The sequence below is a fragment of the Watersipora subatra genome, chromosome 6 (assembly GCF_963576615.1).
Source record: "Watersipora subatra chromosome 6, tzWatSuba1.1, whole genome shotgun sequence".
Classification (NCBI taxonomy): domain Eukaryota; kingdom Metazoa; phylum Bryozoa; class Gymnolaemata; order Cheilostomatida; family Watersiporidae; genus Watersipora; species Watersipora subatra.
This window is the reverse complement of record NC_088713.1, coordinates 1821603-1965781: the sequence shown is the minus strand read 5'-3', so window position 1 is coordinate 1965781 and position 144179 is coordinate 1821603. Positions and strand designations below refer to the sequence as shown.

Here is a 144179-nt window from a genome sequence, read left to right as displayed (position 1 = left end):
GCGCCAGATTGTCAACATTGTCAGGTGTGTCGACAAATTATAGAGTAGCCAAGTTAGCTGTCGGTTTAAAACTCCGAATGATGCAAGCTTGTTGCTTTTTCTTTGACCTTGACTTTGGACAAATCAACAGACACAGCTTGTACTTTAATAAAAATTTCAAAGAATTTTTAATTATAGGATCTGTCGGCACACTAACTTGAGCTTTAAATGAATAGGTGTTTCTAGTTATACTTCAAAAGTTGTGATTTTGCATTGACCGTACGTCGCTAGTTTGTCAAACTTCTTGAACAAATGATTGATACTATTTTCTTTCAGTTAAAATGTAATTTTTGCAAATTATAAGGTTTCATGAATTATTATTGGACTACGGATTTTCCATCGCAGACAATAATAATGCAACAGCTACAACACTTGCTATAATAGCAAGTGTTGTAGCTATTATAGCAACTGTTATTTACCAGTCGCTGAACTATAATAGTTTAGCGACTGGTAAACTGAATAGCTGAATTTATACCACAATAGTCTGATAATAGGCATTGTTGAGCTTGCCGAAATGAAACAGGCTACATATATCTTCCTCTTTACACTTCAACTGTTAGGGTTCGCCACCGCAATTAATCTTCTACTATTATAACACTTATTATGGCCACCTACTCATGTGGTTTAGCGCAGAAGCAATTCTGGTTGAATGCCCTTCCTAACACCACCAATGGTCATTTTATGACTCATACTACTGACCGACTGATCGTTAGCCTCGTTCCAACTACTGACCCATTGTTATGCCTTGATTGATTGATAGCATTGTTAATCCAAATCTATTTGCATAAAGGATGACTTTTGTTTGAGATCTGTATGCATAAATACTTTCATATTATGGCTGATTTTTATTTATAGCAATGACAGCAAACTAAACCCCACCATGGCAGCTTAAACTCATCTGTTTTCTTGACGTCACCACCAGGGGATTTCTGGAAATCAAGAAGCACAACCTTGTAAACACAAGTAAACCACAATATACCATCAGTTTTTATTGCTCTCCAAATTTAATTTTATATATTACTAGGCTATACCCATATTTTTAACAAATGCTATGTTTTAACCTAAAATTTGTTCAAGCTAAACAATTGATAATAATTACAGACGAGTCTTTCATATGAGTATAGGCATGATCTAAAAGAGTTGTAGGCCTATTATAATATTTTGATTTTTTAACAATATTTTGAAAGACTCGCTTGTGTAGCTCCAAAAAGTCATGCCTATTGGATATTGCATTCTATGGACATATATAATTCTATCATACATATCTGATGGTTACACCAGGCATATGTATACATTTGTGATGCATTGTACCTACTATGTACAGTGTATCCTAAATGTTTACCTAGTACATCTTACTATTAAAGATTGACAATCATGTGACCAGAAATATATATCTATACTTTCGATAACATGTGTCTATTTATGTTATTATATGAAGACTAGCTGTGCTACCTGGCGTTGGCCGGGTAATAAAAAGTCTTTGGACAGAAAACTTATTTGAATTTAACATATAACAACATTTGCCATTCTAACTTTCAAACTACGTATTATGAGAGAACTGTTTTGTGTAGTTGAAATAAATTGAGAGAGAAAATAAAAGCAACTGTAAAGGTTTTCAAAATTTTTCAAACAACTGTAACTTTCAAACTTCATATCATGAGAAAAAGTTTTTGTGTAGGACAACTAAATTAGAAATAAATTAACCAGCTGTAAAAGTTTTTAATTCACTGCAAATTTAAAATTTTATAATTTTCAGCAACGCATAGATTTTAATAACGTACGGTGAAACCTCGGTTCTCGAACATAATCCTTTCTAGAAGGTTGTTCAAAAACCAAGTTGTTCAAGATCCGAAATAATTTTCCTCATTAGAATATATGTATGTAAATTCTAATCCGTTCCAAAACAAGAAAACAAATTAGCTAAAGTATTTTTTCAACATTTTATACCATATACTGTACTGTATAATGGACATCATAAATAATAAAAATTCATAGGAAAAAGAAAACATAAAGAGCAACGGTATGTTTACTTCACATCTTTGAAGGAAAATCTTCCAAATGTCTTTGTCTAACAATAAGGCTGAACAACAGTCTAATATAAACAGACTATTCTCCAATGAAAAGGCAACAGGCACACCTATAATTTTACTTATTTCCAGAATAGACTGTGTTACCAGCTAATTTGTTATCAACAAACAAGCTGGTCTGCCACCTTTATCAATAAATATCAGTACAACAGAGACTATTTTTCAAGGATTTATTTTTTTATATTTCTATATTTATTTTTAGATATGGAAAAATATAATAAACCATAAAATTTATGGCATTTAATTTCTAACAATAAGATAAGTAGTTCCTTAAGCTTATACATGCATATACATGTATATAATTATAGGAGATTAAGGCACTGAGACTAAATCTAGACTTTGGGCTATATTCACATCTCATTCACACAGCAACATCATTTATACGTTTTTTTAATCAGAATGGTTGTGCTAGAAGAATTCTCTTTATATCCAAAATAACAAACCATTAGGTAAAAAGACATACAACTACAACTTTTTTAGAACTAGAGTCAGACCACTCTCAGTGAAATAGATATACATGTAGCTTAAGATATAAACTTGTTGGGGCTAGAGTCAGACCACCCTCACTGAAATTGAAATAGCTTAAGGTATAGATTGTTGGGACTAAAGTCAGACCACTCTCACTGAAATTGATATAGCTTAAGATATAGACTTGTTGGGACTAGAGTCAGACCACTCTCACTGAAATTGATATAACTTAAGATATAAACTTGTTGGGGCTAAAGTCAGACCACCCTCACTGAAATTGAAATAGCTTAAGATATAGACTTGTTGGGACTAGAGTCAGACCACTCTCACTGAAATTGATATAGCTTAAGATATAGACTTGTTGGGACTAGAGTCAGACCACTCTCACTGAAATTGATATAGCTTAAGATATAGACTTGTTGGGACTAGAGTCAGACCACTCTCACTGAAATTGATATAGCTTAAGATATAGACTTGTTGGGACTAGAGTCAGACCACTCTCACTGAAATTGATATAGCTTAAGATATAGACTTGTTGGGACTAGAGTCAGACCACTCTCACTGAAATTGAAATAACTTAAGATATAAACTTGTTGGGGCTAAAGTCAGACCACCCTCACTGAAATTGAAATAGCTTAAGATATAGACTTGTTGGGACTAGAGTCAGACCACTCTCACTGAAATTGATATAGCTTAAGATATAGACTTGTTGGGACTAGAGTCAGACCACTCTCACTAAAATTGATATAGCTTAAGATATAGACTTGTTGACCTAGAGTCAGACCACTCTCACTGAAATTGATATAGCTTAAGATATAGACTTGTTGGGACTAGAGTCAGACCACTCTCACTGAAATTGATATAGCTTAAGATATAGACTTGTTGGGACTAGAGTCAGACAACTCTCACTGAAATTGATATAGCTTAAGATATAGACTTGTTGGGACTAGAGTCAGACCACTCTCACTGAAATTGATATAGCTTAAGATATAGACTTGTTGGGACTAGAGTCAGACCACTCTCACTGAAATTGATATAGCTTAAGATATAGACTTGTTGGGACTAGAGTCAGACCACTCTCACTGAAATTGATATAGCTTAAGATATAGACTTGTTGGGACTAGAGTCAGACCACTCTCACTGAAATTGATATAGCTTAAGATATAGACTTGTTGGGACTAGAGTCAGACCACTCTCACTGAAATTGATATAGCTTAATATATAAACTTGTTGGGACTAGAGTCAGACCACCCTCAGTGAAATTGATACGTCTTTGAATTGTCACCCAAATTAAACTGCAAAGAACAAGAGATGATCATAAATCACTTGAACAGAAATCTACATACAAATATAAATACTGAAATTTAATTGAACTTACTCAAAGCATTCCACACCTGAGTAAAGCTGACAAAAGTAAACTAGTTTTAATGAATGCTTACCTTTGGGTCAACTTCTCGACAGTTGAATGCCTATATCCCTTTTCTTATTCAGTACTTTTATGTACAATTCTCTAAAGGGTACGTAGTCAAATATTGTTGGCTATCTTTGATTAAACAGCAAAACTTACTACCAAATTATTGATACTACATGCACATAATAGTCCTTTAGGTTCATGAGACAGTATTTAAAAGTTGTGATACAGTAGACGCCACTCTTGCCGATTTTGTTGACATGTATTACTATTTACATTGAGAATGATCTATACACATTTATCCTTTTTATTTATACACATTTATCCTTTTTATTTACTAGATGTTTTAATTGGCTACAGAAAAAAAGAGTGCAGGTGGTTAGCTGTGGCCTTATAAATTTTGTCAATATTCTTATTTGATGTTCGATTTAGTTTTCTGCAAGGAAATTGCTAAAGAGATTTCTTAACCTGGATATAATTATAATTGAGTACACATACGTAAAATGTATTAGTTAGAGATTGCTATACTAGTAAGTCAATAATATTAGTTAAAAACAGAAGTCACAAAGTCTCATGTGATAGCCAATCAGTGTGCAGATTAAGTAGCAGCTAGTGTAGTTGTTTCCATTTATTGCGACACCACATTTACTTTGCATATATAGTTTGTTTAAAAATATTAATCTGTGCTTTTAATTAGCTAAACCAAAAAAATGGTAAATTTTATAACTTCTAAAACACGTTTAGAATATTGTTGAATTTTCAAAACATGTATTGTATAAAGGTGACTTCAATGATTCACCGGTGGTATAGGGTATAATTTAGAGATTCCGTGAACAGCGTAAAGATTGAGAAATCTAATCCTTTATTTTCAAATTACAAATTTGAAAAAAAAACTTGGTTAGTTTAAAAATATCATGTGATTACGAATAATGTAACAAATACTGCAAGCAATTAGTACAAGGTGGTACCTTTGTTGTCATAGAGCTACTATTTCCTTTAGCCAAAACCTTGTATTCACTTCATTCTGGCTTTTAATTAGGCCAACAAAGTGCTCAACTTACAAGTAACTTAGAAACCAAAAACCGAAACATTCTAAAAACTCGAGGCTTTTTATTTAGACTCGCTGACTGATTATTTAGACTCGTTGGCTCCTTGTTTCAACTCTCTAACCTCTTGTTTAGACTCACTAAAGTCCAGAGTAGTGTGGCTTTCTGCTGCACTATTCTGTATTTCTTCTTCCACTTTCTCCACACTACCACATTTCTCTCTTATTTTCAAAACTACCATTAAAGATTCACTAGCAACAAAATTCGCATTACAGTTATTTGGAATCAAAAGATTCACCATGTCTTACTCTTAAAAGCTCTTGAAAGTTAAAAAACGAACAGGTAATCGCAACCATCATGAAAACGCCGTAGATTGGAATCCCTTTTCAAAACGGCTCAAATGGGATGTAGTTGAACACGATGTGCTTCTGTTTACACTTTCATGCAACCTTATTCGTCAAAATATTTTTACAAATATACTTTGCGCATTCAATCAAACCATGTCTATGTCCTTACGCATCTATTTCATCATCATTGTAATGCTGTCACTTTGAGCACTGATATTTCAAAACCTACCGTAAAAATTCGTTTAATTTTCTAACCTTAGCTCAAAGGAGTGCATATCATCCTCCGATAAATATGACGAGCCTGTTGGTCACCTTTGCTAGTCGAAAAATGTTGCAGAAATTGTTCTCTCTATTTGGCAAGAAGTATGGATCACATGACCAGATTACTGCTAGATGATTAGACCAAACTGAAGCGAAATTGTAAAGTAGCGAGTATCTATATTTGATAAGGGCTTCCCGGTAGAACCCGAAATGTTTGTCATAAACTAGTGCTACGAAACGTTTTATATTGAGCCTTTTATTGGCTTTTCATTTTACGTGATAACATCACAAACCAAAAAATAGTCATATCGAGTTGAGTATGTTGTAGAAATAAAGAGATTCCAAACTACGGCATTTTCGTGGTGACTGAAACAACTCGTGAGCAACAGGAATATCTTTATTTCAATGACGTACTTAAACATTGTGGTTATTGTTTTGACATGTGATGTTATCAGGTTAAGTAAAAGGCCAATAATAAGCTCAATATAAAACATCTCGCAGCACTAGTTTATGACAAACACTGGGTTTTACTAGAAAGTCCTTATCAAATATAGATGCCCGCTATACTTTGCAGTTTCTTTTCAGCCTGGTGTAATCTGATCATGTAACCCATAGTTTTTGCCAAATGATGGGAACAACTTCTGCAGCATTTTTCAACTATTACTGGTGACCAACAGGTTCTTCATGTTTTTCAAGAGATGATATGCACTTCTTCGAGCTAGGGTTAAATAATTAAACTAATTCTTACGGTAGGTTTTGAGATATCAATGCTCAAAGTGGCAGCATTACAATGATGATGGAAAAGACGCGTAAGGACAATATACATTTACTGAATGTATGAAGTATATTTGTGAAAATATTTTGACAAATGAGGTTGCATGAAAGTGTAAACAGAAGCCATCATGTTCAACTACGTCCCATCTGAGCCGTTTTGGAAAGGGATTCTAATCTACAGCGTTTTCATGATGGCTGCAATTAACTGTTCGTTTTTGATTAAGAGCTTGCAATCACATTTCCACACGTTTTGCACCTAAAACACAGCTGAGTAAGGCATGGCAAATCTTTTGATACCAAATAGCTGCAAGAGGAATTTTGTTGCAAGTCAACCTTTAAACATGCGTTCTTTACAAATTAATTTACTGAGACAACTTATGAAACAACTTACAAGTTCGCTTAGCGGACAGCCGTTTGGAAGGTGTATCATATATAAGTTGTGAGCGTCTGTATGAACAAACCCTACTTGTTATTGCAGGTCTGTTAGTCTCCGTAGATACTTTGCTTTTTACACATTTTTTGGTTGATTTTGTCCAAACCTGATACGACTATGCTCGTGACTTCCACCAAGGTCACCAAATATATTCTATTTCAATACATAATCCGGTTTCAGAGAACCAACCTCTGAAAGAATTCATCTGAAAACTATTTGATTGGAAGTGAAAGAACTATCAGAGATCACCAGGTGTAAAACTAGTAGAGGATCAAAGGGAACAGCCCAAAACAAATAGAAATAAATTGTTCTTGGCGGAAATTATTCTCGATATAAAGGTTTTCTAAACATCTGATCTGTTTAATTTGTCAAATTATCTTTTGGCAAGAACTATGAGCAAGGGTTTTTTAAAACTTTGTTGAAAAACTTGTGTTCAAATCATACCTGATGGTGGTTCTAAGAGTATTAGAGCCACAATCGGGCTATGGTTTAAAGCTCAGCTTTGTAGCACTGTTTTTACGACCAGAAGAACCAGGCCCGTATTCCCTGGGGCGGCTGGCTGGCTGAGCCGCCCTAGCTTTTTAAAAAATTTTCGCAGCTAAATACAGTCAAACTAGGATAACTTGCCCTCGAATAAAATGTAAAATTTTTTCACGAACACTTGGTTAACTCGAAATGATAAATTGCTTTAAATAACTCGACCTCAACAACATTAACTCAAACAGTTATTTGCCCAACAGCTATGGGAACCGTTTTTATCGCTGTAGAGTATCACTTTATTCTAAACCATACAGGGTAGATAAACGTCAACTTTTAATAGTTATTGAGTGTCATTATTATCATCATCGGCAAAATATTTTTGTTAACGACTTTTATAAAGGTTTGCAAAGGTCAAGTTTTAACAAACATCTGCTTGGCAATAGCCCCACGAAAGCGTAGAAGCCTTAGGATGAACTTAAAATAAAATCGGCAAAATTGATCTTGGTTGAAACGCTCAAAAGAAAAAGATGTATTTTTTCTGACTGGTTCAACTGCGGTCAAGTTTAGCCTATTTTAATCTGAAAACGTCCTGGCAGTCACATCACTTAAAACAAACAAATCTCAAATAATAGAAAAAATGTTTATACTTTCCGTTAAAATTTTTTAAAACTTTACATGAGATGCCCGGTTGAGGCCCTACATAAAAGAAACTGTTGAGGGAGGCTGACACGGCCCCTCCAAACCCCCAGATGCTCATAACTCGTTGCCTAGCATTAGCCGCCCCAACTTGCTTAGCCACCCCAACTTGCAACCAGGGAATACAGGTCTGATAAGGACAGTTCTCAACATAGGTTCATGAAAAATACTAAGATTCTTTTTACCGTACTAACAGCTCTCTGTATTGCTAACTATCCTCAATAAGGAAGTCATATAATCCTTGCATATAATCTCTGAAGAAACCAGATTCATGCTATTTGACACTGTAGATCATATTAATAAGCCAATAAGAAGGAAATAAAGCTGAGAAGCTTTTGTGGTCTATTTGGAAACAAGCGTGTACAAAGGTAAAGCTTTATTGCTAGCATGTGCATTTAGGCGTAGACAATTTCATTGTGACAGTGCAATGGTATCTCTATGATAGTTCAGTGGTATTTCGATTTAGTGAAATCATTTTGTTCCGAAAGTTACTTTGTAGTTAACGTATTTTGTAAGTAGAGATACTTTGTATGCTGAAAGTGCTGTGAGTCCAGAAAACTCAAATTTGAACCTGGATTTTGTTATACATCATTAAAGTGAAGTAAATTGTCATAAGGGTGTATATAATTAAATTAGCTGTATATGTCATTTTGAATGACAAAGTAGCTAATGCAAGGGAGTGTTAGAAATAGAACTACAAAAGATAATACTTTTTCATATTGTCCGTTTTTTATTTATGGCTATCGATAAGTTTAAACCAGCCCACTTTTAAATGATTTTTTTTCCTTTGAAAGATTAAAGTATAAAATGAGGTCTGTTAAAAGTGAAATGAAGTATTCAGAGCTTCAATACTGGAACAAACAAACTGTAGAGTTGATGCTTGTATTACTGTTAAAATCTTGGACATAATGTGAGTTTTTTCCAAAAGTCAAAATAATTGTGGTTTGACATGAACCAACCAGAAAGAACCAAATAATTTCAACAAAAACAAACTAAGCAAAGCGTTGTGAGTCCACAGAACAGACCTTGACCTCAAATACCGTTTAAATTACAAAACGAGATCAAAACTTTGGAGAAAATAAACACCCTAGCTACAATTTAGAAGTTGTTGCAAGCTGAGACATACATGTAGGTTGGCTTAAATTGACTTACGTGCAAGCTTCTGATAAATTTTAAAAATATTGTATATGCATATTTTTTTGTAGTCAATGAGTAATTTCATTTATCACATATTCCAAATTTTCTGTCTGGACCATACTAACTACAAAAACCAGGAAATGTAAAGCTTTACCAAGGTTTTTCTCTTTGAGCTCGATTTCAAACATTGTTATACCTAAATTACTTTCCATACTATGAAAAATAAGTTGATAGTTAGTGTTTGCTTCTATGGCATATCACATAAGTTTTGTGATAAAATGAAAAGTTCAGATTTACATTGTCTGTCTATTTATTATACTGAAAAACACAAAGGACTTGTAGAATAGCATATAATCTTGACTCTATCTTTTATCAAGGTTTATTACTCAGTTTAAAAAACATCAATCAAACTTAGGCACTCATGAACACAATTCTTTTTAAGTTGTTAAAATTTTTGCCTTCTCCCTGAATATAGCTGGCACCACATTTAAGTTGAGGGTTGCCTTTTTGAAGCCTTAGTTTTGACTGACTCTTAGCAAAATGATTCATGATTACGAACAGTAACAGCTTTAATGTGTTGCTCGAGTATATACATATACTCGAGTATATACATTATACATATATATATATATATATATATATATATATATATATATATATATATATATATATATGTGTATAATAATGTTACACTGTTATAAATCACTTTCAGCATATTTGTAATTTATAGTTCTAAGCCAGCTATACATCAGGTAATATGATGGGAGAAATTAAAGTTATGGGGACATTTAGACATCTTTTGAGACTCTCAGATTTGTGAAAAGCACCTTCTGTAATCAGCTTTTAGTTAATCCCTTCCAACATACTGCTTAGTCAACCAGAAAGTTCCAGTTACTGGATTCAAATCAAGTTATAACTCTCTTAATAGTTTTAGAGTTCTTTTTCAGTGTTGTATTTAGCTGTTTGGTTATAGTTATTTTTCTCTATAACACCTGCTACAGCTGTCATCTTTAGATTGCTTGGTAAAAGCATTTCTAATTGTTGTACTCCATCCGCATCATTGCACATCTTACATTTTTTCACATTGGTTTGAATGCATATGGTTCAATTTACAATGGCAGCCACTCTCTGTTTGGTGTCAAATGCCATTTTCTCCACAGTTTAGCTTAGCTTTTGATTGTTGTTGGTCATTCTGCATGTGCTCTAGAGCATTCAACCAATAAAATGAAAGCGATGGGAAGCCCATGGCTGGAAACAAACAGCTTTTTATACTTGTTCACCCTTCATGCGCCTATCATCATTTCAAGGAGTTAATACAAAATAGAAAGGCAACGGTGCTCATTAATTTGCTAAAATTTCAAAGTTGAAAATCATAACGCAGTAAGACCTCACTTCACAGCAAGGTTATGCTTTGAATATCTCACCATGAAGCTATGCTGTCATGAAACCAACCCTCACTCTTTTGGTCCTTGGTTCCATACATATAGTTCTTCACCTATTCTCTTTCTCTAACCTCTATTGGCTTTTAATAGTAAGTGTAAACTTCTAACAAATTCATAACATTTAAAAAAAATTTCCTTGTACCTTTTATGTGTGCAAAAGCGTGTAAGCAAATGTTAGACCTTTGTAGAGTACATTGTGGTGGATGTGGTATATTTGTACCTATTTTTATCTTTGATTTTTTGGTACAGTCACACCTCTACATATGAGTGTCCCAACATGTGAGAAACTTAATATATGAGCTGACTTGCTAGCAAGTTTTTTATTTGAGATATGAGTAATCTTTGAGATACGACCATACGTGTCGGTTCTTGATGGCCGCTACACTATATGACCAAATATGCAAAAAGGCGCTTTCCAAAACAGTATCGTTTGATTTTTTTAAATCAGTTTAATAAAAAATTTTAAAAGGTTGCTAAAAGTTATTGTGAACGCGAAGCAAAAACCACTTGACCAAAAACAGGTACTAACAAATAGGACAATAAAATTCAAGTAAGTTTAGTTAAAAGTTAAAGTTTTGTGTACGTTTAGCAAGCTAAGTTTATTGAAGTTGAATTCAAACTTTTCATTACATAAGGTCGCAAAAGTTTCATGTACTCAAAGTATTGCTTTCAAGTCTTTCTCACACTGCCATTACATACACCTCCGTCCGTCTAACGGGAAAACTCCATAGAGTGGTTAGTATACATAGTGATGCTACATTTCATTGCAGATCATAACAACTAATTAGCTACTGAATTACAACTAAAAACACCTATTTCTAGCAATGTCTTGTTTAGGTCCAGTTTTTTATAGTATGTTAACAAATTAATTTGTACTTTGTTACTTTCTATAAGAAATAGCGCTTTGAATTGCGAGTAAATTGGCTTACGAACTCTGTCCCAGAATGGATTAACCTTTTATGTCAAGGTATGACTGTATTTCTCTTTTTATTTAGCATGTGTACCCCATGTGTCTTTTTATAATGCTTCATCTACTGCAGATATTAGCCTAACATCTGGTATGATAAAAATAAAAATAAATAAAAATAATAAAATAAAAAAAAATAATATCATGTAAAAATAAATATAACTATAAATATAAATATAGCATAAAAATAGTATCATGGTTAGCATCAATGTGTAGTATCTATACATTCTTATTTATTTATGTTACTTCATGTTATTTATACTATTTATATATGTTACTTTGACAGTTTTAAGAAATGTAGTCCATTTCTATTTTCATTCAGTTTCTCTAAGCATATTTGATGATGATTTTCACGGTTTCTAACATGCCGCCGTAACTCATTGCTAAGTAAGCCTTCCTTAAGCTAGTTTTAGTTGCAGTCACAAACTTCTTCCCAACTATTAGCTAGCAAAGCAGACTCATTATTCAATGTTTAAATTTATTTTTTAAAGGTCAAGGCTCACTTTCATCGTATGACAGTTGGGCTGTTCCCCGGCATCAACTCATCTCTGGTATGTCAGCATTTATTGATTGATACTGTTTTTTCTCTATGATTACTTTTGCTTTTAGCTGTTGCTTGCAAGTCGATGATAATCAATCCACTTTAAAAAGGTTGTATTACATGCCAGAGCAAGTTATTTACGCTCTGCTTTGTTTTTGTCACATGCATCTCTACTAACATGTAATCTTAAACAACTTTACTATGAGAGTGCAATGATTTTTCTGACAGTTATGTGATATCTCTATAGCAGAGCAGTGGTAGCTCTATTAACAGAATTATTTAGTTCTGAAAACCATTTTGTAACTAAAAGTTTGGCTCTTCTGGCTTTCTGATGGCTCTTTAAATTCACAACTTCTGCGCATCAGATCGAAGAGCCATTTGTAAGCCAATCAATAGTTGTTGTGTATTTCAAGTACAAAGAGCACCAGAAAAAACAGTGACCTCATATTTTAGAAATAGAAGTAACCATCACGATTCGGTATTGGAATATATGGTAATAACAGCAAAACCATTGGACGATATCCACAAGAATCTAGTAGGCTATAAGCTGATAATGTTTGCAAGAAACCATCAGAAAGTTTCTGGTTTAAATCACGACACAATTATTGTAGTTGATAATAGTTAGATTATCTTAACTTCTTGCCTGGATGAATAACAGTTCTAATTTACATAAATTTACCATAGATTTGGATAGCATGGATTGACTCAATCAGAAACAACCTTAATATACGATTAACTTTTGGCAAGTAGACTACTTGACACAACAAGCAGACTGTTATCTATATGCAGATTCATATAGGCCAGTCAGCCATATGTATCTAAACTCTACAGCTGTAGCTTGCATTAAGTGAACCGCTAACAGCTAGTTGAAACCGGTTCATCTAATACCGCTTGCTCAATAGCATCACATGTTGAAATATTAGTCTTCTGGTGGTGCGCTGAGTTACGAGTTGAGGTTAGTTAAGTTATGATCTAGTTAACCAAACATGTAGAAATATATCACAGAAATTTCATTGTACTAGAGCCCAAATATTGATTGTATGTTGGTATATACCATTTTGCGAGGCATGCTTTGAGCAGATCACTAGCCAAGCAAGTCACTAGGAAAATTTCACAAAGCTTGAGCAGCGAAAAGGCTCTAGCAAGCTGTGTAAAAACAGAGGTATTCTGGTTGTATACATTAGACACTGCAACACAGCTTAGCTTGTTTTTTATCATAATATTATGAGGCCGTTTTATCAAGTTACCAATAAGAACTCTACATTCACTAAGACCCTATGCTAGCCTAGAAGCAATTACGATTTACACTAGCAGCCTTTGTATTCTTAGAAAAACTTGATGAATTTATTGTTAACACAAAGAGATGCTTGTGAATATAATAGCTTCTACTGCAGCCTCAGCAACCATGACGTTCAGTCATGCGTGACTACATAGCATTCAATGTAAGGGAAGGCTTTAGCAGTGAGTCAGGGAGTAGTTCAATGTAATCAGGCATGCTAGCCTTTGAATGGAAAGTCACTGAGGAGACAGAATCATATTAATCAAGCTGTTCTTTCAGCTGTGTTGGTTGTCTGTAGCATACTTTCCAAAGGGGAAGAAAAGAAACTAACTGAAAAGGAACAGAAGCTAGAAGTGAACATTTCTGACAGCACAGCCTGTAAGTATTGAAGATGAGTAAATACATCACTGAATCAGTCTATGTTGTAGTAATATTTAGTTATTAACATAATTCTCTAAGACTATTTCAACTGTCACCCATAAGCATTGTAACTAGTAGCAACCGTATCTCTGCTTACTTTGAAATGCGTTTTACAATTTCACTGAATGTTTTCTAATCAACTACTTCCCTACTGAATGTTTTCAACTTGACTAACTTTTTCTTTTCTATAATTTTAAAGTTTTAACCTTGTTTTTTAATATTGATTAACTGTAAGAAGTGTGGGCAGTATAGTTTATAATGTTGGTTTAAAAGATACAACCAAGAATATGCACCATTGAATTGCCTAGCTGAGTCTATGTAAGAATTGAAATTTCTGCTCCATTTTAAAGCTTACCCGCCTCATGCTAAAGCTTTATGTTGCGTTTAGATTTCCAGATCATGTCACATCTTTTAAAATTAAAATAATTAGCTACCCCTTAGTGGTTTTGCTCTATTCACATGCTTTCAAGAGTTGGTTAGATGTTTTTTGTACCAGACGTACAGCTTTCTTTGTTCAAATTGTAAAAGGGTAGCTTGCATCAGTGCTCATGAAGTTCATGGCATGAAAATCAGAGAGTGAACATAAAGGCACAGGATGTCTGAATAGTTGACCTTGAAAATGCTGCACACATTCCTTTAGCTTTGGTTGTACTCATATTGGTTGGCTTCCAATTAATGGTTGGCATCCAAGTTTTTATCATTCATTAGTCAAGTATTATTACTTATAGAAAGAGGATAAACTTGTTCAGATTTCTTTTGTAATTAAATGCTTTCCTCAGTAACTATGCACAAAAAACAATTTTTGAGCTAATTGTATACTAGTAGATGTAATGTGAAATGTGGCATTAGGGACAACTCCTTCTGAAAGACTGATCTTCACATATCACCTAATATCAGTCATAAAATGACGAGAGTTGCCAATATTGCTAAAACTCAAAAGCCAACTACCGATATAATAACTAAACAATTCGTGACACCCATTGAATGTGCAATAAAAGAGTATGTAAATTTATTCATTACTATCCCTTGAACAAGTCCTCTCTTTTGCAACGTATTAAGGTTTTCTTTAAAAAACTACTTCTGCCCAATCAATGGAGGCAACTGATCTTATTCAACCGTTTGAAAAAAATAATTGACAATTTCCTAAATGATTAATGAGAGAATTCAGTACCAAGGGTTTTTATTCAAGGTTCAGCTCAGTAATAATTTTGTACATATAGTTTTGGTGGCAGTCAGACCTGCAAGTGCTTTTTTCAGCTTCTTTCATTCTCTTATATCTCAAAGTGATTGTTTAGTTAGATTCAACTGACTCAACTAGTGCTACTAGGAGACAAACTCACTTCAGCGGTTTAGACAGCTGACAATAACCAGCAGGTCTGAATGGCTATTATCTGTTCGCCATTGCAGTTGAATATGACCAACATTATAAGTGCTCAATGCAGACATAAAAGAGTTTGAATGGCGGCTTAAGTAAGACAGACTTCTAGTTATTATCATCTATCAGACTAACAGAAGACAGAAGTTTCTATGCTCTTCTAGACTAACAAAACAACTATTTTTAACTGAACTTCCTAGTATTATGTTTGATGAGTCAGCAGAGTCACTGCATGTCCTTTCTGCTGAGAGTCAACACATGCAGACAAACTGACTTGCTTTACATAAGATAATTTAAACTGTACAGGATTTTTACAGACATACCTGTAGACTAATATAAATGTTAGTATCTATATTTAACCCTTTGAACTCTGCCCGTCCTTGTCAATGTGTGTCAGTATCCCTGGGCAATTTGTCCAACAAAAGGAAGTTTTGAAATTTTTATTAGATATATCTATTAATGCTCAGAATTCAATGATATTTGGTAAAACACTGATAAAATAGTCCATCGACACAGCAAATGCCATCAAGCAAAAAGCAGTGTGTTTCACAGTTATTCGAGCTCAGGTCATAAAAACTAGTACGATTTTAAAAACATGAAAATCTTTGCAGTAGCCCACGTACATCATTGTTTTATGACTTAAAATAATGTGCAAAATTAAGATTAGCATCAGTTAATTCTTTATTTGCATAACATAATCATCCATAACATACCAAAAACAAATCGTATCAATTTTTTTCACGATACCGTTTCCCTAAAACTTTTATTATAACGAAAAAAGTAGATAAATAATTTGAAAATACTTGAAAATAGAAGTAAAATTTTTGGTGTAACGCTCTGTGCAAGAATTAACTTGATTGGTTTATGCTGTTACTTGGAAACAGCATTTGTAAGCAGAGCCATGTGTATGCCACTGTTCCTGCCGCTAGGCTTTCTGACACACCCCACGCATTGCTGGAGTACTGGCCTTCAAGATTCAAAGGGTTAAGAGGAGCCATCAATGCATTAGATAAATTATAAATAGTTAGTCTATTTTTATCTTATCCAATAAAGTTTTTGTAAATAATTTGATTGATATCAAGTGTGTCATGCAAAAAAGCACTGTTATGGCAGATGCGTTTTAATACTTTGAAGCATGGGCCCAATAAAGCCAGGGTAAGCAATTTAGAAAATTACTTTTCTACGTAATCCTACATCTGAATAAACTTTGCTACATAGTTGTATTATGTTCTTTTGTTTTTTTGATTATGAAATGGTAGTCCTTTTTGTGGTAATGTACTTTCAGTATAATTCCACAATTTTAAGGTAGGCCTAATCGAATTCTTAGTTCTTGAAATATTACCAAAATACCAAGATCAGTTTCAACCTATCGAGAAATTAAAATGACTTCTGAAAAATGACAGAGTGTTAGTCTCTAATGACAAACTGATTCAAGTTCAAACTGTAAACACAGTTTAAGATCTAAAGATTCTGCTTCTATTCCTATAACCCTCTATTCCTAGGCTGTCTTGTTACTGAAACTAGCAACTACAAGCAACCTAATAGTCTTTTGCACTCATGAAAATTGCATCAGACTGCTGCTGATCTAGTATCGCTGACAATTACTAGCCAATTAGTCTAGTAGCTCTCTAGAAGCCTATTGATTATCACTCAGACCAACTAGCTTACACATAAAAATAATTGAATGACTCAGACTATCTTCAGACCTCTACAAGTTTTAGCCAATTAGTCCAAATACCAAGACGGTATATTTACCAGCTCACAAGTAGATTTTTGCTATAATAATCATGTTTGTCCGTTTGTCCAAAGCAACCCTTACCGATTAGGAAAAGATTGCTTGCAACAAGCCCTGAACTCACTCTTCAGCTTACTAGAGTGTCTACTACATGCATCAATCAACCACTTTGCTGATATTTGGAATAATTGCACAATTACTTATTACACCGGACAATTTCTCACAAGCCAGGTTACTAGTTAGTCATAGTAGCTAATTACATGCTTTGTGCATGTAGCAGTAGTTTACGGCAAAATCTATACTTTGGGTAAGATCTATGTTTGGAACAGAAAATTTTTCAAGCTAGATGTAAATTACTATGCGCGTTATATAACTATAGCTGATCTGAACTTTGTAAAAGCATCACCTCATTAACGACTTGAATTTGTATGTTATTTTTGGCTACAACATTTTCAACGCAACAGTAAATGTGGCAGCATTGTTCACAATAAACATCCAAAGCTAAATATTCTACAAACTTATGAATACGTTTTATAAATGTAATTGGGTGCGTATATAAGTTTGGAGTTTCAGGTTTCAAGTCTCTGATTGCGGGTTGACTTTACATTTAGGCCTACTAAAAACTCCTTTATATATTTAAAACAATAAGTACACTTTAATTTTATTAACTTTGAAAAGTTTAAAATACTTGATATATATATTTGCTATTTTAGAATTTAAGTTGTAAATAAGTTATTTTACTCTCAAAAAAAACAAACACAAAATGTTGTTCATTAACCCTGAAACCAAGCAACAATCATGTTTCAATAACTATTATATTCAGTTAAAAATTTTAAACGTGCAATGAAATGGAAGTTACTTTAACACAATTTGCATAAAATTGAACTATTCTTATGCTAACATGAGTATAACATATGATAACATAATTTAAAGGAAATATTGATTAATTCTTTATCGGTTTTAACCTAATTAGACACAAATAAAATATTTGCTAAAACTGAAAAAAGAGACATAAGTTGGCTAAATATAGTTAATATCAGATCCATTATAACAGTGCAAAAATTAAACTATCTCAATTATTGCACTTGATAGAAAGTAAATATAGAAACACCAACTTCAAGTGTTTGAAAAGTTGCCAATATTCTTTGGTTTAATTTTGAGATTTTTTAATAAAACATTTCCGAGTTTAAGAACTACCTTTTGCTGAAAATGTGTAATACATGTTGTATTGAGAAAGCTTCCTGCAGATCATGAGTTTTTTCATCATGAACACATTTGAAAAACCTTAGTAAAAAGAGCCTGCGTTAAATTTTAAGGAAAGATTATTTGATGGTGTAATTAAATTTTAACATCGGTTCATATTGAAGTTTCTTTTAAAGACAACTAAAACAAGACTATAATTTATATTTATAATATAAATATATATTTTTATATTATAAATATATAATATATATATTTATAATATAAATATATTTTATTATAGACGCTTAAATCCTTGGCTATCATGAGCCGATGTATGCGCTTTTGCGGTAATAGAAGTACAAACCGTAAGCCTATGAATTTAGTTAATCTAGTAATAAAGCTAATTAATAGTATTTCACTTTTTTTTCATTACGAAGCCTACACATTAGCTAAACAAATAAAATTTTGTCTGCAAAGAAACGACTTTGTTGCTAATCATGTGCAACCAATCAAAAATCTTTGATAAAAATCAATCGGAAAGCTCAGCAACTCCATTTCTACTTATTTTTTTCAAAAAAAAAAAACCAGATCTCTATCGTCACGCAGTAAGAAATTCACCGCCTTCGTTCAATGCAAAGGAAGCTGCAAAGATTTTGCGAGAGTAGGAGTCACTAAAAATTTGTATTTATCTTGCATAAAACTTTGTTTTGAATAAGATGCAATCTACACTAAAACAGTATATGTACTGATTCTTGAGATATTGCATTAATACTAGCGGTTTATCAAATTTCCGAAAATCTGTTTGAATTAATTTGGTCTGAATAGCAATTTTGGCGCAGTAACAAAAAATTTAAATCCAGCAAACTTTCGTTTAGCACTTTGGTACGTAACAGAAATATGATTTGAAATGTATGTATTTTACAACTAGCTGTAAGCCCGGCAATGCCTGCAATTTTTGTTATTAACAATACAGACAACTAAGGGGCTGGTGCTCATGAACCAAATGCAGTTTTAAAATGGAGCCAGGTTAACTACCTGGTGAAGGAAATGGAGCAGTTGTGTGTGAAGTTTGGATAAACTTGACCAAGAAAATTGGAAAAATCCTAGCCTTAGCTTTAGCACATTTATGGCTGTCAGATCAACTTCCATAGCAGCTAATAAAATAATGTTAAGCAAATCTGTAGCTATAGCAAGTAGTTGGGTGCTGCCTTGTGGAGTGCTGCCTTGTGGAGTGCTGCCTTGTGGAGTGCTGCCTTGTGGAGTGCTGCCTTGCCAAATTAAAATAAAGCAGTTTTAAAAGTAAACCGCTATGACCAATTTTTGGTTTAGCTATCAATTTAAAAACTTCAAACTGAAATATTTTTTATAATTTATACTAGAACATATTTCTTTATTATTGAGTATTTCTCTTTTTAAACTGAAAATATTTTAGCCGTTTCTAAAACTTGCGGAAGGTAATATGCAGGAAAGTTTAGATTGACACTTTTTTATGTTTTTAGATTTGATTTGCTCTGCCTCTGTGCTTTCAATTTTTTGAGTTCCACAATCAGTTTGAGGTGTTTTTATATGTTTAATCAGTTGAAATTTAAGCGATTGCAATTTAAACTTAAGCATTCTGTAATTTCATAATATTATTTTTTCTTATTTCTACTCATTTGGAAAAACGGAAGGTACATCAATATAGAATGTGTATTTAAGTAATATCAGGCTGATATTCCACTAAGAAAAGCATTTTCATCAAAGAATGCTTTGCTAGAAGTAAAATCTGAATTCATGTAATTTTTAAAAAGTTTTTAAACATGTAGTAAGCAAAGTAATAAAGCTACTTTTTGTGAAAGACTACAAATGAACGACTTCAAATAAACAATTCATGAAGTATTTCAATTTTTTAAACTTTTCAAAACAGACAAAAGTGATTTAATGTATATAAAACTATTTATTTATTTTATTTATTTATAAAAATAAATAATTAATGTTGCAGCTTGGTGTGAAAATAAATTATAACCATTACTTCAAGACTACACTATGATAAGCTATGTAAGGTCCTTAAGTAAAACGGATCTTGTCACAGACCTGACTGTTTTACATCAAACACAGTGAAAACTTACATTTTTGTTGCCAGCTACTGATGAACACAATTAATCAGCTCTGATGTTATGTCCTCTTAGTATATTCTGTAAGCGGTACATTACTTCAAACCTCGGTTTCCGAGCATAATCCATTCCAGAAGACTTTTCAGAAAGCAGTTTATAGGAAAGTCAAAACTATTTTCTTCTACTATAGTTGGCGTAGATAATTTTAATTTGTTTAGTCTAGTAAACAACATCTTCTTTGCTATTTTACTCCATAAACTGTAAACATCTTTGCTAAGAGAGTGGATAATATGTAGAATGCAGTGATTATCTAATAAAAAATATATTATTAAACAAGGTTTTGGGTTGTACTCTACTGTATCTCTAGCAACTCCTACCCCAGCCTTGTTTACTCAGAGTACTGCGTACCGTATACCATAAATTAAAAAATATAGACACAGACTGGGTTTTACTTTAATACCTTACATGCTATTTAGGACCATGAAAAAAACAAAGTTTTGTGCGCTTGGTTTACTAATTGTAACATAGGCCTAAATACCAAGGTAGCCTTTTTTTAAATTATGATTTAAAAAACTTCTGATGATGGCGTGATTCTAGTAAGGAGCCTATAAAATAAAGAAGCACAGCAAAAACATTTATTTTCTATTATTTTGAGCAGTTTTAGCATTAAGTTTAGGTTTGGTCAGAAACCAAATTTTTGTGTGGTAGTTGAAGGCGAAAACATTTTGTAATTTGTTGGGTAAAATTCAATTTGGTTAAACAGAGACATTTGAATGCTGAGGTATGAGTCCATAGAAACAAAATAATGCTTCATTTAATTGTCGGTAGATGAGGAAAAGTCAATTTATATAAAATGCCATTTTAATAAAGTTTCTAATCAAATATCTGATAAAAAAAGTCTTCAATAAGCAATAATTACTCTCTTTGTTAATATTTTCTATTAAAAAATTTAGTAAACCTTTTTATTACTACAATGTGATAAGAAAAATGTCCTACACATTGTTGTATTGCTTAGTTTTTTGGTAAATTTCATCAACAAATTTAAGTTTAACAAACTATGTAAATTGACAATTATATTTTCATTAGTTAAACAATAGGCAGCACTCCGTCTCTTCTAATCAAGTTTGTAAATTCACGCATATCATAACAGTACGTAACACAAACTGGCATGTAATATATATAGCTATTTATTGAAAACACAAACAGGTATGTGGTATAAATATTTGAAACCTGTTAGTTACCTAAATCAAAAATATTTACAGATTTTCAATTTTAGCGTTTCTTAAAAAGTTTTTTGATATTTTCTGATAATTTTGCATTAATAATCTAGCTAAATTGTGTTCCAAATTATATTTCAAAGACTGACTCAGAATGTAAATTAGGAAAAGAACAACTAAGATGATCATTTTTATGAAATTGTTTTAATTTTTTTTTAATTTTGGTTTTGGCACAATTTCTTGTAACAGAGCAACTGTGGAAAAATTTATATGTAACATATGAATGCTGACCCTATAAAATTTCCTACTAGCTACATAAGGTTGTCATCAATCAATGTTTATATTTCACAAAATAAACTTGACTTATCAAAAAGTTGACACACCAAATTAATGCATCAAATAAAGCTACTAAGTCAACAAATTAAAGTACAGTATTCATGTTTATTACGTAATCAAGTACGTAAAAATACAAAAGGACAAACCCAAACTATTTTATTATATTAAAAGATTAATTTTCAAAGGCTTCAAGTTTTAATGGATTTATAATTTTAACAGGATTGTTCAGCTTAGACCATTTGAAAATTTGGAAGCCGGATAAACTATGTAAAACTTCTGCTTTTACAAAAAACCTAAGACACATCTTGACTTAAATTACCAACTTTTGTATTTTACCCATAACCATCAGCCATAAGCAATGGCGAGTAGACATATGGCAGTTCCGGATCATTCCTTTAGATTTATCAAGCACAAAACTCTGCAGTTATATAATCACCTTTGGTAACATTTAAAACATAAACTATTCCCTTACATAAAACAATTGCAGTTGTTCACACAATTCTTTGTAGGCTGAATTTGATCGAAATATAATGCATCACATAAAAAAGTTTTTTTAAGCCGCCATCTTTAATTCTTGCAAATTCGGTCTACAAAGTTTGCTCTTTGAAGGCTCGTGATTGTTCTTACAATATAATCGATTCACAGGGGCTGATAACTGCTAAATAAATAAATGGTTTCTAAACCTGAAGTGTAGTAATGCTTTTGTTAAAATGGTGAACTTTGCGGGTCTAGGCTATGGCAGATTTCATTTATTTAATCGCAGCTCAATAATATATATAAATATTTATTTTATTTTAACATAGAAATATTACATAAGCTGAATTACACATTTAAATAATATTTAGCAACCTTGTATAGTGATAACATCTATATGCTTGGCCTAATGTCAAAGCAAGTAATAGAATTGTCTCTCTTGGGTTACTTTTTGTCTGAGAGGATATTGAAATCCTGAGTCTGTGATTACTTTCTATTCAAAACCGTATACATTATATTTGAGAAAAAGACAAAGGATTACAGTTTTATTTTTCTATTTTCACTGAACATTGATGATTTAGTATTTTTTTATCGATCAACCTTTTTTAATTAATTGGAACAAAAGAAATTTTTTTTTAGTCTTTCGTGCTGTCCAGTAACCAAACACTGATAAGCAGCAGCACACTGTATACTCATATTCTGTAAAGTCCTATTCACTAAGTGGTTGAAATGGCAGCGCCCCTATACCTAATCATTTTAGCGATAAGAATAGAATTAAGGTCTAAGCACACTAGGCGATTTTATCGCGAGCGTCATGAGAAGGGCGGAGATAACACTGACGTGTGCCTAAACACACTTGAGCAATTCACTAGCGAATGATACAATGGGCACGCTCACAAACTGCCAATAAAATTCCGTATCATGAGTTTCTTCGGAGTTGTTAATAAATTTAAGTCAATATGGTGCCTTCTCCAGCTCTTGTTAATCTTACTTTCACCGATTGTACACTACAAGACGACATAAGAAAAAACGATTCTTGTATTTTTAACTGTAATATTTTACAATTTTTATATATATTTTATTTTGTAGTAGTTTTTTTATATTCAATATATTAAATGTTTACCATTGTCAAGATAGTCAACCTGCGCAACGATTGACTCCAAATGTTGGTTTCAACTCGAATTTTCTGTAATTTTTGTTTTTTATAGTGCCAGGACTGAGTGTGCTTTTATTAAATTTATGAACAATTCAGTGGTTGATCTGATGATGTTTCAATCATAATAAAATAGCAAATTGTCGCTGCTGCATGTTAGCAAACATCAATAAAAAATAATTACCTGCCATAAAATTGCCTTCTGGAAAAACCCAACCAATCGAATTGTATCTTGTTAGCAATAAAGTTATGTAGAGAAAGTCTAGCGTTATCGCTCTGCATGAGCTCGCTGAGCGGGTTCTAGCGCAGATTAGCACCACGCAGCGCGATATAATGCTAAATATCGCCTAGTGTGATTTCACCTTTAGGCTCAAGCATTACATATGGAGAAGGGTGTGTAAAGCCTGGTTCCCATATCGATTGCGAGACTCCGGCGGTAACTTGCACAGCAAAATGTTGGCGACATTAGGCTTGGTGGCATATATTCACATATAAGCTGCATCACTAAACATAATCGTGTAATCAAATAAAATATTTGCTCGCCATGCTGTTCCTATAATGGTGACCTTCTCCCGTACAATGCATTTCGGGAAGGTTTTCCCTGCGGCCTTTTTGCAAAATTTGTACAGCGCTAAACTATTGCGATGCCGCCTATTAGTGGTACCAGGCGCGTAGGTTCCTATTTAACTGCTAATAGCCTGCGGTGCTGTCTCCGGTGCTTTGCGACGACGTATATGGGAACCAGGCTTAAGGTGTCTTGTCAACGTCATTAATCATTTACAAATGTTTAGCTAATGCATAATGGAAAACCCAATCACAGGCTTTGTAGAACATTCTAGAGTGAGTCAATATTGCGAAAGATCCGTCTCCTGCTAGCCATTGAAAGTTAGTCATTCCTTAGCCGCACCTCTTTTATTATGAGTTGCTGGTTAAAAAATCAATATTAGTTCTTTAGTGATTGTGAGAGGCTTGAAGCGAGTGCGCCATATGTGACCATCGGTGCTCTGAACATACTGAAAAGCGTGAGTTTATATACACACATATATATATATATAGTTTATAGTGCTTTTGGATTCTCTTCGGGTAGTGGGTATGGGGTTAGGCACGCTCGAGGGATTTGGATTCATATCGAGTACCTTTAACAATTGCAATATAGTTTTGCTGTGATTTAGGCATGGCAGGTACACAACGACTGAGTCAAGGTATTTTAGCATCAACAAAAGCACAGTCTCAGATCTTTATTAATAGTGTAATGGTTTAGAGCTACTATAATCAAATGACTGTTTTGTAACAAGGACATTTGGCGTAAGTTACAATTGTTATAGTAGCAAAATATTGTTACGTTACAGTTGCATTGTTGCGAAGTTACAGTGATTTGCTGACATGTTATTGAGACATCAATCATTTGTTACCCATTTAGATTGCATGTAGAGAACCTTGAAGCACCCTTATAGTGACTTTGAAGTAACCATTTAAGGGATCATGTAGTTGGTTTTGTCAGCTAGTTTTTAATTCAGTGATTATTTTATATCCTAATGTCCTAGTTTTCTCAGTTTCATTTTGTCACCGAGTTGTTAGCTGTCTCATTTTCTGAATATTAAAAATTTGTCTTCAATAAAAAGTTGTTCAGTATCATACCGATATTGACAGGTGAGTACTTAGAGGTAAGTTCAGTTTATTGAATCATAACCTTATGCAATCTAAAGCAACAGGCATCTTCAGCTATGCCTCGCAACTTTTCCTTAGCTCTTTGGTGATCTACTGCAGCTACCATCGTTTACTATTTTACCTAGCTCTCAACTAGGCCCTCAGCAAAACCAACAGTTAGTGCGTAAGTAACTTTTTCTGAAACTTTACTAGCTCTCTATTGACCTAATAGAGCTACCATTCCATAGTTTCACATTTGATCTAGCTACCAATCAAGGCCTAATTTCAAGCAACAGTTATTAGTAAAGTAAATTTGTTTTTGAAAACTCTTCAACAATGGCTGGGTAGAGAGAGTGACATAAAACTACATGAAACCTACTTGTGGTGAGGGGACAAAGTATCAACTTAATCTGTACAGCTCTTATGAATCATTCATGCGTGGCGTGATATCACTGATCTTATCAATCATGTTGATGCAAGTTATACTAAACTGTTTAACATGTACTATCAGTGGCTGAGGTACAGTGTTAACTTAAATACTGGTACGGCTTATGAGAGATGATTATGAAACAGAAAACAGACTCGACAAAGTTATACAAACCCTGCAAGGTGAAAAGGGTATCTTCTACAGAAGTTCAGGCGCCGTGGTCTACCAAACAATGTTGCAATATTTAGTTCTAATTATTGTTGTAGTTCTATTCTGGCCACATAAACTAATAGTTCACAGGGTCTTCTGGCTAATTGCATTACTTTGGGCAAACCAACTAAGTTATTTGGCAGCAATGAAGTGCGTCAAAATATTATTTTAGCTGACCCATCATTGGCTGCTCACCTAAGGCTGCTGTCAACTTTTTTTTAGTATTTTATGATCCCGACAACCTACTACTATGCAAACCCTAATTTAAAAAAAATTATTTGTGGCAGCTTCGTTAACACAATGTGTATTTATTTAAAGCTTGTTCAAAGTTCAAAAATATTAGTCATGTTCTTTCTACTGTATTAATAATTTTTAAGAATGTATAACAGTTTTAAATCTTTAGTGTATATTTCTAGGACAACTTGTTCGATTATCTGTTTATTACATGAGATAGTTTTACTCTATGCTTAAGCTTTCTACAGATATAATAATGTGTAAGAAACCAAAGGAATAAATGTGTAGGAACAAGTGAGGCTAAGGCTAAGAGACTTTTGAATAAATTACAAGTGAAAGCTATACTATCGTTTTAGACTTTGAAACTAACAAATCATCAACTACAACTCCCTCCAACTACTTAAAAATAGTTCAGCTTTTCGAAACTTTGTTAACATTCATTTTTCTACTACCATCAAATAATTAAAACAATTTCTCGATGTATCACAATTTTCAATGATAATCCATAATACTACTTTTTCAGTTGGAGTTATGTACTGCCTGGGCAGGCAACTCCAATTTATGTGCATATTGGCGATCAGTTTTATTAGAAGATCAATTATGAGCTTTGGATGAAAGTTTCACATAAATGTTATTATAAGCTATAATAACAAATGTATATATATTTATTATAATATTATCTTATAGTCGGCCATTTCGACAATTACTGTTTTACGATTTAGGCTTTATTATTGACTTTCTATACAGCTCTGTTTTTCGTCTTCTATTGCTGTCTAATTTATTTAACTTTATGCTACACTTTGATGCATTTTTGTAACAAAGTTATAATAAATACCATATATTTATTATTTCAATATTATACAGTCATACCTCGATGTACAAGCTTTTTTGGACTGAGTTTGTATGTTAATTTATTTGCATTTCAAGGCACTATTTCCTATATTAAACAACTAAGCACAAATTAATCTAAAAGTTTATTATGGAAAAAACAGATCAACAGGATATTACAGTGGAAAGTGCGTTTTTAATTGTTATAATTCAGTACCTACACTAACAAAGTAAAAAATATTTAGTTATTATGGCCTGTAATAAAATGTAACATCACTATGTGCACTTTAGGATAAACAATAAAAAAATTTGAACAGTGGCTTTTGCCAGTAAACTTCTTTAACACTGGTCTTCAGATATTTTTGAAAAATAAATTTTTATATTGAAGAATGGAAGATCTGCATTTTGGTTAAATTGCAAAAATGATAGCATTTTTCTTTTGCAGCTGGTTTAACGAAACTAAAAATTAATAAATTTAAAAATTAAATTAATAAAAACTAAATTAATTTTTTTGTAGAATTATCTGATGATCTCAAAAAACTTTAAAATAAAGCTCAATGACAGAAACTCTAGATTTTGCAGCAACAATATCAAGTCTTATTAGTAGAAAGAATTTTGGCATGAAATAATTCAATCGAAATAACAAAACATATCATACTGAAAGAGTTAAGTTAAATCCCTACAGATCATCTCCAAGTCATTTATACAAGTAATTGCTATCACTGCTACACCCAATTAAGATCATTGAGACCATTTTTTTTGCATTTCACAAATTCATCGAAAAATGTCTTTCGTCAGATTTCAATCCGTAAAAGTTTGGGAATGTGTCAACTATAACTCAAAAGTAAAAATTTCATATAGCGAAGAAATCACATAATTTGGAAACTCAACCTAACAAGTCATAACAAGTAGTTCTAGTAAAATGTTTTGTAATATCTTAACATTTTGTTCTAGTGTAAATAATAGTAATAACAGCTATTGTGGTCTGATTGTGAATGAGAGTCATGAAACTGCAATCAGATGAAGTCTTCACATTGTGCTAGCCAGTATTTGTTAATTTTTCTATTGTGTTTGCAGTATTCCAGTGTTCTACATTTTACATTTGTGTTGAATAAGATTGGCTGTGGTTCCTAAGTGTATCTTATTCCCTAAAGACTTTAGGAAATGTCTCTTTATTGAAATGCATTTAGAATTCTAACCAAAAACCCTAAGGCTATGCCGCATCAGTCTAAAATATTAGTTCACAATATGAATTCTGCAAAAGCCTAACAAAGTAGTTTGTAGCTTAAACTATGTTTGATTTTGAAATAGTCTTATCACAAAAATGCTCCTGTCTAGTAAAATTGCAAAAAATATGACATCAATTCTTAATCAAAAGCATTTCAAGTTTAATTTTATTCTATGACAGGCGTTTTGGTTAAGAATTAGACTTAAAAACATGCACACGGTTATTCTCTCTAAATATAGAAGTGCTTAACACTTAGTAAAACGAAACTTTCCACCTAATTTCTCACCCCGTTTTAAAGTTATCTTCAGTTCATTTCATTTGTACGGTCTCCTTTAATGTAGCTCTAAATTTCAATTTATTTTCAATCTTTAATCAACCTATTTACTACAAAATATTAAATACAGTTCTGTAGTAAGTTTTACGCCAACATAATGCTGCTTTCAACTCGTAAAGGTCGTAAATCTGTTCACATGAATTAACAACAGAACAGTTAAACTGTGTGACTGCTTGTTGGTGATGCAGGAGTTTGTGAAATCAGGCAACTTACATGACCGAAGATTAAAAAAACTGTTTTCACATGGTTTGCAGAAACAAAATTAAAATTTTTCATTTGAGCTCTTTCAAAATGTCAACGAGCCATATTCTTTTATCTTTGCTATACACGTTTATAGGTGTCAACACGTGATGCAAATACTAAACAAGTTCATTAAAAGTTTTTTTAAATAATCAGAATGCTTATTAAAAAAAGTTCTTTAATTGCAATCGTAAGCTTGTAGAATGCGTTTTAAAAGTGAAGGAAGATAAAGTAAAGAACGATTAGTTCTTGTTATGATTATTTTTTATGAAAAAGTATCCCTCAAGAGCTTTAGTAGATCAGAGTTTTGTTTGCAAAAGTGCCAGACTCTCTTAATTTGATATTAGTTAAACCATACAATAAAGATTTGCTTTAGGATAAAAATTTCAACGCCATTCTATTTTCAACCTACAGAAATATCCTAAGATTTTTACCAACAACTATCTTTGCTATGTTTATCTTAGTTATGCTAAATATTTAGTATCATTGATGATGTCATAGCTTTCTGAGATATAAAGAAATTTCAACAATTGGCAGAGAAACTAGCTGTAAAAGAAAAAGAAAGGAACAAGTCTTACTCAGTATGGAACCAGAGGAGCCTTGGGGTCTGCGAGATGATGACACCAAATATCAACCTGTAACTGAAGACATAACAGGTATAGAATCTAAGTCTATATTTTCTAACCAAATGCTGAAACTTAGATTTGCAGAAGAAACGATTATAGGTTTGTTTTACTTAAGATAAACTTACAAAAAATTTTAGTAGATTTTATCAGAAAGTATTTATATTTTTCTATCATTCACAATTTTTTTATGTTTGAGGTGATCTGACTGTCGTGCTGTTTCAAAATTGATATTAACAAAACTTGATCACGGTTAAAACGTTTTGATTCTAACGAAGCGCAATTATGTCATCTATAGTTTTACTTTGGCAAAGAGACTAACAAAACAGTGAAAGAGACAGGCAACCAGTCAAATAGTCATGTCATTTAGCATATTTTTTCTGAGTATTTCAACCACGATCAAGTACTGTCAATTTTACATGTAATATTGAAACATCCTGGCAGTCAGACTCCCTCAAACATGAAAAAACAATTGCGAATGATAGAAAAACATGAATACTTTCTAATGAAATTTATTAAAACTCCATGCGAGTTCATTTGTAATGAAGAAACAAGCTTAGGTTGAAGAAAGGCCCCAACAATGTTGATACGTTATTAGCACATCAATATAAATAACTTCTGTCATTGCACTCAGTTGTTTTCTCATTAGCAAGCTAGTAGTTTGCATGTAAGTGCACTAATTTACAAGTCCTTTAGCCTAACTTTGTCAACACAAAGGCCTGCTAGCTTCTCACTATAGTTTAAACAAAGTCAATGCAATTCGCTGACATTTTGCTGCCTTATGTTTATAGGCCAAGCGGGTAAGATTTGAAGTTCCTCATCATCATTTGCTCTCTCGCTGTCCTGTTATGTTAAAGTGTGGCCAAGTCTAATCTACTAACGCTAAATCTAGTAACCATCTGGTAGTTGAAGTACATTAGGCTTGGCCAGTGTGTAGTTTTTCGCATATTGCACATTGTATAACCCTGTTTCCAAACTAGTTAGCTGCCAATAGATTACTTTTGGTGTTGTCAAGTTTGTAGTTTCACAGTTGCTGTCATCATATGTGTCACCTTTTCTATAAATTGTTCCCAAGATAGTCAGAATTCAATTCTAGCACTCGTTTAGTTAGCTTTGCTTGCTTTTGTTTGCAGCCTTGAGTAGCCCTTAGCCAAAATTGTAGCCATATACTTGTATATACAGAAAACCTATTAAATTTAGTTCAAATTTAAATTGAATTCAAGTTAAACCTAAGATAAATTTTAATTTTATCCAAATTTAATTTGAGTTCAGTTAAAATGTAACTTTAATTAAATTTTAAATTTGATTTTAATTCAATTTAAAAGTATTTATTATGATATTTAAAAGTTAAATATAACGAAAGTTTAATTTTAATTTGATTTTACTTTGATTTTTATTAATTTTAAATATATTTTGAATCTAATTTAATATTGCTTTAATTTTGCTTTAGGCTCAGTTTAAATATGACTCCAAATATTTTCTTATTTTATGATCAAATTATTATGAAACGCTTCATTCAAAATTGCTTGATTTGATAGTTGTCTGATAAAATGGATTATCTAAAATTAACAGCAAATGCTAAAATCAGATTTAAATATTATGTATGATGCTATTTTTCTATTTATTTTAATTTGGATGTATCATCGTGAAAATGTTTTTCGCTCAAAGATTAGTCAAGCATTCTAAAAAGTTCATTTTGCTAATTTCCAATTTCGTTACAATACTATTTATCAATTAAGGTCACGGCCCCTTTAGTAATATTTATAAAGTATATGTATATAAGTATTATTTCCAAGTTGTAACCAACACAAAACTTGGATCAGAGGGTTCATTTTGTTTATTGTATCAATCTATTATATTTGTTAATAATTCTATTTCATGCAGATGACGAGGGAAACCTTTTAGAGCAGCAAGATATGGAAGGAAATTACATGAAAGAGTTGTCAAACGGTTTGGAGACTTTAGGTGAAAGGAAGCGGGGTAATTTTTCCTATGGTAAACTAATTATAATAAATTAATTATGCTAAATCTTTATATTATGATAGATTAATTAATTATGATGATTAGTTTATCAACCATAATTATAATTAATTAAGATAAATCAAAATTACTGATACATATAGTCAGTTCTGAAGTGTATGGTGATGCTGGGTATGATTAGCGTGAGTTCTCAGATGTTTAGTTTGTGTCAGTATTACTCGTTGGTGTAGGGTTTATGCAACTAAATACCTTGTGTAGTTTTTTTCTAAAAATTGTATTATACTAATATTAACAGAAATATCACAATATTTTATTCATAAATAATGCTACATGTATTTTTAGTTGAAATTAAAAAACAAAATAAAAATGTTTTGTAAATGTTTATTCTAACTCTAATGTAGTTATCAACAGTTTTTTTCTAAGTTCTTACAGCTTATAAAGATGTCTTCAACGTGTTCCCTAAATGTTTACTGCATTTCAACAAAGCATTTACAGATTCAATCTTTACTATGTTAAAAACAGTGTGTGTATGTCTGTATCTCCATTTGTCCGGAAACCGGGTTAAGAATAAAAGTAAGGAAGTAGTTTTCATGGGTTTCAAACTCACTTCCGCGAGCTGACACTCTATCACGGGGGCTAATCGGCAGCCTCCTAGCATTTTAGAATAACTGAATTTGCTTTCTGTGCTTTATGTCAGAAAAAATAAGCTGAAATAATATAGATGAAGTATGAAAAGAGCTTTTTTATTGATAACTTTCCACGGCACATCAGACCATCTCGATTAGAAGTTACAAAAAATATTAACAATTAAAAATAAAATATTTAATATTTTATCAAAGAGTGATTAAAAAAGTGCATTTTTAAAATGAAATACATTGTATTTATTTACCTCTTGCCAGATAAAATTTTTTTATTTTTTATTTTATGTGTTGCTGGTGAATTTATTATTTATATACAACTAGACATATGAAACAGCAGCACTAAGGTTAAAATTTCAATCATGTTTATGCTGGCATTATTTTTCATCTGTAAGCCGCCCCAAAAAAGTACCAAAACAGGACCTGAGTCAGAAAAGACGTTGACCTACATTGTATATTTTTCTATTTTACCTTATATTGTAACTACATGGCTCATGCACATCACAAAAATTCATTGCTTTTTACTAGCCAGCATATTATGGTATTAGAGTCAACATGGAGTAATTTGAATGAATCTAAAATATTTGGAAAAGTATTTTTTATGAAGCAAAAAAATGCCTTTTTATTAGAGTTCAATCATATGCTCATTTTGGAGAAACTAGGCTCTAACAAAAAGGTTTTGTATTTGTATCTCCGACCTTTTTTCATAATATTAAAAAATTATGGCAGCAATTATTTTAGCAATTTTTTCATATTTTTAAATTTGAAAATAAATTTTTTTTAGTTAAAGTTGCAAATAATGGACAACCAAACTTTTAAAAGCATTAAAAACTTTTTAAAAATTTCAAGAGTAAAATTACACAGCTTTAATCAATGGCCAATCAGCTTCAAGCAGAGTTTACAACGATCAAGAGAAAATGACTCCAAATACAAAAGTGGTTCGTCGAGGTGTTGTGAATATATCTGCTACAATTTGCTAGTGTTAAAGTGTCATTGTTAAAATGTCCTGCAAACAGAATATGGTGTCTAGGTTGGAAAGTTTGAAATTTTGAAAAAAGCAGAAAGCAGCAATCACGTTAGGATTGGATTCACAGAGCTTGTAATGCTAAAACAAAAGCGTGATAAACTGCCAAGCTAGGAATGCATCAGCATTGGAAGCTCTGACAGGTCAGTGTGTCATACTGCAGAGATAGGACTGCATCCGTGTTGGAAGCCTTGCTACAACAGCGCGTTACTTGTCAAAACAATTTATAAGTAAATTGTTTGACAGGTAAGGACAGCATAGGAAACTTAGAAAAACTCAGAGAAACGGTAATCTCTCCCCGCTGCTACAAACAGCATAATAAACGATTTATTACCCATATGCTATCATGTATCAAGCATAGTAGCCGTCTAACCATTACAGCCTATGAAGAGATATTAACAAGCTTGTCTATATATGATGTCACCACTACACATAAAGAAGATGTATGGCCATATGCTAATCAATTATAGGGACAAGCGCAAGCAAGGACATGTTTATATCGAAACATCAACCAGTCATAAACAAATCGAATATTTACAACACATTTTATAGATATAGCTTATAACATCATTTATTATAGATAGTGTGACTTTGTGAAATCATAATATAATTATGCACGAATTTTAATGTTTTGAAAAATAGAATTAATGTAATGAATTTAGAATAGCATGTAATATGAATATCTCTTTTGCTTTATGTAAGATAAATAGTTAGATCTGCCTCAGGATTAGTATTATAGCAAAATCCCGTTTTTATAAATCAGCTATGGTCGGTTTTCAGGTTATGGCCAATCTTGTACAAATTATTGATTTAGTTTAATTCACAGGCATATCGCATCGTCATTGAATCCCATCAGTTGTCAGCTGTCAAGGCGTCAAATATCAAATGTCAGAAAGGAACGCTGGCTGACATCAAAGACACAAGAAATAGACAGTACGAAAATTTTGTAAGAATCCAGTGACATTTGACACTAATCCGAGAATAAGTATATAAGGAGGAGCTGGCAGCGAGCCAAAGCAAAGAGGATCTGGCAGTGAGCCAGAGACAGCAACTTGGCAGCGAGCCAAGTAGCAAAAAGAGGGCACATAGAGAGAGGCTAATATAAGCCAAAGGAGCCTGCAGCAAACAGCCTGCAGAGGATCAACTCATTAAAAAGGAAACACAGCAGACGCAGTTTACCCCAAGAGGCGGAAAGCCAGGAAATTATGAAGCCCAGAGAGAAGAGTTTATTCAGCCCCCTGCCAGCAGAAGGAGCTGTCACTACACGCCTCATCACTACACGCCTCATAGACACACGTAACTATTGAACCTAGAAAGGCCATAACTAATAGGGCTAAGTATACCAGCGTATTGTTATTTTGCTTTGGCTAGTGTGTATTGACAGAATTACTGTTATTTTTTTATCTTCTAAAGGAAATAGAGTTTACAGACACTTGAAAACAAACCACTGGCAGCATTATTGTTGTCTATTAGAATAATTGCCTACAATTAGTAGTAGGCATTGCAATATCAATACTACTTGTTGTGAACTTTGATACTTAGGCTCATCATTGCAACAGCTCGTTACTGTCAAAACAAATTGCAAGGAGAACCATAGGATTGCCCATCTCCTTTGATTGAGTTGTTGTTTCAGTTTGGCCTTATAGCAACAGTCTGATTTTGTGGGCAGGTTTGCCACTTTGTCTGTGGTCAAAATTTGTTTTGGGAGAAATTGAACTCAAGGTCCAGAGGCTAACCTTTACACATAAAACCATAGAACCATAGTATTATTACAATCAGAGGAAACAAACAAAAACAATACATTTCATATTATTATTTAAATATCAAATAATTATTATCTTAGTGTTAAAAGATTAATTGCAAATCATATTTCAAATTAAATAATATATATTATATAAATTTAAAATTTCTCCCTTGAGACAATGGTACAACTGAAGTTAGTTTTGACATCTTTGGATACAACATTTTTTAATTTGAAGTTAGAAGTCACTAAACTATGATTATGAGAATATTAGAAATTTTCAACCATTTAGATCAATTTGTTAAAACAATTAATTTAAATGAATAATTTTTATACCAAATTAATTTAATACGTCAAAGTTTTTTTTTGGTCATCTATATAAACTTTTTATATCTTCTATGAAGTTAAATTTTATACCTGTAAACTTTAGCGGACTAACATGTTTCTTAGAACGGGATAAATGCAAGCTGTCTATGCTGAACTAGAAGCACATTTTGGAAAGCTCGAAGCGTAAATAACTTGTTTCATTCTTTTTCTGCAGAGACATACAGATGTGACAGATGTGATTTCTCTACAGGAGACTTCATGAACTTTATCACTCATAAAAATGCTCACACGCAGAGAGAGAAACACGCCGCTTCATTCTTCACATGTGGTAAGTGTATAGATATGTATACTTGTATACACTTACAATCCCTATATTTATGTATAGATGTTGTCGAGTAACATATTTATCAGCACATACTTTGTTTTACAGAATGACAAATTTAACTAGTGCATAATTTTTAGTATAGAATGACATATTAAACTCGTAAACATTTGGTTTTATAGAAACAAATATTTGAACAGTAAATAATCTGTAGGATAAAATGACATATGAACCGCAAAATAACTTGTTCTACAGAATGACATATTTAACCAGTAAACAACTTGTAGTACAGAATGTCATAATAAACTAGTCAATACTCTGTGTTACAGATTGACAGGTTAAATTAGTAAATAATTTTTAGTGTAGAATAACATATTTAACCAGTAAATACTTTTTTAAATGAAAATTAATTTTTTGCTAAATTCCATCATTCTCTATTACGTCTGACACAATGCTAGATTAAATTTGGTTCTTCCAGCTTTTTGAAACATCGTTGCATTTTACCAAAGGACCAAAATCATGAAAGATTTTTCTGGCAGTTTTCTCACATACCTATTTATAGGTTTTATGGAATTTTAATTAATTGTCGTGGTATCATTTAACTGTCACAGTTTGATTGAAAAATTTATCTCATCTTTGCAAGTAATTTTTAAAAAACTGCTGCAACAAAAAGGTACCTTTCATGATTTTGATTTTTTATTAGAAGTTATTATAAACTATTCACAAAGTGTCTCGGCGTAACTACATTCTGAGCTAGACACTGACAGATGGTAAGAGAAGGTATAAAGCAGCCTACATGGGAGACAGTAATAAATTCAAAGCCATAAAACAATCATTGTCAACAGGGAAGGCTGCATCAAAAAGAGCCACCAAAAATTGGCTTCAATTTTTTTTTCAAACAGCTACTCTATACAAGTATATTTAATAATATATATTTTAACTGCTTTGTGACTTTATTAAAATGTTTAACTAAAACTGAACGATTGACACTTGAAGATAAGTGTCATTTAGTTTCATCTTCAAAGACTGGTATGAAAATTATCTACTCTAAAACTTCCAGCTTGTACAAGAGGAAACACGTGTCTAGACTTTCATGGCTTCTGTATGCTAAATGTCTGAGATTGTTTTTTCATGAGAATTTAACTGTCCTAACTTTAATTTCAACTGCATAAAAACAAGCTATAGAAAATGCTGTTCAGCCAATAGGAGTTGAGTGCATATTAAATTCAGCCAATAGGAGTTGAGTGCATATTAAATTCAGCCAATAGGAGTTGAGTGCATATTAAATTCAGCCAATAGGAGTTGAGTGCATATTAAATTCAGCCAATAGGAGTTGAGTGCATATTAAATTCAGCCAATAGAAGTTGAGTGCATATTAAATTTTAAACAAAAGATTAGTTTTTTTAGATTCTCAACAAAGATTAAGTTTTACAAAAAAGTTTTGGAGAAGCTAAATATAAGGGCTTAGGCAGATTTACCTATAAGTTACTATAACTGCCTTTCGAGACGGTTGAACAAATTCAAATTCCAAATAAAGTTTTTAATTTTCTTCAAAAGGATTAACTAAACTTTTTGTAATGAGTTTTTTTTCGGCTTTTACTATTTTGTTAAATTATTATGTCTTAAAATATGCATTTAAAAATAGAACCTAAGTCTTGCTGTCGTTGTTTATGGTTGGCAACGTTTAGCATCGGAATATCAGAAAGTTAATTATTGGTCAAGTAACTTGTTTGGCTTGTCAGCTGATGGCTCAAATGCCATCAACAATTAGTTTTAGCTAGGTTTTTCCAAGTGCCTAGCGCATTGTATTGTGTATTGCTCATAACTTTGCAGCTCTTACACTGACTACGGTGAGTGGTTTCATAGAGTAATTTTTCATAGAGTAACACTAGCAGTGATATTTTAATTTTCTTGTGTAAAATTCTCAGACTTTTTACAACTTTGTTAGCACCTTGTTCTGTACTTAATCATTTGAGCCAGTATCTTTGTTCTTTGTCAAAAATAAGAAGCATTAAAAACTTTTATTAGATTTATCTAAATATGATTATAATTTGATGATATTTATTAAATACTGGTAAAAAAATTCCATCAATACACAGCAAATGTCACCAAATATAAAAAAGTGAGTTTCACAGTTCTTAGGCTGAAACCATAAAAGTTTGTGTAGTTTTAAAAGCTTTTAAAAATATTTACAGTAGCATCATACATGTATCTATGGAAAATATGTTCATCGCCATTTTATGACTCAAAATAATTTATGAAATTGCGGTTAGTATCATTTATTTCTTTATTTGCATTGCAATCATCTATGACATACCAACATTCGTCTTAATAAAATTGTCATTATTACAAAGGAAGTAAACAAAGGTAAATTAAAACAGTAAAAGATGGAGGTGATATGTCTGGTCTAGTGCCCATGCAATGAGTAATTTAATTTGGTTCACGCTGTTACATAGAAACAGCATTTGTAAACAAACCCATGCGGATGCCGGTATTCCGGTTGTCAGGGTTAAAAGGACTAAAATGCTGAATGAATGATTAAATTTTGTACTTATTCACTTTATTGTTTGAAAGTAGTATTAGTAGCATTAGTACCCTAAAACTTAGAAAAAGTTTACGCTAAACAGAATTTTTAAAAGTTACACCGCATAAAATCTTAAGGTCAGCTGCTTGGGGTAAGAAAAGATCATAGACAAGAAGGTTAGAATTAGGTATTATTTTAGATAGTGATGATCTGTTACTTTATAGTTCTGCAAACACAAATGTCAACACATATCTTTAAACCAGTAGCATCATGATAAGTACTATATCTGAGGGTATATTAGTGTTATATTCTTTTTCTACAGGAATGTGTGAATTTGCCACACCAAATCCACATCATATGTCGGAGCACATACAAGCGCATGTGATAAAAGAAAACAATGAAAACATCATGGTAGCTTCTGAAAAAAGGACAGCAAGGCAAAAAGGACTTGAGGTGAATGAGGGTTTAACAAAGTTTATTGAAAGTGACGTTGAGCAAGAACCGCCTCTGCTGATAACAGAAGTAAAATCGGCAGCACCCGAAAGTCCCAAGGAAAAGACTATCACTATAAAACGTGTTAACAGTAACAATTATGATCTGGCTCCACCACAGGATATTGAAATCACAGCTCATAGTACAATAGAAGTTTCCAGTATTTCGCCCAAACATTCTAAAAGTAACCATCATAAAAATTCTAATAGTGAATCAGAAAAGTCTCCTAAAGTTGCTGCCAGTGTAGGAGAAACTCCGACATCCGCAACAAGCTCACCTGCAAAAGAAGTGACTGAAGGCGATACGAATCAGCCCTTAAAATGGGTGAGTATCACAGATGCAGTAGCTAAACCGCCATCAAAATCTCTTGATCTGTCCTTCAGTGCTCAAGAGAGCGCAAGCTCCATCGCAGATGAGTCTTTGATTGGCTATCTGGAATTGCGTCGCATAAAGCCAAGTCTTCCAACTGTACAAAATCAAGAAACACCTAAAAAGTTGGCTGCTCCAATATCACAGGTTAAAGTTACATCTATTAAACCTTTTCCAGAGCAGAATTTTGCTTTTTCAGCTTTTCGCAGCACTTCGTATAAGCCAGATAAGCCAGTGGCATTCAAGTTCTTTAGTGACAAAAACCTAATAATTGCTACTGATAAAGGAGTAAAAGTGGTCAAGGAAGTTTCAGATGCCTCAAAAACTTTAATCAACTCTGCCAACTTGCCAAAACAACAACCTACCAAAAAAGAAGCTGCTGGAAAAGTAAAACCTTCCAGTCTAAAAGCTAAAGCTGGAATCACCGAGACAGAAGAGGAAATTATACGATTTACTAGAAAGAGTATCGCAACCAGTAAAACTCCAGTTGCGCCTTCTCCCTCTAAAAAGCCAAAAATAGAGACAACTAACAAGGAGAGCAATTTGACTGATAAAAAGAAGCCCACAGTCACTGAAAAAACGTGCGCAGACAATGCTCCCGCCACAAGAATAACAAGAAGTACCAGACTTGAAGCAAATTCTTTTTTGGAGGCATCTCCTAAGGTAGAAAAGACTTCAGCAAAGGCTCCTGAAGAAAGCACTTCAGTAGTTGCTACATTTACGTCTGATGCTGCAAGCACCTCAAGCAGTCAAAGCATTTGTCACTCAGAAGAAGGGTTATCAAGTGTCTCTTTGCAGGCTCACAAAAAGCCTAAGAAAGATTTTTTACTTAGATACCAGAATGAGATGTACAGAGAATCTGCCAATGCGAGTCCAGTAACAACTGAACAAAGTGAAAGCAAAGAGTCGTTGAGTAAAACAGCACCTGCAAATGAAAATGACAGAACGAATCTTTCAAAAACTTCGCTAACAGCAAGTGAGCAAGATTTAAAACAAAATGGTGTAATTGATCTTGTTATGCCCTCTTCAAAAAATCTTGCTAGGTTTCCAAAAACAAAAAGCCTCACAGTTGGCTCAAATGTTCCAGCCGTCAAAGAAGCGCAACCCACAGAGGTTGAAAATGGTCATTTCTGCAAGATCGTTCTTTCTCGCTGTTCGGTTATAGACAAAATGGGATCTTCGACGCCAGATTTTGCTCTCAAGCTTCAAACTTCTTTGAGAGATTGCTGGAAGAAGATGCAAGAAAACAGTGCTTGGAATGAAAAGCAAGAAAGTGATTCAGTGATTCAATTTAAACCCCCAAAAAGAAAACTAATCGAAAAAACCGGATATGAGCTATTAAAAAGAGAGAAAGTTTACAAATGTGAGTTTTGCGATTTTTCGACAAAGGAAAAAAATGCTCTTTTCATTCACTCTAATCTGAAGCACTCGGAAGAAGAGAGAATGTACCTCTGTGATGAATGTGACTACATAACATCCAGACACTCAAAATTAACCTCTCACGTAAAGGTGCATCATCAAGCAGCTGCACCAAAAGTTGAAAATGTAGAAAAACAAGGCAACAGTGTTAAAAACAGCCACAGCTTTAGCAAGGATGAGAAAACATTGAAAAAAGTTCCAACAAATGTCAACATGTCAAGCAGAAAAAGTTCTCGCTCTCCATCAGCCAACAGAAATAGTTTAGCGCGACAGATTATTCCCTTGAGACCAAAACGAAGCCGATCCGCCAACAATCAGCGATCATATGCTTGTAAACAGTGTTCTTACAAAGGAAGCACCCGCTATAGTCTTCGAGTTCATATGAAGTCTCACAAGCAATCAGACAAGCAATACAGCTGTAAGCATTGTCAATTTTCCGCATCTAAATGGGCAAACTACATCGATCATCAGTACACGCATAAATCAAGCTCAGAGCTGTCATGTTTCCATGCACAATGTGGGTTCAAGACCTCCAACCCTCAGGTGCTCACAAGTCATCGGCGACTGCATAAAGTAATTCCACAGTACAGCTGTGAGAAGTGCAACTATACAACATTTCGTAAAGACCTCCTAAATAAGCACTGTGTGAAGTTTCATTTGGCTGATCCAAAAAAGACTCAAAAAGATCTTAGCTACCGCACCACAAGTGCATCTTCAAAGAAAGAACAGCCTTTCAAATGCGTGATTTGCTGGTATTCTGCCCGGGAATCTAAAACACTCGCTAAACACATGAAAATACATGCCACGAAAAAGCGCGCAAAGTATCGATGTGATGCATGCAAGTTTGGAGCAAACCATGAGCTTCTCCTAAAGAAACATATTGGAAACTCAAAGAAATGCAAAAGTTTGATCAGTTGTAACGAGTAAAGCGTGATAGGGTATTTCTTCGTTGCACTTTACAATTTATATCCCTTGTTATGTCACTTATATAAACAGACTTGCACACAATATTCCGACCGAATTCTTTTTACAAAGGCCAGTAACGTTTACGTGTTTGTCGAATTTGTATTAGAATGACGACTGCTATGATATCCAAAACTCTATATGTTCATTAGTCTTTAGTTTAACCAGAGTGTGCTAATGTTAGTTTAGTGCTAAAACCCAAACTTGTGTTGCTATAGTAGTTACAACTTTTTATTATATCTAGGATTTGCCATAGAGTACAGCAGAAAAAGCGATGCTTGACGCTTTTAACTGATGTGAATATTTTAATCTTTTTTGTATTTATGCGTTCCAATGATTATTGTTTGTCTTTTGAATAATTTAAAAGCAATTATGAAATAGCATTTATTAGTTGGGTGTGAAAAACTTACTATATTAACTGACTTCCTAAGTAGGCTTGCATGTGCACAACTGAATGTAAATTCCTGACACAATCAATTGATTCATTCTTTACGCTATGATGAACTTTTGATTAGTATTGGAGAAAGGTTCCCATCAATGAGGTAAGATGTTAAATACATGTCTTCAAGCTTTCAGTAATGTACCTTTTTTTTTTAATTATGGCTGTTGAAAATGCCACAGATCAAGATTGAAAAGAGTTTAGTTATTAGTTGTCTGTGACTACTAATTGATCTATATATAGTAACCTTTATTTCCAACAGCAATCATTTGACAACAAATATAGTTTCAGTGGTTGCATTATGCCTTGACTCCAATATTGATAGCCTCAGGTCTAATAAATGATACGAATTCCGATAAGACTCACAACTATTCCATACACATGTAACCGCATCAGGATGCTGTAAAATAGCTAAAATTAGCTCTCGGTGCCCAAATGGCAAGGGCAAGCTAGGTTGACATAAACTTCAACAGTCTGTTGGACATTGTAACTTCACACCTGTTGCAATACTCAATAAATGTTCTATCTGAATTAAATTTCTATTAATTTTTGTTAAAAACATCCAGATCATCTGTCACAGCATCTAAACTCCCTTACAAATATAGATAGGTTTTGTAGATGAGATAGATCGTTACTTTTGTAGACATTGCTGACAATCCTGAGAACAAATGTTAAACTTTTGAATGTTTGAATACTTTGAGACAGTCATTGCTTGTTCTGTATAAACCTTGCTGGTTTATTTCACAGAAACCAACTTCAAGACATTGTAGATGACACCCTTATATACACAACTAGGATAAAAACCTTACATATAACCCACAGAATATTTTGTTAATAACAAAGTAGCACAGTTATCCTCAAGCTAAAAAGCTATAGCAGGCTTTGCTACATTGGCTAGAAAGCTGTTCATATAACATTGCTTCATTGAAAAAGACTTGTGGTCCAAAAATATTACTGCAAACTTACGTACATATAGCACAAAATCCATACTAGCTCAGCAATTATTCAAAATAGGACAAAACTTGATATATTAAAAATGATATTTCCCCAAACAGCAAAAAAACTTTCCAATTTCTTCGTATTCTATGTTTGCTGGCAGAAATAGTAGAAGTGAAGCATAGGCATTTGCAAGCATCTGATCTTCATGAAAACACAAATACTGTAGGTTAGAACTGAAGTTCTATGTTTATAATTACAAAGAGACAGGACACCAGTAATAAAATTCTCTTACAATATAATATATATATATAATAAATATAATATATATAATAAAATATATAAATCTTATACATATATATATTAACATTTTTGTAGTTTTTTCAATGGCTTACAAACAACACCTAGACAGTCCTTATATGGCTTAACTTGTTGTAATATCACTTTGTTGTAACATTCAATAAATTTATAGGAAACTTAAATCTTCAATAATTTTATATTCGCTTTCTTAAAACCCTTTTAGGCGTTTCGCTCCAAATTTTTTATCAATTAAGATTCAAAAGACAATTTATGTTGTTCAAGTTTGTTAAATCGTTGATATCACTGTTTATATTGAGGTATTATATCGACTCTCAACTGTTGAAGAAACTTTTAAGAAAAAAAATATGTTCACTTATACTAACCCGAAACTGTAAATAAAATTGAAACCATCATAGAAGTTTACAATTTGATTCAACATTTTAAACTTCAAATTCAATTTTAGCTTTGATTGGATGCCTCATTATTTCTTCATAAATGTATTGATATAGTTGCTTGAGTGTTTGTAGCAAACAACAAATTTGGGAGTTTCCTCAAATTAATAATTAGTGCAAAATTTATTAGCAAGAATTGCCCAAACGCTGTCATCAGAGCAAACCATAATATTTTCCAATCGGTTTAGGGTCCTTATAGCTGATTCCTCTGGTGATCCTCAGCTTGGTTTGTAATCCCATCAACACCAACTTCTAATAACTCACGGTTTTTTATTCAGATTCTTAAGAATTGGTACAAAATTAAATTTGCATAAAAGTATTACGTTTTAAGATTAGACAATTTATATCGTAGATTTCTTCTGCTATCATCTGCTGCTCACCAAGTTTATTGTCTGCTCCAACTCTCACACCGTTACCCAGCAATCAATGTTACTCGAATTATTAAACCCCACAGCATTCTGAACTGATCAGTTTAATCTGAACTTATTGCGTGGATGCAGAAATACATGACGAGAGAGCAAAGTTAACACAACTACAAATATGGTCTAATCTAATCTTAGTGGGGCAGCCAAGGTATGTTTTTTAGTCATTGAAAAGAACTTTATGTCCCATATACCACTGGAAAACTGAGAGCTCATTGATTTTAAATCTGCAAGTAACTTTTTTGCACCAGTGGTGTATAAAATGCTACAGGGACGGAAACGGGGTAAAAGGAGGTTTGTATGCTTTCTCACTGTAGCAAATATCAAAATGTTAGCATAAATACCTTAGTAACTGTCAATTCAAATCTGTTCTTTTTTATGCCTTATGCTGAACATATTGTTGGCTTTGTATACCCAAATTTTCAACTCTACATCACTGTATGATCAGAGGTTTTTTGGGCGATTTTCAGGAGCATGTCATATTTTTGCAAGATTTTTGGGTTTGCACATCAGCCATTTCCTTTCAATCATAAGTGAGCTTCTGAAAATTATATATCATGATGACCAATGTGTTTAAGTTTAGAATGCTAAATTAGCTTTTTCTGAACTTAATACTTCTGAGAAAATTGACGCATTTTGTATGTTATGTCTATTTCGGAGTTATCTACCAAATATGTATTATCTATGTTTTTGTGCTACCTGATGCATTCAAGATCCACATCTAGATCAGCTTATAAAACTTGTACTGAGATATGGCGTTTTAGCTAAGTTATTGATAAAATACAAGAACTAACAGAATAAAATAACTGCCTATTATCAATATAATCATTAAATTAGGACTAGTAGTCATTCGGTGGGTCATGGTCGGTCTCGTTCCTTGTTTAAAATAGTGCTCATTTTATCTATTTGCTCCAAAGTCTTCCATTTGGCCATCCTTTTTTCTGTCAGCCACATGACATCTGACTTGCTAGAGCTGGTGTTTATCACATAATATCGGTTTAGGCTGATCATCCCAGCCTTTTCCTTTAGGAGATGTGAAGCCACTAATGGGCTTCAATGCCTGCCTCCATAATCTGACTTGGTAGGTAGCCCGAGCGATGTGATAGGTCAAAGCATTCTGACTTGGAGGCAACTGCGCTTCTTTTTCAACAGCTTGGGTGGCAAATATCTTGTACCTGGCGTCTGTGATATTGTCGTAGTTGTCATACAGACTTGCAATGAAATGCATGCAGTTTGCCATGACCTTTTTACTGCAGCAGTCGCTGTCTTCCAACTCTGACATATTTATTGCAGTCTCCGTTATGGTATTCAATGTCCTTTTCTTGAATATCCTGAATATCCCATTCACAATGTCGCAACCTGTCAAAGCATGTACTGCTAGTATATTTGCGGGAATTTGTGTGGGTAAGCTATTAGCCAGATATCGGACTGAGACATATCACTTGTGAAGTCCCGTGCCTAGCCAAAAAATTACATCCTGGTCATCGTTGGCAATAGCTTTAAAGTGATGAACTGCCAATACAAGCACATATGTGTCAACACTTCTGACAACTACTGTATCTGATGTTTTTAAAGCATCAGCAGCATGCAACAGTAACCTGTATCAGCCTCATCATGGTTGGGATACCAGCTGATCATAAGTCTGTTTGTGACTTTGTGACTTTGTAAGCTGAAACTCCACTCAATATCAGGGTTGTATCAGCAATCATCATCTGTTGTTGGGATTTCCATGTCTTGATCCAAAAGAGATTAAATTGTGCTTGTTGGTTACATTACTCAGGAAAGCATCTTACTTCATCATACTTCATCTTTACTCTTTTTGTGTTTCAGAACTCTTTGACAGCTTGTCAAAAGAAGGCAACCTCTGTTTGGGAATGACTGCGTTCAGATGTTTGGTCTTTTGACGAAGGCGTTCATCGATTAAATTCTTGGCTCGATCTGCTGCTACTTTGTGGGTTGACAATATTTGTTGTGTTGTTTCCTGGTCTGGCTTTGCTCCTGTTGTGAGATTGACTAAAGTGGTGCCTGATCTAAATAGACATATATCTGCCTGCTCCGGGATGCTTAGAAACGCTTGAACATTAGTTTCATCTTTACTGGTTGTTGAATCTGTGTCTTCTTTGTGCGACTTGAGATCCTGAGTGTTGTTGCCACAAAGATCTTTTTGTGCAGCATAGAAGTGGGCTCGGATGTGTGATGTGAGGAACTATTTAGTTCTAGCATTCTCATCCCGACTGATGCCTTTCAATCCACCTACACCTTTAGAATCTTTATTCATGGTTTGCTCCAATACTTGGTCAGTTGGAACACCTGCAAATCTGTTCCCTGTTCGGTTAATTGCAAACTGTCCTCTCATGAATGAGTTATGGACTTCAGGTGCATTTTCTTCTAAATCAATCATGTCAGTGATGTACACTGGTAGCCATCTCGAGTATTTTACCCTCTCATATGCAGAAAATGTAGGCAACATTGACATTAGGTTATCCAGGTAGAGCTGCCAGTCAGCAGATCTCTCTACATGAATAAATAACAACATAGCTTGCAGAGAATGGACATAGTTGTTGTAAAAGGTTCCCATTGCAGATGTTCTCTCGACGTAGATGTCGAAGTTTCTGAGTAAGGCTGTCATGCTTTCAGCTGCAGGCTCCACTTCATCCATCTCAATGAGAGGATCATCATCTGCCTTTTCGGAAATCCAGTCACTCAAAGCTACCAATTTCTGACGAGATAATGCTTCATAAATCAGTTTGTGCAGTCTGACTCCCCTGTTATAGTGTTTCCCAGCCGTCACCTGATTGGTAGTCACAACTTAGAAAATGTCTGCAGCTGATATTATCTCTTTCAGCCCACTGGTGTGGTGCATTGTGCCAAGGGCACCCAAGAAGTTTGTGGTAATATGGAAACCACAGAGTCGTATTATAGATTTGCTAAACTCCTCCGGTCTACTCCATTGCACTTCTTTCGCTAAATCAATAAATAAATTAATATATCAAATAACTAAATTAAATAATAATAGATTAATAAATCAAAAAATAAGTCAATCAATCAATAAATAACCAAATTAAGTGTTATAATTGAAAACTCCTGATTAAGCTTTTTCATCATATGATTGAGCTGTGCCAATACAATATTCACTGTACTTGGATTGGTAGAGTTGGCATTTAGCATAGGGCAGTAGCCAATTACTGATATAAAGTTGGGGGCGCACAAGCCTTACTGCTGAATGCACTCTATGATGGACATGATTGGCTGGTAGGGTTCACATCGAGGTAAAAGAGGCTTATAGGGCTGAGGCGGCTTAAAAGCCATGACACATTCATTTGGTTTGCTTGCAATAGCTTTTCTGTAGGTTTCAGGTAGTCCCTATCTAGAGTCCGTAGTCCTCGCGCTAGGTTTAAGTAAGGTAGGCTCAATTGTTTAGGCATATCTATGTGCTTCAGTTTTACAAGGTGTTTGTAGTCATCTGGCTTAAGTGCTTTTTGTCGACTTCTCTGTAGATCTCTATTGGCAATCGCTTGTCCGCTGAATTTCCCTTTGATTATGCTCTGGTAGAGCACCATTGTTGTAACATGAGTTGCCTTTTTGCCATCTTTAGAATTTTCTCTGAAATCATCGTTATTAGCTGCTGCCTGGATCAGCCCCTTGATCCCATCAGATATATTCATTGGAATGATGATGTCATTTTGTGAAGCATGTGTTAGTTCAGTAAGTGCAACTGTAGTCTCGAAACGCTGAAGCTCTGTATGAGAAACAGAATGTCCGAGTTTGTTCTATTAGTTAATGACTAACTTGCTTCCTGTGAAATGTTTTATAGTGGAAGCTGTGGTAAGATGCTTGGGAGGTGTTTGTCTGTCACTAAATATACGATGTTTTGAGAGATGGGCATGCATTTTATAGTTTAATCCTCCAGAGCCATGGTTTCCAGGAAAGTCATGAGCATGTCAGGTATAATACTTTTAACAAGCTCAACATCAATGTTATACTTGTAAGAGTTCAGTGGCCTCTGGCACAATATCTCCCTTTGTATGATCTGTGCAGCTTGTGTGACGATTCTGCTTTCATTGGTTGAATTGTTGAGCAAAGACAATAAGGATTCGCCCGCTTTGAAGAATACTTTACATGAATCTATGTAGGATGAGGACATGAGGTCTCCATATCTTGTTCAAGGGAGCGTATAATGTTGAAAGGCCTCTTATCACTTTCTAAACTTTGACAGTATTGAACAAACTCTTTTGCATCAATGATACAACCACTTAGTAGCCTATTTTTAAACTGACTATAAGTCATGTCAATTTCATCCAGAGCATAATCTTTATTTGTGGTTTTAAAGTCTTGGGTAACTGTAGGACATCTGAGAAAATAGCCGTAGCAGTTTTTGTGGTACTTAGTTTCTGCAGCAAACAAATCAATATCCTTGATTCTGTCACTGATCAAGCAGTCATATGAAGGCTTCAAACAATTTTTGATAGTAACTGCTGCCTTTCGAGTAGAAGCGTTGCACAATGAGCCTTTAGATTTTGTGCTTTTTTGACAAAAGACACAAAGTTTATTATCAAATATCAGCTCATAGAATCTTCTGGTTTTTCGATTGGTGAATAGCTAGAAAATTCTCCATTATCTTCACCTTTTTGTTCTTTCTGACGCTTGTAACAAGATGCATAGCATATCTTGTGATATAGTAACTCATAACGCACACTGACTGGTATCTGAAAGAAGTTGAAAATGCTAAATGCCCAGGTAAAATACTATGGCATAAAATGAAACATCAATGATTGCATGGAAAACATTTAGTTAAAACCATTTTAACCAAACCCTTCTCAAAATGTTCAAACATGCCAAGCTCCTGGAGCAGGGTTCAAGTCGGTTCAAATCAACAGCAACCTGACCAGGCAACCAAAATCTATGCACTTGATGTATTATGTGGATTCCACATAATCAAATTGACTAGCTCTACACACCTTTTTCGTTTCATCTGATGTCAAGAGAGCTCCTTGAAGGGAAAGTAAGCACAATTTACTGATGAAAGCCAACATTTACCCTATTTGTTTTGTGTAACTTACTACGTTTAGCAAAATATAAACTATTTCTTACAGCAGATAAATACTCAGAATAATATTTTAAAAACAAAAAGTGCCCGTGCATTCACATATAACTGAGTACAGAGTCTTTTTTTCAATCGCATATTTTGCAAAAATCGGATAGATAACGCCATTGCAAAAATGAGTGTGAAACGGACTCGCCACTGGGAACACTAAATCCTAATCATTCATCCAATCACGAGACACGTGTAGCGTTTGACTTGAATCATGATCTAATGTGAGGGACATCGCACGTCTCTCGCAATTGTGACAATCCGGAAACAAGTGCACATTTAGAACACGTCTTTGACCGTCGTTGCTAATACACGTATCGCTAAAATATTTCCACCTAAATTTATTTCTGTCGTTGTTCTATTACGTTCACAATACAATGGCTAAAAGACTCACAGCTAAAACAACCATTCCTTATAGAAGCTACCAAATTGATGACAAAGTAGAAGATGGGCAAAGATATAAATATATCAGTGGTGAACTATTTAATGAGCGCAAGCAAAACAGACAGTCAGATTCATCATCGTCATGTTCAACAATGATTAGTATAGCAACGACCACAAGCACTATTATTACTACCACTGCTTCAACTACAATTGCTCCGCCTACAACTACCTCCACTGATGTCTGACCAACTCCAGATAAATTTTGCAGGTGTGGCAATTGTTCTGACTTGCCGACAGCTATTGAAAAATATGTTGCTACACTGAAATTTGGCTAATACAAACTTTTAGGATGGTCAGTATATTCCCCGTAAACATAGCTGCATCCTGCAGTCTAATTTACTAATACATCAGATATTGGAGAAAGTTGCCATACAACTCTCATGGTTCAAGCATCAAAGGTATCTTCGCTTCAAAGGGCATGCTCTTCTGTTTACTAACATGACTAATTTAAACTGCAGACACCATGCTTTTAGAAACTATATAGATTTGACTACTAGTACTAATACTCTGTACTCAGTTATATGTGAACACACGGGCATTTTTTGTTTTTAAAATATTATTCTGAGTATCTCGTCTACGGGTACCTTGGAAGAAGAAACCGGAAAGTTCTTCCTTCATGCGTTGTTGCCTACATACACACAATGTGGCCTGATCCAAATGGGAGTTATGTAGGCTTCAAAAATGTGGAATCGGAAGATGAAGATCAGAATGACGCAGATGAAGTGGAGCTTTTTATTATGGATGAAGGCAATTAATGTAAGTTCAGTTGAGTTAAGCAAAATATGGTTTTTATAAATCTTTTAACTGAATCTGACTGCAACGTTACTTAACTGATCTTCATGACTTGTACAGTGAATAAGTCAATAATTTATGGTTTGAGAAATAATTATATTTCAATCATTTGACTTGCGCCATGACATAAAAACACCACATTTAACGGCTTACGTTACATTAATCTAAATCGTGTTATACAAAGAACTGAATAATATTTATAATTTGAATAGCCTGTTATATTAATTTTATCAAAAAATATCACATAAAACTAGGGATTGAGTTTAACTTTTATGTAACTCTTGACCTATGCATTTCTTTCGCTGTTACCATCTGGTTTTAGAAGATTTTTTGAAAGTGGAGCTGCTCTGTCCTGCAATTCAAATATTTGTATATTACACCATCATAGTAATTTCAGAATGTTGCACAGGCTGTGGAGGTTTTCTAATGAGGCTGTGGAGGTTTTCTAAAGCTCCTGTGTGTTGACCATGGTTCAACAGACGCAATGTGTTTAGCAGTCTTGCTTGTCCTAACGCATCACGAAGGACTTTGTGCCCTGCACTTCCTGGAATTAACCATTTCACGTTTCTTTCTATTTCTCTGTAAACATCAAATTATTCGTTATTTTTTAAGATATTATAAATCTGCAAAGTTTTTGTTTATTCAAATGTCAACCAGCTGCAGAATATTAACCATTTGTAGAATTTCTGTTGAATATTATACAACAAATGACTACATATTCTTATATCACAAACCGAAAGCATTCTAAGTGATATATAAAATATTATATTACACATTTCCCTGTGCTTTGATATTTCTGAATATATTATTAGGTTCAACATACAGCTTTCATGCCAACATTAGGTATAAATAATATATTTTTTCATCACTCACGGATCAATTGGTTCATGAGAGCATTGGATGAACTTGTTGTGTCCTGGAAAGCTCTTGTGAATATTAGCGACATAGTTTGTATACTTTCATGGGATGATTGCTAAAAGTATAGAGGAAAAAATAAATGCCAACACAAACAATAACAAACTGAGGCCTAATTTAAATCTGCAATTTATTATTATATAATTAGATTGTCAAAATTAGGTTTTCTTTTGATGAAGCAACGTTACAAAACAATGCAAATACTACAAATATAATCATGCGGGCTAATTGCTTCAAGTGATCTGTAAAGCCTATATTAGTAATGGTAGCATGAATCATAAATAATAATAGAATCCAAATTTTATGTTAATGTTAGTCATATATTTTATGAACAGTTAAAGCATTTCTGACAATTCAGACCAAACAGAAAATTTAAATTCTCTTACTAACTTTTACTCAGTTAACCAAGTTAATTCAAGTGAATCAGGTTAACATCAAACGTAGCCTATGCAACTCAGCCTGAGCCTCATTGTCACCCAGTCATATCAAATCATTTCTTTGTACCAATGTACAGTACTACATATTTTGACTTACTATATTTATTAATTTATATTATAAAATAACTATATTTTTTATTAATATTTATTTAAAATTCTTCATAAATTACTTGCGGTTGAGGTCTTCCTGGTTGGCGATGCTCTCTTGCTGTATGGTACAACACCATTAGGGAATGGAACCTCTCCCACTCTTAATCTTGTAGTTGTCCCAAATTGCTCTGAATAATCCTGGCTCTTATGGAAGTGCCTAATGCACACGACCGCTCTAGCGAAAAATCTGCGAAAAGTTAAGTCGGCACGATTTGCCTTAGCCATAGTTTTGCTAAATTTGGCGACTGAGAGACAGGAACTCTACAAAAGGTTATGCTACGGCTTCTACTGTCAGATTCACAACTAACAAAGAGACATCTACCCATCGTAATTGACTGATTGTGGTTGAAAGAAAATAAAATTCGTTGAATTACTAACAAATAAGTAAAGAAGTCTTAACCGGAAACGGCTTTATTAGGATTCAATGATGGTCCGATGTAAATTCACCAAAATATATTTTCAACTTTGAAATTTCTAAACTAGTAGAAATATCTGCTAAAATTTTGTTTTTTCATTCAACTAACATAGTATCATGCATTACCAATCATATAAAATAATGTTAAAACTACGTGTTTACTTTCACTTCAAGTACCGAAATGCTTGCATTTCACAAGTCACTTTCCAGTTTTATTTCACTGGCACAGTGCACACTTTGCACAATTGAAACGCTTGCCATGGACGTGGGCCTACAGGTCAATGCACAAAAATTAGCATTTAAAATCGTAGCATTAGACATAGACATCGTAGACCAGCTTGGTCTCTCTTCGCTTCTGTCCACTAAGACCTATTTGAGTCTCTAGCAGATCAGAGAGACAGAGCTGTCTTCTTTGCTTTCATACTGCTGGCCAGTCATCATTACCCTCATTGGCCCTGAGCCCAGCTATCGCTTGCCACACTCTTCTCCTCTCCATTAGAGGTCATGGGGTTTCTAACCCACTTAAGAGGGACAATAAGGTTGGCTCAGAGCTGGTGATGGCTGCTCCTGTAATCCAGCCTGCAGAACTCTTGCTCTGCAAAACTCCTGTCACCCGGGTCACGTCTCCAAGTCCAGACTATCTTCTAGCAATTTCCAATTTCTTCTTTTTTGTCGGTTATACAGCAATGGGTCAACTGTCTCACATCCCAGAGCTCGATCGAGCTGATCATTGGAGGGTACAGCATTGGTGGTAGGCTGGCTAAAGTGGTCGGTTTGGCAATGGATGACTTTTTGATGTTCTGTCGAGTCAGTGAAGAAGCAGCTCTAAGGTGCTGAGTCAAAGGAGCGCTACGGTGTTTCCAGCAAGTCTGCATAAAAAGGGCTGACCTTCCATGGCAAGCTATCTTTTAAAAGTTTCACTATCCCTTAGCTCAATGAGCTCACACTGCCAGCGGTCTTTATAGGTCTGCCGGCTCAGCCCATCAGCATTTCGATGGCACAACCTAGCCCAGTGCTCTAGAGTATATTGGAACTCCACCAAGATCTCCATCCACCTTGCTACCCGGTTAGACTGCTCTTTTATCCTGCACAGCCAGTAGAGTGAAGCGAGTATTAACTGCATATAGATACAGTTCAAAGTGAATAGGCAATCACCCTTTTTGCTCTGTCCTGGACCTGAAACAGTGCTGCCTCTACCCCCTCGATTTGCATTTGTACCCAAGTTTCACAGCCAATTTGGATTGGGCTATTCCAGGATGAGTTCAGAGGTGATGTTTTCTTTCAGAGCTTTAAAGGCAGTCTGTTTTTTGTTCTTCCCATGTCTAATTCTCGTCTTTTCTTTTCAACATGTGTAAGGGCTGTGGTGTGGTGGCAAAGCTCGAGATGTTCTGATGGTATTATCAAACTGTACCCAAGAAGCTCTGCATCTTCTGGAGCATCCTGGTGGTTGGTTATTTTTAGACCACCCTAGTTTTCTCAATGTCAGTAGCCATTTATTTTTAGTTTACCACCTGGTCAAGGTAGCACACTCATGACTAGAAACGTTTTAAGGCGGCTGGCTCACGCTTGAGTCGGCTCTTCCTAGCCATTGGAACATCTTCTCTAACATTGTGTTAAAATTTGGCGCAATGGCTATGATGTGGTCCAAATAAAGTAGCAGTGTTCATCAAGTATGGTTGTGCAACACTTACTCCATCAGTGTCTAAAAAACAGCTGGCACGGAAATGAGCCATAATAGCAAAACCTTCCACTTCCACAAACCTGGGCTGGTTGCAAATGTTGACTTCTTCTGGGCTTCAGCATCCAAGAGCACTGGCCAATATCCACTGACCAGATCTAGTGTACTAAAGAACCTTCTGTCAGAGAAGGCATCAAGACAATCATTGATCAAGAGAAAGGAGTAGGCATTTGCAATGAGACCAGGTTCAACTGGCAGTTGTCTAAACATAATTGTCATTTTCTATCTTTTTTGCTGGACCAACACCGCTAAGGAACTCTAGGCACTTGCAACAGGCTCCATGAGCTCTTTGCTGAAACGTTCTTGCACTTGGCGCTTTGCCTCGGACTCCTTCTTCAACTCAAACTAAATGGAAAGTTCGACGTATAGGCCGAGTCTGTTCCTTAAGAGAGTTGAGTGCTCTTCCTTAGAGGTCTAGCCCACATTTTTCTCTTTTATACTGAACATGGCTTGGTAGCTTGTTAACAGCCCTGCCAACCATTCAGCTTGTCCCGGCTCTGTGCAGTTTTTTCACTGCTTGGAACAGGTTCATTAGGTATGTTGGCACCCCCGTCTACGGTGCTTTCACAACCCAGGCCATGAAGGTCAAGCTGGAAAGGGGCTAATCTTCATTTTTCTAGTGGTTCTCTATTCCCATTTATGTGCTGATCGAAGTGATGGCTCGAAGCATTAGAGGTTGGTCTGTAAGGTCAAAGCTTTGCATGACTTTGTTTCTCTCAGGCTCAGGCCAGTTTAAGCTCGTAGCTAAGGACACCCCAGGGCAACCTTCTAACAGATCCAACAACTGTAGTTTTGGTTTGTAAACCAACACGGAATGGCCATCTCAGTCGAGGTCAGTACCACTATGTCTCTCACTACCTGTGCTTTGCTAAATAACAACCAACTATGTCTATTCATCCAAGTCAGCGTTCATCTATCACCGAAAACCACCGACTGCTGAAAATTCATAGCACTAAAGTGAGTCACCAGAATTAACATTCATAAGATGGCATCCTTGCTTATGTGGCTCACTACAATGACTTATCCAGTTTTTACATCCCAGAGTCGCATTGCTAACTATACTTACCATGAGATTGTGGCCGTTACTTTCCTTGAGCAAATCTCTCACACCCTGTGAGAGCTTATAAAACACTTACTTGCTAGGCAAGTTTGTGGTACATACAGTGTTAATCAGAACTTGTATGAATCACATCACTTGCTTCCCTAGCAAGAAGTAACTTGTGGGATGGGGTTGGTTCAGAGCTTGTGCTCTCATTGGTGCGGTACCACCTTTGGCTCAAGCAGCAAGACCATTGGCACCAGACATTCCTGATTTTGTAGAGCATACTTCTCGTGTGTCAGTTTAGCCCAAAGATGCAGTGAGGTATGGGCTTGCTCTGCCACTTTGAAGGCAGGCTTTCTGCCGGTCGAATGCCAAGTCTCTTCAGACTGTTGTTCAGGTCCACTTTTGGCAACTCATTCTGATGTGGCTTGTTTAGGCTCTGGCTGTGCTTCCTCAGCCAGGCTAGTGTACAAGCATTTTGGCTCCAGCTTTTTGAAGGTCTCATAGTAATTTTAGGTGAATATGGTAGGAAGTTTTACAACACTTCCTTGTCTCGGGTAGAAATGGCCGAGGACTTTTGAGCCATCTCTTCATTGTGCGTGAATACGACAAAAGGCACTGCATCACTTCTTTTTTATCCCACGACCAAACGCGAGCAAAGCGATTGGTTTGGGAGATTTATGATAAATGCACATGTACGCACAATTCCCAAAAAATTATCCGTTAATGGCCGTCACCAAACCCTTGTAACGAAATCCTATCAACAAATTTAACTACTTTTCAGTAAAGTCATTTAAATATAATAATGATACAAAACGCATATAAACCTATTTAAATATGTTACCAAGCCTTTGAAAGGTTACCGAAAATTCCTAAAACTAACCCATCTGATCGTATTATACATAAATAGACAGATTTATTTGGCCGAAAATTGTTATTAAAACATGCTAAGCCTCACTTTTATCAATGTTAAGACCAGAGATTAAAACGCCAAGCGACAGAGAATAGAACGATTAAGTCGTGCGCATTTCATGAAAAAAATAACGTGCACGTTTCACCAGTCTATAGCATTGTTGAATTGCCGAAGGTTTCTGTAATTAAGTTAGGAGTACTGAAATCGTTTCATTTTTGCCGATTTAAAAGTAACTGACATTTTAGATAATTTGGACTACTTTCCTATTCTAACGGATGTCCAACGCAGTGTAAGTAAAGAAAATGATGATGATATTTTTTCTAACGGTTATTATGAGATTATTACAATAACTAATTATAAGTTTGGATGACTACAGAACAATGACTACATAGTACAGAATTTCTAAAAATTTATATAAATATCACAACTTCGTGATAATGTTAGCTAGGACGTTTTGAAATGTAAACAAAATTGTGCATTGGTTTTTTATTATTACTATGTTAATAATATTGGTTATTCTAATAATATCAGTGCATTTTACTTCTAATATTGGCCAATATTGCATTTCTCCTATTGGAGGGGAGAGATATAAACATATAATCTTTTTTTTTCATTATTGCTATTTGTTGTATATAATAACACCCACACCCAGTACATTACAGCTACCATTGCAGTTATCCTATTTCACTGCAGTGCCATTTGACTGCTAATATTGCATTTCTCAACCATCAGTACCCGTTCTTTTTTCCAATATCACTTTGGTCGTGGGCTGTATGGACAGTGGAATTTCTAGTAAATAGATATGGCAGAGAGAATCTTTGCGTTGCCTCCCCATCATTCTTTAAAGCTTTTTTCATTGGCGTCTATCGTGTTTCTGCATGTTCGGCCAGATGGCCAAAACACATTTTTCTAAGCCTTGCAGGTTGAAGGTTTTAGTGTAATCAGTAGCCAGCAGTACTGTTGTGGCTCTTTGCTATATCCTTGGTGCAGCTAATTTTTACTGGTGCAGTTCCTTTAGATGTGCCCCTGCTTCTCGCAATCCAAACACTCAAATAGCTTGACTGGCATGGTCTTCTTGAGATCGTGTCATTCATTCTAGAGATGCCAAACCTGATTCTACAGCTGATGGACTAGTAGTGCAAGCTGATGGTTTTGCCCTAAACAACTGCTGCCTGCTCGACTGATCCCTACTCCAAGTAATAGACGACGGCCTGCTGATGTTCTCACGACCTTTATTGGGTGAACTCAATGCCAGATCAAACCGCATTGGTCAACTTGAAAATTTGCACAGCCAGTAAATGCCGTTACATGCCAGAGTTGTTCAGCATACTGTACAATATCTCCTTTTCGTTGTTAGTCTGGTTGGGCTCTGGCAGGTCAACGTAGGCCTCTCAAACCAGCTGTGCTACTTGAACAGTATGCTTTTTAAGGCTGGTTGTTGTGGCCCTCCTCAGACTATTCAGTCCAGACTAGACAGCCAATGAGAGAGACCAAAATGAGCTTTTCATGTGTCAAAGACGACTTCCACTTTTTCGACTTGTCCGCAATTTTTTACCTTCTTCTTTAGAGTTGTTTAATACACACCAGTCTAGATGCTTCAGTCCACCTGTTTCTCTTGATTACCTTTTAGAAGCAGCCAATGAAATACTCTACATCTTTTAGGCCGGTGTACTGAGTTAATTTAAAATAGGAAGCTAGGACTTAAGCTCAAGGTGCCATCATAAACCTTTTTAAGGTGTCGGCTAAGCAATCCGTATCTCTCTATTTGTGCTCCGAGCACGTCTGATGGCCATTTCCCTCTTTTACATTTCATTCCTTTACAAGAGGAACTCTAGCAGTTCCAAAGGCGGCCTGGGACTTTTAAGGCAAATAGGATCACTTTAGTTCAAAGGGTATCTCACATGAGATACTTGTACTCCATGGGTTATTTGTACTCCATGAATACTTGTACTACAACTAAAGAAGTCTCGGGCAGTTTATTCAAGAGTCTTCAGATTTTTTGGATCCAAGGATTCAAGAGATCCCAACCCTGCCACCAGTGTCAAAGAATCTGCTGCGATATTTTACTACTCCACAAGAAACCACACTATTTTGGGTATATAAAGCATTATACATTTTCACAAATATTCGTAAACATGTACAGTGTATCTGTGATCAATAAACCTCATGTGACGAGCTTTTCCCATGCCCTGCCAAATTCTGCTTAACGGGCTTCTTTTATATCGTAGCATTATCAGACTTGGCTCCTTTGCTCGATAAGGGGACTCAGTGACAGGTCGATCCTTTTAGAAACTGCTACTGATAACAAGCCGGTCTTTTATTTGCTGGCTTAGTAGCAGGCCATTTTTTCTTTTGCGGGCTCGGTAGCAAGCTGGTCTTTCATCTACCGGCTAGGTAACGGGTCTGTCTTACTTTTTATCAGCTCGGTGGTCAGCTCAGCTGTCTTTACCAATCAAGGCCAGTTGGCTGTATCTATGGCCGGGTCAAATGCAGGCCTAGTCTCTCCTTGCCTTTGTCTTGTGAAACCTACTCAAGTGTTTAACAACTTGGAGAGGTCAAGCCATCTTTTTATCCTCGGAGCTGGCGGCCAGTTTTGATGGCCCTTTTTTGACCCTAAGCTTGACTATCATTAAAGATGTGATTGCGTTAAAAAAGTCGATCAAATAGTAATAAGACCAATTAATTGTTAAAACATCAGCTACAATTCAATGTCATTTTTGTCTTTGTAGACAAACCCTGTCCAGTTATATAAGCGTTTGAGTGAGATTATTTTTTGAAACACTCAGATTTGAGCGAGTACTTTATTCATGAAGTGTAAAGTGATACATGTGAAAAGAGTACATGACTGATAAATATAAGATCTCCTCATTAGCCAATCAACAGCACAAAATTTTTATATAAGTCATAATAAGTGTTATCGCTTGTAAAACGTGTTGTCTGTGATCTCGAGTTAGGGATGTTATTCAATTACTAGATCGCACATCGACATCAATATTTTTTGAATTAATTGACATTGCTAATTTACTGAATTACTGCATCGACACGTTTTATTGATGAACAACCAAATTGTAACAATGCTTCCAGTTCCTGTGAAAGTGACTCAGAGTTTTTGAGCATCAGGTGGTTAAAGTTTGGGGCAAACAGCATATGGTTAAAGCTGACAGGCGTCAGCAGCGTTATGCTGCAGAGGCAGATAGGGCGAATGGAGGTAAATTTATCTTTAGCTTTGAGCCTCCTATATATACATGTATACTCTTGTCTTTACATTCAGGTTATAACTCTCTGTTTGAGGCTATAATGTAACTTCCGGTGCGCGTGTTTGTTATACGGATGCACAGCCAGTTCTTGCTACAAAATAAACTAATTTGATTGTTAAATTGACAGCTTTTTAATTAATTTATCGCATCCATCAATATTTGGCTTAGATTGATGAACAAGTGTTAAATACACTAAAGGTAATAATTTTAGTACTCATGAATACATTTACTAATTAATAAAATTATAAATTTTTGCTATCACCAATCATCGTTTGATAACTTTTTTATCATTTCACCTAGCTAGTGATAATATTTGTTTCAACTTGCTTTTGGCAGTTTTAGCAAATAAATTAGTTTTATGATTAGAATTTATGTTTACTGCTCACTTGTAAAAAGAGAGAAAAATCAATTGATCAATGCTAATCTTCAACTCTCAAAAAGAAAGCTTCGAATTGTTGGCTTGGTGCACTTATGTTTTTGTCAAACATTTATTCATTTTTAAAATTACACGCGCAATCTATCTAACTGCCAATTTGAAAGCTTTCAGTAGACATGAGTTAGAACGACATGTCTACGAATGACATATACAATGTATTTATTACATTTGTTTTATTGATTACATGATGTTTATGTGGTTCCAACAGTGGAGCAGCTGTGCCAGTGTGAAAACTGCCATACGCGGAAAAGAGAGACATGAATGTGTGTTGCGCTAACAGGGTGAGTCCACAAACCGCCAACCAGGTGCAAAAAATGGCTTTATTAACTTTTTGCCAGAATCGATGGGTTGATTGATGCCAAAAAAACTGACCTTCTTGCGTTCACTGTTTTGGTCAACTCACAAAACCATTTGTTTAGAACTTGAGTCAACTAATCAAATGTGACCAGCAATTTTTTTTCTACAAATTGATACTAATAATGACTAGATAACTTTGACTATTCATGATTTTTTAGGGATGCAGTTGGTTTCGCCATATATTCGAACATATTTTTGTCAAAGTTGTGGCTTGCTTATTTTATTTATGTTATGTTAGTTTATTTTCATCATAAAAACAGATGCACACAGAGACATAAACTAAATAAATATACATATATGAATAAGCAACCATAATACAATAGGGAGTGATGAAGACCCACATGCACAGTAGCAGGGCTAATCAAGGTGCAGAGCCCGAGTTGACAGTTTTCTTAATGTAATAATGTTCACATATTAAGACCTAAAGCCATCTCAATGAGTCAAGCAGATGCCTCTTTAAAGCAACCCTAAAACTATGTGAATTTTTAATGTACCTGATCGATATTCGTAATTCATTCCAAATACTGGACCACTGGTGAGTTACCTGTCGATGTCTAGCTGTAGACGTAGACTTAGGGTAAGGTAAAGCATAAGAAGAATAATGAGTAGCATAAGAGTGTTGTTGAACATTTAATACCTATTTTCCGGTGTGGGTAGTATCAAGGGAGAAACTTGAAATATTTAATAATATATATATATTTATATATTTAATTTGAAATATGATTTGCACTTAACATTTTAACAGTAATAATAATTATAATATTTAAATAATAATATGAAATGTATTGTTTTTTGTGTTTCCTCTAGGTGTAATAATATCATGGTTCTATGATTCTATGTGTAATGGTTAGCCTCTGGACCTTGAGTTCAATTTCTCCCAAGACAGTTTTTGACCGCAGACAAATTAAGTGGCATTTCTGCCCACAAAATCAGACTGCTGCTATAAGGCAAAATTGAAACAACAACTCAATCAAAGGAGATTGGCACTCATTTGGTTCTCCTTGAAACTCGTTTTGACAGTAACGAGCTGTTGCAATGATGAGCCCAAGTATCAAAGTTCACAACAAGTAGTATTGATTTTGCAATGCCTACTACTAATTGTAGGCAATTATTCTAATAGACAACAATAATGCTGCCAGTGGTTTGTTTTCAAGTGTCTGTAAACTCTATTTTATTTAGAAGATCAAAAATAACAGTAATTCTGTCAATACACACTAACCAAAGCAAAATAACAATACGCTGGTATACTTAGCCCTATTAGTTATGGCCTTTCTAGGTTCAATAGTTACGTGTGTCTATGAGGCGTGTAGTGATGAGGCGTGTAGTGACAGCTCCTTCTGCTGGCAGGGTGGCTGAATAAACTCTTCTCTCTGGGCTTCATAATTTCCTGGCTTTCCACCTCTTTGGGTAAACTGCGTCTACTGTGTTTCCATTTTGATGAGTTGATCCTCTGCAGGCTGTTTGCTGCAGGCTCTTTTGGCTTATATTAGCCTCTCTCTATGTGCCCTCTTTTTGCTACTTGGCTTGCTGCCAAGTTGCTGTCTCTGGCTCACTGCCAGATCCTCTCTGCTTTGGCTCGCTGTCAACTCTTCTTTATATACTTATTCTCGGATTAGTGTCAAATGTCACTGGATTCTTACAACATTTTCATACACTATGTTTCCATGATGCACAGTGCTTCGGAGTTGCGCTATCTCCGAATCATGGAAACGGCGTCTTCGCACTGAAATCACTGCGCACTGATCAGTGCGAAGCCAGTGCAAATTCGCAGCAGAGAAACAGCGACTGCGCAGTGGCTGCGCATAGCTCTCATGCCGTGGATACGGATTCTTCGAGGGCCATAAACTAGTACAAAGGTTGTCCTGCTAATCTTGTTTTTTTTTCTATTCTTCCGATCTTCTTTCACCTAAATTTAATTACGGTCTGCATTCACGAGGATGATGAGGTGATTACTTTCCTGGACTTTGTTATCGATGCCAACACTTTTCGAAAAATATGTAGAAAGTCCTAAATTAACGTATAAATAATATATTACTTAAAAATACTTATTAAAAATATATCACTTTGTAAAAAATGTGTTAAGGTTTGTAAAACCTTGTGAATGTGTATTGTAAATAAAAGTAAAATGACGACAGAATCATAAAAAGACCGTTTATGACGTTCGGTATCCGTGATCGATTCTATTTTTCCATCAGGCAATTCGATTTATACAATTTCTCTTCTCTGGCTAATTTGCTGAAAACCACTGCGCAGCATGGAAACGTACAATCTCCTCGACTTCGGAGGGGGCTGCTTCGCAGTACTGCGCACCATGGAAACATAGTGTGTATGTCTATTTCTAGTGTCTTCGGTGTCAGCGAGCGTTCCTTTTCAACATTTGATATCTGGGGCCTTGACAGTTGACATCTTATAGGATTCCATGATGATGCGATACGCCCGTGAATTAAACCAAGTCGATAATTTGTGCAAGATGGGCCGTAACCTGAAAACCGAAAATAGCTTATTTATAAAAATTGGATTCTGCTATAATCATGGATATAGTAAACCCTAGATATGCAAATAATCAAAACAAGTGAGGCCTATAATTAGCATGACGCAACGTCATGGTGATGTGTAAAGCGAATCAGCTGATCTATTAACTCCTATTGACTTAGCACTAAAAACTGCTCAATCTTTCCATAGTTTGTGCATGTGAGACTGCATATTTTATTGGGAATATATAAAACTGACTTTGGATGAGAAAGGCAAGAATCTTAGACACACGGTCATAGATAACACCAATGATTTAGAAGCTTCTATATCATTGATAATACAAAGAGTGACCAAATAGAAATTAAACTAATAACGAACTAATGAATCAAATGAGATTCAGAAGCAGTTAAGTTGGACCACCATATTAAACGCCCATTAGACATGACTGAAAATAACTAGACGAGATAGCTTTTGTCTAAGGTTGGTTGAACTAGATTCCTGCTTTGAAGCGGCATAGTGTATTCGGATTTTAATATAGTGATTTACTATAGTTTTGAGTAGATTGGTGACATGCACTGTGCATGCACTGTGCATGAGACAATAATTCTTCTAGACATCCATCCACCGATGTAAGCTCTATATTGTTAAGTTTGTTGTCCTTTTTCAGTATTGTGATCAAATAATTTTGAATCCTATTCCTCTGCTGTAGAGTAATACGTGTGACAGCAGGCTGTTTAGGTCTACCACGCGTCGGCAGCTCCTTGTCGAGGCTGTAGGTCTGTCCTGATTGCTAGAAGCTGCAGGTTGCTCATCATCATGGATAGTAGTATCACCAGGTGCAATATTTTCAGGGTCAGGTATTATGGTGCTGGCTGCTGTCTGAGATGTCCTTCCACATTTCGGCAGGCTTTCTGTTCTTATGGTTGGTGTCTGTATTTTCACAGCTTTTGGCTGAAGGTAGGTTGGATAAGCTGTAAATATTGTAGGTATTGCATCAGATTTTACCATTGGCTTTCTTCCAATAACTGATGGAACCTTGTAGCAGTCTTTTTCAACATGTTCACTGCATAATACAGAGCTGGATGTTGGAGAACAATCCTGTCTTCGCACCGCCTTTATCCAAGCATTACGGGTTTCAGCTCGTTTCTCTTTGGAAAGCAATGAAACGCCAGATCTGGGCATTTCTCAAGATTGCTTGAACATCCATAGGCACAGCACCAGCTGCGACTTGATTTTTTTAGCCTAAACATTAACAATACATACATGTAGTAGAATGGATATCATTACATTACTTGGAATGAGACAAAAAAAGGCATTTGATCAATTATGCCAAGCTAGATTACAACCCTATCAGCTGAGAGACAAGTTTCTAATATATGTTGTTGTAATCAGTCTAGACACTCTTTCTTTTGATAGTCCCAAGCATTCATTCACTTCACTTTCAATTCAGAATAATCATAGAAAGGTATGTTCGTTGTTATGAGACCATGATAAGACAAGTAAGTTCAGTCGAGTTGGTAGTTGGTTTGTTTCCAGTATTTTCTTGCAACGTGAACCAATAATATAGTACACGTGCAAAGGTTAGGTTTACCAAATATTTAAAATTTGTATTGTGGGTTCACATACCTGGGGTGTTGTAGTCACCTCTGATGACATTTCACCAAGAATTTGGTCTTAGTGTAATGTTTAAGACTTAAAAACTAGTATGACAAGCATGCTTTCACTACTAAACTCATTGCTCAGCTGAAGGCTTTGTTGCAATGATGCACATCACTGCGACGTAACGTCATGAAAACAACAGCCAATTATTTAATAGGCCTCACTTTTGCTCCATTGTAATGATAGCTATTCGCCAATCTATGGTTTACTATATCTATGGCTATAATACTCAATCTGAGCCAGTTAAAATAACCTATCTTACATAAGGCAAAAGAGATATAATATTCATATTTTATGCTATTCTATATTCATTACATCAATTCTGTTTTTCAAAAACTTTCAAATCATACATGAAATATTATGATTTTACAAAGTCATCCTATTTATAATAAATGGTGTTTTACCCTACAGGATGAATTTATTCGCTGAGTTAAATTTCGCAAAAATTGCCATTTCATGCACATTCGCGGATTAATTTGTTTGCGGCTGAACACTGTCACTCTCTATGAAGAGTTAACTCTATTGCGGATAGCAATAGAGCTAACCTTACGCATGCGCACATTGCGTGTTTCGGTTTCTATTTAGCTTACAACTATGGGTCGATCGTGCTAAGCTATAAATTTTTTGCTGCGTTCAGAGGTTTTTACGAATATTCATAGATTTGGAGGCCTTTGATGAACCAACAATTTGTGGTAAGTAATGAGTTTTTTCAAAACCAATTACTAAATTAGATGAATTTTACTTTGGTTCTTCGGTAAAACGCAATATTTATTTTTTCCATCCCTACCGCTTCGTTATTTGTTTTAGTGTGAGAGAGATCGTTCATCATACACGGAAGCACAATGACTCCAACGGGTGGTATATGTCATTCTTAGAAGATCACCAATCATTCAGGGAGGTCTTGAAATTGAGGTAGAAGTGACTGCAGCTGCTAACGAGAAGAATATATCTGTTTTCAAAAACAAACAAAAACGCCTTTACGAGCACAAAGTTTTGGCCAACGGGCAGAACTTTGCAATAGTAAGCCACGAGGAGAGTTCTGATTATAACTTCCTTATCAGCCATGTAGTAAGGGAGAATTGCCTTTAACATCTACCCAGGACAGTGACAGCGATATAGAGCTGCTATTACCAAAATAACTCGTCAGAAAGCACCATTACACGCTAGTATTCACTTATCAAGAGTATCAGTTTAATTTTATTGCTAGACAACCGCCATATGGACTAAACTGTTTATATTTACTCCATTCATCGTTTGTAAAATATTATTTGTATTTGAAATATTTTATTCGTACACTCAAGTTTGTAATAAATTATAATATATCTATACATGAAATATATAATATAATCATGTTTGCTGCAGCGATATCAAGGAGTTGTTGTTGATGAAGGGGTCTAGGCTGGCTGGTTGCTTCTCTGCCAATATTCCTGCCTTGATGAATATTACTACTTGTCTCTAGTTTTCGTAATCGGAATAGGTTATATTTCATTCTGAATCTGCAGTAAACAAAAAAAGAAAAAATATTAATAAGGGTTAAGAAAGTACAAAAACAATAGCTGAAGTATTTGATGAAAGCGATCAGTTTTTAAACAAAGAATTAACTAACGCAGGTAATTATGGAAAAACGTATTTGCACTGCAAATCAAACACATACCATAATGTCCAGATCAGAATTATTATCATCTTCAACTACGGTATTAGAGATTGATGGAGTTGATTTCAATGTCAAAAGACAGTAGGAGAGATTTTTGTGATGATGAAGCCATGCCGAATAACTTGTGAAAACCTTGAATAATTTTGTAAAGAAGTTTGATGCAATGGCAATAAATCTCGAAGCTCCGGTGATGATTTTAAAGAAGTTTTGGAACTCGGCTACGTTTAGCACTTCTGCTTGCGGCTAATTTTGCGATGACGCCATTCTGCATATCTTGTGACAACCTTGAATAGTTTTGTAAAGAAATGTGATGCATTAGCAATGATTTTAGAGCAATGATTATAGTAATAATTTTAAAAAGGTTTTGGAACTCAACTACGTTTATTACTTCTGCCTAGCGGCTAGTTTTTAATTTGAGTCAGTAGTTATTTTCCCTTGTGATTAAAAATAGAATTAATTATTCGTGGAATTTAATAATTTGCGGCATTGACTGTTCGCGAAATCGCGAATTTTTATAACCATCAAATATTTTCATCCTGTAGGGTAAGCTATATTTATAAAAGTGTTGTAAATATTAGGTTCGTTTATGACTGGTCAACGGTTTGATGTATGTATGTCCTTGCTTGTGCTTGCCTCTCTGCAAAGTAGTTTGCTCTATAGAATAACCTTTGATACTTCTTGTGATGTATTGTTCTCTTTCATATGTAGTGATGACATCATATATGGTCATACATCCGCCAAGCACGTTAATGTCTGTCATCAGCTGTAATGGTTAGATGGCTACTATGTTTGTTTTACCCATGTCAAACAATTTACTTATAAATTGTTTTGACAAGTAACGGCGCTGTTGTAGCAATGTTTCCAACACGGATGCAGTCCTATCTCCGCAGTCTGACACGCTGACCTGTCAGAGCTTCCAATCCTGATGCATTCCTAGTTTGGCAGTTTATCACGCTTTTGTTTTAGCGTTACAATCACCTCAAATTCAATCCTAACATGGTTGCTGCGTTCTGCTTCTTTCAAAATTTCAAACTTTCCAACCCTGACACACACTGGCCCTCAGGTGAAGCCAGACCCTGGTTTAAACAACTGTAGAAATCCGTCCTGATCATTTCCTATTTACATGTATATTTTGTTTGGTTTTTGGTCTTTATCCGCCAGTCATAACAATGATCATTATCTCAGTTCATTAACATTCATTACTCCTCTCTGTATTATGTCTTTCTTGTGGTCAAGTAGGCTCCATGGTGTCTCAATCCGCACTAGATAGCTCTCCATGGCAAAGCCAATTTGCTTCAGGTTGAATAATGTCGATACTTCCTCTATCAGTTGTGGGTAGGTCATTCGGGGGAAATATATCGTGCTCGCTACATCATCGTGACAGTCAACCGTATTGGATATATATACTTGCTTATTATTTCACGTAGGTTATTTGTAATTGTTATGGATCAATTTATCTTTAATTCTCTATAGATATCCAATTGCGTATCTGCCTTAAGATCAAGCTGTGAAGTATTTTTTTATTTTATAACCTTTTTTTGGTATAGTTTTTCTTTAATGTGTGTTGATATATGTGTAGAGCTGGGCTCTGTAATCTACTCCCGTTCATAATGTGGCCCATCATCATAAATATAATTCGCCATTCGTTTTTTCATTGTATGGCCTCGTAGCTCGCACTTTCTGTTTTTTTTCGCCAAATTTTTAGACGCGTTTTCTCCTCCTTGACTTCTGTATAGTGATTGCATGATGATCGACAGTTTAGGTATATCGCCACACGGTGTCTTTGTTGCTTTGTTGTCTATCGTTCTTGGGTACTGTTAGCTTGTCTGTGAGAAAAATGAGTGCATTAAATACAGGTATTAGGTTGAGCAAATATGGCTACTATATTTCCTGTTCATCTTTGGTTGTGATAGGTGGTCTACTTCATTTTTAAAAGCCATATTCATTGCTGGCCAGTCGTAATACTTCTTGTAGATTTGTAGATTCAACAGTGTTACCTTCGGAGTACAGTCTTTAGATTTGGAGCACGTTATTTCTTCAGGTAAGTCTAGTGTTAAATGTGGGTGTGATCTGGCACAATTTGCTGTATGGCATAGCATGGGATTGATTGGGTATGCTTTTGCTTTTCCAGTTAGGCTGCTAATCAAAATAATTATAGCTGCTACAGCAATCAGTCCTACTGCTTTTTCCATAGCAGTTGTCAGTCTTTCTGTTCTATCTCTGGTGCCAAATTGAACAATATGCTTTGGCAATTGTTGAAACTCAAAAAAACTGTCTTTAAGGCTTTCTGGTGCTTCTGATGCATGTTTTTCTGTTTGGCTTATTACTTTTTGCACCGCGTTTGTTTCTGTGGTTGCAATTGGATCTACATGTATGTCTGGTCGCTCTATTCATGGCTGAGAAGTTGTCTGCTTTTTTTGTGGTTAAGGGGTTGTCTGCTCTTTTTCAGTTGTAGCACATCCGAGTTTCTCCTCTGTATGAACTTTGGTGTAGGTAGGTCTGAGCTTAGATTGTTTAACATTCCTGTCCTATTAGTGTTTTGACCTTTGTGACTATTGAGAGTGCTGACAGCCCTCGGCTGGTTTCTGGTGTTTTGAAAGCTCTCTATGCGAACTTGTTGTGTCATCCGTTTTTCTAGTGTAGAGTTGGCTGCTCTCCTACAAAAGTAGTGCTGATGGCCAATGCCGTTGTAGTTGGTATATGGATCTGCCATCCATTGGAAACACTTGACCCACATGCTGGCGATGATGTTCTCTTGCTGTTTGCATCTGGTTCTGTCTCCATGATTGTCCTTGAGGCACTCTTGAAAAGTTAATATTTCTTTTATTTCTCTAACAATTATCAAATCTTTTGTCTGAGTAATATTGTGCCAGCATAGTGACCGATGTTGGGCAACATGTTACTGTTAATATTTTTTTTAAATAGTTTTGTTAAATAGATTTTTTAAATCTATATAAATATCACAACCTCTTGATATTGTTAGTTATGATGTTTTGAAATGTAAACATAATTGTGCATTGGTTTTCGATTATTACTGGATTACTATATTAATAATATTAGTTATTCTAATAATATCAGTGCATTTTACTTCTAATATTGCATTTCTCCTATTGCGGAGAGAGATATAAACATAATATTTTCCTTTCATTATTGCTGTTTGTTGTACATAATAACACCCAGTACATTACAGCTACCATTGCAGTTATCCTATGTCACTGCAGTGCCATATGACTGCTAATATTGCATTTATCAACCATCAGTCTCCTTTCTTTTTCCAATATCACTTTGATCGTGGGCTGTATGACAGGAAAATTTCTAGTTAAAATATGAGTACAACACAAATAACAAAGGTGACTTCTAATGAAATCAGGAAACGGATACAAACAGTTCTTCAAACCCTTCCACCACCAACGTGGAAACGCAAATGCATAATTGAGTGTCCAGGTCTTTGCTTGCAACCCAATAATCAGTAGCTATAAAACCCAGACAAGGTTGATGAAACCTGCATCATTCAAGCAATGGTTGATATATTGTTTATATTGGGCTTATTTATGTTAGTCATACACAATTCAAAGTAGGAGTTGTGTTGCCTTGGTGAAAAATAATCAGTGAGCAGATAATTCCTAATGTCACCTATGATCAGACTGAACATTGCATACGCTGAGCAGTAGTTGCCCTTGTGTTACGAACTTGATATCACAGCACTTCATTTTCCACTCACCCAAGCACACCTCCACTTCTTGTCTGATTAACATATATTTTATTGTGAGGCCAACTTATCTTGTCCTATCTGAAGGTATGGTGACAAACAAGAGTGGCAATCATTCTGCTTGGAGACCTGGAGCATTGCTAAGTACCCAAATTTAGCACTTAACTTGCAACTATGATTCAATTTAATGTAGAGGGACAAGTCATGAAACCTTTTAGGTGCCACTAGACTGAATTCTTTTATGAGCAAATGAAACAGAAAATTTGTTGAACACAATAAGAATGGAATCTTACAATTAGTTTTGTTGTTGCAGGCATTCTATGAAGCAGAATATCATGTCCACAAAATTAAATGTTTATAGCAGGGCTGTAGGCATGGTACCCGCTGTTGGTGGGGCCAGACCAATTTTCGGTAAGGCCAAACATTGAGAAACGTATAAGAAGTCATAACATACTCAATCAAGTAGGTCGGGCCAGGCAACTTTAGTACTAATGATGCTTACGGCCCATGATTGCTCAAAATGCTTGTGGCTGGTGATGACAATCGGTACAATAGCTGTTGTTTATCATCACAAAGCTGTGTTAAAAAAAGAAAATTAGCAAAATAATGACAATAAGCTGATAAAATCTGGTGTTTTGCATAATTTGTTAACTTATATCATTTATATTCGGGGTACCAGGTATATACACTATCGACTATAACATGTTTTACAATAACATTGCTACAACCAATTCAGCAATGACTGTTCGATCACTGAACTAGTTCATTGGTTCTACCGACTAATCTTCATAATAACCATCTGGTTGGCAAACATATTATTATTGGATTATCGCCTGCATGAATAGCGTATTGATGGGATGTTTTAACACATGTTCTATTATTCATGTTATCAATAAATGTTTTATTCCTGTAAGTTTATCAGGCTTTATTTGTGATATATCATAGATGTGACCATAGATATACTACATTTTATCTACGGATGAGACAAGCTTAGGAGATATAATTATGATCAAACTCTACACACTTGAATCAGACTTTGGTGTTTAAATAATTCCTGTCATCTTTAATTTGAAGAAAAATAGTGTGTCATTCAAGAACCTTAGTTGAGACCTTAAACAAATGACAGAAATCCAAGTAGAAACTGGTATCATTGAACCAAATGAAAAGTCATAACAAGCCCAGTTATACAACCCGTGTTATACAAAAAATATAAAAAAATTGGTTTTGAAGTAAATCAATATTATTCTCACAATATCCAATAATTTTAAACCCAATGGTATATTCTTTGTATTCACAGCATGTTACTGCGTTTATCTTTTCGTACTTGGGCTACTTATGAGGCATACCGTGTGACAATAAATTTTTCACTTTTCACATTTGCCCAAAGAGATAGTGGGTGTGGTATAGTTATATCTGTTATTGATGCTGGTACCAGTTCATTCGCAAAAGATTCAACAGCATAGCATATTTGTTCATATGCCCACTCAGTTTTTAGCTTGCATACACTCATCTGAACTTCTCCTGTATTGGACAGTCCAAAGTCTTTAATTTGGCACCAATCTTGCTTTACTTTGATGATAGCATCCACCTTATAAGTAGAGCCCCTGATCGTGACTGACTTGCTTCCTCTATCTTAGAACAAACTCCAGCAAGATCGGTTAAAGAATGGACATCTCCTTCTTTCCATTTTGCAAAACTATGTAGTTTGTACTGCCTTGCTACAGTCAGCGGGACATTGGAAAAGTTGCAAGTTAGGCTTGCTGTAATCTTTGCCATCTGGTGTTTTGACTCAGATATCATGACATTGAACTGAGTTAGAGGACCATTCCTTCTGATGGCTTCTGCATAATGAGAAAGATTATGGTGCTTTGGGATGAGATTGTTAGAATTTCGAAAGAGCTTGATGAAGAGTTCATGGTGATCATTTACGGCTAGTTCAAGGTAAGATACTGATCCATGACTATGTGCTGGTAGAAATGAATAGTTCATTATCTCACGGAGTAGCCGGAACAACTCCCATTCTTGGCTATCATGGGGTATGAGAGGATCTATCATAACTGGTGGAGCTCTGAGGAGGCGCCACATTCTACTGGCGGATTGTGTTATAACAACTTTTCTGCTGTTGATTGTTATTGTTCTGGATTTGTTGGCCGAGTCAGTATACCTGAAAAACATAGCATGCAAACATAAAAATTTATTAAAGTTTAATTAATTTAATTAATTTAAAAATTTGATAACTTGGATAACTTGGATGGTTGGCTAACTGGCTATACTTAGAACTTGCCTCAGGAGGAGGCAACATCATCAAGTCTATACTGAACATATATGGCTATAGAGGAGCAAGAACCATGTCTCTTTTCGATCTACATGTACGCAGGAATTTAAACTATGTAAATTCTAGATCTGAGACACACGACTTTTGAGTTGTTATCAGTTTAAGGAAGAATGAAAGTTTAGAAATACAGTAGTTAAAAGCTATGTTTGCACTAAAGATCTGGTTGCGTCAAACTTGAGTTCATTTTCAAAGAAAGTATTTTTTTGTCTATCAGTTGATATGTTGTTTGTTGCAGCCAAGATCTGTTTGTTGGCCGTAACCTGAAAACCGACAATAGCTGATTTATAAAAATTAGATTTTTCTATAACACTCATCCTGAGACGGTTAAAATAACCTATCTTACATAAAGCAAAAGAGATATTCATATTTCATGCTATTCTATATTCATTACATTAATTCTCTTTTTCAAAACCTTAAAATTCATGCATAGTTATATTATGATTTTACAAAATCGTACTATCTATAATAATATATCTATATAATATCTATATAATAAACTAGAAATTCCCCTGTCATACAGCCCACGACCAAAGTGATATTGGAAAAAAGAAAGGGTACTGATGGTTGAGAAATGCAATATTAGCAGTCAAATGGCAATGCAGAACAATAGGATAACTGCAATGGTAGCTGTAATGTACTGGGTGATGGTGTTATTATATACAACAAACAGCAATAATGAAAGGAAATATTATATGTTTATATCTCCCCCCTGCAATAGGAAAAATGCAATAATGGCCAATATTAGAAGTAAAATGCACTGATATTATTAGAATAACCAATATTATTAATATAGTAATACAGTAGTAATAGAAAACCAATGCACAATTTTGTTTAAATTTCAAAACGTCATAGCTAACAATATCAAGAAGTTGTGATATTTATATAGATTTTTAGAAAATCTATTTAACAAAACTATTTACATAAAATAATAACAGTAACATATTACCCATCATCGATGTTGTTAGTGTGACTATAACACTTCAATAGTCATCCAAACTTATAATTAAATATTATAATAATCTCATAAGAATCGTTAGAAATAAATATCATCCTCATTTCCTTTACTTTCACTGCTTTGGACATCAGTTAGAATACCAAAGTACTCAAAAGTTTCCAAAACTTCAGTTACTTTGAAATCGGCAAAAAAGAAACGATTTCTGCACTTCTATGTTAATTACAGAAACCTTCGGCAATTTGACAATGCTATAGACTGGTGAAATGTGCACATTATTTTTTCGTGAAATGCGCACAACTTAATGGTTTCTATTCTCTGTTGCTCGGCGTTTCATTTGCCGGTCTTAACTTCTATTTAACCAAACTTTTCAAGCGTTTTGTGACAATTTTTAGCCAAATTAATCTGTCTATTTGTGTATAATCCGATCAGATGGGTAAGTTTTGAGAGACTGTCGACAATTTACAAAAACTTGGTAACATATTTAAATAGGCTTATATGTGTTTTGTATCGTTAGTATACTTTAATGACTCTACAAAACGATGGTTAAATTTGTTGATGAGATTTCGAGACAAGGGTTTGCGACGTTGTTGATGAATAATTTTCGTAAGTTGTATGCACATGCAATTATCATAAAAACTCTCAAACTTCGCTCCGCTCGTTCGGTCGTGGGATGATGTTATAAGCTATATCTATAAAAGTGATGTAAATATTCGGTTCATTTATGACTGGTCGACGGTTCGATGTATATATGGCACTGCTTGTGCTTGTCACTCAGCAAAGTTGCTTGCCCTGTAGAATAACCTTCGGTAATTCTTGTGATGTGTTGTTCTCTTTCATATGTAGTGATGACATCATATATGGTCATACATCCACCAAGCTTGTTTATGTCTCTCTTCATCAGCCGTAATGGTTAGATGGCTACTATGTATGCTTGATACATGGAAGCGTAGGAGTAATACATCATATATTACGCTGTATGTAGCAGCGGGGAGAGATTGCCTTTTCTCCCAGTTTTTCCATGTTTCCTATGCTGGCGTTACCTGTCAAACAATTTACTTATAAGTTGTTTTGACAAGTAACGCACTGTTGTAGCAAGGCTTCCAACACGGATGCAGTCCTATCTCCGCAGTCAGACACGCTGACCTGTCAGAGCTTTCAATGCTGATGCATTCCTAGCTTGGCAGTTTATCACGCTTTTGTTTTAGCGTTACAATCTCCTCGAATTCAATCCTAGCGTGATTGCTTCTTTCTGCTTCTTTCAAAATTTCAAACTTTCCAACCCCGACACTTCTACAGTGTAGGGGTAGTACTTAACCAGAAAAATGAATGAAACATTACAAATTACCTATTTTTATCAATTTTAAGATTGGCAGGTGTCTTAGTATATGTTTAAAGTTAAATATAATTTTTTCTGAAATTACCCGAACAACAGCCTGCTTTTCTTAGTTTTTTATTAATATTTCCCCACCCATGTTATAAAATGACAAAGCCTTTCACCGGTGTCACATTTTTTTACCTGGCCAATAAGATGGGACAGCAGGCAAAGCTGTGCAGTGTAGTTTTCATACTTAAAATCTAAACCTAAAGCCAGATTCGGGCTTATTCGCAATGGCGACTATTAACATCATGAATCCTTGTGAATGGCAACTGACTGATCATAACTGTGAGGATATCGGGCAACTACACTTATTTGAAAACAAAATGAAACCAGCAGATCAGTAAAATAACCATCATTGTTCATAATATTTGTAAATTTACAAAAGGCTTTATTCAGCATATTTCTTTGTTCTGGTGCCATGTTCAGGTTCATCCCAACAGAGCTCGATCAACAAACCCCGCTCACATGATGGCCGTGACCAATCCTATGGGGATTTATATCATTGATGTGAGGGATGTAAGAAGAGAACAGCTATTGGTTTGTGGCCGCCACAATCTTCCAATAGGTACACAAGTCAAAATCATAAATAATTTTGATGAATTCATTCATGATTTTTACTTTAACAGCATTTATTTAACAAAGTAAACCTTTAAAAGCTACGTATAATACATTAAATATGAAACTATAATTATATTATAAGAATACATTAAATTTAAAATTATCTATATATTAATTCAAGATGAATGCACAGGTAGTAAAAAACAGCTTATAAACACTGGCAGGTAATGTAGTTGCCATTGGCTAATTCAACTAATTAGCCAATGCAAAATTAGCAAATTTGTCTAATTTGAGTAACTTAAGCTAGTAACTTAAGCTAGTAACTTAAGCTAGTAACTTAAGCTTTCTATATTGTTTAACTTACTGTAATAAGACTGTGAAGCTGTAAAGCCAGCTCGTGTGACGTTACGCATCACACAATGCCGTTATGCATATTTTAACCAATGGAATAAGTATTCGTACAATTATTCTAGTGTATCGCAAGTAGGCCTTGTAGTTTAATAGGTCAGCTCGCGTGTCTCCAGACTCGGAGGATATGAGTTTAAATCTAGTGCAATGTAGTTTTTTCATTCCTAAAACCTGATTGCTATAACTGGACACACAAACAACAGGTTAACAGACAAACAAACCACATACACTGAGATTTATATATACCTATGCAGGGGACGCCGGGCCATGATTCCGTAATTCATGTAAATATTTTTATATGTTATATCTTGCATGCTGTATTGTTCTTTCTATTATATCGTTATTAATTGGTTTATATACTAAATCGCTATTATATCTTCATTTGTCGCTGTATAATAACCATGCCAACGGATTAACGATTCTGTTTATTATTAATGTTATACGGTTTTTACTCGGTTCCGTTAGCTGAAACGGGTGAGTGTATTGTATAAAAAGGAGCCCACTCACTCAGTTGGGCAGAGAAGTTAGCCGTACACTCCTCGGCTAGTGGAATTTCCTTCTGTTATAAAAACTGAACAAAACTACACACATTCTCTTCTCTTTATGTAATAATCTAGATCGTGCCAAGTAAAGGCCGGCAAATTCCTTTACACATAGATAGATGATCGAGATACAGTTTAAATTGTTACAACGTTACAGTTTAAAATAAAAAATTTCCATTTAATGGTTTGAACTTAGCAGTTCATATTTGTATACTAGCATTCTAGTATTGCACCAGTTGAACACGTTGTAATGTTTGACAATAACTGCATGAGCACATGATTTTCTCCAAGAGTTTTCATAGATATTGCTCATTGCACACTTGACTGGCATGATACTAACGTACATTTATGTGTTAGTTCAGCATTTAGTGTTTAGTAATTATATAGAGATAATTGTACTATCATCAGTATTATATTATCATCAGTATTGTATTATCATCAATACATCTATATTGTTTTTGCTCCGCTGTAATCTTCTTCACCAACAAAAATCTTGCATTTTTAGTGCTGAAAAGCGTTTCAAGAATTTTCTTAACAAATTCTTAGAATTTTTAGTGAATAAATATGTTTTATTGTTAGTATATTTTCTTAACCTCTAACATGGGCAAATAAAGACTGAAACAAAGAGAGGTTGCCAGAGATTAATAAAGAACGAGACGGACACAGCTCGGAGTGGATGAAAGACAAGCCCAACGTACTAGATTGGGTGAGAAAGATAGACTTGCATATAATGATCATAGTAAAGAGCTAAGGCAGGCATGAATAAATCAAATAAGTGATACAATAGGAAAACTTCATAGCATTCAACAGAGAATCAGACGCGAGCAAAGAGAGGTAAAATGGTGTAAGAAGAAAGACAACAAGGTATCAACAGACATATAAGAGTTTGAACAAATGACATTACTGAAGAACGACTGATGAACTTTGATGACAGACAAAAACACGCATGTGTAGAATATTGCTATCAAGCTATAAAAAAAAGAATAGGCTAGGAACAAAATAGTTCATATTAAAAATATTATGTTGTGCAATCTACAAGTGTAAAAAACACAAAGAAAGGGAAACACTAAGGAAAATTAAAAAGACTATAATATGAGCGGTCAGTTGCCTGTTTTAAGGGTGGTAACTAAGCAAAACTAAAGTTTTTGCTAGTACAATATTCATGTTTAAATTTAAATATATATTTAACAATATTACTTTTGCATGTACACATGTAATTATGGCAAGGTTGATAGCTTCAAATCCTATTTTGAGCTACCTTCAAACTGTTATGTTAATCTATACATGACAGGAAAACGCTACTCCAGGCATTTATTAACCACATATAATTTAAATTAAAGAAATATTTTATAGTCCGTATGTCTACAAGTCATGTACAGAGTCTAAAGCATTGCTGAGTGAAAACTATGAGACACCTTTTATTTATGAGTATAACCTGCTTGGAGTTGCATTTCCTTGTGTTTTTGAAACTTTCATGTCTTCTAAGAAATTGATCAACTTTCACTACATGCAGCTGTGTCTATTTGTCTCTCTAAAACCATGGCTAAAAGTTGGAAAAAAAATTGCACAAGAAAGGTTTTGAACTCACAACTTTCAGCAGGATAGACCAACATTCTAATAACTGCACCAATCTACCATACAGAGTTTATTGTCAGTAATTGTATACATGATTATCAAATCTAACAATTTTTCATGGCACGCTGGACTCTCAAGGTAGTGATCTTGACTACAACAATAGTCGTGTCTATCTGTCCATTCAGTGCCAGGGTTAGTGGTGAGGATCGAAAAACATTTTGCACAGGACGTGAGCTCATAATGTTTCGCTTGGTATCTATCTTGGTATCTTGGACGAGCAATCTAACAGCTGCATCAATTGAGCCGTTTCCAGTAATCTAAAATAATTGTGTACATAGCTGTTCTCTAAGATTTATTGGCACACCTGTCAACCACTTTTAGCACCTGTCAATCCCTTATAGCACCTGTCAATCACTTATAGAACCTGTCAACCACTTATAGCACCTGTCAGCCACTTATAGCACCTGTCAATCACTTATAGCACTATGGACTACCAGGATAGGAGTTAATTATAAAATAAAATTATATCATCGTTCTAGTTATGAACATTAGTAAATTATTTTCTGGTTGTAATTATTATAAAGATTAGAGTAGCATGATGATTGGATCTTTCCAGTACTTTGAAAGGTTTTGTGTCTTCAAGGAATTGGGTCCATTGGGCTACATGTTGATCCAAGTACATGTTTTTTTTAGGTTGTATCAAGTGTCACTCTTTAGAGAGTTTTGATCAGCTATCATCCAGAGTAACAAGAGTATCAACACAGAATGATTTAGTATCACATTATTAATTTACTAGTTGAATGTCCTGTGTTGCACAGGTAATGAAATAATTATCCGATGAATTTGAGTAACTTACCTGGTAAGCTAGTAAAATCATTACTATAGTAAGAGCCGAGTCAGAAGCTAGCTTAATAAACGTTACGCGTAATTATCAAGCGCGCTAGTTGATAATCCCAAGCGCTTCAAGTGTGGGTAGTTTAACTGATGTAATGACTATGCCAACAACTAATCCATTGTATCCAAAGTAGCTCATGTAGCTTAATGGGTAAGTGCTCCACCACCAGAACTGGACGGTCTGAGTTCAAATCCGGTACAAAGTGCATTTTCCATTCCTGAAACTTTATCGCTGTAACTATATATAATTAGTAACTTTATTACTATAACTTTATATAACTAGTAACTTTATCGCTATAACTATATATAACTACTAACTTTATAGCTATATATTTATATAACTAGTAACTTTATTGCTATAACTATATATAACTACTAACTTTATTGCTATAACTTTATATAACTAGTAACTTTATCGCTATAACTATATATAACTACTAACTTTATAGCTATATATTTATATAACTAGTAACTTCATCTCTATAACTTTATATAACTAGTAACTTTATCTCTATAACTTTATATAACTAGTAACTTTATCACTATAACTTTATATAACTAGTAACTTTATCACTATAACTATATATAACTACTAACTTTATTGCTATAACTATATATAACTACTAACTTTATAGCTATATATTTATATAACTAGTAACTTCATCTCTATAACTTTATATAACTAGTAACTTTATCTCTATAACTTTATATAACTAGTAACTTTATCACTATAACTTTATATAACTAGTAACTTTATCACTATAACTATATATAACTACTAACTTTATCACTATAACTATATATAACTACTAACTTTATTGCTATAACTATATGTAACTACTAACTTTATTGCTATAACTTTATATAACTAGTAACTTTATCGCTATAACTATATATAACTACTAACTTTATAGCTATATATTTATATAACTAGTAACTTTATCTCTATAACTTTATATAATTAGTAACTTTATCTCTATAACTTTATATAACTAGTAACTTTATCATTATAACTATATATAACTACTAACTTTATTGCTATAACTATATGTAACTAGTAACTTTATCACTATAACTATATATAACTACTAACTTTATTGCTATAACTATATATAACTACTAACTTTATTGCTATAACTATATATAACTACTAACTTTATTGCTATAACGCTATAGACAAGGAAAGACGACTGACAAATACTGAGATTTATATATACAGACTATCGATTGTTTCATTCTGATTTGATAGCCCGCAGGTAAGTGTTTAAAGGGTGTTTGATAGCCCGCAGGTTAGTGTTTAAAAGGTTTTACGAGGTGCTTAAGTGGCTGTTCTCAATAACCAGATGCTTTCAAAACTTTATCTGGTGCTGAAATCAAGCCTCTTGAACATCTACCTGTAGATTATTTGATGGAAAATGTAAAAAATTTCAGCATCACTACGCTTACTGCTAGTGAGATGAAAATTTTGTCGAACATAAAATTGTAAAACAACAAAAGAAGATTTTGTTTTGATGTGAGGCGCTTGCATACATAGATAAATCAAATATGAAATCATTGAAAAGTTGTTTGTCGACAAACAGATATTAGAATTTGAAGATTTTGATTAGACTACAAAACCTGGTGGAAATATAAAGTTATCATTTAAAATACAAAGGCTTTGAATAAACTATCCATATCTTGATTAAAATATAATAACTTTTTATCTAAGTATCATCCCTGTAATTGAAATATAGATATTTTTTCTATTACTCACCCAACTAAGTTTCTCTAGGGCATAAATAAATAATAAATATATACGTGTATATGTATTTACATGTAACTATTAATTTTGTAGTTTTTTATTTTTTATTTATTTTTTATTATGTAAATTATGTTGCTTTTGACTTGGGGACAGGAAACACGGACCTTGGACAAGCTGCTTTTGCTGAAATGTTAAACACTTTAAAATTTAGGCATAGTTCAAGGACAAGCTTGTGTATTCTGAAGGTTAGACACGTAATGACTGATTGTTCTCACCTGAGTCTTCTTCCTCTCACACAGTCTCTGTTTCTGTGATTAAGGATTATTGTTATCTTCCACTTATTAGTTTATTTACATCACTTTCAATACTTGTATTTATTAATGTTATGTTTATCGACTAGCAGTTTCCCATACGAGGTATCTTCTATCTATATATATAAATCTAAATGTTTGTCCATCTGTCCATGCTTCTGTATGTCCAGCTATAGCGATAAAGTTTTAAGAATTAAAAATCCATTGAGAACTGGACTAGAGCTCGCGACCTCTAGTTCCACGGACATATATTTATCCAGCACACTACACTTCCCAACTTTCTACATCATGGAATAATTTTTGCACATACTTGGAATATATACCAATCTTTCATGGCTTTGTGCTAAACACTGCAGCTAGCTTTATGTGTAAAGCCATACTAAAAGTAAAATCTGTGAAGCCTTACCAGAAGAAAAATGCATACCCATAAGTGAAGAAAAATGCTTAAACTCGTATAGCCAACAAGACTACTTCAGTCATTATAGATCCGTAGTCAGCGCTGCACCCGGTATGGTATGACTTACTCAGAAATAAACACAGTAAACAGAACTAGCACCGGAAACATAAATAAATACCTTCATTTGAAAATTAGAATGGTAAATGTTGATGTTGAATATGTTGATTAAAAATAAATGTTCTGCAAAAAACATTTTTTATCATTTGTGCAACGCCAGGCATCCAGCTAATTCTTTGATATATATAAATCTAAAAGTTTGTGTGTGTATGTGTGTGTTTTGGTTTGCTCAGCTATAGCTATTAAAATTTAGGAATAAAATATCCATTTCAAGTGGGATTTGATTTCGGAACCTCTCACTCGCAAAGCAAACATCTTACCAATTAAGCTACGTAAAATTAATGGATTCATTAGGGGATATATATTTCGCTATGTGGGTAAAATATGCATACCATTCTGCGTACGGCGCAACGTCATTTTGTGCTTGCTCTTACGGATCTATTGAGTAAATACTAGCTCACTCAAATAATCATTGGCAATGTGCCAGGCTAATGGCAAGTGGCAAGCAACTACATCATCCATCCCTGTTTATGATATGACTTTTAATACCCTTGCAACGCTAGAAATTCTGCTAAGATACATGTACAACAAAAATGGCTCTAATTGGCTTCTACGCGCAATTTTCATTTTCTGGCCAATTAAACTAACTCAAGAATTCTATGAATTGAGTTGTTTCTGATGTCTATAACTCTGCTAATTTAACCAAATTTTATATGTTTCCTTTTACCCTGTCTTACAAGCTATGTTTTTATCTCAACCAACTTTTAAGTCCGTATTTTCTCTACCTTCTTTGTCCTTGGCATCAAGTATGTTGGCTTTCTCATTGTATTCTTTTTCTTGGTCTTCCTCACAGCATCAATGTTGGTCTTCTCTCAACATGTCTATTCTTTCAATGAGGGGTGACTTTTTAAAACCGCCTTTTCATACTTTGAAGTCAGTTTGATAGATAGCGGAACAAGATGACATGAATAATTCACATCTCTCACAGTTCATTGTTCTTTTCTCATGAGACAACAACTCCAACGGTTTCACTGATTCTACTTTTCACTATTTTACATACTAACCTACTTTTATTGATAATGGTTGTAATAGTCTCAAAATACTTCCAAATGAAAAATAATGACAATTTTTTAGTAAATTCAAAGTATTAGGTACTCGTTGCTTGAAATTAATTTGGAGAACTGCCACAGATGACATATCACTGTCAAAATATTGATGTTTGAGATGCTACCTGGCATGACAAACTGTTTTTAGAGTGTTTGAGTGTAAGCTGAAACTGTGTGCAGGTGTCAGTGGTTCCCATGATGCACTGCAAAGCTACACTAATTTGGCTGGCCACATTCTAAACCAACGGCAAGCACACCTCCATCATAGGCTACACTTTTGATTCATCTTACCTTGGATGTTTTTAAATTCCCTAGAGAGGTACATGAAAAAAATATCAAAAAACAATTATTTTGAACGGGGAGCTTGACAAGTTTTTGGTTAGTCATACAGGTATCTATCAAACTTGAAGTTATTCTCTGTATACCACTTTCAGAGATACGTAACTGACCTCCATGGCAATCTTTTATCGAAAGACTAGCAAATGCTTCAAACAAAACATTTGTAACATATCCTGAATATGTTTTTGACAAAGCATTTGATTATTATTACTATTTTCGTATATTATTATAGCTGACAAATATTTAGATATTTATAAAAATCTCATTCCATATCTCGCAGTGACGTATAAACCTACATGTACTTATCAACTTAGCTATCGTTTATCCCGATCAAGATAAAGAGTAACTCTGGACAAGCATGAAAATTACACTGAAGAGCACCTGTTTGGTAATGTCTTTCCAATCTCTTCAACTAATCAGAACCATCAAGCTTCGTACATTTCAGGATGTCATCATCTACAGTAATACTGAAATACCTCGCACAATCTTTACTATAATAAGTTATGGCATCAGCCAAAAAGGATTTATTTCAATAGTTTTGAACTCGCAATGTTTGACTTAGTGGGCCGGCACTACTACCTGCATCATAGGACTGTTTTCTCATATGTCGGAATAATTATGCGCCTAGTTATTACACCTGGTGATTTCTCACACACTGTTGTGGCACTAGTTTTTACTATAATGGAAGTCGTCCTCTCCTTTTGTGCGAAGCCACGGTTGGAGGTTGAGATAAAAGATAGCGATAAGCGGGATTTGAACTCACAACATTTGACTCATTAGACAGACACTTCAACACCGACAGCAACTAACCACTTTTACCTCTTTTTGGCATTTCAGAATAATTGCAAGAATATTTATTCCCTATTTTATTGGCAAATCTGTTGATCTTTTACGGATTTCAAAAAAACTTTAGATTTGTATATCTACCTATCTAATAGGTACAACTCAGTCACCTGGTTACTAAGTATTGTGATTACTCCAGTCGTGGGATAGTGGTTAAAACTTTGGTCTGCTAAGCAGAGGATCAGTGGTTCAAGATCCACTACAAGATGTCAGGGAGAGAATCTTGTAAATTATTTCGGTGCCAAAACGTAACATGAAGTTGGAGCCTCAATAAGGCTTTGTACTCTCGCATGGCAGGTTTCTGCAGCAGTTCATGCACCTTGAATTAATTCTCATCAAATGTGTTGGCTGCGCCTTTCCTCTGACTCAAGAGATTTTGAGATGAGGAAAGCCGTCAGTCAATGCTCAGACTACCTAAGACTGCTCAATTAGTCCTAGCGGTTCATTTCAAAAATGCAAAACAGTTCACGCATGGTCAATTATGACAGGAGGCACGCCATACTTAATATTAGATTCTTCCGTCACCTCTCAATCTTGCAAAAAGGAACAGGGTTTTTTGCTGCCATTTTTGCTTGCCTGATTCATTGATGTCCAATACATATTTATATCAGATGATGAAATACTAATAACATCCCAACTACCTCCACGTTTTAAAGCAAACCTCATTGTATAAATTATTTTTCCGTGTTTAACTAGCCATCAGTCATACAGCTATCTCCGCCAAACAATAAACACATGAAAGCCTTAAAGTTGCTTCAACCTGATCCACTGCAAATAAAAACCAGTTGTAAAAAATTCCTCTTAGCAAAAGGTTGGTATGTCAAGTGAAACGCATTGCCCACGGTGGATCCTGGTATAACTGTAATAAAAATTTGTTGAGAACTTCCTGGCTTTACATGCAGAAAAAATGCTTTTTCTGTTATACATTATAATTTTTAAACTCTCGCTAGCATCCAATTTTACGCATTTCGAAAGAGCTTATAGCTTAATTGATGTAAACTAGGGTATCATAGGAGAATCAAAATGTCAAAAATGGGTCTGTTACAAAGATGAATAATTAAATAAATAAGTCATAAAAGTCAATAGGGTGGAAAATAATTAAAAGACAAAAAATACCCAGGTTTTACATAAGTAAGGTAAATTATTCTGCTAATACCTCTTTATCAATCTTTGTAGTATATTAAATCTGTTCACAGCTTCATCTTTTCTCAATATTTATGAGAAGATGTTCACTGGGCTGCCAACACACAGACTTCACTTTAAGACTTTTTTTGCATTTTGTTTAAACTTTGTCTGCTCTAAGTTTTTAACATTTTATGCACAAAAATATACTCTACAGACAAAAACTTTACTTGATCAAATTTTTTGTCGGTGTCTTTCATAAAAAACGTCTGATCAAGTCTAAAATCTGTGTCAGTAGTCTGTACTCACTGTAGCTATTTGCCAAGCCTATACAGATTAGCAGAAAAGTAAATTGAGGAAGTCAGCAGCAGATTTTGAAACCAAAAAAGTGCTCCTTCAATGAGATCTGACTTTACATTGAAGTATAAACTGTGATGGCCGGCTCGTTTGTACTATGATAAGCCAGAAGGATAAGGATTGTAGTATATTTTTTAGATAAAAGGTAAGACGCGTCAGATAATGTGGGATTAGACAATTAATATATTACAATAAAGTAAAATATTATACAAGTAATATAGTTATTATTTATTTATATTTATATATAAATAGAAATATAGTTAGAATATATATATAATTATGAAAATATATTGTATATAATTATAAATATAATATATAGAATAAATATATATATATTTAATAATATATATATTAATAAAATATATTTATAGTATAAACAGAATACATAACTTTTATTGTATATTTGTAGATGTTATTACAATATATTATAATAATGTATTACTATAATGTTGTATTATAATATTATTTGATTATATAATTATATATATAACTATACATATAATTATATATTATATGTATAGTTATATTATTATACTTTGTTATATTATACTTATATTATTATTATACTTTGTATCACTTTTTATTATATTATATGAAAAACATTGTACAATAATAACTAATATAATAATACATGTCTTGTATTACTTGCCTCTTTTTGGTTACTTTTACCGAGAGTAAGCAACAGTTAAAAGTTGTTTGAAATTATCCAATATTATTGTTTACTTTTATAGTGAGCTAACGAGAGCATGTTATATTTTGTTCATATGCATGTCTCGAAACAAGATGAGTCGCAGTAAGGTCTGTCAGCAAATCTTAAAGTAGTTTTACCTGCCTTGTGTTTATCCCAATTATATATGATTTCTTACTTATGTTACTGTTTCGGTAAGTTAAAAGGTTTAGCTAGCGGATTTCTAGACTTGTTTTTAGCAATTTTCAAGTAAACAGTAGCCAAAATGCTCTGAATACTGCTTGTAACAGCAATAAAGTAAACTTTTAAAATAAGAGTTATCTAAACTACCAATAGAGGAAAATATATTCTTTGATAGTGAAGACAACTCCAGTTTTAAAATCAAATTCATACCTGATTATGACTACAGTGAGAATGTCACAATGTGCATTTAATCAAATGACACAATGAATAAACTATAGCCTGTGTCTACCAATACATACATATAGCCAAGATTCTTGCAAGCACAAATAAAAAATAATCGCAGAGCATTATTTCCATAGTAAATCATTTTCGAATAGGAAACTGTTTTCTTTCAAATTTTTTTCAAATAAGAAATAATTTTCAAAAGAAAAGTGATCACAGTATTTTTATGCAACGGATTATGTCTTTGAACCAGAGAAGCTCAGTGACAGTGTGTAATGGCTCCTCACTGACAACTTCCGTTCAATAGAGCCGTTTAGCCAAGTGCAGACGACTGATAAGGCTACTAGACATGTAAACAAGCTGATGGTAGCTTAATGCTGATAAAATGGAGCAGTGTCAACAACGTAGATACTTTGAATAGAAACCGGCAATCATGATTTGATACTTACAATATGTTTGATTTATCTGTTGTCCTTTAACAAGCGGCGCAAAAGAAAGAAGTCTCTCACCACAAATAAGTATTTTCTACATACTAACAGTTAAAATTTGTTTCGAAAAAGTGAAATTATTTATACCAATTTGACAAAATTTAAAGCTTAAAATTTTGTCAGATTTTTCTTTTTACTTTCATAACTATTTTTCTGAGGGTTATATGACTAAACAGCGTGGAATATATTTTTTTATATAAAAATGTTATTAGCATTCATGGTTTTTCAATAATTCAAGATTTAAACTTGGTGCTTAGAAAGTAGAAATGTGAAAAATGTTAATAACTGACACAAAATTTGACAAATTTTTTTTGCGAGAAGGTGTTAACACCGATTAACTGGTGCTAATATCATTATAATCTCAAACATTACAACAGGTTTAATATTAATACTCTAACCCGTTTGACTACCTTTCAGAGCTCTAATCTGATAGCAGACAGATCAGCATTTTAAATATCAGCTATTTAAAACAGATCAATGCTTCTGCACAATATCATTGTTGAATGTAAGATATTTGGTACCTACGAGAGGTTATCTCTAAAATTCTACAGTGTGACAATTGGATAGAAAGAGTTTTCATAGAGAGCACAGTTTGCTCGTTTTTGCTCAAGGTTTGCATGTGGGAACAACTTCCTGTAGCGTTGAGTATAGAGTTGGTTACACACCAGCGATGCAGTTGGTATAAGCAACTAGTTTTTAAAAGCTTTATTTTATTTATGGCATAATGGATATTTTAGCTGTCAAAAACAAACTAAACAAATTCCATAACAATATTGGTTTATGTTGGTGTAATTTCATGCGTTAAGATAGAACATATGTAGAAAACCTACAGTAACCACATGCTCGACATGAAGAATTTTCTACTTAGATGATATGTATGGGTAGGTATAGGGTATCTTTGAAAAAAATAAAATAGAACTTCGTGATACTCTGGTAATAGATGCGGTAGGAGTCGTCATTCCTTTTAAAAAAGTTTTAAAAAGCTATGTAGCCCATAATTTACCGCTAGATATAAAGGAAGGATAATTGTCTACAGTAATTTACTGCTAGACATAAAGGAGGGTTCAACACCTTCAAGATAGACAAAAGAAAAAGTCTGATACAGTCTGTTCCATACCAGTGACAAATTATATTGTTAAAGGTTGACTTGCAACAAAATTCACATTACAGTTATTTGATATCAAAAGTTTCACCATGTCTTACTCTGTTGTTTTGTAAGTGCAAATATGTGGGAATGTGAATTCAAGCTCTTAAAAGCTAAAAAACGAACAGTTATTCGCAGCCACACGAGACCGCCGTAGTTTGGATTCCCTTTCCAAAACGGCTCAAATGTGACGTAGTTGTGGAAGATGGTTTCTGCTTACACTTTCATGCAACAATATTTGTCGAAATATTTTCACAAATATAATTGACGCATTCAATAAAACCATGTCTATTTTTCTTATGCGTCTATTTTATTGTCATTGTAAGGTTGTCACTTTTAGCAGTGATATTTTATAACTTACTGTAAAAATTCATTTTTTTAACCTTATTTCGAAGGAGTAATATCATTGTCTGATAATCATGACGAGCCTGTTGGTCACCTGTGATAATTGAAAAGTGCTGCAAAAATTATTTGCAAAGTATTGGGTCACATGATCAGATTACGACTTGCCGATTAGACCAAGCAGAAACAAAACTGTAAAGTAGCGAGCATCTATATTTGAAACGGGGTCTTCGGTAAAACCCGAAGTGTTTGTCATAAACCAGTGCTACAATAAGTTTATATTGAGCTTTTTGTTGGCCTTTCAATTAACATGAGAACATCACGTGACAAGATAATAACCAAACTATCATGACTACATCAGAGAAATAAATAGATTCCAATCTATGGCGGCTTTTCGTTTTTGAGCTTTTAAAAACTTGTAATCACATTCCCACATTATTTGCACCTACAACACAACAGAGTAAGACATGGTGAATCTTTTGATAACAAATAACTGTAATGTGAATTTTGTTGCAAGTCAACCTTTAATAATGTTTGAAACTTTTGTTTGGAAAAAAATTAATATGCAAAGAATTTTTTTAATCAAAAAATAGTTTCTTAATCAATTAGAATAAAGAGAACTTTAGTTGTGGCAATTAATTAATCCATTAATCTTTTAATCTTAATCTATTAATCCACCATTAATAGATAAAGATGAACTTTGCTACCAAAGGTCAAACTGTTCAAACAAATTAAATCTACATAGAAATAATAAAGGCTATTAAAGTAAAATCATGAGCATTGAAAGGAAATGTATTTTTTGCATAAAAAGTTATTTTTATGCAAAAAGAACTTTTTATTATAAATAGAACTTCACGATACAAAAAGTTCTATTTATAATGCTTTATAATGGGAATTTTCCAGGCGTTGGTGTCTGGTATAGGGTGTTGTGGTTTATTGGAGAAGTTGGAATGTAATGGATTGTCAGGCTGATTGGAGATACGATTGGAGTATTTTAGACAGCAAATATATAATAACACAGTTCATCAGCATTAAAGGCATTTATAGGCTGATCATAACTGTCCATATCAGGTTGCAAAACTCTAAAGTATAGTTTTTGAAATTTTGTATCAGTCTTTGATACAAAGGTATACCAGCTTAGAGTAGCATATGACAGGATGGGCAATATATGACTCTGGTTAAAAGGGGATAGGCCTTTTTGTTTTACACCTACCATTCTGAGCTGAACTAGAACATGAGTTGATAGTCTAGATTTCAAGATTATATAGTTGACATGACTTGAGAACTGTAAATGATTGTCTTTTTGTGTGCCTTAAAGCTTGACACAGTCAGTGTTTGTTATGTTCCTGTTGTTTATGGTGATAGAAGGAATGCAAAAACAGAAATGTAAAACTAAAACATTTTAATCAATTTCTTTCATTTTCAATACAACTCATTTCATGAAAAAAGTCTATGAACTCATTTATTGAGGGCAGTTGTATTTAATGCAGACTAATTCTTAAGTTATTAATAAGATAGATCGTGACACATTTATTTGAAAAAGTTTAAATTTTTTTAATTTAGCCTGATATAGCTTAAAGTAGCCATTTCTGCACACATTAAATAGTAGTATGGCTGTCCGTTGAAATCAACGATGACTTGCATCTTAGCGATGCACGCTTGGTCCTAGCAGTATGGTGGAGATAGGGGTGACCCAGTTCTCAGTATCTACCACTTCTGGAACCGTCAGATTGAACTGAAGGGATGCATTTTGCAACACGTACAGTCTGCCGAGCCATGTAGCTATTTCACTTGCCCGATGTGTAAAGGCCAGATCTTTAACGTGCCCACATTGTCAGTATGGCAAACGGCCTCAAAGTTATGGTCTACACCAAAAGACCAAGAAATTTAGGGTTGAAAGCTTGTTGAGAGCTTTTTGTCAGATCAGCATTAAGCAGGACTCGAACCACCAACCTCATGGTTGATAGTCAAAGACACAACCACTAGGCCATCCTGACACCCTATTGCTGGTACACATTAAATATACTGTAGTTAATCTGCTCTTATAACTCTCCTCTTACCTGAGAATTTGTTAACATCACTGACAATCGCTCATATTATAGTAAACATTATCCTTCACCTCTTGAATACAGCTGAGTTGACAGTTGTAAAGTGTCAGTCTCACAAGCTGTATGTCACCGGTTCGACAACAGCATGAAGCAACCTTTTACGAAGCACTTTATCTTTACGAACTACCTATATGATTGTTTGTACAGTGTGACGGCTTCAAATACAATTAGTGTTTTATAATGTAGTAGATAGATAGGCAAAATCATACCAAACATATCATACATACCTTATGCAACTCAAAAATGGCTTGTATAAAACCCAGTTTATTAAAATTAGATTAAAACCATAAAGGTGCTATAGTGTGGTGAGCTGACTCTCTGTGATATTGTTAGTAGTGGAATTCTAAATCAGTGCTGACGGTGAATATCTTAACCAAGTCTATTAACAGTCATTCCACGTGGTGAAGGAATTTTATACTGTATTAGTTATATTACCATAATATGACAATGTGATATTAGTAGCAGCATACATTATCACGTCAAACATTATCAGATGAATATGATGAATTTAGAGCCTAAAAAGATGACATAGTGACGACAAAAGGTGACAAAAAATGTTTCTGTGTAGCCTTAAAAAATAAAAAGAAACTAATAGCCGATGATTTTAGATAGCAAAAGAAAGTATACAGAAATGACAACTTCCAATTATGGCTACATACAATAAATGTTACAAAAATTTGCTAATATTCAAAGATGATAACTACCAACTGAGTCAATGGCGACCAGTGACCATCACACAAACATTATCGCGCTTATGTTCAGGACATCCAGCAAGATAGGTAACCAGATAAGTTTTGCTGGAGTCTTGATCAGCCAATAATTAAAAAGAATCATTTGGGCCTTATTTTAAAAATGTATTTTTAGTAACACCAAAGGTTGTTACGCAGCATCAAGCTACAATGATGACACACCATCTTTTCCTTTGCCACCAGCCTTCAGCATCATGGCGTTGCACACCCATAGTACAATAGCTAGAACCAACCTCATGGTAAACCCTGATGCCAACACCTCATCGAACCAATAACCCCGCAGCAGCTTCTGCTGCTATGCGATGTTTTCTGTGCATTGAGACCACCACACGCTCAAGGTTTCCTGCCAGTAAAAAAAAAGAAAGGTATGACAACTCAATAGTTTTTCACATATTCTGCTCTCCTCATTGAGGCTTCTCCCTGAACAATAATTCACTGCCCATATATAGCCTGTCATCCTGAGTCCCCTGCCTTTCTGTGCAAGCCAGCTTTTGTATTGCTGGTTAATTACAGGAAAATCTTAAATACTTGCATAATGGCCCACATCTTTGTTAACATTTGCGTGTCAACACTATCATATGTTGGAAAAATTGTTCTCGTAACAAAACCATCTTTGGTTAACAGCCTTATTAATATTATATATATTATATATTAACAGCCAACATTATTTCAGGTTATCAGATACCAACAGGAATGTATTAAATAAAACTGATAAAATTAAATTGCACTTTAAAATCTCAATATATAAATTTGAAATAATAAAACAAGATTCAAATGTTCCCTTGCTTTATGTTGAAAACAGATGTAGAGTTATAACTTTGGCAAAGCAATAGATTGCTAACCCCTAGATAGATAGGTAATAGACCAAATCTAATTTACAAGAATCAAGCAAACACAGCTTATTTATGATTGTTTTTAATTTAATCATTACAGATGTCTAAAGTGAAAAGCTGTTGAAATAAGCAATAATCGAAGAACAATTTTAAAAAAGTAAAAAATCAATTCAAATTAATTTGCTATTAGCGGTAAACCTGGTGATGCCCAAGATTTCTTCCATATTCAATCAAATAGTCAGCAAGTATCATAATAAAAATTCCAGGTAAAGGAATATCATACTGTACTGGCTGTAATATCATAAAATGGCAATGTAATTTTAGTAGCCGCTTTTGTTAAATTCATGGAAACTTCATAAGATGTCAAAGATTATTAGATGAATTTAGTTGTTTAAGTGTCTAAATTATGACATAGTGATAAGAAAAGGTGACAAAAAGCCAGTTGGGCCTTGAAAAACCAAAGAAACTAACAGCCTAAGATGTTTGTAGTAAATTGCTATGTACCGGAATGACAACTCCTAATTGTGGCTGCAAACCACATCTACCAACTTGCTAATATTTAGGGAAGATAATTCCCAATCGAGTTGAAGTGACCAATGATCAATATGTAATATTGTCATATTGCAATATCAATATAGCACCATCAATCTAAGACATTATTATCACGGTGAACATAGAAATGAAACTAAATACTATCCTTTTATGGCGTCTGCGTTACCTGGCAACAATGTTAACAACTTTTTGCAGTTTTGAACCAGCCGGTAATATAGTCAGTTTCAACATTTTAGTTTGAAAAGTTTTAAATTTAGAGTCATTTGTGTACTGTTGTAAGAGTTAACGCAAATTAAGTTATGGCATGAGCGTCCAAGCAGCTACAATGTATGTAATATCCTATTTACTTCAGATGTAATAAGTTGTATTTTCGGTAAACCATCCGGTGTGGTACCTTTCGGCTATTTTAAAAAAATCAGCCAATAAAATGGGGCTAATTACTTTTCTATAGCTGGTTTGTAGTAATTCGCTACATTGAGCAAAAATTACCTTACTCTTGGGCTTGACACGCATTAAAACAGGAACACAATATAGAGAGTGTGTGTAATCGATATAAAATTACTATTGCCAACTTGTATAAAATAAAACATACATGTAAATGACATGCTGAAAGGACTAGCTATCAGATGCTGACAATAAACCTGTCAGGAAAAATGGAAAGTCAGAGAGACATGAGCAAGAAAATAAAATATGAACTCAACTAGTAGAGTATAATATTCATGCATAGACTATGTGTTGGGACAGCTATTATAGAAAATTAATAGATTTAGGAATGACAAACAAATAAATTCAATAATATCAACTGTGTCAAAAACTAATTATTGAGCAGAGTTGATTGAACGGTTGGTCTTTTTTTCGGCAAGACACCTGTCTACATTAGTCGATCCTGACAACGAACCTGCTTCACTACGGGTATTATGCAATACAAATCTTTGCGAGCAGTGATAGCAGGGATTGCGAGCAGTGATAGCAGGGATGTAGGGATAATAGAAGCTCACTTGTCTTGATGTGACAGTAGTGAGAGGCCACCTGTCAGGATGTAGCAAGTGACAGGCCACCTGCCAGGATGTAGCAAGTGACAGGCCACCTGTCAGGATGTAGCGACACCTTACTGGATGTAGTTTTCATGAAAGAATACCTAATCTTGTACTACAACTGATGCGGCCATTTTCTACTAGCTTACAAAAAGCTTTAAGACTATTTCATAACATTTTCTTTACAAGTGTGGCATTATCAAAATTAGATAGATATGCTCGGATAAACTATACTATAAAAATAAATTATTGCTGCAAGTATCAGAAGTCAAAGAGAAAACAGCTGTCGCAGTTCGAACCAAGCAACTGGTGTGTCAATTCATATGCTAGTGGATTCAACTAGCACCCTCGGTGGCATATAGAAGGTGGATGACTCCAATTTATATGGTTGAATGCGCAATGATATGGCTTTGAACGGCCTTTTGAAGCTGTTTGAACATTTCATCCAGAACACAAACTGAGTTTGTAGCAGGCAGCCGGCTACCGGGAGCCACCCTCAAACATAGCTGCCAGTTTTTGTACTGACTTCGAGGAAGACTCTGTGAAGGTGGAGGGTGATGACGAGGAATTATCTGGAGAAGGCGGTAAAACCCTTTTCATCTAAAAGATCAAGATAACTTCAGTTATATTAGCATTTCAACTCTGTTCAGCATTTAAAAGAATCCTAACAACTCTTTCTTCGAGTGGCTTGCCTGAGACAAGAGATCTCGAAGGCAAGTTCTAGCTTAACAGAGAAGATAGAATAGAAAATATAAGAATGAAAAAAAGTTGTATAGAAGGCGTGATTGTACTTACAGTAAAGTAAGTAGATGTTCCTTTAAAAAAGGATATGAAGAATGAGAAAACAAAGAATTTTAAATTCACCAAAATTCTAGACTGAGTAGTTTTGATCTGAATGTCTAGATATAGTGCCAAGACACCTGTCTGTACATGGCAATAATGACGGGACACCTATATGCATATAGCAATAGTGACAAGTCACCTGTCTGCACATGGCAATAATGACAGGACACCTGTCTGCATATAACAATAGTGACAATACACCTGTCTCCATGTAGCAATTCTGCAAGCGCATCTGTCTGCATACAGCAATAGTGACAGCACATCTGTCTGCTTATATAGGAAGGTTTTGAAAATGACATGACACCTGTTTGCATATGGGAGGTTGCATGGTGTCATGCGCATGCAAACATACTATTTAACTATTGCAGTGCAAACAGGTGCATGACACAATGTTTGCAGGTGTCATGCACCAGTTTGCATGACACCTGTAGAGACCTTAACAAGATACCTATAGTGACATAACACTTAGCAATAGTGACAAGACACCTCTCAGCATGTGCTAACACAGTAAGTAATGATAGTGCCAATACTCGTCTGTGTGTTCCAAATGTGACAGAACATCTGTCAGAAAGTAGGAATTGTTAAATTACACCATCTATATGTGGTAATGAAGCAGCTTCCTGCAAATGCTGAAATGTCAGAACTAGTAACCATATAGTTTTCTGCTAAAATATATATGTTGAAAGAAACAGTCGTTAACATCTCAACACGTGTATCAAAACTGGACTTTGCTAAAATGTCTGAAACTAAAGAGAACTCAAACTGTGAGTCACCTTCTCAACACTTTCGACTTGAGGCAGCATTCTCTTGACTTGTCGAGCAGCTAGAGGTTCAGCTGATTTGTGGTGAACTTTAACTTTTCCTTCTGCCTCAGTAACAGCGAAAAGTCGACCAACTGCACCCACTACGTGAGAACAGTCAACCCCGCAATCAGCGGATATGTTTCTGCAGCACTTTTTTATTGCGTTGGCAGCTTTAAGTACTATTGCTCTGTCATACTCTTTACCTGGCGAAGAGATAATAAAACGTTCATCTGAGAAGGCCACAAAGATAAAAGCTGCTACAGTCATACCTCAATATATGAAAAAACCGAGATACGGGCAAAACTTGGAGCATGTTTCTTCCTTGAGTTACCAGTAACTTTTGAGAAACGAACAGTTCTCGATGGCCACTATATATATGGTCAAGTATGTGAAAGCATTGCTCAGTCTTTCTCCTCAAATCAGAATATGCTAAATTCATTTGAGTTAAACTCAAAATTTCTATTACGTAGCGTCGCAAAAGTTCAGTGTATTGAACGAGCTGTTGCTAAGTCTCTATTTGCCCTTCATTAACCATTATGTCTGTCTTGAAGGTAAAAACTTCATAACGTAATGTAAATATTGTAGTAATGTTATATGTTATTGCAGACCATAACAACTAAATTAGCGATTTGTTACTTAGTTAGCATAGGTACTGAATCAGACAGTTAAAACACATTGCTTCACCGTAACATCTTGTTTTAGATGGTTTTTATCACAGTATAGTAACGGATTGATTTGTATTTGGTTCTTTTATATAGGAAATAGTGTCTTAAGACACGAGTAAACTGACATACAAGCTCACTCCAAAAACGCAATAAGTTCGTATGTTGAGGTATGACTGCATGTACTTTGTTTGTTTGCTAAATCAGTGACATAGAAATAACCCAAGTTACTCCGACTCAATTTAATTAATAACATTTAGCAGTACTTGTTGTTCAACTATCAGACAACCATCTTGACTCCACCATTTGAGAGACACTTTTGGCTCCAATCGTTCATCATCGTTTTGGTTCAACTATGTGTGAGCAATTTTAGCTTCCATTACCTGACAGCCATTTTGACATATAAAATTTTGCAAACAGCAAAGCTGTGTTGAAGAATGTTAGCAAAAGAAGGAAGTCCCTCACAACGATTAAGTATTTCCTACATATCAACAGTTAAAATTGGTTTTGAAAGTGAAATTATTTATACTAATTTGACAAAAATTTTAAAGCTTGAAATTTTCTCAAATTTTTTTTCTCATCAGTTTATATAAGTATTCCTCCGACAGGCGATATGACTAAGCGGAATGCCGTATGCGTTGTTGTATAAACATGTTATTTGTATTGTGGGTTTTGGAATAATTCAATTGTTAAACTTGATGCTTGAAAAGTAGAAATGTGAAAGATTTTGAAATTCAAATTTAAAAATTTAAATTTTAAAAACTGTCACAAAAATTACCACAAGTTTTTTGCAAGACGGTATTGACACCGACTAACTGATGACAACACTATTGTAATCCAAAAAATTTTAACAAGTTTAATAGTAATACTCTAAGCTGTTTGACCATTTCTCAGAGCTCGGTTGTGATAGCAGACAGATCAGTATTTGATTTGAATCTTTCTGATATCAGATCAGAAAGATTCAAATCTTTCTGATCTGATATTAAAGATCTGACTTAGCTCTGAAATTACTACTAACGCTGACTCTCAAAGGTAAGTCAGCGTTAGCAGAACGTTAGTCGGCTATATAGTTGGATGAACAAATTGTAATGAAGATAAAGTTATTCAACGAGAACATAACTTTGTATTTAGAAAAAACTTGTCTTTCTAAAAACCATTGTCCTGAGAAACAGACCATCAGCCTATAAATATATATTTTGAGAAATAAGTGTAATGGAATCTGATCTCATGAAGTTAATGGGCTGAGCACCTACCTTGAGTGAACAAAGGCTTGGTAAGAGTGCTAAGGCTATCTCCTATTGTCCCCATACTGGATATAGCCTGAGTACAACTGTCATATTTCTGGCAAGGATCAAGATCGGAATCTGAGCCACTGGACTGCTATTATTATAGACACAAATTTATATATTTTAGCGGTACATAACTGCAGGGGCAACAACTTCTAGTTAATGCAAGGCATTTCAGCAACTTGGACTAAACTTCAAAATAAATAAACCATGCGAATATCCCAGAAATGATATAATGGAGACCATTCTAAAGTTTAAAAAATGCTATTCGATGGTGCTTTAGCATTTCGTTATTGCCACTTGCCCATCATCTAAAATTCATATTAACAATTTTCACCACATATACGTGTATATGTATGTTGCCAGGTTTATTGGATACGAAACCTCTATTATTGCTTTGACCAGCCGAACTGAGAATGCACACGGCAATAAAGACATGTCATTCAACATCCAAAACTTGATTCATTACCAAAATGTTTGATAATAAATTTTTACAGGGAACTACCAAACATGGATTATGCAAAACTGCGTAACATTTTTAATATAACAGTAAATGCTCAAATAACTAATTTAACATCTCCTCACAAATCATTACTTTAGTGTATCCACACCTCACCAGTCTCTACTTTAGTATCTCCACACCTCACCAATCTCTACTTTAGTATCTCCACACATTACCAATCTCTAATTTAGTATCTCCACACCTCACCAATCACTACTTTAGTATCTCCACACCTCACCAATCTCTACTTTAGTATCTCCACACCTCACCAATCTCTACTTTAGTATATCCACACCTCACCAATCACTACTTTAATATCTCCACACCTCACCAATCTCTACTTTAGTATCTCCACACCTCACCAATCTCTACTTTAGTATCTCCACACATTACCAATCTCTACTTTAGTATCTCCACACATTACCAATCTCTACTTTGGTATCTCCACACCTCACCAATCTCTACTTTAGTATATCCACACCTCACCAATCTCTACTTTAGTATCTCAACACCTCACCAATCTCTACTTAAGTATATTCACACCTCACCAATCTCTACTTTAGTATATCCACACATCACCAATCTCTACTTTAGTATATCCACACATCACCAATCTCTACTTTAGTATATTCACACTCACCAATCTATACTTTAGTATCTCCACACCTCACCAATCTCTATATTTTAGTACATCCACACCTCACCAATCACTACTTTAGTATCTCCACACCTCACCAATCTCTACTTTAGTATATTCACACCTCACCAATCTATACTTTAGTATTTCCAAACTTACCCAATCTCTACTTTAGTATATCCACACATCATCAATCTCTACTTTGGTATCTCCACACCTCACCAATCTCTACTTTAGTATATCCACACATCACCAATCTCTACTTTGGTATCTCCACACCTCACCAATCTCTACTTTAGTATATTCGCACCTCACCAATCTCTACTTTAGTATCCCCACACCTCACCAATCTCTATTGTAGTATATCCACACCTCACCAATCTCTACTTTAGTATCTCCACACCTCACCAATCTCTACTTCAGTATCTCCACACCTTACCAACCTCTACTTTAGTATATCCACACCTCACCAATCTCTACTTTAGTATCTCCACACTTACCCAATCTATACTTTAGTATCTCCAAACCTCACCAATCTCTACTTCAGTATATCCACACCTTACCAATCACTACTTTAGTATCTCCACACATTACCAATATCTACTATAGTATCTCCACACATTACCAATCTCTACTTTAGTATCTCCACACCTCACCAATCTCTACTTCAGTATATCCACACCTCACCAATCACTACTTTAGTATCTCCACACCTCACCAATCTCTACTTTAGTATATCCACACCTCACTAATCACTACTTTAATATCTCCACACCTCACCAATCTCTACTTTAGTATCTCCACACATTACCAATCTCTACTTTAGTATCTTCACACCTCACCAATCTCTACTTTAGTATCTTCACACCTCACCAGTCTCTACTTTAGTATCTCCACACCTCACCAATCTCTACTATAGTATCTCCACACATTACCAATCTCTACTATAGTATCTCCACACATTACCAATCTCTACTTTAGTATCTTCACACATTACCAATCTCTACTTTAGTATCTCCACACCTCACCAACCTCTACTTTAGTATATCCACACCTCACCAATCTCTACTTTAGTATATCCACACCTCACCAATCTCTACTTTAGTATCTCCACACATTACCAATCTCTACTTTAGTATCTTCACACCTCACCAATCTCTACTTTAGTATCTTCACACCTCACCAATCTCTACTTTAGTATATCCACACCTCACCAATCTCTACTTTAGTATCTCCACACATTACCAATCTCTACTTTAGTATCTTCACACCTCACCAATCTCTACTTTAGTATCTTCACACCTCACCAGTCTCTACTTTAGTATCTCCACACCTCACCAATCTCTACTATAGTATCTCCACACATTACCAATCTCTACTATAGTATCTCCACACATTACCAATCTCTACTTTAGTGTATCCACACCTCACCAATCTCTACTTTAGTGTATCCACACCTCACCAATCTCTACTCGAGTATCTCCACACTTCACCAATCTCTACTTTAGTATCGCCACATTACCCAATCTCTACTTTAGTATATTCACACATCACCAATCTCTACTTTGGTATCTTCGCACCTAACCAATCTCTACTTGAGTATCTCCACACCTCACCAATATCTACTTCAGTGTCTTCAGGCAATGACTGTTAAAAAAATGAGCTGTGGTTGCTCCTATACTAAATGACTAGAATGACCCAAGTGGCCTGCTAATCAACTGGATGGGAAGAGAAAGGTTTTTGTCTTCCTTTTGATCATTCAAGTTTTTTAGCGTGAGACCATTAAAATTAGCTCATTAAAATGATCTCTTCACAAAAACTCATCTTAAAAATCTATTGAGAAATCCTGAAAAAAAACATAGCAAACCTTGTCAATGATTAGTCTCGTTTCGAATCGTATGAAAAAGATTTTGTTCTAAAATAGATAAGGTGGATTACATAAACTAATAAATACATAGGTGTAATATATCATAAATAATCAATAATATCAATATACAAACAAAAAGATAGCGAGAAACAAAAATAGGACAAGAGCAAAACAATCTCTACTGACCTTGGAAAGGGCAATAACCTACAACAGCCACCAAATATTTGAACAGATTACTATAATTGCAGTCATGATGATTGCTGCTGCCAGAAAAAGGTATGGACAGTAGTGGCTTAGTACTTCACTCACCAAACTGAGATTACTACTGGCCTCTTTCTTGTAGGAGGTAAGAAACGATTGAACTGCTTCTAGTACCTTCCGCACACCATCATAGATCATCGGAGTTGCGTGCGTTGTTTTCACACCTGCGATTGGATGGAGTTGAAACTGTTTGTGCTTGAATTTTTAAAGACTATTTGTGATTGGATAGTTGAAAACAATTGTGATTAAATAGAAATAAATTAAATTAGATTAAATAGAATTAAAAATATGAATAAGAAGTTACACAACTTTTATTGATTATAGCAACACATGATAGTAAACAATCTGTGCACTGTTATTGTTAGTCTCTTCGGGCATGAAGCAACCATTTTCAATCAAGCAGGTACAATATCTATGAACATAATATTTTAACCTTTGTTTATATTGACATACTATTGATTTCAAGGCCATTTCAAAATAGTTATTTTTATTGAAAACTATGTTCTCTTTAAACAACCAAATATGCCTGAATAAATTTAACAAAATTTGAGCAATGCCCTATCGTATGTACTGCTGTACGTACTGTCGAAGGTCCTGTCATACGTACTACAGTATAATTGCCGTATGCACTGCCATACGTAGGTACGGCAGTGCGTACGGCAGTACGTACTATCGGTAGTACATACTCCCATGCTATTGTTTACTGCAATATTTTAATGGATATAATGTAATAGAAATCAGTGTAACTCAGTGCCAGCCTATTCATATAACATAAAAACAATGCATACCTTTTTAGTATATTTGGCAGCATTCGGTATAAATATCACATTTAAACTCCGACGAAAATAAACATTTTAAAGCAGTTGAAAAGTAGAGTAAGAAATTCGCTTGCAGCAATAAAACATAAATTACACACTGAAGACTCTCTCGTCTAACTGTAAATCTAATATTCCCTCATTTCATACCTTGTAACACTCAACATAAATTACACGATCGGACTAGACGCAGTGTTGACGAGCAGCAAGTTACAAATGGTGGAAAAGCAACACTACCCGACCCTGTGTAGAGAAATCAGTCTAAATTGTACCGAAACCCAACATACCCTACAGGATGAAAATATTCGTTGGTCATAAAAATTCGCGATTTCGCGAACAGTCAATCCGCGAATTATTAAATTCAGTGAATAATTAGTTCTATTTTTAATCACAAGAGAGAATAACTACTGCATCAAATTGAAAAATAGTCGCTAGCCTAGTTTTTAATGTAAATACTAAACGTAATTGAGTTTCAAAACATTTTTAAAATCATTGCCTGAGCTTTGAGCTAACACCATTGGCAATGCATCACATTTATTTACAAAATTATTCGAGGTTGTCACAAGATATGCAGAATGGCGTCATCGCGAAAATAGCCACGAGGCAGAAGTACTAAACGTAGCCGAGTTCCAAAACTTCTTTAAAATCATCGCCAGACTTCGAGCTTTATTGCCATTGCGTCAAACTTCACAAAATTATTCAAAGTTTTTACAAGTTATTTGGCATGGCTTCAGCATAGCAAAAAAGCTCGCCTAGTCTTTCCACATTAGAATCAACTTCATCAATCTCTAATACCGAAGTCAAGGACGATCATGATTCTGATCTGGACATTATGGTATGTATTTGATTTGCAGTGCAGATACGTTTTTCCATAATCAACTGCATTAGTTAATTCTTTTGTTTAAAAACTGATCGCTTTCATCAAATACTTCAGCTAATGTTTTTGTACTTCCTCAACGCTCGTTAATGTTTTTTCTTTTTTGTGTTTACTGCAGATTGAGAATGAAACAACCTACTCCGATTACGAAAACTAGAGACAAGTAGTAATATTCATCAAGACAGGAATATTGGCAGAGAGGCAACCAGTCAACCTAGACCCCTTCATCGACAACAACTCCTTGATATCGCTGTAGCAAACATGATTAAATTATATATTTTATTTCATGTATAGATATATTATAATTTATTACAAACTTTAGTGTACAAATAAAATATTTCGAATACAAATAAAATTTTACAAACGATGAATGGAGTAAATATAAACAGTTTAGTCCATATGGCGGTTGTCTAGCAATAAAATTAAACTGGTACTGTTGATATGTGAACACTAGCCTGTAATGGTGCTTTCTGACTAGTTATTTTACTAATAGCAGATCTGTCACTGTCTTGAGTAGGTGTTGAAGGCGATTCTCTCGCTACTACATGGCTGGTAAGAAAGTTATCACCAGAACTCTCCTCGTGACTTACTATTGCAAAGTTCTGCCGGTTGGCCAAAGATTTGTGCACGTAAAGGCGTTTTTGTTTCTTTTTAAACAACAGATATATTATTCTCGTAAGTAGCTGCAGTCACTTCAACCTCAATTTCCAGACCTCCCTGAATGATTGGTGATCTTCTAAGAATGACATCTACCAACCGTGCAATCATTGTTCTTCGGTGTATGATGAAAAATCTCTCTCTCACACTAAAACAAATAATGAAGCAGTAGGGATGGAAAAAAAATACTGTAGTATTGCGTTTAACCGAAGAACCAAAGTAAAATTCAACTAATTTAGTGAATGTAAAAACTCATTACTTACCACAAGTTGTTGGCTTATCAAAGGCCTCTAAAGCCTTGATGAATATTCGTGAAAACCTCTGGACGCAGCAAAAATTGTTTAACGTAGAATAGCAAGATAGCCTCGCGGTTGTAAGCTAAATATAAACCGGAACACGCGGTATGCGCATGCGTAGTAATAACTATTACTAGCCGCAATAGAGTTAACTTTTCCTAGAGAGCGGCAGTTTTCAGCCGCGAATAAATTTATCCGCGAATATGCATGAAAAGACAATTTTCGCGAAATATAACTCCGTGAATAAATTCATCCTATACGGTATGACATTTATGTGATGAGTAGTTACTAATTGATTATTAGTAACTACTAATTGATTATTATTAAATGATTATTATTAATTGTGAGAACAACTCCCGTTATCTATGTGAAGCACCCGTACAAAATTTCACTAATTGGCAGGATGTCCGAAGATCTGCACCAGGGTGATCAATGTAAAAGTAATTTCTAACTCCTTTTAGCCCTAAATTTGTCCTTGACCTGTTAAAGTTTATCACACTGAGTTGTAATGCTTGCAGTGAATGAATGCCTTTTCAAGGAACTACACTGAGAAGGAACTACACTGTAGAATACATTTTATTAAAGAATACATTTTCATTTAGTATTCCATAATAAAATGTAGAATACTAAATGAATATGTGCAGGTTGATGCTATTTTTAATATTTCTAAAAAACCTTTCTTGGTAATAGAGGTGACGAGCCTAGAGTGTCCATTAATCTATCAAATATACACATCTACTGCCTGGAAAAAGGGCATAAGAAATATGATAAAGAACAGTACCTCTGGTCATGTACTGAATGGAATCACTGATAGAGCCGAGTCTCTCTTCAGCAGTGTGAACACACTGTTGCAGGGCACCCCTAGTGCATGCCATCTGCAGATCACAGGCTAGCTGTAATATAATTGAATATATAAGTCAATAAGATTGAAAGGCAATGATACATAATTCATGAGATATTATGCATGAGAGGACAATTACTCTCTATTAACCATAACCAGTGGAGTGTAAAGGCTGGTTCACGCTGTACGTCGAAGTTGTCTTCTCGGCAACTATTTGTCCACTATGTGCACTGTAAACCAATGACATCGGCGAATATGCCGGAAACATTGCAGCTGTCAAAGTTTCCTTATATTTAGCTGAACATCCACGATAGTCTGCGCAGTACGCAGCACTTTGGTGATGGTGATCGGCTGTCATAGATTCCTTAATCTGTATTTCCCATCAGATATTTGCAACGAGATTTCATCATTTCTGCGGCCACAATGTGTAATGAGAATGCGAATTGCCGATGTTAATGCTGGCGGGTTTGTGATAGTGCAAGCAATGACATCACAAACAATCACAGATGTATCCATCGTTTTTTTTTTGACGTCATCAAGTCGTTTGCACATGCGCTCGTTCACGAAAAACCCGCCATATTTGTAGAAAACAATTGTTTTTCTTTCATTTAATATTACTTTTTGGTGTTGTTTTGATACTATAATAAAAAAATTGCAAACAAAAGTATCGTTTTCAAAAATTCATTGCAAAAGCTTCGTGTTTTTAACGATAGAATTGTCTATAAAGATGGCCGACAATGATAAAATGATGTCAAGAAAAAACAAAGGATTCCAAAATCATCCTAATTTCGTTTCCTTGGCTCCTCAAATAGGAAAAAACTAAACTAACTTTGCAATTTAATGACTGTAAGCTACAGTAATTGTGGTGTTATGGGTCTGTATCAACCCCTTTCCTCTTTTTCTTATCAATTTCATTTGGTTCAGCTTTCACGAGTGCAGTACTTTTACATTAAGTTTAGGGGAGTGCACACCTTCAATGTCACTTCAATGTCAATTTAAATCGACTTGCTCACTATTTCTAGACAGCAAGGTTTATGCTGAAAAAAAGTTGTTGTGTGTGTCTAAAATGGAGTTCAAAAATATATATACATTTATATTTTTACTACCGTAAGAGCGGTGTCTGTCTGTTTGTTTGTCCAATCTTTTGAAGCAATGGTTAGAAGTTAGGATAACACATTGATTTCAACGAGACTCCAACTCATGACATTCAGCTTTGCAGATCGACTCTCTAACGTCTGCATCAATCGACCACCTTTGAGTGTTCCTGAATAATTGTGCAGCTACTCATCGCCTGCGCTATATCAACATGACACACCCGACGATCTCTCATGGCGCACTAGGCTACCTGTCTAGTTTGCCATGAGAGATATCTGTTAAACCGACAACGATAAAATAGCGACACGAAAAAACGAAGAAGTGCGTAATTAAGGCCGGCATACTGCGATGTGATGTACACCAACCTCGACACCTCAAAATGCTGTAAAAAACTTATTAAATATAAAAAACACTTGTTTATTGGAGCTATTTTCACAAATCACTTGCAAGAGTCAAATATATTTTTCATCGTATCATTTGTGCGCAATTCGACTTTCATGATGGCAAAATATAATTTTATTAATTTTAAGGACTCATAAATAAGTTAAAAAACCACAACAAAAGTTAAAAAAAGTAGCTTATTTAATATTCAGTAAAACAAAGTGGTTGTAATACTTTGTGGGAACAGAAATCTCTGCTAATAATTTGCTGATATTAAAGTTGTCCAACCTTCGCCCCTATTTTTAAAAAGCGGCGAAACTTACAAACTGTTGTCTCACACGCTAAATATTTAAAAGTATCTACATTAGCATATAGTGTACAGTATATAGTGCAATGTACATAGGCCCTTTCAGTGTGATTTTCCTGTATAAATAGACCACTATATACGTACATTGGTTAAACTAAATCACCTACAATCAATTATTATACCAGGAATACTGATGACCAGGATGTATACAATGTTCAGCCACACAGTAAGTGGCTAACAGTGAATCGCTATGTTTCCATGATACGCAAGTTCAAGCCAATCCGCAAGTTATCCGCATCATGGATCGGTTATCAAGTTATCCGCATCATGGATCGGTTATCAAGTTATCCGCATCATGGATCGGTTATCAAGTTATCCACATCATGGATCGGTTATCAAGTTATCCGCATCATGGATCGGTTATCAAGTTATCCGCATCATGGATCGGTTATCAAGTTATCCGCATCATGGATCGGTTATCAAGTTATCCGCATCATGGATCGGTTATCAAGTTATCCACATCATGGATCGGTTATCAAGTTATCCGCATCATGGATCGGTTATCAAGTTATCCGCATCATGGATCGGTTATCAAGTTATCCACATCATGGATCGGTTATCAAGTTATCCACATCATGGATCGGTTATCAAGTTATCCACATCATGGATCGGTTATCAAGTTATCCACATCATGGATCGGTTATCAAGTTATCCACATCATGGATCGGTTATCAAGTTATCCACATCGGCGTAAATCCGCAAGCTAAGTGAGTTTTGCTACTCCCAAAACTTTATCGAATCCATCATGCTTGCGAATCATGGAAACGGCACTTGCCAATCATGTGCATTAAAATATCAAGCAAGCTATTCCATTCTAAACATTTTCACGCTTCAGTCGTTTTTATTTCCATTTGAGCAGTCTCAATGAGCCAATGATTCCAATGATTGCTGCTAAGCTTAGGGTGAAGAGACTGCCTGCGTAGCTATTTACAGAGCCATTAATTAGCTTAATACTTGACCTATGGGGTCAAGCGCTAGCGTTACATGCGCATCACGCAGATGTTCGTTCACTATGTTTCCATGATGCACATTACTTTGGACTTGCGTTCTCTCCGAATCATGGAAATTGCGTTTTCGCACTGAAATCACTGCGTACTGATCAGTGCGAAGCCAGTGCAAATTCGCAGCAAGGAAACAGCAATTGCGCAGTGGCTGCGCATAGCTCTCATGCCGTGGAGACGGATTCTTCGAGGGCATAAACTAGTACAAAGGTTGTCCTGTTAATCTTGTTTTTTTCTATTCTTCCGACCTTCTTTCACTTAAATTTAATTATAGTCTGCACCCACGAGAATGATGAGGTGATTACTTTCCTGAACTTTGTTACTGATACCAACAATTTTTGAAAAATAGGTGGCAGGTCCTAAAGTAACATTTAAATACTAGAAATTCCACTGTCATACAGCCCACGACCAAAGTGATAATGGAAAAAAGAAAGGGTATTGTTGGTTGTTGAAAAAGTAGTTCTCAGCAGGAATTGACAGAGTATAGTGTAAATGAGACTTGTTTGAAATAGAAATAGCTTGAAAAGCTTGGTTTAATACAATAATAAATCACACCTAATCACACAAACAATCACACCTAATCTACAACTATCTCAAATCTGTTTTACAACGATAAAAAAATATTAATTTAAGCGGTAGGCCTAACCTACTGTAATGTATGTATTTTACCAACAATGATAAGGAAATATGTTTATTATAACTCTGAAATGCAAAAGTAGATGGAAAATGGCAAGCTACTGTGTACTATACACAGTTTGAAAGTTGGTTGCGTTGAATGTAGAATGGTTTTGATAGCGATCTTTAACAGAAAGCAAGTATGAGCATTCACGCGTCTGAAAGTTTTCTGCAAACAGCAGCAAAATAAAAAATGTTCTCGTCATAAAGGGGCGTTGTAGTTCGGCTCTAGCTTGCGCATAAGTAGAAAAGAATTTCGGCTAACGTTTTAAATAATGAAACCTTCGATGATTGGACAAAAAACATAGGCTGATAAACTGTGTACCACAATTTCGTACCTGTAAATCGGTCTACACCTCAAACGGTCTACGTTTATTACAGAAACCTTCGAATAAATTCGATTACATGTAAACAATGCCATAGACTGGTGAAATGAGCACGGTTTTCTCGTGAAATGCACACTGCTAAATAATTCTACTATCTGTCGCACGGCTTTATTGGCGTATCGTAGACCGGTCTTAACTTTTATTACACCAAGCTTTTCAAGCGTTTTGTGGCGATTTTCATCCAAATTAATCTGTCTATTTGTGTATAATCCGATCAGATGGGTAAGTTTTAAGATAATGCCGACGGTTTACAAAGACTTGGTAACATATTTAAATAGGCTTAAATGTGTTTTGTATCGTTATTATACTTTAACGACTCTACAAAACGATGGTTAAATTTGCTGATGAGATTTCAAAACAAGGGTTCGTCTAATTGTTGACGAATAATCTTCGTAAGTTGTGTGCACATGCATTTATTATAAAAACTTTCAAACTTCGCTCCCGCCCGTTTGGTCGTGGGAATATATTACTTAAAAAAATACTTATTAAAAATATATTATTTTGTAAACATTGTGTCAAGGTTTGTAAAACCTTGTGAATATGTATTGTAAATAAAAGTATAATGACAACAACAGCATAAAAAGACCGTTTATGACGTTCGGTATCCATGATCGATTCTATTTCTCCATCCAGCGATTCGATTTATACAATTTCTCTTCTCTCGCTAATTTGCTGACAACTACTGTGCAGCATGTAAATATACAATCCTCTCGACTTCGGAGGGGGCTGCATCGAAGTACTGCGCATCATGGAAACATAGTGATGGAAACACTCAATTGCAAAGTAACACAACTGGCGCACAACTCCAAATGCCCATCATGGAAACATATTGAATATTACATAGACAAACATATATCCATAGACACAAAGAATACCTGCACAAAATCATTCGACTGTACCACGAGACTAGCATCTGTGGCGAGACTCATAATTCCACAAAGTGTGCAGAGCTCATGAATAGCGCCGATCAGACTGGCAGAGCTCTCAGCAATGACCTCTGACAGCGAGCTTGACAATGCCTACAGCATGAGAACTGCACTCTAACAGAGAACATGAGTGGTTGACCAGCCTAGAGCAGTGTGGTGATTGCCCACTAACAATGGACAGTTAACCACACACTTTACGATGACTAGCTTTTGCATGAAGCGCAATAATGGTTAGGCTCCGTGGTTGTTTGTTTTATGGATGTTGTTGTAGCTCAATGTACTTGGCATTGTGGTGGGTTTACTACATACACTGTAAGTAAAAACACTACCCCTGGGCGGGCTTGAGCCATCAAACTTTCGGTTAACAGCTAAATGCCCTACACGATTGCTGTGGTAAGAGAAGCTGTTAAATTCACCATGTTAACTAATATAGTTGCTCCTAAAAAGGCTGAGCCACCCACATGGCGCATCTGAGCCACCCACAGAGCACATTTGTTTGCGTCTTTATAAAGTCGACGTTTAGGGCTTCTTCTATTTTAAATGGTTGATTACCTATTAGTTAAAAGATACAAGGGACGATAAGAGACAAAGACAGTGGCGAAACAATCATTGGAATAACATGAACTGGCGCTCAGGCTAAATATGCATATAAAGATGAGCCTGGGTTTTTGGTCATGTGACTTTTTATTTTATTATTTGATGAGTCACAATTTTTCAACCGTTATTATTTCTTTTATAAATCATACACCACTTTTATGAGTTTTAATAAATTATCGTTTGTTCAAAAAATTCACATGTAGCTTTGATTATTAAAGTTGCAAGTGGCTGACATCAGCAGGTTAAACAGCTGCTGACATCAGCAGGTTAAACAGATGCTGATGTCAGCAGGTTAAACAGATGCTGATGTCAGCAGGTTAAACAGTTGCTGACATCAGCAGGTTAAACAGATGCTGATGTCAGCAGGTTAAACAGATGCTGATGTCAGCAGGTTAAACAGTTGCTGGTGTCAGCAGGTTAAACAGTTGATGATATGAGCAGGTTAAACAGTTGCTGATGTCAGCAGGTTGAACAGTTGCTGATGTCAGCAGGTTAAAAAGTTGCTGATATGAGCAGGTTAAACAGTTGCTGATGTGAGCAGGTTGAACATTTACTGTTGTCAGCAGGCTAAACAGTTGCTGATATGAGCATGTTAAACAGTTGATGATGTCGCAGGTTAAAGAGTTCTTTAGCTACCAGTTCAACATGCTGACTAAGAAGGAAACTACGTGGATTTCTTTGTTAAAGGGGAGTTGTTTACTCATAGCAAGTACTTACAAGCCATGAGCCTGATATTGGCAATTTAAAAAGGGTGAAAAACTATATATGTAGAAAAGCTTGTAGGTTGAGTATTCATCATGTTCTATAGGATGTCCTTCAAGTTTTTATAAAATGACAAACACTGCGGGTGGCTGAGAGATACTCGGTTGTTTACTAAATGAAAGAGTAAACGCACTATAAAATAGTGTAATTTAAGCTGTATATGTTCTATTGGTTCGTTGTAAGCACTAGTGAAGGTCAAGACTTACATATGCTACTAAATAGTACGTGTGCGGGGGAGGAATTAGGTATGTCACTAAACAGGTCAAGTGTATGTATGAATTTGATTTAATTATCACTAATATTTAGGCTACCTTTGTATTAGTTTAATTGTAAAGTTTACTGCTTCAAAAACCTATTTATGCTCTTACTAGTCCTATTCAAAATCAAAAATAATTTTCTGCATTGTTGAAAGTCAAACATCGTACAATTATCAATCGCCCAATGTATTAACCATCGGTTGATCAATATGGCATCATGGCAAGTTGGCATCATGGACAGTGGCTAAAAAACTTTTCAATAACTATTACCTACCAGTAAACCACAACCCCTTATTATCTTATTGAAGTACCTGCTTTACCTGCCACGAACCAAGCACTCACCTCCATAAGCTGCACAATGAGATGACATACTCTGACACTCAGCTGTGACATCTGATTGACAGTCTCAGAGATGTGCTTGGAGTCAATGTCATCCGACATGCTAACACAAAGTTGACAGAGATTGTAGATGACCTCTGATGAACTGACTAGATGGAGGCAGGAAGCTCCTAGAGTCCCCTCATCAATTGACCCTATGAGAATTGGCAGCAACAAGACGACCATTGAATCTGACAAATGCAGACCTTTGATGTCTACCGTGAGAAACCTAGTTGAAGATATCAAGAGCTTCAGAGGTCTAGAATTGCTCTTTCTCACCAATCCTGGCCAAGTTAACTCTCAACTTATAAACAGCTGATGAAATTACATAACATATTTGTGTGTTTATAGAAACTTCTCTAATAAAGCAATCTAAATATGCAAATCTATATAAGCAATTAAAATCGAGAAATCAAAAATCCACACGGCACTAGATTTGACCTCGGAACCACCAGTTCTGCGCGCAGCAACTTTAACCATTGAGCTACACGGCGTACAATGGATCCATTAGGCAAATAGTCAGTACATTGGTTAAAAAACTCACGCTTGAAGCGCTTGCTTGTGGTTAACAACTACCACTGTTGACTGTGTAACTGACCATTGTCTGCCTAACGATTGTTAACTGACCCAAAACGTCTATTTTAGTTAATGACACAACATTTTAGTTCATCGTGATAGATCGTCAGATGTGTAAACAAAACGGAGAATAAGTAGCTGTGCAATCATTAACACAGTAAATAAGGTATGTACTTAAAGGCGATCGATTTGTGCTGGTATTACAACATCGATCTACTAATCTAAAATGTCATGACTTGGGAGTATCGTTGAAAATTATCTTTGATCCTAACCTTGACCCCTGAATATAGATAGACGACGAACATGAAGACACCGCTCATTTTATAGCACAATATTTTTTGCTTTGCTGTATTGTAAACATAAAATATGCGTTATTAGTTTTACTTTGCAGAACAGACTTCGCTGTTTAGAAAATTAAATGAATCGTTGAAAATAGTGGTCAAATATGAGCGCTCCCCATCAACTTATTGTAAAATTACCGCAATCAGAGCCTATAAAACCAGTGAAATTGATCAGAAAAAGGAGGCAAGTTGTTGATGAAAAATAGTAATATTACAGTTACGATAAAATGAAAACAAATTAAAAAGTTAACACTAGTTTATTCCTTATTGTATGGCCAAAGGGGTGAGTTTGGAAAGATCTTATCATTGATTAGGCAATTTACACGTATTTTGCTGTTCGTATAACGTAAAATCCTTACATTATAAACATTCCTGGAACGGATCATTTACATTGTAGGAGCGGTTACAGTCCCCTAGTCCCCAGTTACCCTAGTACCCTAGATCATCAGATGTGTCAATAAAGCCCAGATAATAAGTACCTGTGAAATTAGTCAAAAATATTTGAAAGCGATCGATTAATGCAGGCTTTAGTGTCAGCCTACCAATAGGAATGTCATGAGTTGTAGTCTCGTCCAAAGCTATTCTAACCTTGAACTCTAGAGATGAATAGACGAACAGACAGGTAAACACCGCTCTTATTAGAGCAAAAATGTATTTTTGTTTTACCTTGTTGCAAACATAAAAAATATTTTTAATTATTTTTCCTTTGCAAAATAGACTGCTGTATAAAAAAAAAACGAACAAATCATTGTTAGTTAACATTCAAGGTGGGAACTCCCCTTAACTTTTTGTTAAATTACTATAATCACAGACCCTGAATCAGGTGAAAGTGATAAGAAAAATGAGAAGAGTTGTCGACATGAACCAATAACACTGCAGTTACGGTACGACCAATAAATTACCAAGTTTTTTCCTTTTTGTATGACCATAGGGATGGCTTTGGAAAGACCTTGGAATGGATTAGGCAACTTAGATGTATTTTACTGTTTGTAAGATGTAAAATCCCTAATTCCAATAACGTAAACATTCCTGGAAAGGATTATTTATGATCTTCTATTGTACATAGTTGTATAATTAGAATACAAAACAAGTCTTTTCTAGTGGAATTCTAGAAAAGACTTGTTTGTATTGTAAAGGACAATACAAACAATATTCTGCAATATTGTTTGTATTGTTTCCTTGTTTCAAAGGGAATGTGAACAAATAAACTAGTAAGTCAAACCTCTACCTACAGTTGACTTACATACTAACATGTCCTTAACATCTAGATCTGCTTTCATTAAGTGGTAGCTCACTGAAGATGTATACATACATGTATACATACATGATGTACATGTATATTACTTATACCATAAAGCCTCTATTTGACCGCCATTTTAGGAGAAGGGTTAGAAAATACAGCGCCACCCTTTAATAGAACGCCACCTCTATTTCGCGTCTATTTTATATATTCTAGTTTTTTATTTATGTTAAATTTTTTTAAAACTTTTCTAATGATTATTCTTACTCGGAGAAGTACTGAAGCCGCAAAAACCAGACAGTAAAATAGCAAGGCATTACTGTATGCACATATCCAGAGCTATATCATAACAAGGGTAATTTTTTTCTCTCCAATTCATAAGTAGAAACACATACAGCTGACCAGAAAGAAACACACCTGTGAAGCTGCATTCAACATACAAACAGTAAGATCGTGAAAGAGCAGATAACTCATAAGGTGAAAGTCTTACACAGATACCTTGATTAGTTTGAGCACACAATTCATGTGCATCAGTTAGACTAGAGACGGCCACCTTGCATAGCTGACATTGTCGCAGGAGGCTATCAAACACCCTACACCCTGTGCTACTACCTGAAATACGATAACAAACTTTTGACAGCCTTGGCAGAAATTTGACGTCTAAATTTGTTGCAAAACTAAAAGAGCCAAATAGTATTTTCCATAGTAGCCTACTTATAGATAGTGTTTCACGCTTTCATTACAACTAATTAATGATTGGCTACATAGACCTATGAACTGCTTCAAACAGGGCAACTCTATGAAATTCCACCATTTTATAGAAATAAGCAGCCTATACAAACACATCATATTTCAACATTTCATAGAGTTATAACCAAAAATTTCATAGAGTCACTCAATAATCATTAAACATTTTACCAAGGAATGCCAGTATTCTCAAGCATTTCATAGGATTATCCATAAATAATTATATATTTAGTAGAGTTATGCGTTATATTTCACTATTTCATAGAGTTATGCAGTTATACCAAAATACTTAACAGATTAAGCACTGGTATTCAGCTGTTTCATAAAGTTATGCAGTTATAATTAAACATTTAATAAAGTTATGCTGCGATACTTAGGCTTTTCATAGAGTTATGCCACTATAATCAGCATTCAATAAAGCTGTGCCGTTATACTCAAGCATTTTAAGGAGTTAAAAGTAATATTCCACACAAAGCTAAACAGCCGCTGTTAATAACTATAATGAAACCTTCACCTTTGTGTCGCTGTAAACTTGATAAAACAAAATCTTTACACCTGTTGAGCATGGCACCAGGAGAACTCAGTAGTGACCTTGACCTATCATTAATATAGGTTAACTTTTTGTCACGAGCCGAGGCTATATCCATAGAGGTATGCTTACTACCATTGCCTAATATATCGTCAAGCCTGCAACAAATTTGTAACCAAATGTGTCCTTGGTGTGGTGACATCCATGTACTACCCGCTAATAGACGTAGCATAGATATCTATGCTACTTCCTGTTGATAGAAGTAAATCAGTAATAGACATCTATGCTGCTATCAACTAATAGACATCTATATAATTATCTGCTAATGAAACTAACACACTTTGCTGTATATACATGTAAATATGTGTGCACTGTTCACTAGCATTGGCAATCTATTGCTACATAATGCTATACAGTCATAACTCGACAGTCATACCTCGACATACCAGTGTCTCAACATACAAGTGCTTCGACATACAAGTGCCTTGACATACGAGAAAATCGAGATCAAAATTTCAAACAAGTTTCTACAATGAAATATGAGCATACGAGCCGGGAGTTGATGGCCATTAAATGGCCAGGTATGTTATGCGAGAGGCTGCTTTTGAGAACAGCATCATTTGGTCTTTCTCGTGAAATTACTTTGAAAAAAAGTTATAAAAAGATCAGCTAAAATTTATAGCGAAAGCGAGGCAAAAATGCCAAACTGAAAACAGATAATAAAAATTAAAACGATGAGAAAATCAAAGTAAGTTCAGTAGTTCAGTAGAAGATTAAAACTCAGTTTAAACTTAGTTTAAAAAGCTAAACTTATTTATGTTAAATTCAAAGTTTATGTTATATCTGTCTTGAAGGTAAAAACTCCACACAGTATGTAAACTCCACATCTGTTTGAAAGGTAAGAATGTAGTACTGTACATAGTAATGTCACATTTTATTGCAGATCCTAACCACTAGATAGGCATTTGCTACTTTGTGGGTGTAGGTAGTGAATTATAACAATTAAAAAACACATACAGTCAAACTTGGATAACTCGAACTTCACGGAATCGAGCGAAAGTGTTCGAATTATCAGAGCGTCCAAGTTATCAGAGCACTGTCACAAGTCCATGTATTTACTTATTTATTAGTAGATACATGTACATATACAAACTATAATATAAATCAAAAGCACAAATGGCTTGTTTCAAATTAAATGCTTCTAATGTAAAGTTTAAAATGTTTTTATCAAAAAGTATAGAGATTTTTCTATCACTTGAGATTGGTTTGTTGTTTGAGGTGATGTTATTGCCAGGACGTTTTTTAGATTGACATTGGCAAAACTTGATCATTGTTGAAATGCTCAAAAGAAAAGACATCTTTTTCTTTTGAGCGTTTTACCCACGATCGATTTTGCCGATTTTTCTTGAAGTTTATGCAAAGATTACCTCACTTTACCTTGCTTCCGAAGGGCGATCACTAAGCGGATGTTTATCGGTATAAATCAAATTTCACTAAACCTTTAGAAAAGTTGTTGACAAAAATATTTTGCCGATGGTGGTAATAACCACGCTTATGAATTACAAAAAGTTGAGGTTTACCTCTATGGCTTGGAATAAAGTGATTTTCTAAAGTGATAACAACCGTTTCGGTAGCCGTTGGGAAAAAACAGTTCGATTTAACAGTGTTGAGTTCGAGTTATCTGTAGCAATTTATCATTACGTGGAAATGGACCAAAGAAACCGTTCGAATTAACCATGTGTTCGAGCTATCCGTGGGCGAGTTATCCATGTTTGTCTGTATTTCCATTACAATATCCTGTTTCTAAGTGTCTTTCAGAGGGTAAGAACGGATTAATTTGTATTTCGTTATTTTATATAGGAAAATTCAATTTGAGATACGAGAGAATTGACATACGAACTCAGTCCAGGAACATATTAAACTCGCATGCTGATGTATGACTGTTGTAAACCACACATAGATACACCTACAAATAGATGTATCAAGTAATTCGAAGGCATGTCACATAGACATAGTCATTTATTGATGACAATAAATATATTATAATAATACAGTGTAAAACATGCCATAAATGAGCCTGTGTACCTGACAGGTTCAGTATGTTGGGCTACTGAGGAGCTCCTCCAACTGTCCTTCAGATCAGAGAATATAGTCATAGACTCATAAAGTGGGTCGGGGCTATCCATAGCTTCTCTAGAATAGATAATAAGAAAAATTCAAGTTTCCAAGCATAAATAACAGAAACAGTAGAGTTCACCTTGAGCATTCCAGAACGTACAGCGTCAACAAAATTGACTATAAGCCGCCGTCCAAGACACAAATTGAGCGAGAAAAAGTCAATACATTGAAACATTGATAAAGATATAGCCATAGGCTGGTCATCACGCTTGCAAAGATCAACATAAATTAGATCGGCGCAATTAGATTGACAAATTAAAAGATTGATCCTGTTGAAAAAATATTGCTAATGGAAAAAAGTCGACGTTAATAAACCAACCTAACTGCCCCAACAGGTGGCTGTAGCAGCAAGATAATAAATATGGATGGCAATTAATTTGAGATATTTCCAGTAATAAAGGACAAAAATAAATGAGCATAATTTTTTGAAGTCAACAATTCTTGCTACTACATATGACATTGTTTGCCGATCGCCACAGATATTACTTGAATGCTGGTCAACTTATAATGATAAGTTGTGGATTTGACCTTGTTATGTGTCATGGACCAACTAACACTTATCACAACTTGACATTTTTGAAGGGGTTCTAAAAAAATGATCCAATTTGTATCATGGGCGATAATACCTGAGGTCTGTCAGTCTCTCCTCGAATATAGCTAAGGAGAGATATGAGTACCTTCCAAGCTTCGTATCAGTTACTTTAACAACGACAACATCGTCTACTTCCTCCTGATCAAACGTCTAAAATACAGATAAAAGCCTTAGAGTGGATCTATGCTGTTTATATCCTACTACTATACATGAGTTACTCATGTCAAACTTTGAAAGATTTTATTAGAAAGTATAAATATATTTCCATCATTCGGTATTTTGCTTTTGCGTAATCTGACTGACAGGATGTTTCAATATTAAAATCGATGATCACAGTTAAAACGCTCAAAAGAAAAAGGCGTCTTCAAAAATGACCTCAATAGTCACACTTCCTGTTTGCCCCTTTCGTTATGACATCGGCTATGGCATTCAAGTTGCAGTGTTATGCGTCTCAATTGACATATACCTACTATATTTTGTATTTGCTCATGATCGTTGGAAAAAAATCAAATATAGCCTCAGATACATTGATATGTTTCAAATTATTTAAGGACAGGTTGGCTAGAATTTGTCCCATCGTTTTCCTCTGAATGCTGTGTAAGAATATGACTATATGTTTATATTTATCACTAGAAATTCCCCCTGTCATACAGCCCTCGACCTGATAATGGACTAAGTGATAATGGAAAAAAGAAATGATAGTGCTGGTAGTTGAAAAAATAGTTGTCAGCAGGAATTGACAGAATATAGTGTAAATGTTTCTCATTACATCCAGTAAATGTGAGCTGTGATATGTTGTTGTCAAGTCTGCCTAGAAAGTTGTTACGTAGTTCTTGAAAATCAGGACAATCTGAAGATTGAAAATGAGGAAGGTGATGAAGGGGGCAGCATTGGGAGGAGCAATATTGTTTAGTGCAATATTTTCATGGTCAATGATGTCCATAAAATCATGATCATCATCTGGAAACAAAGGGGCTGTCAAGTCGATGTCATTTACATCGCCTACAACATCTACTAAAGAATTATCTGAATCAGATGAGTTGTTGTTATTAATTTGAGTAGCGTGTTGTTGAACATTAGCATTTGATGTTGCTGGTTACTGTGAGGACCTTCTATTTATCCTCCTATTGAGCTGTAATAATTGAGAGACACGTGGACAGCCACTGCGTCGGCCACGACGTGGTGCTCTGAGAAGTTGTATGCCCATGGTAGTTGTCAAGTTGTTTTGAAATTAAATTCAAAAAGTCAATTATGCAAAACAAAAAGTTGTAAAAAAATCACACCTAATCTACTACTATCTCAAACTTATGTTTTACAACAATAAAATAAATATTAATTAAAGCTGTAGGCCTAACCTACTGTAATGTATGTAATTTAATAACAACAATAAGGAAATATGTTTATTATAACTCTGAAATGCAATATTAAAAGTAAAATGGCAAGCTGCTGTGTACTATACACAGTTTGAAAGTTGGTTGTGTTGAATGTAGAATGATTTTGATAGCGATCTTTAACAGAAAGCAAGTATGAGCGTACACGCGTCTGGATGTTTTCTGCAAACTGCAGCAAAATAAAAAAATGTTCTCGTCATAAAGGGGCATAGTAGTTTGGCTCTAGCTTGTACATAAGATGTAAAGAATTTTGGCTAACGTTTTAAATAATTTAATAAAACCTTCGGTAATTGGACAAAAACATGGGCTGATAAACTGTGTACTACAATTTCGTACCTGTAAATCGGTCTACGCCTCAAACGGTCTACGTTTATCACAGAAACCTCCGGATAAATTCGAAAAATTATTCTTATAATTAAATCTTATAATAATTTTTTAAAATTGAATAATTATTCTTATAATTAAATATTTTTGCAAGATATTAAAAACGGAAAAATGTTAGAAACCTTTGACAATTAAACAATCAACAACAACAACATGAACAACAACAGACCGGTAAAATGAGCACGTTTTTCTCGTGAAATGCGCACTGCTTAATAGTTCTACTATCTGTCGCACAGCTTTATTGGCGTATCGTTGGCCGGTCTTAATTATGATTAAAAAAGCTTTTCAAGTGTTTTATTGCGATTTCAGGACAAATTAATCTGTCTATTTGCATATAATCCGATCAGATAGGTAAGGTTTAGAATTTTGTCTACAAATAATAAAGACTTGGTAACATATTTAAATAGGTTTATATGTGTTTTGTATCGTTATTATACTTAAACGACTCCATTGAAAAATGGTTAAATTTGTTGATGAGATTTCGGTACAAGGGTTTTCGACGGTGTTGATGAATAATTTTCGTGAGTTGTGTGCACATATGCATTTATCACAAAGCCCCCAAACAATCGCTTCGCTCGTGTTTGGTAGTGGGATTATTAAGCAATATGCACTACTGACATCATTTTTAGAGTTGTCTGGGCATGTCTTTTTCTTGTGAGCGATTTAACCTTGATCAAGTTTCACCGACTTTAATCTTGAAAAATCCTGACAACCAAAACCTAAAATCCCAAACAATATCTTAATGATAGAAATATCTATACCAGGGGTCGGCAACCTGCGGTTCCGGAGCCGCATGCGGCTCTTTCATCCCCTCACTGCGGCTCCCTCTGATTTTGGAATTTTCTCCTTATATTACCATATGCCAAGTAATTCATGAAAATATAGAAATTTTATTACTAGATTTTGTAATATAATTTTAAAAATTGTAAGTATGGTGATAAATCAAACATTGTCGTTTGCTATGCGTCATTACTTACATTATGTTGTATTATTAGTACCTTATCACATGATCGTCACGTGACTGTAACATAAAAGTACCGAAAAACGTACTAACGGATTCGTGCAGAAGGCCAGACCGCTACGAGATACCTTCTGATATTATGTCAATGAACTTGGTTAATTAAACAATTAGAAATCTAGTAAGGCTGGCCAGCCACTCAGGTCTGCAATATCGTCAACAACACTACTGACAAACAACAACATTAATACAGGTAGTACACTTCATAACAATTTATGCACCAATAAAACCGCCAAAATTATTTTATTGTTCTTTGCAAAAGTGTAATTTTGTTTTCTCAGCAGTTAAATCAGTATACATGCCACAACTTTACGTTTTATGATGTAAACATTGTATAAAAACATTAAAAGCTAAGCAAAACAGTTACATGTGGTATTTATTTTTTAATTTGAAATATGAAAGGGGGCTTGCGGCTCCCACTGCGTTCTTTCCTGTGGAAAATGAGTCCAAATGGCTTTTTGAATGGAAAAGGTTGCCGACTCCTAATCTATACTTTCTGATAAAATCTTTTAAAATTTGACGTAAGTAAACTTTCAAGGTCTATTATAGTACTGCATAGGGAGAGTTGTGTCACCCTGCGCATCATTAACAGCTTCAATGTAATGCCATTGCACTTCCAGTATCATTACTCCCTCTGTACGTCGCTCATGCACGAACTCGGTGTGTGCCAAAACATGTCATTAACTTAATCTGGAATAGTTTCTAATTAGACTTAGAACTTAACTTTAAAATATATTTTTGCTGTAGTTTGGTGAAGGCGGATGGATATTGTGTCATCTTATAATATATTTCAGACTCACACAGCAATGTATAGAGAGAGTCATGCCACAGGAAGTATAAGGAAGCGATATTGGAGCCATTTATGCTTCTTTAGTGACATTATAGTATAGATACGGTGCCCTGGGAAGTCGCTCACGGGTTTGAAAGTAAATTATGTGCTTGTTCTAATATCTGCTGTGCTCAAAACAGTCCATCAGAAAGAACACATAATATGTCAGAATACGGAAAAAGCTTTTATACCAGCAGGCTATAGAGCAACAATGGGTTAGTCTGGGACCCAAAACTGCTTGCTTCATGCTTGTCTGCTGAGACAGCAGTTAACACTTAGTTTGTCAACTACCACAATGGTTGCTAACAACAGAAACAGTAATAGACAACAGTAGAATTTGTCATGGTGACGGTAGCAATAATAGTAGACAGGCTATAGGCTTTGGCAAGAATTACGGAAGCAACGCTAGAGCAAATGTCCTGAGTACTCACAATAGCCAGAGATTTAATTTGAGAGATCTTGTTTGCCTCTCTGATGAGCAGAGCCACTTTATACAGGTCGGTCTTGCCTCGTTCTGAAATAGGTCAAAGGTCAAGGTCATTAACTTTCCATCATAAGTTATTAGCCCTTTAATAGTGGGTACAGCATCAAGCCAAACCTGCTGCTACAAACCTGTAGGAATAGAAGCTATGCTTTTAACAGCCAGTTCCTGTTTCATGGATCTCAACTTTGGAGTTAACCGCTCATGGGACTGTGTTAGCTTGAGTTTTTCTGCTCTGAGGCTAGAAATGAGTCTCTCAGCCGAGGTAGGGGAGGGTACTTCTCCAACTTTGACTGATGACTGCGTTCTCTGTTTCAGCTGTGATAAGCATACATGTAAACTTGATCACCTTGGGATGACCTTCATGTATGTCTAACTTTTTATTGGCATTTTATCAACAAAATAATGTTTTTCGTTATTTGCCAAAAGGAAAAAATGAAGCAAATGAAATGACAGAAATAAAGAATTATTGAGTTGAACGAATGTATTTTAAAAATTGGTAATCTAATAGTATTGCGTACGAGTTGGGATAGTGAATTGAAGGTTGTAGTGACATAATAATATAATGATAATAATATAAAGATAATATAATTCATGACATATCATCGCAGTAAATACTCAGCACTTCATTGATAGGACAGTAGGAAAAGTTGAATGTTTTTCTTCTATTCAGACATTTTGATTATTACAGTGATCGATACCAGAAATGAAGATTTGAACACTAGAGATCATCTATAGCCAAAAACCATTAGCCAATAAGGTATGTACAAACTCCTGGCTTGAACACTTGACTGAGGCTGTCTGACACACCACATAAAAAAGTAGGCATATGGGTATTGTATTACTGAGGCGCACTGCCCACGATTAGTAGAGGAATTACAGTAGCTTGCAAGATTTTAAATAATTCAACAACACTTTTATTTCTCTATAAACAGGATGTTTCGAATGCGCAATTAAAACAAAGCTATATGCACAAAAAATACGTTCTATGAAAGGTTTATTTAATAGATTCTAAAAGGCAAATATACGACTAGAAGTTTGCATATTTATAATTTAGCTCAATTGAATAAACTAATACTTTTTGATACTGTAACTGATTGGTGAACCTGTCTTGAAAATCAATATGTAGCATTGACAAAATAAAAATACCAACACTATTTATTTACTAGTTTAGTAAAAAGTTATGCTCCGTGTCTGTTCATAAGAGCTACGACGATGACCTCTATAAAGACATAGAATCGAAGTAGCACTGCCATGGCGTCACTAACGTCAACATGATCTATTTTACTAATCAGAACTAAACATCCGTAGGATTGAACCTACGAAATGTATGGTGTGCCGAATGAAATTTAGTATAGATTACTGTTGCTGACATGTTGTCTCTGTGGCGCAATCGGTTAGCGCGTTCGGCTGTTAACCGAAAGGTTGGTGGTTCAAGCCCACCCAGGGACGATTAACTCTTTTAGCATTTTTGTAATTTGTGAGGAGTTGATGCAGCTAAAACTACATTAACTAACACTTTCATCACAATTAATTTATATTAGATTCGTAAGATAAAAAGCATTAAATAAAATGTCTACCACCCTTAAGCTACCATCTTAACCATCACTGAATCGAGGAAATCTATTTATGAAAGCTTCAAAATAGTCGACTATACTAAAGGCTAGACCAGCAACAGAAAATCTTATCAGCGGGCAACTGTAAACGGGCTACAAAACACCAAACTATGTTGCACCACCAGATGAATGCGGCGCAAGAAGAAAATATTGGTTTTCACTTAGATAGAAGACAACTTCTTCGAAAACATAGTTTAGTATTAAAACTGTTATTTACCTAGCAACACAAGTATCAACGCGTCAACAATTTACAAACATCTGGCCTGGCAGTCAGCGAGGATCTTCTCTGGTAAGATGACATTATGCTCTAATAAGCTGCGTTGTATTCATACAAAAGCAAAACCAGAGCCTCTTGCCGATCAGAAGGAAGTAGAGATTTGAATTTTTACAGTGAATTGTAATGATTGAATGATGAAACCATTTTACAAATATTGATTGGTTTCCATACTCTAAAAAATGCAAATAAAACACTCAAAACAAGATATTGTAACAGAAAGAACACATTGGTTATTGTCCTAACTCACCACATGCTTTCAAAAAGCAACAAATAAAAAATAATGCAAGGAAATGTGATTAACTAAAATGTAAAATTAAATACATACAATAGCAGCTAATGCTAGCATTTGCCAGAGAGGGAGATAGATATAAGTAATCCTTCATTACAACAGTTGACTTTGATAAATTTGGATTTTATCAATGTCTTAAAAGACAAACATAGAAGCAAATCTAAAAGCAAACTTTCATTTTTAACTTAACATAATTAAAATGTCTTCGGCGTTCGTAGTTGTAAGTTTCTCGCTGGTTAGCTAATTTTTCCTTTGTTTCGCTTTCACAACTAGCCGGCTGTTTTAAGAGAAACCTATCTAAGGACGTTTGCCTTTGTCGCCCTTTCAACATGTTGCGATTAGGACGAACACCAGTGTCGTCACAAAGGTTAAATGCACGACCACTAGCCAACTTGTCCGAATGTCTATTTTTATAGTTTTGATAGATAGCACCAGCCTTTTCAAATAGCGTCATTTCAGTTACGCTGTCACCGGCCAATTGTTTATCTTTTATCCAATGCCTGAGTGGTCTCTCCATCAGCGGTCGTGAAGATAGCTGCGCCGTTTAAAAACTAGGGTTAGTCCTTTTGCAAGCCAAATGCCCTGAATATAATCCTTCTGTTTGATAATTGTGAATGTATTTCTGTCATATTGCTGAGCTAGCTCAATCATGCATACACATTTCGCATATTTTTCAATAATTTTCCGTTTAATATCAATTGTTATCATTCATTTTTTCTTTGCATTATTTTTCATTTTACTGATAAACTTTCTGTCTACACACAGTACTTTTAATTCACATAATTCTGCACTGAAAAGCGCACACAAAAACACGGTACTAAAGTATAACCTGAGCAGTTGAAAAATACAGATTGATGCTGTTGTCATAAAACACCTCCGGCATACTTGGCAACTGGCTCACGTGCTCGTATCTCAAACATGGCTCGTATGTTAGTGCTAAAACTTTCTTAAAAGCTGGCTCGTATCTCAAGTTTCTCGTACATTGGAGCACTCGTAAGTTGAAGTATTACTGTACCTCTTGCAGGCGTAGATGAGAGAGATTTCGGCAAATAGCGTATCGGCATCTTTGTTGATTCAACGTGTTCAGCACTCTGACTGCCAAAATTTAATTTTGAGAGAAATTTTTGTTGACACCAAATGGCGAAAAAATGTCGTATGCCAAAAATGAAAAAAACAAGGTGTTCCACATCATAAAGCACCAAAAAAACGTATAACATCTTTATAAACAACTTTTATCGTTAAAAACACGAAGCTTTTGCAATGAATGTTTGAAAATGATGCTTTTGTTTGCAATTGTTTTATTATAGTATCAAAACACCAAAAAATATTATTAAATAAGAGAATGACGATCGTTTTCTACAAATATGGCGGCTTTTTCATGAATGAGCGCATGTGCAAACGGCTTGATGACGTCAAAAAACGATGGATACAGATATTATCCCTATCATTAGAAACACTTGATAAAGAATAATATAGGGAAAGCACTCAATACACTAAGTGTAGACTGAACAATAGTATATCATAAAATATAAAGAGCACTTAGCTATTAGTCAAATGCATCCAGTAAACGCTCCTATAACAAATACCTCTTATAATGCAAATTAAATATAACATAAAAAATTTATGGAAAATTTTTTCTTCGTATTACGTAAATAATTCCGTATAACGTAAAGCATCCAGTCAGAGCAACTTTTCAAATTCGATTTTAAAAAATGAGACTCCAATAGTTAGCCTTAAAGTTATCGTTTTCATATATGTTCATTTTCGTATAGGAATATCTTATTTTATGCACTATAGTAGTCTAGTTTGCTGTGAGAGACCGTCATGTGTGCCGATAAAGCAAAGAGAATAAGTATGTCCATATTTACTCAAAAATCTAAAGGTGGTTGATTGATGCGGTCGTTAGAGTGTATGCAAAGCTGAATGTCATAAACTGGAGTCTCGTTGAAATCAATGTTTTATTTTAACTTCTAAGCATTGCTTCAAATAATTGGACGAACACACAGACTCCACTCTTAAGGTAGGGCCACACGAGACAAAATTCTCACGAAATCGGCAAAATTTGGACGAAACGATTCGTACGAATTGACATTTGGACGAATTCGTCCATCGTTAGTTGCGCACGATGAACGAATCCTGAATTGGACGAAACGTCAGAAACTCCTACGAATCGTTGTTTGATTGGTCGGTTGAAAAGGTTAGTTGAATGTTGAAGGTCGTTTTCTTTGGCGCATATCAAGAACTATGAAACGGAATCGGCTTCAATTTATCACCGCGTTCTGATTGGCTAGTTGAAAGTTAGTTTCGTGCAAATCCGTGGTGGGGAAACTCCGTGTGGCAGGTCAGAAATTTCGTACGAATGGAATTTCCCAGATTAGTTGAAATTACACGATACGTGTGGCCCTAAATTTACGGTAGTAAATATATATAGGTATATTTTTTTGTACTTTACTTTAGACATATAGAATAATTTTTTTCTTTCCAGCGTAGACCTTGCTGTCTAGAAATAGTCGATTTAAATTGGCATTGAAGTGACATTGAAGGTGCGCGCTCCCCTAAACTTAATGTAGAAGTACTATAATCATGATCGTAATCATGAAAGCTAAACCAAATGAAACGGAGAAGAAAAAAGAGATCAGTTGTTGATAAAGATCAATAATACCACAAGTACTGCCGCCTGCAGTCATTAAATTACAAAGATAATTTAGTTTTTTCCTATTTGAAGAGCCAAGGAAATGAATTTAGGATGATTTTGGAAATAGATTAGGCAATTTACAGTTTAGTGTTTGCATAACAATGTTCTCAAAATGGATTATTTACATTTTAGGAGCGTCTCCTGTGTATAAATATTATATACATACATAATTTTTTTAAATACAATATATTATACATAACTAGATATCCTAATTACAACAATGGATTCACTCCTCTATTCACTGACCCACCACTCACCAGGTCACTCTGTATTCTATGCAGACGGCTCTCGTACTCTAGTTTCTGGTCCTTGAGTTGCTGATTGTAGTTGGTCTCCACCTCCTCCAATTGCTGGGCCATCTGATGCTCCATCTCCATCTGCAGTTTCCGTCGGTCGCTCTCGAGTCTGGTGGTCAAAAGAATAGCTGGTCAAGGATGGAAAAATGCTTCCAGTTTCACTAAGCTTCGGTTATGTGACAGCAGACTAATTTACACGAGTTAAACCGAGAGAGCTATTTGAAGCCTGATACCCTTTCCGTGACCCCAAAAGGCCTTTTTTCAGAATTGACCACCATCGAATGATTCACAAGCCAGGTATTCTGGACAACTGAGTTAATAGTCTCAATTGAGAGCTAATGTAAAGTTGATTGTTTAATAGTGGCCTCTCTGGGTATTAGTTACCAAAATATTGTCTTTGTATGGAATATCACTTCTCAACACTTTGACATGCGTGAGTATAACAGCACAGCTTTATTGAATGCTTGATTATAGTGGCATAACTTTATGAAATACGTAAGTATAACAGCATAACTCTATTAAATGTTATTATAATCGCATAACTTTATGAAATGGTTGAATACTACTGTTTAATCTGTTAAGCTCTTTGGTATAACTGCATAACTCTATGAAATGGTGGAATGTAGAGGAAAAATTGATTTGGTATTTAAACCATTCAATTGTTGAACAAAAATCCGAAATGAATTATGTATGAGAACGGAGGTAGCATTGTAGTTGGAAATAACGGCTAGACTATTAATTCAGTTTTACTTCTGAATATCAAACCAGTTCTTGAAACATATGTAACTGTAAAACAATAAGAGTTGTCATTTCTCATCTTATATTCATGCGCTGACTCAACCACTTTAAAAAACAAAAAGATTATTCAACATTGTGATTATCCAAACTATGTGACTGAACATCAGCGTGTAGACTAATTCGCATAGGTTAGTATGTTAGTTAGTTTGAATGATAGAGAGAGGGGGGGAGAGGAAAGAGAAAATTATATATATATATACATATATATATACTTTTCATTTATGATTTTCTACCTTCAAAACAAAGCAATTGGTTTACTCACTGTAGAAACATGGTTAGACGATGCCTAAGTGGTCTTCATGTTAGTGCGGGCATTAACAGCACGTCCTAACAGTTACTATTGTTTCAGAACATAATTTTTATGTAGTTTTCAACTGTGAACTACACAAAATTAACAATAACTACAGTAAAAAAAACAAACATCACAAATGAAAAAATCTTACTTCTGTGATTGCAAAGAGTGCTTTGGGGAACGAGAAGCAGAAAACAAAAAATACGAAGGCTAGTAAGAGGCTCTACAACTGTACCTTTCATTTTGTACCCTTTCAATCTCAGACTTAGCAAACAGGAAGTCTTTAGGAATGCCAGAAGACTTGCGTTTGGATGGATCCACTCCGGTGGGGTGATTGAATCTAAAGTAGTGGTCACCACCAATCACCACCCTGTCACCCTACAAAGTCATGGATAACACCTGAATACAAGATTTGCCAACTGTGCAAAAGGTATTAAATGGAGTGCCTGACATTTGTTTTAAAATGTACACACAATTTATCAATGGCTTCAATACTTTGAATAACTGAAATGAAAAAAAATATTGTCCCTGGATGGGCTTGAACCACCAACCTTTCAGTTAACAGCCGAACGGACTAACCGATTGCACTACAGAGACAACATGCAAAATAAATCTGTCAAAATTTTCTTCATCAGATCACATAAACACATAAACAACATCCTGATCAGAGATATTAGAATTATCTATTATATCCAATCATGAAATAATTCATCTTTGTTATGAAAGACAAAAAATTCCAGTTGCCATGACAATAGCACGCTTATGATCAAAATGTCAACTGTGATTAATGAATATCCAAAACCTCTCATGCTGATGGAGAGTCAAACAAGTTTATGTTATTTCCATAAATGATACAGACAACTACAGCAACAGGTAGCACTGTCTAACAGTCTTAACAAACTGTTAGTTATGTTAAAAAACTGTCTGTAAAATTACATCTAACTTAGTCGGTGATCCTAACTGAAACATTATTAGTGCGCTGAGGCTAAATAACCAGCTAAAACAAGATACATGTACGACCAGTAGTTGAATATAAGAAGGTTTGACTTAATATTTTATTGATTACTTAGTTAGATTATCAGGGGAAGGAAAGTAGCAAAATGAGTACCTGCTCATACCTGTCAACCCACAAACTCTATATATTTATAGGAGATGAGTTTTTGATGTCAAAAAAAGCAAAATTCATTTCATATGTTAAAATAATCATATGTCAAAGCAAACATTCTTATGAGAATATATAGTATATTGTTTTATTCATTCTACAGATTAATAAAACATTATAAGTATTAACATTAGACAGTTAATATGATCACATAATTAAACATTAGTGTTCTACTATACGAGGGGCGATCGTAAAGTTCCAGGAATTGTCTCAGTACACAAAAACCGTTAATCGTAATCACTTAATTTAAACTGTCCCCTTCAAAGTAATCGCCTGAGCTTGCTATGCACTTGTCCCATCTGTGTTTCCACTGATCCATGCAATGCTGGAAATCACTTTCCGTAAGGCTTCGGAGTTGTCTCGTCACATTTTCTTGAATAGTTGGTATGTCGTCAAATCTTTCACCTTTCATTGTCAATTTGACTTTGGGGAATAGGTAGAAGTCACATGGTGCTAAATCAGGTGAATAAGGGGGATGGTTAAGCACAGTGACCTTATTTTTTGCCAAATACTGACGTACCATCAATGAGGTGTGAGCCGGAGCATTGTCATGGTGTAGGTACCAGTCACCTGAGAGCCACAAATCTCGACGTTTCCTTCTGATACTGTATCTAAGTCTTATCAGAATGTCTTTGTACACATGCTGATTCACAGTTTGACCATGTGGCAGAAATTCAGAGTGTACCACACCTCTAATGTCGAAAAATGTTATCAGCAGCGTTTTTACATTTGAGCGAGACATTCTAGCTTTTTTAGGCCTAGGAGAGCCAGGGGATTTCCATTGAGAACTTTGTGATTTGGTCTCTGGGTCATAACCATAGACCCAACTTTCATCCCCAGTCACAACTTTTGAAATAAAGTCAGGATCTTGTGTTAAAGCATCTTTTAGTTCGATACAACAGCTAACTCTTTTTTCTTTTTGGTCGTCAATGAGCAGTTTGGGTACCATCTTTGCAGAGATCCTTCTCATGCCTAAATCTTCAGTGAGAATAAGATGACATGTACCATAAGAAAGCCCACTTTCTGCTGATATTTCCCGTATAGTCAATCGCCTATCTCCCATCACCTGCTGCCTCACAAGGTCTGTGGCAGTTGTGGTCCTTGAAGTTGCCGGTCTGCCCATGCGGTCATCATCTTTAGTACTTGTTCTTCCCTCTCTAAATCTTTTGTGCCATTCATAACAGGCTGTTTTCTTAAGGGCAGAGTCTCCATAAGCTGTCCGTAACATTTGGAGCGTCTCAGCACCGGACTTTCCAAGTTTTACACAAAATTTTACACAAACGCGTTGCTCTTCTACTTCATTCATTTTCGAAAAATCCGACGAACGATAAAAAATGACCTTGACATTACCTACTATAACTTCATTGCGGGTGCTCTGACAAGCGTAAAACTTTGGCTATGGGGAAATCCCATGCTGCTTAGCAACATGGAACAATCAAAACAACTGCACATGGTCTTATATTTGACTAGGAAAACGATTCCGGGAACTTTATGATCACCCCTCGTATGTGTCATGATCACAGAAACCATGGTTAAGTCGGGATTATAAGATTTGGAGTTATCTACGCTAGCAGAAGGAAAAAATTCTCACAGTTATTTTGCAAAAAAAATTTTGATTCTAGCTTAATTACAGCAGATTTTATGGTCAAAAAACTGAATGCACGTTTACCGTTAGTGCGAAAACATAGTTCCGAGAAAACTGGTGCTAAAGTTTGAGAAACGAAAACCAATGCACAATTTTGTTTACATTTCAAAACGTCATAGCAACCGATATCAATAAGTTGTGATATTTATTTAGATTTCTGTATCTATATCCAAAAAATTATGCTGAATTTAAAAATCTAAACAGATTTTAGCTGGTTGTCATACAGATAGCTGTATGCTTATAAGAAAATGTATTACTTAATTTGGCAGATATTAAAAACAGTTTGGCAGTATCGCGATATTGGGCAAAGCCAAATCATCAACAAAATCTTTAGAAAAATAACAACAGTAACATATGGCACACCATTGGTCACTATATATACTTCGATCTTGTAAATTCGAATAATTATTCTTATAATTAAATCTGATAATAATCTTATAAAAACGAATAATTATTCTTATAATTAAATATTGCAATAAACTTGTAAAAATTGTTAGGAAAATATCATCGTAATTCCTTTACTTTCACTGCTTTTGACATCAGTTGGAATACCAAAGTACTCATTATAAGTGTCTAAAATGTCAAAGTTATCTTTAAAATCGGCAAAAAAGGAACGATTATATTTATCGGACATCTCATTTTTCAGTACTTCCTGTTTAGCATAGCAACGGTTTTAAGGGGTTTTTCCGAGGGTTTAAGATTTCTATTGGCTAAACTGACTTCAGATTCAGAAAGATCACTTTTTGACTGGTCCAGATGCACGTGTTACAAAAATCGTTACCAATATTATAAATTCAGTTAGTGCAACTTCAAAGTCGGATAACTCAACTTCGCGACTTGCGACTTAACCATGGTTTCTGTGACCGCGACCCATATATGCAATGACTTCTGTATCATTTTAAGATGTAAAGAACATAACAACAATTTTATGTGTGTCTATTTGTTTTATAACTAATGTAGCAGATGTTTCATTCATTTAAACTTTATTCTTTGTTGTTCATAGTCTCAATTTATCAGTGCAAAACAAAGTTTATATCTAACCTAAGGTCTCTAAGAGCCCTGAGAAAAAAAAAACAACGGGGTAATAATGGAGGCCCCTGTTTCATTAACCCCATTAATTGATTCAGAGTAGATAATCAGCTACATCAGCTACAAGGCTTTGTTTTTATTACCGACCAGTGTAACTAACCAGATAAGAATAAAATATTATATATTGTGTTATTATCTTCTATATTATAAAACTCCGGGTTAGCTGCATCTCAAGTAGTGACTATTACAAATCATCACCCTGTGACCTTAGCGGGACACGAATAACACCTGAATATGGCACAAGAGCAAATAAGGTTATGATATAACAGCCGAGATTTTACTAAAAGTGTACACAACTCTTAACTGGCTAATACTTTGAATAAACGAAAAGAGGAAAAAACATCGTCCCTAGGTGGGCTTGAACCACCAACCTTTCGGTTAACAACCAAACGCGCTAACCGATTGCACCACAGAGACAACATACAAAATAAATCCGTCAAAATTTTCTTCATCAGATCACATAAACACATAAACAACATCCTGATCAGAGATATTAGAATTATCTATTATATCCAATCATGAAATAATTCATTTTTGTTATGAAAAACAAAAAAGTCCAGTTGCCATGACAATAGCACGCTTATGATCAAAATGTCAACTGTGATTAATGAATATCCAAAACTTCTCATGCTGATGGAGAGTCAAACAAGTTTATGTAATTTCCATAAATGATACAGACAACTACTGCAACAGGTAGCACTGTCTAACAGTCTTAACAAACTGTTAGTTATGTTAAAAAACTGTCAGTAAAATTACATCTAACTTAGTCGGTGATCCTAACTAAAACATTATTAGTGCACTGAGGCTAAATGACCTGCTAAAACAAAATACATGTATGGCCAGGAGTTGAATACAAGGTTTGACTTAATATTTTATTGGTTACTTAGTTAGATTATCAGAGGAAGTAAAGTAGCAAAATGAGTACCTGCTCATACCTGTCAACTCACATAAACTCTATATATCTATAGGAGATGAGTTTTTGATGTTAAAGAGGAGGGTGGCACGAAAATGCTAACAACTTTATCTAACTTAAGTTCTCTAAGAACCTAGAGCAAAAAACCAAAGAGGGTAACAATGGAGTCCCTGAAATATTAATTGATTCAGAGTAGATAATCAGCTATATCAGCTAAAAGACTTTGTGTTTATTATTGACTAGTGTAATTAACCAGATACGAATAACATATTATATTACTACAAATTCCCCTGTCATACAGCTCACGACAAAAGTGATATTGGAAAAAAGAAAGGGTACTGCTGGTTGAGAAATGCAATATTAGCAGTCAAATGGCCCTGCAGTGCAATAGGATAACTGCAATGGTGGCTGCAATGTACTGGGTGTTATTATGTACAACAAACAGCAATAATGAAAGGAAAAGATTATATATTTATATCTCTCCCCTGCAATAGGAGAAATGCAACATTAGAAGTAAAATGCTCTGATATTATTAAAATAACCAATATTATTAATATAGTAATACAGTAATAATAGAAAACCAATGCACAATTTTGTTTACATTACAAAATGTCATAGCTAACAATATCAAGAAGTTGTGATATTTATATAGATTTTTAGAAAATCTATTTAACAAAACTATTTAGAAAAAATAATAACAGTAACATCTTGCCTAACATCGATCCCTATATACGTCGATCTTGTAAATTCGAATGCTTATTCTTATAATTAAATCTTATAAAATCGAATAATGATTCTTATAATTAAATATTGTAATAATCTCATAAGAATCGTTAGAAAAAATATCATCGTCATTTCCGTTACTTTCACTGCTTTGGACATCAGTTAGAATACCCAAGTACTCAAAAGTGTCCAAAATGTGGCAAAAAAGAAACTATTATATTTCAGTACTTCTACGTTAATCACAGAAACCTTCGAAAAAGGCAACCTTCGGAAACCCTTTTGGTACAAGGGTTTGCGACGACCGTTTATGAATAATTTTCGTGAGTTGTGTGCACATGTGCCTTTATCATAAATCTCCCAACCAATCGCTTCGCTCGTGTTTGGATGTGGGATTATTTGTTTGAAAAATAATGATAAATAAATGAGCTATTTCTACATTTTTTATTTTACCCAAAAGGCAGGGCTAATGAGATACTACAAATACAGCAGCATTTCCCAACTTAAGTTTCTCTGCTGATAGAGAGGTTGCATGATAAATGCAGTATATTTTATATACAGAAAACACTCCTATAACGTGAATTACACATAACATAAAGGACTTTGTAAAGTTTTTGCTCTGTAAGACATAAACAACTCCGTATACTCTACTACACAAACAACTCCATAACGTAAAGTGGCAGGTCGATGCAAGTTTTCAAATCCAATTTAAACAACAGGAATCTCGTAGTTAGCACTAAAAATAACCCTAAAAATATCAATATCTTGTGCCGCACTTTAAAAAAAGATGCACACATAGGGCTCTATCTTTTATATATACTAATACCCTCGCAATCTAATTCGCCGTTAGAGGTCGCAGGTATGTTAAAAAAGTACAGAAAATAAGTCCCCACTCAATTATTCATAAAAACTTATAGGTATTCTATCGGTGCAGGCGTCTGAGTGTCGATATATCATGCTTAATGTAACGAGTTTTAGTTTCGTCGACAGCTATCTTTCATCCTAACCTTTAACCCTGGTGACCAGCTGTCAGACAAACACGGCTACTAATACATATAGCGGAGCCATATTTTTTATTTACTTATGACCATATAAAATATTTTGCAATATTTGCCCTTTGTAGAATAGACCCAGCTGTCTAGAACAAATAAAACGAACTGATGTAAGTAGACATTGAAGTTGTGCACTCTCCTTGACGTGTGGTAAAATCACTGTTATATCATAAACCATAAACCGAGTAAAATTGTTAAGTAAAAAACTTGTCGATACAAACTATTAATACTACAGTTACTGTTCGGTCTCTAATATAAAAGATTGAAGTCTGGTTTCTCTTTTACAAATAGCCAAAGGAGTGAGTTTTGGAAGGTCTTGGAACGGATTAGACAATTTACATGTATTTAGTGTTTGGATGACGTAAAACCTCCATAACATAAACCTTCCTGGAATATATTACTTACGTTGTAGGAGACTCTACTGTATATCTTTTGAGATATGATATGAGTTATCGATCTTAAAAGGAAGTCTGACAAGTGAATGTTAATAATTTTATACAGTACATCTGAACCTTAACTTATGAAGTTGATAATTATGATAATTGCTTCATATGTTAAAACAATCATATGTCAGTACAAATATTCTCATGAGAATACACAGTATTTTGCTTAATTCGTTCCCCGGATCAATATAATACTTCAAATAATTACATAATATAGTAAATAATATAGTTAATATAATTACATAATTAACCAAATTAGTGTTCCGCTATATAATAGTGTTGGGCCGGTATTGGGTTATCTGCTCTTACCGATACCGAGGGATTCTCGGTATCCGAGGAAATCAATCATTTTCGGTGTCAGCTAGGTATCTGCGGCCGGTTTGATATGATCGGTATTTATCCGTAAAAGCCTACCGGTAAATGGTTATACGATATCCGGAGAGATTTTTAAAACGCTTCATGTCGATCTTGCTAATCTCAGCACGCATTGGCGAACAATTTCAACGAAAATTTCCACGCTTACTGTATCTACTATTATATTACGTTACATTGATAATGCCACCAGCCTCGAAGGTTTGGGAGTTCTACACAGATGGGAGGACGTATAAAGACTCTAACGGGACTGGACTCTAATTGGACTGCGTATTATTATGTGATTACATTACCTGATTACAATATGTGATAGTAAGATTTTTTTAAACTGTTTCAGTATATTTAACAAAGAGAGCCTCTTGCCATTATCTATCTGTTCTTTATTATACATAACGTTTGTATCAATAACTATATTTTTAATAGAATAAACAATAAAAACATCTATCATGAAAATTATATTTCCATCTTTCTTTTCTTTTTTGGCTTTTTAAAACAAGGAGTCTCTTTGCCGTAACAATATACTGCTGACTAAAGAATGTTTTTTTGCACAGGCTACTTTTTGCACAACGATAAATATTGTTCGAGACAGTTATGATTTAAAGTTTAAACCATTTAAAGACACACTGATAACTACATACCGAACAATAGTACCGGCAATACCGAACTTTCTTAGTTGGCAAAGGATACCGAAGATGGTAAATACCGAGGATACCAAAACCAAGAAAACCGATAAAAATGTGCAAGGATATCCGATCCGGCACTAAATTAGATACTGGCCCAACACAACTATATATGCAATAACTTCGGTATCATTTAAAGAGGTAAAGAACATGACAAAGGGGTCCATCCAGTCTATTCCGCACACTACTGTATGTTAAAATTGGTATGCAGATGTTTGACACAATTTTTCATATATCAAGTTTAGTCAAAAATAATAAATCCACCATCTTGATCTATACTTTGTGTGACGAGATATTAAAAGGCTAACTACTAGGTACGTTAATAGCTGAATCTGGAATACTTTATATACAGTGAAGCTTCTACCTGTGGAATTAGATCGCTCTGGAAGCAGTTTTTCATATAGTCATACCTCTATACATACGAGTGCCCCCAAAATGTGAGAAACTCACATATACATAGAGTGCTGGTGATTGAATCTGAAGTAGTGACCACTACAAACCATCACCCCCGTGACCTTACAGAGATACGAATAATGCCTGAATATGGCACACACCAAGAGCAAATAAGGTTTTGATATAATAGCTGACATTTTACTAAAAGGGTACACACAACTCATCGCTGGCTAATATTTTGAATAGCTGAAATGAGAAAAAAACATCGTCCCTGGGTGGGCTTGAACCACCAACCTTTCGGTTAACAGCCGAACGCGCTAACCGATTGCGCCACAGAGACAACATAATAAGTTTATCTGTCAAAATTTTGTTCTTCGGATCACACATGAACAACCTCCTGATCACAGATCTTAGAATTATCTTTTACATCGAATCATAAAATAATTCATCTTTGTTATAAAAGACAGAAAATTCCAGTTGCCATAGCAATAGCATGCTTATGATGAAAATGTCAACAGTTGTGATTAATGAATATCCAAAACTTATGATGCTGATGGAGAGTCAAACAAGTTTCAGTTACATCCATAAATGATGCCGACAACTATAGCAACAGGTAGAACTGTTAAATGGTTTTCACAAATTGTTAATTATGTTAATAAGATGTCGGTATTCGGTAATATAGTTAAGTGCACCTATAACTTAATGGGTGATCTCAACTAAAACATTATTAGATCAATGAGGCTAAATAACCAGCTAAAACAAATTACATGTACGACCAGGAGTTCAATACAAAAAAATTGAACTTAGTATTTTACTGGTTACTTGGTTAGATTATCAGAGGAAAGGAAGTAGCAAAATGAGTACCTGCTCATACCTGTCAACTAACATAAACTCTATATATCTATAGATCATGAGTTGCTGGTCACAGACAAGTGAATGTTAATAACTTTATGCAGTACATCTGAACCTTAACATATAAAGAAACTAATTATGATATTTACTTCATATGTTAAAACTTTCATATATTAGAACCTTATGTCAAAGCATATATTTTCATAAGAATACATAGCACAGTCAAACATGGACAACTCAAATTTCACAGGACCGAGCGAAAGTGTTTGGGTTATCAGAGCGTTCAAGTTATCAGAGCACTGTCACAAGTGCATGTACTTATCAGTAGATACATGTACATATACAAACTATACATAAATTCAAAACATAGATTGCTTATTGCAAATTAAAAGTCCCCTTATGTCAAATAAGATTTTAACAGATTTTATCAGAAAGTATTATTTTATCTGAGATTTTGTTTAAGGCGATGTTACTGCCAGGATATTTCAATATTGAAATTAATAAAACTTGATCCCAGTTTAATCGATTAGAAGAAAATTACGTTTTTTCTGATCTAGGGTTCATGATTGCAGAATATTGGACATTAAGTCAAGAGGAGCGGATAGCTTCAACGTCAATTTAAATCGACTTTTTCACCCTTTTTCCTAGATATCAAAGTCTATGCTGAAAGAAAAAGTAATGCATATGTCTAAGATAAGGTAAACCAAACTCATCGATCTAGCGATGTGGTGTATGTATGTCCATCTGTTTTCCCGATGTCAGAGTTAGAGGCGAGTATAAAAAATTAATTTCAAGGAAACTCCAATTAATCCCATTCAGATTGATACACAGATACTTCAACGCCCGCACTAATCGACCGGTTTTACGTATTTCTGAGTAATGGTGCAGCTACATATTCTCTTTGCTTCACCAGCACTCATGATGATCTCTCAAGGCACGCTTAGACAGCGAGGGAACTAGTATATGTAAAAGAGACAGAAACACCCCTATATGTTGTTTTTGCTCGCAAGTGTGGCAAGAGAGAAAATGATAGTTTCAAGGCCACCTATTAAGTTGTCCTCTAATTATTCAAATAAAATCTAAGAACTTTTGCACCGACTTGACACTTATGCTATATGAAAATTTTTATGTAGTTATGAAGCAAAAACTTTACAGAGTTCTTTACGTTACATAGAATTTACTTTCTAGGAGGTTTATGTTATATGTGCGTTTACGGTACCTTATAATGTATATAGTAAATATTTGGAAGATTAGGCTGTTTCCATAATTTTTTGGACTGCTAAAAATATTCGAAATGTTGCATTATGATGTATATTGACAAAATAATGATGTGATGAACATGAGGGTGAATTAAGTTTTTCACTAACTCAAAGATCTTATAATGACTAGCCTTAGTACCTTTACAAAAAAAACATTCATTACGGATCATAGAGTTAACAGATCCACTTGAAACTTTGCTTCAATAAATTTAAGATATTGTGTTATCATTTTGGCCAAACTGCGAAGATGATAGCGTTTTTCTTTACTAAACTAGAAAGAAAACATCAAACATTGCTTCTGTACTTCAAATGTATTGATTGTCGTGCAGAAGTTTCTGCTAAATTCAAAGAACTTTCAATTGAAGCTTTAGTACTCCGACTCTATATTTTAAAGCAAAATACACACTGTACTCTACATCAGCTGAAACTTTTTCAGCAAAATGTAATTTTGTCAAAACGAACAAAAAAGCTGTACTGAAAGAATTAATAGAGTGCTTTAAGAGCCTCAAGTACAAGAAAACAAGATGGTAAAAATGGAATATCGAATATATCAGGGTCTTCATGCATGTGTCATGTGTTAGTATTCACTCGGTATTATTTCAGAACATAAACTGACTTATATAAGACCAGGTCTCTTTACCAATACCAAGAGCACAGAGAAATAGCAACACACATATCAGTCTCTGAAAGCGTATTACGAAATTATTATGCAACAATAAACACAAATGAATAAAATTCCTAAGCTAATATAATTGACCGATTTTTTTTAATTACGTGAATGCTTACTCATCATCATCTTCGTGTCTGGCTTTTTGGCTTTACTTTCTTTTTCAATTTCACTGTGTGACTCTGATCATGACCATGATCATGATCATACTATAGTTAATATGATTACATAATTAAAGAATATAGTGTTCCGCTATATACGCTATGACTTATGTACCATTTTAAGATGTAAAGAACGTGAAAACAATTTGATGTGTGTTTATTTGTTTAACAATATATATTCAACAAATATATAACAGATGTTTCATTCCTTTTAATCTCGATTTGTGTTGCTCATGGTTTCCATTTATCAGTGCAAAACAAAATCAATATCTAACCTAAGTTCTCTAAGAGCCCTGAGCAAAAAAAACAAGGGGGTAAAAATCGAGTCCCAGAAACATTAATTGATTCAGAGTAGATAATCTGCTACACATATATTATACTAGCTGCATTACCCGTCTACAGGAACAGATTCACGTGCAGCATAAGGTTTATTGAGAGTTGTCTCTCATACTGTAAAACAACTCCAAATATGCAGTCTACTGAAACTGTTGTCCTGATCAGAGAATGCACGCACATATACATGTCAATGTTGGGGAGAACAATGGAAATCTGCAATGTGTCTTACAGCTAGATGTGTGTAAAATCTAGTAAATATTCTAGATTCATGTGTCTAGATTCATGCATCCGTTCACCCTCGTCTATATTTGCAGTTGACGATCGCGCACTTCTGCCGCTGAGCCCCCGCCTCAGCTGACCAGTCTTTACCCGCCTCGCAGTTGACAATTGCGTTCTTGCACTCGCCTTGCAATTAATCACTTCGCACTCGCAATCAATCGCCTTGCAATCAATCGGCCCGCACCCGCCTCGCAATCAATCGCCTTGCACTTTCCTCGCAATAAATTGCCTTACAATCAATCGCCTCACGATCACCTCCCACTCGCCTCGCAATCAATCGCCTCGCACTCGCAATCAGTCGCCTTGCAATCAATCACCTCACACTCGCCTTGCAATCAATCACCTTGTACTCGCAACCAATCGTCTCGCAACCAATCGCCTAGCACTCAATCGCTTTGCAATCAATTGCTTCGCACTCCCCAACTCTTTCATCCGGAAAGCCGTGCCTGGAGACTCTCGCTGTACTCGGGGCAAAAAAGGTCTCCCACGAATCCCCGAGTGACGCCACGGCCCCAAGCCTAGCTGCGCTACCCGGCGTTGCCCGGGTAGTAAAAAAAGTCTGCACAGAAAATTGATCTGTATTTAACATATAACAACATTTGCCATTCTAACTTTCAAACTACATATCATGAAAGAAGTGGTTTGTGTAGTTGAAATAAATTAAGAGAGAAAATAAAACAGCTGTAAAGGTTTTCAAAAACAATGTAAATTTAAAATTTCATAACTTTCAGTGACCTATATCTTTTGATAACGTATAGTGGAACCTCAGTTCTCAAACATAATCAGTTCCAAAAGGTAGTTCGAAAACCGAGTTGTTCGAGATCCAAAACAATTTTTCCCATTAAAATAAAATTATGTACATTTTAATCCGCTCCAAAGCGAGAAAACAACTTCGGTAAAGTATTTTTTCAACATTTTACGCCATAAGCTGTACTTGTACCTGAGTAATAAAAAAGTCTTTGCACAGAAAACCTATTTGTATTTAACATATATAACAACGTTTGCCATTCTAACATTCAAACTACATAGGTAACATGAGAAAACATGATAGGTAACGTATCATGAGAAAAGTGTTTTGTGTAGTTGAAATAAAGAGAAAATAAAAACAACTGTAAAGTTTATCAAACTTTGTCAAACAACTGTAACTTTCAAACTTCATATCATGAAAAAAATGCTTCGTGCAGGTCCAATAAAATTTAAAAATAAAACGACTATAAAAAGGTTTAGATGTAACAGTGAAATAATTAGCAAGTAATAGCTAAATTGAGTCTGTTTTGCTACGATTACAATATGAGATGATTCAGTAATGATACAATTAATACGAACTGAGAAAACAAAATAAAATTCGTGAATATGTTGAATTAATAATAACAATTCTTGCATAGAAGTGTGTGTATAAAAAAGTTACTGTTTCACCAACAGCTATCCATCAAAACTCTGAATACGAAGATACCGGTACGTCGATATGTTATGTAAAAATATAGTAGTGTCTTTGTCTGATCAGAGGTGAAAGAATTTAGATGCTATACCCGCTCGAGATAATACAATTGTCCGCGTGAAAAGTAGTGACCTTAACAGCGATTTAGCAATTAAACCTTAAGAAAAGCCAGAAATAGAAAAACGGCGTCGTGTTTCATAAAGTTAATAAATATTGATCGCCAAATTCTAATATCGAGAGAGTCTATTGTCGATATCGTTTTGTCGAAAACAAAATAGCCCTAATATGTCGAGGACAAAAAAGCATCGCGTCTCATGAAGCTAAAAGAAAGCCGTCGAGTTGAAATTACTACGTCATTTTTGTGTGAAAACAGCAAACGGTGAATAGGTTATGTATAGAGGCGTGTACTAACCGGAGATTCCCGTTAATGCGCCCTAGTAGCCGCTGATAGTCCGAAAGGTACGGTACTCTATAAGGCGGACACTCAAACAAACACGCAGACAGACAACGATTGCCGTTTATATAGTAGATAATAACAACAAGACTTCGTGTTTATCATTGACTAGTGTAATTAACCAGATAAGAATAACATATTATATATTGTGTTATCATCTTCTTTATTATAAAACATTGAGTTAGCTGAATCTCAAGTAGTGACCATCACAAATCACCCTGTGACCTGTGGACACGAATAATGCCTGAATATGGCACACACCAAGAGCAAATAAGGTTTTGATATAATGGCTGAAATTTTACTAAAAGGGTACACACAACTCATCGCTGGCTAATATTTTGAATAGCTGAAATGAGAAAAAAACATCGTCCCTGGGTGGGCTTGAACCACCAACCTTTCGATTAACAGCCGAACGCGCTAACCGATTGCGCCACAGAGACAACATAATAAGTTTATCTGTCAAAATTTTGTTCTTCGGATCACACATGAAAAACCTGATCACAGATCTTAGAATTATCTTTTACATCGAATCATAAAATAATTCATCTTTGTTATAAAAGACAGAAAATTCCAGTTGCCATGGCAATAGCATGCTTATGATGAAAATGTCAACAGCTGTGATTAATGAATATCCAAAACTTATGATGCTGATGGAGAGTCAAACAAGTTTAAGTTACTTCCATAAATAATGCCGACAACTATAGCAACAGGTAGAACTGTTAAACGGTTTTCACAATTTGTTAATTATGTTAATAAGCTGTCCGTATTCAGTAAAATAGTTAAGTGCACCTATAACTTAATGGGTGATCTCAACTAAAACATTATTAGCCCGCTGAGGCTAAATAACCAGCTAAAACAAATTACATGTACGACCAGGAGTTCAATACAAAAAGGTTGAACTTAGTATTTTACTGGTTACTTAGTTAGATTATCAGAGGAAAGGAAGTAGCAAAATGAGTACCTGCTCATACCTGTCAACCCACATAAACTCTATATATCTATAGATCATGAGTTGCTGGTCACAGACAAGTGAATATTAACAACTCTATGCAGTACACCTGAACTTTAACATATGAAGAAACTAATTATGATATTTACTTCATATGTTAAAACTTTCATATATTAGAACCTTATGTCAAAGCATATATTCTCATAAGAATACATAGCACAGTCAAACATGGACAACTCAAATTTCACAGGACCGAGCGAAAGTGTTTGGGTTATCAGAGCGTTCAAGTTATCAGAGCACTGTCACAAATGCATGTACTTATCAGTAGATACATGTACATATACAAACTATATAAATTCAAAACATAGATTGCTTATTGCAAATTAAAAGTCCCCTTATGTCAAATAAGATTTTAACAGATTTTATCAGAAAGTATTATTTTATCTGAGATTTTGTTTGTTTAAGGCGATGTTACTGCCAGGATATTTCAATATTGAAATTAATAAAACTTGATCCCAGTTTAATCGATTAGAAGAAAATTACGTTTTTTTCTGATCTAAGGTTCATGATTGCAGAATATTGGACATTAAGTCAAGAGGAGCGGATAGCTTTAACGTCAATTTAAATCGACTTTTCGCACTTTTTCCTAGATATCAAAGTCTATGCTGAAAGAAAAAGTAATGCATATGTCTAAGATAAGGTAAACCAAACTCATCGATCTAGCGATGTGGTGTATGTATGTCCATCTGTTTTCCCGATGTCAGAGTTAGAGGCGAGTATAAAAGATTAATTTCAAGGAAACTCCAATTAATCCCATTCAGATTGATACACAGATACTTCAACGCCCGCACTAATCGACCGGTTTTACGTATTTCTGAGTAATGGTGCAGCTACATATTCTCTTTGCTTCACCAGCACTCATGATGATCTCTCAAGGCACGCTTAGACAGCGAGGGAACTAGTATATGTAAAAGAGACAGAAACACCCCTATATGTTGTTTTTGTTCGCAAGTGTGGCAAGAGAGAAAATGATAGTTTCAAGGCCAACTATTAAGTTGGCCTCTCATTATTTAAATAAAATCTAAGAACTTTTGCACCCACTTGACACTTATGCTATATGAAATTTTTTATGTAGTTATGAAGCAAAAACTTTACAGAGTTCTTTATACGTTACATAGAATTTACTTTCTAGGAGGTTTATGTTATATGTGCGTTTACGGTACCTTATAATGTATATAGTAAATATTTGGAAGATTAGGCTGCTTCCATACTTTTTTATACTGCTAAAAATATTCGAAATGTTGCATTATGATGTATATTGACAAAATGACGATGTGATGAACATGAGGGGGAATTACGTTTTTCACTAACTCAAAAATCTTATAATGACTAGCCTTAGTACCTTTACAAAGAAACATTCATTACGGATCATAGAGTTAACAGATCCACTTGAAACTTTGCTTCAATAAATTTAAAATATTGTGTTATCATTTTGGCTAAACTGCGAAAAACGATAGCGTTTTTCTTTACTAAACTAGAAAGAAACCAAGCATTGCTTCTGTACTTCAAATGTATTTATTGTTGTGCAGAAGTTTCTGCTAATTTCAAAAAACTTTCAATTGAAGCTTTAGTACTCCGACTCTATATTTTAAAGCAAAATACACACTGTACTCTACATCAGCTGAAACCTTTTCAGCAAAATATAACTTTGTCAGAACGAACAAAAAAAGCTGTATTGAAAGAGTTAGACGGAGTTCTTTAAGAGCCTCAAGCACAAGAAAACAAGATGGTAAAAATGGAATATCGAATATATCAGGATTTTCACATGTCATGTGTTAGTATTTACTTGGTATTATTTCAGAACATAAACTGACTTATATAAGAGCAGGTCTTTTTACCAATACCAAGAGCACAGAGAAACAGCAACACACATATCAGTCTCTGAAAGCGTATTACGATATGCAACAATAAACACAAATGAATAAAAATTGTAAGCTAATGTTTACTGATTTTTTCAATTGCGTGAATGCTTACTCATCATCATCTTCGTGTCTGGCTTTTTTGGCTTCAATTTCTTTTTCAAGTTCACTGTGTGTGACTCTGATCATGACCATGATCCTAATATAGTTAATATGATTAATATAGTTAATAATTAAACAATATAGTGTTCCGCTATATACGCTATGACTTCTGTATCATCTTCAGATGTAAAGAACATGACAACAATTTTATGTGTGTCTATTTGTTTTATAACTAATGTAGCAGATGTTTCATTCATTTAAACTTTATTCTTTGTTGTTCAAAGTCTCAATTTGTCAGTGCAAAACAAAGTTTATATCTAACCTAAGGTCTCTAAGAGCCCTGAGAAAAAAAAACAACGGGGTAATAATGGAGGCCCCTGTTTCATTAACCCCATTAATTGATTCAGAGTAGATAATCAGCTACATCAGCTACAAGACTTTGTGTTTATTACTGACCAGTGTAACTAACCAGATAATAATAACATACTATATATTGTGTTATTATTTCCTATATTATAAAACTTTGGGTTAGGTGAATCTCAAGTAGTGACCATTACAAATCATCACCCTGTGACCTTAGCGGGACACGAATAACACCTGAATATGGCAAACGCCAAGAACAAATAAGGTTATGATGTCCCAGCCGAAATTTTACTAAAAGAGTACACAACTCTTAACTGGCTAATACTTTCAATAAATGAAAAGAGGAAAAAACATCGTCCCTGGGTGGGCTTGAACCACCAACCTTTCGGTTAACAGCCGAACACGCTAACCGATTGCGCCACAGAGACATCATACAAAATATATTTGTCAAAATTTTGTTCTTCAGATCCCACATGATCAGAGATATTAGAATTATCTATAATATCCAATCATAAAATAATTCATCTTTGTTATGAAAGACAGAAAATTCCAGTTTCCATAGCAATAGCACGCTTATGATCAAAGTGGCAACAAATCTGATTGATGAATATCTGAAACTACTGATGCTGATGGAGAGCCAAACAAGTTTATGTCACTTCCATAAATGATACAGACAACTACAGCAACAGGTAGCATTGTTTAACGGTTTTCACAAGCTGTGGGTAAAATCACATCTAACTTAGTCGGTGATCCTAAGTGAAACATTATTAGTGCACTGCAGCTAAATAACCTGCTAGAACAGGATACTACTTGTAAGACCATACCAGGGTTGAATACAAAAGGTTTAACCGGTTAGTTGGTTTATTATCAGAAGA

The 144179-nt window shown here is 34.7% G+C and overlaps 2 protein-coding genes and 3 non-coding genes across 7 annotated transcripts; 2 read left to right on the top strand and 3 right to left on the bottom strand.

The window, feature by feature from the left end:
• The first annotated feature begins 13688 nt into the window (after nucleotides 1-13688).
• On the top strand, nucleotides 13689-41699 carry LOC137398491 (uncharacterized). 3 transcript variants are annotated; one of them, XM_068084604.1, is made up of 5 exons: nucleotides 13689-13786; nucleotides 29079-29197; nucleotides 31049-31144; nucleotides 35089-35202; nucleotides 38043-41699. In XM_068084604.1, the coding sequence occupies exons 2-5, from the start codon at nucleotides 29125-29127 to the stop codon at nucleotides 40925-40927; spliced, it is 3168 nt and encodes a 1055-aa protein (XP_067940705.1). In that variant the 5' UTR covers nucleotides 13689-13786; nucleotides 29079-29124; the 3' UTR covers nucleotides 40928-41699. The 3 variants fall into 3 exon arrangements, with proteins under 3 accessions (XP_067940705.1, XP_067940703.1, XP_067940704.1); XM_068084602.1 differs by having other exon boundaries at nucleotides 31049-31159; XM_068084603.1 differs by lacking the exon at nucleotides 13689-13786 and adding an exon at nucleotides 24360-24415 and having other exon boundaries at nucleotides 31049-31159.
• Nucleotides 41700-91825: 50126 nt separating this feature from the next.
• On the bottom strand, nucleotides 91826-115804 carry LOC137398624 (uncharacterized). Its single transcript, XM_068084792.1, has 11 exons — nucleotides 115725-115804; nucleotides 115006-115113; nucleotides 112906-113078; nucleotides 112143-112256; nucleotides 109452-109642; nucleotides 107443-107586; nucleotides 102603-102714; nucleotides 99225-99340; nucleotides 95877-96003; nucleotides 93932-94164; nucleotides 91826-92915 (listed from the first exon to the last, which is right to left on the bottom strand). The coding sequence occupies exons 2-11, from the start codon at nucleotides 115104-115106 to the stop codon at nucleotides 92796-92798; spliced, it is 1431 nt and encodes a 476-aa protein (XP_067940893.1). The 5' UTR covers nucleotides 115107-115113; nucleotides 115725-115804; the 3' UTR covers nucleotides 91826-92795.
• A 5367-nt stretch (nucleotides 115805-121171) lies between these two features.
• On the top strand, nucleotides 121172-121245 carry Trnan-guu (transfer RNA asparagine (anticodon GUU)). The gene has a single exon. It is a non-coding gene; the product is annotated as a tRNA-Asn (tRNA).
• Nucleotides 121246-134791: 13546 nt separating this feature from the next.
• On the bottom strand, nucleotides 134792-134865 carry Trnan-guu (transfer RNA asparagine (anticodon GUU)). The gene has a single exon. It is a non-coding gene; the product is annotated as a tRNA-Asn (tRNA).
• An 8793-nt stretch (nucleotides 134866-143658) lies between these two features.
• On the bottom strand, nucleotides 143659-143732 carry Trnan-guu (transfer RNA asparagine (anticodon GUU)). The gene has a single exon. It is a non-coding gene; the product is annotated as a tRNA-Asn (tRNA).
• Between the last annotated feature and the right edge of the window lie 447 nt (nucleotides 143733-144179).

Excerpts from the sequence above, each read along its gene's own strand:
- LOC137398491 (XM_068084602.1), top strand. The coding sequence starts at position 29,125 with ATGGAACCAGAGGAGCCTTGGGGTCTGCGAGATGATGACACCAAATAT. Across the intron at positions 29,198-31,048 it reads TGTAACTGAAGACATAACAG|ATGACGAGGGAAACCTTTTA; the intron begins GTATAGAATCTA and ends TATTTCATGCAG. Across the intron at positions 31,160-35,088 it reads GCGGGGTAATTTTTCCTATG|AGACATACAGATGTGACAGA; the intron begins GTAAACTAATTA and ends CTTTTTCTGCAG.
- LOC137398624 (XM_068084792.1), bottom strand. The coding sequence starts at position 115,106 with ATGGATAGCCCCGACCCACTTTATGAGTCTATGACTATATTCTCTGAT. Across the intron at positions 96,004-99,224 it reads CCAGTAGTAATCTCAGTTTG|CAGTCCAGTGGCTCAGATTC; the intron begins GTGAGTGAAGTA and ends CTATAATAATAG. Across the intron at positions 94,165-95,876 it reads CAAGCCTTTGTTCACTCAAG|GTAAAGAGTATGACAGAGCA; the intron begins GTAGGTGCTCAG and ends TCTCTTCGCCAG.